The 144179-nt window shown below is 40.2% G+C and overlaps 2 protein-coding genes across 2 annotated transcripts; one reads left to right on the top strand and one right to left on the bottom strand.

The window, feature by feature from the left end:
* Positions 1-68400: 68400 nt before the first annotated feature.
* Positions 68401-140554, bottom strand: LOC126426915 (heat shock protein 60A). Its single transcript, XM_050089019.1, has 11 exons — positions 140396-140554; positions 140005-140166; positions 128090-128342; positions 118446-118594; positions 110072-110195; positions 99472-99640; positions 95744-95951; positions 91309-91464; positions 86148-86304; positions 72938-73116; positions 68401-69711 (listed from the first exon to the last, which is right to left on the bottom strand). Exons 2-11 carry the CDS (start codon positions 140164-140166, stop codon positions 69553-69555), a joined length of 1716 nt encoding a protein of 571 aa, XP_049944976.1. The 5' UTR covers positions 140396-140554; the 3' UTR covers positions 68401-69552.
* A 519-nt stretch (positions 140555-141073) lies between these two features.
* LOC126426913 (10 kDa heat shock protein, mitochondrial) lies at positions 141074-142829 on the top strand. Its single transcript, XM_050089017.1, has 3 exons — positions 141074-141229; positions 141392-141559; positions 142411-142829. The coding sequence occupies exons 1-3, from the start codon at positions 141227-141229 to the stop codon at positions 142552-142554; spliced, it is 315 nt and encodes a 104-aa protein (XP_049944974.1). The 5' UTR covers positions 141074-141226; the 3' UTR covers positions 142555-142829.
* The last annotated feature ends 1350 nt before the right edge of the window (positions 142830-144179 follow it).

The raw sequence follows: 144179 nt of genomic DNA, 5'->3' as shown, positions 1-144179 counted from the left end.
GGATGATATGGTGGATGCAGTGTCGTTGCTAGGTGCATTGCCGCCCTAGGCGAGTACTGAAAAATAACACCCCTCATTTTTTACTATCATCAGTCTTCCCAGTATCCCCTTTCCCACACTACACCACCACCAACATCTAACGGTATAACAATGCAAATCTCCTGTGGTTAATTATGAAACTAAGGTGATCAATTGTCCTCATTTTCTGGGGACAGAACTCATTTTCGTGCTTTGTCCTTAGTTCCTTTAAGACTGATTGATGGCATCAAATGTCCTCAATTTCTTATTTTTTTGTCCCGAACTTTTGAAATTTCACAAATTAGTTCAAACAGGAAGAATGTGCAGAACATTTAAAACTAGAACTCAACTGAATATATCAGTGCAACTAAATTTGGCATAAACTGCTTCGTTTATTTAATTTCAAGAAAATGGACTAATAAAAGTATGGGACTATTCTCTGGTGCGAACGAAATTTTTCTTGAACCCTATACTGATGGGAGGCATGCCGAAGCATTATCTGGATAATCATGGTGTGATTTCGTCTCTGTTTTCACTTAATTAATTTTGGGACGAAGAATAAATCTAATCTTTTTCAGCATCCATTTCACTGCGATTAAGTTAATAAATCATCTCTTGTTTGCATTTTCAGTGGAGTGTCCTACAACTTTCATTAGCCGCCCCAGTGGCGCAGTGGTCTAAGTGACTGGCTTCTGATCATTCGTCCGAGATGGGTCTGTGTTCCAATCCTAGTGAGGCATGGACGTTGTGTTTCTCTAAGGGGCAATAACAGTTCTGAATATTGTATAAAATAGCTCTGTATATTAGATTAGAAAATTGTAATAAGAGTATTACTGGGTGATGTAAGAAGCCAGTAACGTTAATGGTAACTATCAGCGTTGGAATGGGTGCAAAGGCCCTGCGAAAAGTACAAATCGTGCAAGGGGGCCGGAAGCGGCTATTGCCACCCTGGGCAGCCGAAGATGACATTTTTTTTAAAAAAATTTCAACAATGGTTTCTTATGTTTCAAAGGATTTTAAAATTCTAATTGTTCAAAAAAGGTATGCAGATAGGGCTCCTGATATACGCAACAAAGAAGTCCTACATGCTCTGATAATCTTATTTTAAAATAGATAATAGTTAAAATCTTAATGTAAATTATAATTTAATGATTTGGCCAATTTTTTTGTTGGTTGATTTGAAATTAATTTTTTCCGCCCCTAAAATTTTGCCGCTCTAGGCGGCCGCCTAGTCTTGCCTAATGGCAGAAACGGTCCTGGATAGATAGGAGCACATATAACAATACTAAGAGGGAAGCATGCAGCGCAAAAAATGGAGACGTAGGGGACTTGCTATTATAGTAGGAAACTGATGATGAGGTTGGGTGGACGCAACCTTTCACCTTGGATAGGGACTAATGACAGGTGTATGACTTCAGGCGTGGCCCGGGGAAGTGTGTTGGGACCCTTCTTGTTCGTAAAGTATGCATATTAATAACATGGCAGACAATATTTATAGTAACCTCGGATTTCTGCAGATGATGCTGTTATCTATAATAATATAATCTCTAAAAAACGTGCACGAATATCCTGGCAAGTCTTGACACGATTTCAAAGAAGTGAAAAGTTTGGCATCTTGTTTTAACCCTCCTAATACCAAATACCTGAGTACCGTCAGGGCTCTAGTGACCGCACTAGAATCTAATTTTTACTAAGAAAAATTTTAATAAGTGTTGCATATAATCACCTTCTTATATTTTTCTGCGTTCTAAAACTTCATGATTGTGGCATGAACATAAATGAAAATACAAAATTATTTTCAGTCATTTATTTCAGTAAAAGGTACAAACGATTCTGATGGAACTACAAATACTTGTGATGAGATTCCCAAGCGACAGTTATGAGGCATTAATTTTAAGGCAAGAAATTGCCGAGTGGTTTCTACACACATTACATCATCATTTTAAACCATTATCAGTGTATTTTCTATCCACAGATATTACACAAAATGCACACCATCTTCAATTTTTAGTCTTTGGTGCAGAAATACTGGGAAATTAATATCGTCCAGTTTACTACCAATAAGTTGCCTTTCTTGTTCTATGAGAAAGTGTCCGTTTCTTGTAGTTAGTCCTTGCTGGCCTGCCTGGTGTAAGATGCAACCAATATTATAAATTCATTCGTATTGTAGCATAATATCATTGGCCACCTGTTCATCCTCTATGAAGTGTACTTTCTAACCAGCTTGTCCACTGTATCTGCTCCTGACTTTCTTCTGTCATAATCCAGAATCATTATTGGCTTGGATTCTTCATGATCTTCCACTGCCTTCCTTGAATGCATAGTACTGAGTGGAGTTACAACTTCACCCTTTTCCGGACAATACAAACCAATTTATGCGTGCACGTGGAACCCAAACATGAATGAATATTTGGCTTGACCTTGGCCTGAGTGAAAGCTTCTGGCAGTTTTCCTTTATTTCTTCTAATTGTTCCTAAAAAGTGTGCGGTCTATTTTCAGAAGTGCTCTCACCAAGCCAAGGTTTGTGAAAAAAAAAATGGTCAGCTGTTACATTTATGCCACGGTTTTTTGTGTCTTTCACCATTTCTAGAGAAAATCTCTTGTCTTGACCAACTTCGCGAGATTCACTTTCTTGTTGACCATTGTGAACTTGCAGATTGAGAAAGTGGGATGACACACTAACAGCCTATAGCCGTATTTTCCTGGTCTTCAAGGAACGGGTCTATATTGCCGAAGCAGACATCAACTACGAAATGTCACGTGATAGTCGTCAGTTGTTACGTTACTGTGAGGAACATAAGCGTCTTTAAATTTTAATTTCAAACATTTCTCTGATGGGAGCCAGCTTGTATGGAACACTTGCATCCGCATCGTCAAATAGGATGCATCGTGAAATTTGTAGCGTGCCATCCGTCATTTTAAACTTTCCCCATTTCGCAGCAGGTACGGATATTTACATTTTGTAGTGAGGAAGACTAACCGAATCGTTGGTCGCAGCTCAAATTCACCGCTACTTACGCGCTCGCTCCAGTTGGCGCCAAAAACGAATGGTGCTGCCATCTGTCAATGGAGACAGTCATACTAGAAAACAAAAAAAGTATTGACGCAATCATTGACGATTGCATAATTTGTATGCAATTTAATTTCAGAAGATAGGATGTTCATCGAAGTCGATTTATACAGACATATATTCGTTATTGAAGTGCTACTTACGGAGTGTGCTGTATTTACCCGTAAATGTGTCATTAAAGTTGTGACGCATTAACCAGTTCAAACCTTCGAAACAGCGTCAATTGCAATGAGAAATCAATGTACTTGTATCAGTTATGATATTTTCTTTCTAATAAAATTGTGTTTAAGCGAATTAGGAAACCACGGCTCAGGTGCTCCGTTAAAAACAGGAATCGTTTCGTCTTCGTACTGATGTTAAAAATCAATGAATTTTTCATAAATCTGCCTGCTTTCGTCGTTAATTGGTAACTTGTGAATAATTTTGTTTGCAATTTAGTTAACTGGTCATTCGAATGTAATTTACAAGTGTAGCTACCAAATGCTGTACTGACATTTTTTACTCAATCCATTAACCGTTTAAAATGTAGATCTATGGTCTGCAAACAATTTTTAAACATTTGTGGCGGAAATGAGGTGCACAGGCATTTTATTTATTTGCCCTATCGGATGGTGGAGACTGGCATAAAAATATGACATTTACTATTGATGTTATAGGAAGTGAGTATTGACGGATTTTCTATTTGAGATCCTCTTGAGGCGAAGAACTTAACAACTTTAAACAGCAACGGATAGAAGGGGAAACAAAGGGAATATTGCAACACCAGTATCATTATCAAAAAATCATTACAGCGACATAAATATACATACTTGTATTGCCAGTTTCTTTGCGGCTGTTAAATCATGTGTAAGAGGAACTGAACTGTAGATTCGTTGTTTTTACATACTTTTTAACACTGATACTATTTATAACTGTCAAAACTATTCCAAAGCAAGTATTATACCCGTGATGTTTTAAAGTAAATAAATTTGATTCAAAAGTAAGTGCTAACAGATAGGTATCTTAAGTGATATCGGCTCTGTTAGTAATAGAAGTGTTCAGATATTACTGTAACTTTTTATCCACCATTTCTTGAACACATAGCTAACACTGATACACCACCAAACCTGGAGATAGATTTACCATTACACCCGAATTTTAAGTGTAACCTAAGAGAATTTAATTTGGCATTTTTTATGTAGCCAACAATAATATTGAAGTGTCTAAAACCCAAACCAAAAGTTATAATTGTATACAATGAAGAGCATCTCAAATGGTGACGGTCTGTTTGATGCACAGGAGAGTGTCATGGATATGTTGAAAATGTGGATTGACAGACACTTTAAGATAGATGGTAGCTATCCTGTGAAATCTTACCTACCTAGTTTTAATGACCAGTCTGGAATGTAGGAATATACTAAAATCCTCTGTACTATCTGTCACACTTTGTAGTGGATTGCAGCAATGGATTTAGGTGTTCCGAGTCTTGACACTGACTCCAGTAAAAATAAGCTTGGGGTAGATGTGTATCATCATATGTGGGAATGCCCACACATTGAAATGCTTGAATCCATTGATTATAGAGGTGGTTTACCTAAATATAGTTTAAAAGAATTCACATAAACTTAAACATACAAGTAATATGCATTTAATTAATCCATCACACACTATTGACATCTGAACATCCCATCTTGGCAGTGTGCTAGTTGTTTCTTTCTTTCATTCATGCATTGTGCTTTATACCTCATCGTGAAGAAATGACTTTAGGAACATACAATGAGTTGAATGCTATTTAGGGATGTATGATTTAATTTCTGGTTATATACATACTGTATGTGACTATACCAATTACATCTCCAAAGGTGAAACATTCTATGCTGTTTGAATAATTTATCATAATAATAATAATAACAATGATAATAATGATAATGACAATGAGCCGGCCGGGGTGGCCGAGCGGTTCTAGGCGCTACAGTCTGGAACTGCGCGACCGCTACGTTCGCAGGTTCGAATCATGTCTCGGGCATGGATGTGAGTGATGTCCTTAGGTTAGTTAGGTTTAAGTAGTTCTAAGTTCTAGGGAACTGATGACCTCGGCAGTTAAGTCCCATAGTGCTCAGAGCCATTTTTTGATCATGACAATGATAATAATAGCCATTACACCTGTAGACATCACATACAGAGAACAATACAACAGATTATTCAGAAGTGCAGTAGGTTAGTTATTAACATTAGAGTTTTATATTACAGTTAATAAATTTGTTTATTTTGCTGAATGGGTAGGCAACTAAACAGCCATGTAGTGTTTGTTTGAATGCATTTTCACGTAGATCTTTTACCATTTGTGAAAGCTTATTACATACATAATTTGTGCCACGAGTTCATAACTGTTAACTGACTTCAGGTGTGCAGTATGAAGTGTAAGTGTACCTGTAGCATCTTGGGTTTCGACAGTGTACATTCTCTCTGCTTTTTGGTTCTGGCAACTTCTTTGTGTAAATTAAAACATAATTTATGTAATTGTATTACCAGTTTCATTCTTTGTTTACAAAACAAAAGTGTATAGAGTGTTTTATATGAAGTACCAATAATTACCCTAATAGCTTTGGTCTGCAGTAATACGATGTCATGCAGATAACTACAGTTTGCACATAAAATAATATAATACGACATATACGAGATATAGGATGCTCTAACATACGTTTCAGGTACAAAATCTAAAAGTTACCGTAACAAATAAATTACTCTAGACAACTTACAGCAAATATATTTTACATGTTAATTCTAAGATAAGTTGTCTTCTGAATATACCCCACATAACATGTATCATCTGAGGTAAGCTTGTCTTTTAGAGCATGGCTGAGTTTTGTTTTTATTCAGCAAGGATCTATTTGCTCTTGACCAGTAAGATGCTAGACTGATTGTCTCTTCATCACAGGCTTTAAGGCCACTGAGATCATTACCACTTTGAAGAAAGAAAAGTTGTGTCACCAGCATATAGTGTTATTACTTGATGTAATAAATGAAGGTAGTCACTAATCGTTGTTAGGGAGAAGAAAAGGCCCAGCACACCGAATGCTTACACGGAAAGCTATCATCTGTTTGTATTCTAGCAAAGATAAAGCCTTTTTAATGTGACTATTAACGTTAACTGGACTGTACTTCCCTGAACCTAAACATCCTGATACACTGTAGGAATAGTGGCCCATAAGTTACTCCGCTACTTGAGATTTGGATATCTGGGGAACTTCTTACGCCTTGTGTGTTGTCTAACAGCAGCCTGCTATAGACTTTTTGCACCGTAGTATAAAACTCATTTCTGAATGCCAGACAGTTATGGGTAATCTGTATGTAAATTATTTTTTATTTTTTCTTCTAGTAGTATGGATGTGAATTTTAGAACTCACCTTATACTCACTCTTGTTATTAATCACAAACACATTTGTGGAGTACATGTACTGGCATTTAAGTGTAAGTGTCCCAGATGATGATCCTGCAAGATGTTAGGTTATCAACTGTACAAAGTGTTATTACTGCTTGCTTATGTAAAATAAGTACATTTTTGATTTCAGCTGTACTGAAATCAGTGAAGTTGCACACAAAGTTAGAATGCGGTAGCAATTAAAAAGCAGCCGAACAAAAATTAAATGGAAGATGTGGACTTCAAAGTGAAGACAGGTTTATTGTAGGTTTCCATGCTAGTTTATACTGTGCAAGTCGCTTCACCTCTCCTGAGTCCGTTACCAAATTGACAGTTCTTCGAAACTTGGACTCTGCCCTATCAACTGAGCCCTCTTTTAGTTAAGCTGCACCAGAAATTTCTTTTTTCTCAATACAATTCAGTACTTTCTCATTAGTTATTTGATCTACACATCCATTCTTCAGCATTCTCGGTAGCTGCACATTTCAAAAGCTTCTATTCTGTTCTTGGCTGAACTGCCCATCATCCATGTTTCACTTTTGTACAACTCTTCCTTGATATGCAGTTTAAACAAATTTGTCTTTTTTCAGAAATTCTGTTCTTGCTATTGCTAGTCCGCATTTTATAGCCTCTATGCTTTGGCATCTGTAAATTATTTTGCTGCCCAAATAGTAAACCACATCAAATACTGTAGTATCTCATTTTCTAATCTACAAAAACATAATCTGATTTAATTCGACAACATTCCATTATCCTTGACTTACTTTGTATTTATTTACTATCCCTCTTTAAGCATTAAAAATGCAACAGATGTCATCTTTTGTGTTCATACACGCTTACATATAGAGTTACATAAATAATACACTTGGTGCAAAAGGCATTTTAGATCATTATTGCCTACCGAGCTACAAAATTCATCATCATATTTCACGTGTTATATTCACATATAAAAGTTTAATACAAATGGAACTATGCTACCACCTAAGATCATGTTTAGGGTACATTTTGAAATCTTCTATTGTATAAAATGCCTTTTCTCTGAGCCATTTCTGTGAGGTGTTGTCACCAGACAGTGATACATTGTGTACCTATTCTGGAAACATGTTAAATAGTTTTATCCCCATGTATCTGTAACCATCTTGAGTTTTTTCAACTGTGATATTGATCTGCAGCTTTAAGCACGTTGATGGACAGATTGTCGTAGTTTGTGACTCTGTTGATTTTCTTTTGTATGTATTAGACTTAATATTTCTAATTTTTTGAAATGTGGCCTACAAGACTCATTATTTCTGACTGCACAGATGAATCCAATTGACTTCTTTTGCCAAGTGAGGACTCTTTTTTTTTTTTTTTTTTTTTTTTTCCAGGGGGCTCCTCCATAACAAAATAGCATATGTCAAGTGGGCATAAAAAATACATGTTATGCATTGAGCAGTAGCTTATCACTAAACAAGACATTAGTTTACCTAACAAATATGTAACATGTGCTAACTTAATACAATTGGTATCACTTCTCCATGTTAATTATGAATCAAGATGGATCCCACACCTCCCCTTTGAATGCAAATGCAGTATTTCAACTTCTGAAATAAACAGCTACAACAATGGACAGTTTTACGCAATAATTGATTGTTAGCATTCTTCTGTTAGTATTTCAGTTTATTTCATCAGTGAAGTTAGTCATTTCTCCTTGCGACCTGTAAAATTACTTTCTCGATTGAAGAAGGAATTGAAATTGTGGAAGCACATGTGAAAACAGGTTCAATAAGGAAACTCACAAAATTTTTGGGGCCAAGTATCCAGATAGAGGACTACCAGCAGAGAGAGCAATATGGAGTCTATATAAAAATCGGAGTACGTACAGATCTGTGGGAAATGTAGAACAACTAACAATTCCTTCAGTTCGCACACCAGAAGTTATTGCAGACATTCACCAAAGAATGACTCAGAGCCCAAAGAACTCTTCACATAATTTGGTTCTACAGGCAGATGTAAATAGGAGGAGTTTCCAGCAGAAACTGAAAAGTCTCAATTTGAATACCTATTTTTGGACAGTTGTGCAATAATTATGGGAGGATGACACCCAGAAGCATGTAGATTATTGCACGTGGCTTTTGAATAATATAACAGTTGTTCTTTAGACCCTTTTCCATTACATCATGAGCGATAAAACACGGTTTCATCTTTCCAGTCACGTGAATTCACAGGACGTGAGGTACTGGGTAATGGGGAACCCTAACATTTTGTGCCAACAAGGACTCCAAAATAAAAAAATTGGTGTTTGGTGAAATATAACGGGAATGCACATCATTGGACCAATATTTTTGACACAACCCTCTACACAGTTGCATATATGACAATTTTTTATATGTTTTGTACTCAACTCATTGAATATGAAACACAGTACTGGTTCTTCCAGCAAGAAGGGGGAGCAGGACGCACATCTAATGTATCCCTGGAATGAGTAACAAACTCTCAGCAAACATTTACGGCTACCACATTTGCCGAATCTAACAACTTGTGATTTTTTTCCCATGGGGACACTTGAAGAGCAAGGTCTGCGAAACAAATTCATGCGCAACACAGGAGCTGAAGAACATCATCAGACGTGAAGAAGTTGCCGCCATCAGTATTGAAATTTTATGCCGAGTGTATGAGAATATGCTTAGATATGCACAGCTGTTTATTGATGTTGCAGTGGTCACTTTCAGCATCTTCTATAAATGTATTTTTTACTTAATTAAATGGTAAGTCCCTTTCAGCTCTTCATTTCTGTAATTCCACTGCACTTCCTTTATACTTCCAAGGGCTACTTTCATTGTACCACCCTGTCTATTTGCCACAGGTTACTTTTCAGGTGATTGTCTTCTTTTGCCAAGTAAGGACTTGGGGCCTGACAGCTCCAGAAGGCATTCTAACTATTGACGTGCAGATTGCATCTGCTGCCAACTACAGATCTGACATGAGTAGAGTGTCTGCAGGTGGAACTGGCATGCTACAGAGAGCTGAGTAAGGCAAGGCAGAAAGGAAAGCCCTTGCCAAAAGAGTGATTTGGCCAAACATAAGCGGAAATGACAGAGAGAAACAACGTTCCCTTTAGTTACATGCTTGCCTAGCCGTAGTCTGCAGAACTGCAGTCACACTCACAGAGCTGAGTGAAATACTGGTAATGATAAGTGGACACTTCCAATTGCATGTACATCCATACTCTGAAAACTACCATGAGGTGCATGACGGAGGGTACGCCCCATTGTACCAGTTATTAGGATTTCTTCCTGTTCCATTCACATGCAGCAATTATTCTAATAATATCCTCACGATCCTTATGTGAGCATTACATAGGGAATTGTAGTGTACTTCTAGAGTCATCATTTAAAGTTGGTTCTTGAAATTTTGTTAACAGACTTTCTCAAGATGGTTCCAGTTCCTTCAGTATCTCTGTGGCACCCTCCCAAGGATCAAACAAACCTGTGGCCCACGCTGCCCTTCTCTGTGTTTGTTCAGTATTCCGTGTTTCTCCTTATATTGGTCCAGGTCCCACCCACTTGAGCAATATTCTAGAACTGGTCGCATGAATCATTTGTAAGTGATGTCCTTTGTAGACTACACTTCCCTAGTATTCTACTAATAAATCAAAGTCTACCACCTGCATTACCCATGACAGCCTATGTGATGGTTCCATTTCATATCCCTACAAAGTGTTACACACAGGTATTTATATGAGTTGGCCAATTCAGTGTGTGGCTCATTGATATTATTGTCTTAGGATACTATGTTTTTTTTTTTTTCATTTTGTGATGTGTACAATTAACATTTCTGAACATTTACAGCAAATTGCCAATTATTGGGCTGCTTTGAAATCTTATCAAGTTCTGAATGAATGTGTATGCAGCTTCTTTCAGACAGTACTTCATCACTGGTAACTTCATGATCTGCAAAAAGCCTGAGGTTGCTATTGATATTGTCTCAAAGTCGTTAATATACAACATGAACAGTAAGTGCCTCAACACACATGCCTAGGCACATCTGAAGTTACTTCTACATCTGACAATGACTCTCCATCCAAGATAATGTGCTGCATCCTCCCAATCAAATAGTCCTCAATCCAATCACAAATTTCACTTAATAGCCCATATGATTGAACTTTGGACAATAAGAATAGGTGTTGTACTGAGTCACACACTTTTCGAAAATTAAGAAATATTGCAGCTTTCAGTAATATCATGTGAAAAAAGTAAATTATGACAATGTTATCATTAATATTATTATTTTATCTGTGGCTGTAATTTTCAACAACTGTAGTATTTTTTTCTTTCAGGATAAATTTCACTCATTAGTTGCAAATAAATTTTTATTATCTTTAGCAGTTTTGACATATTGTCAAACAGTATTTAAAATAATCACATACAATATGTAAATTTCTAAACATACCATGGCATTATCCATTTATGAAAAAGATATTTACTGTGTGCTAAACTAAGCTTCTGAATATGATAAATTAATTCGTCAAAACTGGTAAAGATAATAAAAATTTATTTGCAACTGATGACTGAAATTTATCCTGAGAAAAATTTATATTACAGTTATTACGTTATCATAGTTATCACAGTTTTCTGCTGCTGTTGTTTTTAAACCAGTTGCATTACAGTTACACTACTCAAATTGTTTGGATGAATGCTTTTCAGACACCATATTTGTCCGAATTGCAATTTCTTGGAAGTTACATTAAAGCAGTGTGCTAAATGCTAATGTTTATTCACTCATTTGTTTCTTAGATATCATCAAAAAGAAGAATTTTCAGGGATGTGAAACAAGTCAAGATATGCATTAACATAAGACAAAGACACCATAGAAACTTAATCTATATACTATATTGGCAATAAACTATCACTATACTGCTTAATGTGCTACTCATGCATATTCCCAGAAATTTAATCAAATTAATTGGTAAAGAAGCAGATATTCTGAAAAAAGCTGTTGCCCTTCAGTTGTTCTATATAGCTGCCCTTTATCCGTTATTAGTGGCTTAATATTTATTAAATTAAGATGTTATTTTTTACATCTATAAATACTGAGTCCTATTTATAGTACATTAGCTGTTGCCCATGGCAGCAATCGCATATCAGTAGTTTTGTTTTGATGGGTGATGGTGCAATAACATCAGCTGCCCTGACATGTCTGCCTGTTTGGGTAAGCATAGCTTGTGATATGCGCCCCACCCCACCTCCTCCCCCCAATTGATGGCACGGCAGCATGCATAGTGCATGTGGAGGCGTGTGGGCAGGAGTGCACATTTATGGATCGTGCTATTGAAGTAGCTATACATTATGCTTCAAATTTAATATTTTTTTAACATCATTTATGTTAACAGATGTAAAAAAAATTCAGATCCAAACTTCACCCTCCTAGAGGATTTTTTTAAGCTTTCTAAAGTAGCCTGTGTTCTTCCTCATGGTTCAAGCTATCTTCATACCAAATTTCATCAAAATTGGTTCAGCAGTTTAGCCATGAAAATAAAACAGTCAAAGTTGCTTTTGCATGAAAATGGCATGGATTAGTTTGTGTACATCTTTATAACAGACACAGCTACTTGCCATACAGCTAACAGAACTTCTCTGTTTCTAAATCTAGATATTCAGGCACCGTGTAGAAACTGTAGCTAATGAGACATATGTTTAATTTTCTTTTCACATGGTAGGGATTCCTAGTTCTGACTTTACAGTAGAAGGGAGCTTGTTTACTGTCTTACCACCAGAGGTCATAACTCTGTGCTGAAAGCAGACAAGGAGGCAAAGTCTACATGAAAATTATTATACTGCCTTCTATTGTGACAGTGTATATCACAGTTTAGTTGAAACTGATTTTTATTATCAGCAACAAAAGACATTAAGAAGTGAACATACAGGGATGTGAGTGTAAGAATTCCAAGATCTTTCAAAAGGCTTCTGCAAGGTGTGCGGTTATCTACTTTACTACTCGTTTCTGCTGAACAAACACTATATTTGCTTTAGGTACACTGCCCCAGAAAATAATCTCATAAGATAGGAGGGAGTGAAAATACGCACACTGACATTCTTGTCTTTAGGTCAACACAACGAGAGAGGCTTCTAATGGCATAAAACACTGAACTGAGCTGCTTGATTAGTTTATCCATGTGCTGACTCCAGTTTAACTTATTATGCATCTGGTCCCCCAAGGAATTTTACACACTGTGCTTAATTCAATGTATGGCCATTAATGTCTGGTTCTGGTGCCAAAAGGTCATTATTACTTGTTTGAAATTACATGACTCTGTGTGAGACTAAGACTTAAACTGCTAGCTGTGAGCCACTTGTAACTCTAAACAGTTTTTGATGTTGCTTAGCAATAGTCATACAATAATTTTTAAATGAATACACCACCTTTTTACTGTATTGTTGTTTATTTAATTATGACCCAGGTTCCAGCCTTTTGCGCCATTTTCAGTCAGTTGAAAATGGCATAAAAGGCTGAAATTTGTGTCGTAATTAAATAACCAACAATACCGCCAAATCACAGTGTGTTCATAAAAAAATCATAAAAAAAGCCTTGTAACTCTGTTCTGCTGTAATTTGAGTAATCTCTGGTAGGGTTGAGTTGCAAACAAATTATCATATTAATACACTGTTAATATTTTATTGTTATGGAGGTGGTGGGAAGATGTATATACATATAATAATATTTTTTAGCAGGGGGGGGGGGGGGGGGAGACATTAACAGGCAATATAATTTGTGTCAAGTCAGTAAAGAAGTAAAGATACAGCATGAAAGTGTGATAGTAGTTTTTTAACAAAGAGGATGGTTTGCAAGATTGGTAGTTTATTTAAAAATGGCAGTTTTTCTATTTGGTTCATATGACTTCTGTCTTTCTGTACAGCATTAGCAAAGTAAATTAGATTAGATTGCATCTACTCTTCATTCCATGGATTCATAGTGGTGAGATCCCTAAGGATGTCCAAAGTGTCAGAAAACTAAAAATACATGGTTTACCAGGTGTACCGGTATGAAATGAGCATTTTTTTTTGTGGAAATGAAACACTAATTTTGAATTGAAAAGTAAAAACATTTTATTCAAAGTACTGACCATTGGTTTCTATACATTTTGACCACCTTTCTGACAATTTGTGGATACCACACCAAAGAAATGTTCCTCTTCTGAAGCAAACCAATCAGACACCCAATTTTCGACTTCTTCGTAGGAATCGAAATGTTCCTCAGCCAATGCGTGTCCCATTGATGAAAACAAATGGTAATCAGAAGGGGCCTAGACAGGTGAATACGGCGAGTGGGGTAGCAGCTCCCAGCCAAGTGTTTTGATTGTATCCTGAACCAGTTCTACTTTGTGTGCAGTTGCATTGTCGTGTAAAAAAATTACTTTGCCATGTCATCTAGCCTATTCTGGTCTTTTTTTGATCAATGCATAGTTAAAATTGATCATTTGTTGTCTGTAGCAATTAGTATTTACAGTTTCACCGGGTTTTAGAAGCTCATGATATACCACACCTTTCTGATCCCACCAGACACAGAGCATTGTCTTCTTGCCGAATCGATCTGGTTTTGCAGTCGATGTTGATGGTTGTCCCGGATTAACCCATGATTTTTCCCATTTAGGATTCTTAAAATAAATCCATTTTTCATCGCCAGTGACAATTCGATGCAAAATTGATTTTCTTTCATGTCTCTGAAGAAAAATTTGACAAATGGTTTCTCGGTTTTCCATCTGTCTTTCATTCAATTCATGTGGCACCCATTTTCCACACTTTTGGATCTTTCCCATAGCTTTCAAACTGTCAGAAATTGTTTGTTGTGCAACATTTAGCATTGCTGCCATTTGCTTCTGACTGAAAGTATCATCTTCATCCAATATTGCTTGCAATTTGGCGTCTTCAAACTTTTTTGGTGGTCTTCCACATTCTTCATTTCTTACATCAAAATCATTATTTCTGAACCGTTGAAACCATCTTTTGCATGTTGCTTCTGATAGATCATGATCACCATGTGTCTCGACAAGCATTCGATGCGACTGAATATCTTTGAGAGATGTCATACCAACTAAACAAAAAAAAATAAATTAAGGCTCGTTCACAACAAATGTTCCCTATCGACACATTTGTATCTTAACACTCATTTCATACCAGTAGACCTGGTAGTTACATGTTTTGCTTGTTTCCTGAATCATATTTGTAACAACTTGCTGAGATCGGGACCATCTCACAGATAAGATAGGTTTTCTCTGTAAAATCATGGATATGTGTTGCCCATTTACAGATTGGACTATTTTTCATTTTTTATGTTGATATACAACAAAATTTGGTAATTGTGACATAACCATTTACATACTGTCTACACAGAAATATATCTATGGAGTAGAAAGAGTTGTCAAATATTTTTATGGCTGCTTATTTTGTTCACTTTTGTGCAAGAGTAAAGTTGTGTATAGTGGGAGGCTGTGTTTGTATTTATGAATGCTATTATTATTTTGAAATTGTACCCAACTGTTAATAACAAACTTCATATGAGAGTAAATGCATTGTAAAGCTGTTGTTAATATGCTCAGTTGTTAAACATTTCCCTGTATGAAGTTAAAAAAATCATGAACAGAATGAAATCCTCCATGCCAGCCAGCATGGATTCCAAAAATGTCAGTCATATGGAACCCAACTCACATTTTTCTTGCACAACAACCTGAAAGCCACGGATCACACCAGTCAGGTAGGTCCTACCGTGCCAGATCTCATCATCACTTATCATCAAAAGTATGAGGTATCATGTGAGACTGGTTTCTGTAAATAATTTAGGAGTAAAGGAGGCGACTCGCAGAAAAGCTAAACCGTTGAGTCATTAACAGGCACACTCCCAAGTGAATGAAAATTAGCTAGCTTTCAGAAATACCTCATCAAAGGATTTTTTCTGACAGATAGCAAGTTTTCATGCTCTTTTCTGTGTGTGCCTGTGGTCGACTCAATGCTTCTGCTATTCAGTAATCTGTCTCCTTTATTCGTAGTTATTTGCATTCCTTTAGAGATTTATCACCGGATTGAGAATTTATTGGTGGGCATGTTTGCTTGATGGAGAGTCGTTAAGAGATGTGATACCTCGTGTGCTCCAAATGAATGTGTTTTGACCCTTGCTATTCACATTGTACCTTAGTAACCTTCCAGAATATATTAATAGTAATTTCAGATGTTTTTGCAAATCATGTCATTATCTGTTATGAAATACTATCTGAAAAAAAACTACATAAATATGCAATGGGATCTTGATAATATTTCAAAGTGGTGCAGATGTGGACAACCTGAACATTTAGTTCAAAATTTAAAACTTTGCTCTTCACAAAAAAATAAAAAAAGACTATAATGTCCTATGACTAAAATATCAGTCACGTCTTGAATTGGTCATCTCATACAAATCAGCAGGAGTAACAATTTGTAGGGATATGAAATGGAACAATGACATGCTGCTGTAGGTGAAGCAGGTAGCACACTTTGATTAATTGTCTGGGTACTAGGGTACTGTGATCAGCCTAGAAAGGAGATTTGTTGCAAAACACTTGCACCATTCTAGGCTATTGCTGATGTGTGTGGGATGTGTTCCAAATAGAAATAACAGTGAGTATTGAATGACTTAAAGAAAAGCATCACAAGTGGTCACAGGTTTGTTTGACCCATAGTAGAGTGTCACAAAGATCCTGAAAGAACTGCACTGGCAGAGGGACACTCACAAACTATTGTGTGAAATTGTACTTTGAAGTCTCAAAAATCACTTTTGAGTAAGGAATCCAGGAACATACTACAGCGCCCTGTGTATCACTCCTGTGTGGACTGTGAAGACTAATTAAAGCACTCACAAAGGCATGTAATCAGTCATTCTTTCCACACTCCACATGCAAATGGACGGGTCGAAGCCTAAGTAACTGCTGCAATACAAAGTATCCTGTGCTACGCATAACACAGTAATTTGTAAGGTATAGATGTAAATGGACATAAAACCATTATCCTTACAGCATATATATGAAATTTTGTATCCTTTATCTTCTATATTTGATGGGAATAAAAGTTTTATGTGTAACAAGATATTCGGAATATGGAATATTGTCATAAAGTTACCCCCTCCCTCAAACTCAGGACCACATTGTAACATGAAGCCTAAGATAGGGAAAGTAGAGTTACATTCACTGTCAGAAAGATGTGCTGGCCTAGTGTTTCTTTGTGGCATACAGCTGTAACTTTGTTACAGTTTCATGTTTTGATTTGTCATTACATAGAAAAACATTTGTTATGGAGTTTGTCACTTGTTCCACATCATTACAATTTATTGTGCAAAATGATCTGTGGAACATGTAACTAATCAACTAATTAATTTTTGTGAGGTTTATTTTTCTAATTTTTTTAATCCAAATAATTATAGGCGTATCATCATTGAACCACAATAAGAATGGAAAAAAAACAAACTAAAGTGCTTTAATCAGGATAATTAAACAAAGTTTTTACACTTCTGTTCAGTGGAACTACGTGAAGAAGATGCAGATGGCAACTCTTACATATAACAAACACATTATACTCTAAACAAGGTAATCAGTTCAAACTGTTATACACCTAGAAGTTCAGTGTATGAGAAAAAACAAAGTCACAGCGCATATAATGAAATTTTGAGCAACTGTGTGTTTAATTTAGAAACAAAGTTATTATGCAAAATATAACTTTTTTTTTAATGACACTTGTTTTCTATGATTCGATTGTCTCACTTGTCTCTGAAGGCACGTGTACTGCCACAAAGTTACCCCTATAATCGAGGACAGTGTTTTCCAACCTTTTTGAATACGCAACCCCTTTCCAAGTAAAAATATTCTGGCGACCCCCAGAACCTTAATAAAAGTACGTCAGCGATTTCGAAGGCAGTGTATTTAATTTTCTTTCTATTGATACTATACTGATTGAGAAATCAAGTACAATGTGAAAAGAGGATGAGTGCTCTGCAGGCAGAGATGTAATGATATTCTTTTTTGCAGCAGAGGCATGTGGGTGAGAAGGGTTGAGCAGGGGGCATCGTCACACGTTTTCAGTCACTACAATCAGTTGTCTGAATACGCCAGCAAGTACAGACGTGGTTATTGTCTTATCTCTGAGCGAGCATAAAATTGACAAGTTTCTTAAAAGAACTGCTTTCTCCTGCGACCGTGACCCCCTAAGCAAGGCTTTGCGACCGCCAGGGATTCGCGACCCATAGGTTGGAAAACACTGATCTAGGGTAATAACATTTATCAATAAAACTCTAATGTTCTAGAGAACTTTTCAATCCTCAAACTTTTATTGATGTACATATTGCAGTCTACACCTATGCTTGGGTGTCAGGCAGGATCCCCCATTTTGTTTGATGCTGAGGTGCTATTCTTATACAGCTGCAGAGCCTCTGCAATGCCGTTTGAGTTTAGGGGGAATACCTTTGGGCTGAGGTGTGAAAGGGAATTTGTATTGAGGAGGGAGGTGTGCTAGGGTAGTCTGTGCAGTTTTGCAAAGCGATGGTGCTGCAATGGCTAGCAAATCTGCCAACTGAGCAGGGGGCCAGGTTCGCATCCCAGCCTTGCTACAAATCTTCATTTGTAGCTTTCCAGTGGCTGAAGAAAATTTTTGTTGAGTGTAGGTCATATAAAGATATGCACATATAACTTATTTGTATCAACTTAACTTCAGTTCTTCAAATTTATCTCCAGTAGCAGAATGTTTCCAAGAAATTTACAAACACATTTCTCCACCTGAAAAAAAAAATTAATTAATTAATTAAATAAATAAAATATTTAAAAAAAATAACAGAGGCACTTGAACCAGCTCGTGTCATGCACGTGCTTGTAGCTTCCAGTACTAATGGCAACACTACACAAGAACACGATGCAGCAGAGGATTTTTCCTTGAGTCATCAGTCTTCTGACTGGTTTGATGTGGCCTGCCACAGATTCCTTTCCTGTGCTAATCTCTTCATCTCAGAGTAGCAATTGCAATCTCTGTCCACAAATATTTGCTGGATGTATTCCAATCTCTGTCTTCCTGTACAGTTTTTGCCCTCTGCAGCTCCGTCTAGGACCATGGAAGTCATTCCCTGATGTCTTAACAGATGTCCTACCATCCTGTCCCTTCTACTTGTCAGTGTTTTCCATGTATTCCTTTCTTCAACGATTCTCCAGAGAACCTGCTCATTCCGTACCTTATCATGTCACCTAATTTTAAGGATTTTTCTGAAGCACCACATCTCAAATGCTGTACTCCAAACATACATTCTCAGAAATTTCTTCCTTAAATTAAGGCCTACGTTTGACACCAATGGACTTCTGTTGGCGAGGAATGTCCTTTCTGCCACTGTGTCCATCATGGGCTATTTTGCTGTCTAGGTAGCAGAATTTCTTAACTTCATCTACTTCATGATCACCAATCCTGATGTTAAGTTATCTCTGTTCTCATTTCTGCTACTTCTCAGTACTTTTGTCTTTCCTCGATGTACTCTCAATCCATATTCTGTACTCAGCAGACTGTTCATCCCATTCAGCAGATCCTGTAATTCGTCTTCACTTTCACTGAGGATAGCAGTAACATAAGTGAATCTTATTATTTATACACTTTCACCTTAAATTTTAATTACACTCTTGAATTTTTTTTTTTGTTTTGTTTCTGTCACTGGTTCTTCTATGTATAGATTGAACTGTCTTACACCCATTTTAATTCGAGCACTACATTCTTGATCTTCTGCTCTTATTGTTCCCTTTGGCTCTTGTACATGTTATATATTACCTGTCTTTCCCAATTTTTCTCAGATTTTTGAACATCTTGCACCATCTGACTGTCAAATGCTTTTTCCAGGTCGATAAATTCTATGAAAATATCTTGATTTTTCTTTAGTCTTGCTTCCATTATCAACAGCAACACCAGAACTTCCTCTCTGGTGCCTTTACCTATCCTGAAGCCAAACTGATCTTCATCTAAACTTCCTCGATTTTCTTTTCTATCCTTCTGTAAGTAGTTCATGTCAGCTATTTGGATGTATGAATTGTTAAACTGATTGTTCACTAATTCTCACACTTATCAGCTCTTGCAATCTTTGGAATTGTGTAGATGATGATTTCTGAAAGTCAGATGGTATATCACCAGACTCATACATTCCACACAACAGAGTGAATAGTCATTTTTTGCCACTCCCCCTAATGATTTTAGAAATTCTGATGGAATGTTATCCATCCCTTCTGCCTTATTCAATCTTAAGTCTTCCAAAGCTCTTTTAAATTCTGATTCTAATACTGGATCACCTATCTCTTCTATATTGACCCCTGTTTCTTGTTCTGTCCTGCCAGACAAGTCTTTCCCTTCACAGAGGCCTTCAGTGTACTCTTTCCACCTATCCTCTCTCTCCTCTGCATTTAATAGTGGAACTCCTATTGCACTTTGCTTTTAATTTCACCAAAGGTTTCATGTTTTTAGTACAGCCATTTTGCCGTAGCTTCCCTGTACTTGCTATTTGTTTCATTCGTAAGTGACTTGTGTTTCTGTATTCCTGAATTTCCCTGAACATTTTTGTACTTCCTTCTTTCATTGATCAGCTAAAGTATTTCATCTGTTACCGATGGTTTCTTTGTGGTCGCCTTCTTTGTACCTATGTAGCTGTATGTTGAATGTTGACCTAAGCTGTAGTAGCAAGGAAAAAGGCACGTGGTTGTCACAAAGTGATACCAAACTCACTAAGTTGCCCACTTTTATAGTAATTGAAGAATAAATGGTGGAAAGTTCACAAGTGGAACATTAAAGGGTATCTTATGGGTTCAACAGATTAGAAAGGGAATGAAAGAAAATATCTTCAAAAGAATTATTGGAGGCATTATGACATATGGGCTAGTTAAAATCCAATTAATGACAAGATCGATGACAACTGAGATGCGCTTTTGGATACATTCTGCAGGGCAATCCAGGCAGAAAAGGGTCAGAAATAAAATCATGAGGGAGAAATTGAATGTCTCAATTATTGATTTCGTCAAAGAAAGACAACTTGTATTATGTGGACATACGAAAAGGAGGAGAGCAGTGCCCACATAGATACAAGCAGTTCAGATGCTAAATCAAAGAAGAAATATTGAAGAAAATATATGGATAGAAAGGTGCAAATGGACAATGAAAATTAAATTTTATGTGTGATCTTGGTTTACCAGAAAATGTAACTCCACTGTAAAACTGGGTATAATGACAACATTAGATTATTAAAACTTAGGTACTTGTTTCATTAGATAATCTAGATAGGATTTTTTGCTGTCAGGGAGGCAGTGATGGACGAAGTGGTTAACTGGAGCAATTCACTGTGCCTGCTGTAGAAATGCAACTCTGAGTCTGCTGATACCAGGATGAATTGTAGATAAGAAGTGTAGTTAGAAATTAAATGTAGGTTTAACTTAATTTCATATAAACAGTTTATAAAACACATTTTGAATTAGATCAGTAATATATTATCCTGCAATTTACAGAACAACAGCTACTGTATTATGTATTTGTCTTTTATGTAGGAGTATTGTCTCAGTTGCGTGACTGGATTCGTGATTTCCTCTCAGAGAGGTCACAGTTCGTAGTGATTGATGGTAAATCATCAAGTAGAACAGAAGTGATATATGACGTTCCGCAAGGTAGTGTCATAGGCCCTCTGCTGTTCCTGATTTACATAAATGATGTAGGTGATAATCTGAGCAGCCCCCTTAGATTGTTTGCAGAGGATGCTGTAATTTACCATCTAGTAAAATCATCAGACGATCAATTCCAATTACAAAATGATCTAGAGAGAATTTCTGTATGGTGTGAAAAGTGGCAATTGGCACTAAACAAAGAAAAGTGCGAGGTCATCCACATGGGTACTAAAAGAAAGCCGATAAATTTTGGGTATACAATAAATCACACAAATCTAAGGGCTGTCAATTCGACTAAATACCTAGGAATTACAATTACGAGCAGCTTGGAAAGACCACATAAATAATATTGTGGGGAAGGCGAAACAAACACTGCGCTTTGTTGGCAGAACACTTAAATGATGCGCCAAACCCACTAAAGAGACAGCCTGCATTACACTTGTCCATCTTCTGCTGGAATATTGCGTGTGGTGTGGGATCCTTACCAGGTAGGATTGACGGAGGACATCGAAAAAGTGCAAAGAAGAGCAGCCCATTTCGTGTTATCGCACAGTAGGGGTGAGAGTGTCACTGATATGATACGCGAGTTGGGGTGGCATTCACTGAAACAAAGGCAGTTTTCTTTGCGGCGAGTTATTTTGCGAAATTTCAATTGCCAACTTTCTCTTACGAATGCGAAAATATTTTGTTGACACCCACCTACGTAGGGAGAAATGATCATCATAATAAAATAAGAGAAATCAGAGCTTGAACGGAAAGATTTAGGTGTTCCTTTTTCCCATGTGCCATTCGAGAATGGAATGGTAGAGGAGTAGTATGAAAATGGTTCAATGAACCCTCTGCCAGGCACTTAAGTGTGAATTGCAGAGTAACCATGTAGATGTATTACCGGATTGCCTCATCTGTTCTGCATACATCTGTGCTTTTAATGTCTTAAGTGGTTCCCTACAGGTCTTTTTATAGGAGTTGTTTTTATAATGGAAGTACTGCAGTTTGGTGTCTCTAAAAAGAATATATAAATCCTTCAATCTTCCTTTAATTTTATCATGTTAAGGGGAAGTTTAACGTTCCTGGAACTGTCAGTTTTCCTTAGTATTCTCCCACTGGGCATGCTTCATTAAGACAATGGGTTCATGTGGTGTAAAATTTGTCCCATTTTTCGGTAATATCTTCTATATCATATAGGCCTACCTAATGCCAGGTTATGTGCGCCAGGGTTTCCTTTAAAGTATGACAGTCTAGCTTTCTTTTACAGATAAATAGGTCCCCAAGAGGTAGTATTTCTTTGTCTGTATGAAGCTCTAGGACTGGTGCACTATGATCTGAAATCTTGTTCTCAACAATTCTAACTACATGGTCATTCTCGCTTAAGTTTGTAATAACATGGTTAATACATATCTGAGAGTCACACATCATTCTTGTTGGTGTTGAATTCACATTGGTGTAATTATAGGACTGTAACATATCAATATATCTAAGGCAATTTACACTATTAGTTAAGGAGTCAGTGTTCACATCCCCTGCTATTATAGTTTATGAGAGCTATCAACAACTTCCTCTAAATGACTAAAGAATTCTTCCATGTTACTGTTAGGGGCTATGTACCGGCTAGCTATTATTAAACTGCTATTTATGAGCTTTATTCTTATTGCAGTTATTTCAAAAACCATCTCACATGCAAATTTATTTACCCGGTCAATTTTTTCACACTGGGCATTATTTTTGACATAAATACCAACACCACCATCTTTATGTTGTTTCCTGCGATAAACACCGACAGTTTTATAGTACTTAAATGAATACTACACATTTCTTCAGTTTTGCACCTTAGTTCATTCACAAGACAAATATGAGGACTACTACTACATAGACATTCGTCAGTTTGTTCAGTTTTGTTGGTAATATATTGGATGTTTTGTGATATTATTTTGAGTTTACTGTCACTTACGATTTTGGTGTCAAGTACTTTGCCTTTGTGTATGCATAGTGAAGGCTGCTTTACTCAATGCTATTCAATGCGTACGTTGAGCAACAAGTAATGGAAACCAAGGAGAGATTTACAAAGAGAATTAAAGTCCAGGGAGTTTGCTGATGAAGGATGTGGATGAGCAGTAGAGTGAAATAGACAAATGTCTTGAAAAGAGATTATAAAATGAATATCAATGAAAGTAAAACAAGGGCTATTCAAGTAAAAATGGGATGTAATAGTTATGTGGAGGTGAAAAGATTTGCACAGCAGAGTCTCTTGCGAAGATTTGCGTCCAACCAGCCTTCATGCTTAAAACAACAACAATAACAAGAAAAACAAAACAGTATATATAATGAAGCTTCATCAATTGCCTCAGTCTGTTACAGTACACCAGCACAGAAAGGCAGTGTTCTGTCAAATGACACCAGCAGTTGCGAGTGTACCTAAAAACAAATGCCTGCAGCTAGTGCTGGTGACTTATTTATTTATGTAGTCTGTCGATCATTTGCGGTACTACGTACAGGATGGTATTGGACTTGAATTAAATACAATGTTTGCAAAGAAAAATAATCTAGATTATCTGTAGGTCTACATATTACAAAATTTTACAAATAACATATTCTGTTGATGACTGTATAGAATCTAATTTGTTCTAACAGTTCCGTATTTTTAGTCTATCATGTGACTACTATAATATGTCTAAGTGTATAATTTTAATGGGATAGTATATAATTAGTCTGAGATGTGCTACAAAGGGCGTTCAATGAGTAATGCAACACACTTTTGCTCTCGGCCAGTTTTGGTTGAAAAATGTGGAATTTGTTGTGAGAGGGCCATAGACACCGGTTCACAGGTAGATGCCGTGTTTCTTGACTTCCGCAAGGCGTTCGATACAGTTCCCCACAGTCGTTTAATGAACAAAGTAAGAGCATATGGACTGTCAGACCAGTTGTGTGATTGGATTGAGGAGTTCCTAGATAACAGAACGCAGCATGTCATTCTCAATGGAGAGAAGTCTTCCGAAGTAAGAGTGATTTCAGGTGTGCCGCAGGGGAGTGTCATAGGACCGTTGCTATTCACAATATACATAAATGATTTGGTGGATGACATCGGAAGCTCACTGAGGCTTTTTGCAGATGATGCTGTGGTGTATCGAGAGGTTGTAACAATGGAAAATTGTACTGAAATGCAGGAGGATCTGCAGCGAATTGACGCATGGTGCAGGGAGTGGCAATTGAATCTCAATGTAGACAAGTGTAATGTGCTGCGAATACATAGAAAGATAGATCCCTTATCATTTAGCTACAAAATAGCAGGTCAGCAACCGGAAGCAGTTAATTCCATAAATTATCTGGGAGTACGCATTAGGAATGATTTAAAATGGAATGATCATATAAAGTTGATCGTCAGTAAAGCAGATGCCAGACTGAGATTCATTGGAAGAATCCTAAGGAAATGCAATCCGAAAACAAAGGAAGTAGGTTACAGTACGCTTGTTCGCCCACTGCTTGAATACTGCTCAGCAGTGTGGGATCTGTACCAGATAGGGTCGATAGAAGAGATAGAGAAGATCCAAAGGAGAGCAGTGCGCTTCATTACAGGATCATTTAGTAATCACGATAGCATTACGGAGATGATAGATAAACTCCAGTGGAAGACTCTGCAGGAGAGACGCTCATTAGCTCGGTACGGGCGTTTGTTAAAGTTTTGAGAACATACCTTCACTGAAGAGTCAAGCAGTATATTGCTCCCTCCTACGTATATCTCGTGAAGAGACCATGAGGATAAAATCAGAGAGATTAGAGCCCACACAGATGCATACCGACAATCCTTCTTTCCACGAACGATACGAGACTGGAATAGAAGGGAGAACCGATAGAGGTACTCAGGGTACCCTCCGCCACACACCGTCAGGTGGCTTGCGGAGTATGGATGTAGATGTAGATGTAGATGTAGACATGAGATGGAATATTTCTTCTGCAGTTGCCATTGTTTCACGAAGTTCTGGTAGTTGGCGACACTATATGTACCTTACAAAATGCTGTGCGTTCCACGTAGAGAGCTGACGCCAAGTTTCTTTTGGCGGAAAACCAGAGCACCACAGATATTTATAGGTACTTGCAGACTGCCTACAGAGGCATGGCAGTGAACAAAAGCACAGTGAGTCATTGGGTGAGGCACCTATCATCATTGCAGCAAGGTCACGCAAACCTCTCGTGGGCTGGCCGGTCAAACATATCAGTGATTCCTGCAATGTTTGAACATGCGCGGACACACTCGTTCAAGGTGATGAACAGATCACAATCATACAACTCACTGCACAGTCGAATGTCTCTGTTAGTAATGCTGACACACTCATCCACCAGTTGGGGTACTTAAAGGTGTGTCCCCACTGGGGACACACCTGCCTGACAGGAAACCATAAAGAGCAACGAAGGTCCATCTGTGCGGAATTTTCAGTTCAGAAATGCAGTACTTGTTTGGGTAGAAGTAAGTGGATGATGGGGAGGTTATTGATGCACAAGATGTTGGCTCCAAGGTTGACCAGCAGAATGGTACCATGCAGGCACACCCTCTAAATAAGGTGGCATAAGGCCGTCACATTGAATGGAAATTATGTTGAAAAATTGTGTTTTGTAGCCGAAAGAGTGATGAACAATATGGTGTATTGGATTCCTGAATAAAACCAACCTGCTTCCAGAAAATAAATGTGTTCCATTACTTATTAAACAGCCCATGTATTATGATTTTGTGTTTTAGTTTTAATTTATAGTGTTGCTAACTCGCAGTTAATTAAGTTTTTAACTGCAAATCTAGTCTGATGAACTGTGTTGTGCATAGTTATTAGTGTATTATCTCATGTAAGCCAGTCTGGGTAGCAGTGCTGTATAATTTAACTTTGTCTGATATTCTTGTATATCTTGTACATGCAGGATTTGATGGACCAAATAAATAAATAAATAAAAGTTCGTATATTCACTTACTAAATACAAGCAGTTGTACTTTAGATATTCTCTAATATATCTATAAAAAGCAATGATATTTAGTATAAATTTTAAATCATCTACCAAGGTGCAGAATAGTTTTATACAGGGTGTTTAAAAAAGTGTCACATATTCCTACTCAGGCAGTGTTGGTCAAAACTGGAATTAAAGTTCCTACAATGATTTGTCTGGAAACCAGTACTTATTGAGATATGGCCTAATCTGTCCTTTCATTCACATAGACCTGTTATGAAGAAGTGGACACTATAGACAGTACTGGTTGTGGTCACCACACATCCTGGCAGATGCTTCAGCTCTTCTTCACAGCGACTCACACACTCTTTCAAATACACCTGTCTCTGTTAGGCTGTGTCACATACTCCTTTGATGCTAGCACACTGTTATTAGGTTAGACATCCACCAATGCCCTTATATGTCCCCATTGCCAGAAATACAATGGATGCAGTTCCAATGAACAGGAAGTCCATGCTACCAGACCTCCTTGACAAATCCATCTTGCACAAAATGCTTTGGTGAGATACTGTCACACGATTTGTAGAAAATGGGGCAGTGCCTGTCATGCATAAACCACAGTCATAATCTTTCTGCAATGGTAATATTCTCCAGTAGCACTGGTAATTCATTGCGCAGTAGTCGGTGTTACACAGCAGTTATTAATTTGTTTATAAGAAGCGTGGCCCTACGAGTTTTTCACCAACCATTCCTGCCCATACTTGATACTGAAATAATCTTGATGCCACACCTCCACTATTGCTTGAGGATTTGCATTTCCCCACATGTGTGTAGTGTGCTAATTTACTCTGCCACCACTTGAGAATCTTGCCTACAATACTGAGTACTACCCATTACCTGTCACAAGTAAGACAGTCCATTTCTCAACATTTATTGGTTTGCGAAGAATGACTGTAGAAAGTTTTCTTTGAGTTTTGACCAACACTACCTTATGGAAGAATATGTGACACTTTTTTTACGTATTTCCGTAAGGTGAGGTTCAACAGCTGTAAAGTATTTTATAGATTGAATTTTAACCATCAGCTGTTTATTTGTCCCATTAGTCATCTACCAGTTTCACTTATTAACTATCATCCAGGATATAGGGTACAACAGATTAGTTAAAAGCATCCCATATTCCTTTGATGATGGTTAATAACTGAAAGTGGTAGGTGACTAATGGGACAAATAAACAGCTGATGGTTAAAATGTATTTTATAAAATACTTTTTACACACACCCTGTAGAATGTACCTTTCTGGTACAGTCTTGTATTAGGTGTGATTTCATGCAAGTTTCCTTTTAATGTAGTATTGCAATTATTTATACAATTGTATTGATGCCTGCCTCTCTTATAATCTTTTCCAAGGCTATATTAAACAGAAGGCAGGATAATACGTTTCCCTGCCGTACTCCAACACACAACACACAACTTGATAACATATTCTGTAGTTTAATATAATAGAGGGAAACATTCCACTGGGAAAAATATATCTAAAAACAAATATGATGTGACTTACCAAACGAAAGCGCTGGCAGGTCGATAGACACAAAAACAAACACAAACATACACACAAAATTCAAGCTTTCGCAACAAACTGTTGCCTCATCAGGAAAGAGGGAAGGAGAGAGAAAGACGAAAGGATGTGGGTTTTAAGGGAGAGGGTAAGGAGTCATTCCAATCCCGGGAGCGGGAAGACTTACCTTAGGGGGAAAAAAGGATGGGTATACACTCGCACACACACACATATCCATCTGCACATATACAGACACAAGCAGACATATTCCCTCTTTCCTGATGAGGCAACAGTTTGTTGCGAAAGCTTGAATTTTGTGTGTATGTTTGTGTTTGTTTTTGTGTCTATCGACCTGCCAGCGCTTTCGTTTGGTAAGTCACATCATATTTGTTTTTAGATATATTCTGTAGTTTAGTTTGAGTTGGGTGTTTTCCATAGTAGCTTTCACCAAGGCAGTCAGTTTATTAGGAATGTCTAACTCTTCCATTCTGTATATAGCTCCCTTCTGTCAATATTGTCATAGACTGATCTGAAGTCTATAAAGAAGTGATATGTATCAATCCCAAATTCACATTTGCGATGTAAAAGTACGAATGAGGTGTGTGCCCATGTTGATACTTGATAACGTCCATAATAGCTATTCCCATACTTCTGTCTAGTATCAACATGGACACACATCTCTTTCGCAATTTTACATTGTGAATGCAATTTATTGTGCCTAAAGCCCACCCGGGTAGCCATGCTGTCTAACACACTGCTTCCCGAGAGCGGGAAGGCATGCTGGTCCCCGGCACGAATCCGCCCGGCAGATTAGTGTTGAGGTCCAGTGTGCTGGTCAACCTGTGGATGGTTTTTAAGGCAGTTTTCCATCTGCCTCGGCAAACGCGGGCTGGTTCCCCTTATTCCACCTCAGTTGCACTATGTCGGCGATTGCTGTGCAAACACTGTCTCCACATATGCGTACACCATAATTACTGTACCATGTAAACATTGGGGTTACACTTGTCTGGAATGAGATGTTCCTGGGGGATCCATAGGGGGCCGAACTGCACAATAACCCTGGATTTGGTGTGGGGCAGCAGTGGGGTGGGTGGACTGCTGTAGCCTGTTGTGGGGTTGTGAACCACTGAGGGCTACAGCAGGGATGAAGCCTCTCTGTCGTTTCTAGGTCCCCGGTTCAGTACATACATACATATTGTGCCTAGCTGGACCATACAGGAAGCTAAGTAGTTTTATGTCGCCAAAAGGAGCTCAGTGGAGAGTCAGTTGAAGATTAACTCCAACAGGAAATGCCTTGCCAATAAGGTAACATCTAAGTATGCCGCAATAAAAATTTGAAACCAGGCAACATGTGCACAATGTGTTAAGAACAAATGTGAAGTGTTATTGCTAAAGACTCGCCACAAAAATACCTGTGGCTATTTTACTATTATCATAGCATCCATAATAGTTATTCCCATACTCCTATCTGATCCTGAATTCTTTGCGTTTTTCTAGTGTTTTCCATATTGTAAAGATCTGATTGTCAGTAAATTTTCCTCGATGAAACACACATTGATAGTCACCAACAGCATTTTCAACATAGAGTATAAGCTTATTAAAAAGGATGTTGGAGAATATTTTATATTTTGTAGGTAATAGGCACTATACTGTATAAATCAGTTCAGCTGCTGCCATATGCAGATGATATTGATATAATTGCAAGAACACCAAGAGCAATGAAAGAAGCCTTTACAAGCCTTGAAAGAGCTACTAGAAAGGTGATCCTACAGATAAATGAAGGGAAAACTAAACATATGCCTGTAACTGGGAAGATTATTCAAATGAGCCCCCGTCCTTGGAAGCTGAATCATGTAAATTTGACACTGTGTCTAGTGTCACTTACCTTGTATCAGAAGTAAACTGTAAGGGCAATGTTGGCTCTGAAATCCAAAAACGTGTATAATCTGCCAACAAGTGCTACCATGGCCTCAGAAAACATCTGAAATCTAAATTGCTGTTCAGGAAAACTAAAGTTATATTGTATAAAGTTTTAGTAAGGCTGGTGCTAACATATGGGGCTGAAACGTGAACATTAACAAAATTTGATGACGGGCAACTGGGCATATTTGGAAGAAAGATATTCAGACAAATTCGTGGGCCAGTGGAAGAAAACGGTATCTGGAGGAGGAGATTCAACTAAGAATTGTATAATCAAACAATGGAAACTCCAGGTAGGAGGGTCAACGATGTGGGAAAGACAGATAGCTACTTGCCGTAAAGAAGACACGTCAGCTTGCAGACAGGCACAGTTAAAAGACACTAACATGCAGCTTTTTGCCACAGCCTTCATCAGTAAAAGACATCCCCCCCCCCCCCCCCACACACACACACACAAGCGCAGCTCACACACACGACTGCCAGCTCCAGCATTTTAGAACGGAATGCAACATAATGTGGGATGCAGGCAGCAATCTGGAGGGGGTGGGAAAGAGGAAGGTTGTTGGGTTGTTTTTTGTGTGAGGAGACCAGACAGCGAGGTCATCGGTCTCATCAGATTAGGGAAGGAAGTCGGCCGAGCCCTTTCAAACGAACCATCCTGGCATTTGCCTGGAGCGATTTAGGGAAATCATGGAAAACCTAAATCAGGATGACCGGACGCAGGATTGAACCGTCGTCCTCCCGAATGCGAGTCCAGTATGCTAGCCACTGCGCCACCTCGCTCGGTAAATGGGGGAAGGGGAATGGATAGTAGTGTATGGGTGGGGAGAGAGATGAACCCTGTATGGTGGAGTGTGCAGGGACTAGACTGCCAACAGGTGCAGCGCCAGGAGGTTGTGGGGCAGGGAGGTGGGGAGAAAAGGAACAAAAAAGGAGAGGAGCGGCAAAAGACGGGTGGATGCTTTGACAGAGGGCTGCAAATAAACAGGGTGGGAGATGAGAATGAGGAGGAGATGATAGAACAGAGGGGGTGGGAGCTGTTGGGTGCAGGGTGTGGGGACAGTGTGTTACCATAGGTTGAGGCCGGGATAGTTGTGGCAGCGGAGAATCCCATCTGTGCAGTTCAGGAAAGCTGGTGGTGGAGGTAAGGTAAGGATCCAGATGGCTCGGATAGTGAAGCAGCCACTGAAATCGAGTGTGTTACGCTCATCTGCATGTTGTGCCACAGGGTGGTCTACATTGCTCTCGGGCACAGTTTGGCAGTGGTTGTCCATCCTGGTTGGTAGACATACCAATATAAAAAGCTGTGCAATGATTGCAGCAGAGCTGGTAAATGACGTGGCTGCTTTCACAGGTGGCTTGGCCCCTGATGGGGTAGGATAAACCTGTAACAAGACTGGAATAAAAAGTGCTGGGTTGGTTGATTGGGCAGATTTTGCACCTGGGTCTTCCATAGAGATATGATCCTTGTGGAAAGGGGTTGGGATTGGGGCTGGCTTTGAAATGACTAGGCTAAGGTGGGAGGAAGGTGTTAGGGAGAACATAAGGAAAACTGGAATTCAAAATTGGGGGAGTTCAGTACTAAACAATGAAGAATCCAATAATCTATTACAGAAGGTCAAGGCTCGGAAATGGCTGTTGCACTGATGATGATGGTGATTGTGATTATTTATGTCACAATTTTTTCTCTCTCTAGTATCATTACCAACTACATTTTTAATGTATATTAGCATGTCCAGAAAAGCATGGTAGTGGTAGCATTTTTATTGTTTTGAACAATGATTTACATGACTATCTCGCTCTGTCCTCTGAAATAAACCTAATGGCTCGCTTTTGGATTCTGAAGGTCTATAGAGTGGCTGGAGAATTTCCCCAGAATACAAGTCGTATTTCAGATGCACGTTAAGACATAGGTCATCATCATCAGTTATCTGCTATATTAGCAGGTCCTTTGCCTCTCCATTTTCTGCGGTTCATTGCTTCCTTCTTAAGGCTGCTGTCTGTTGTACCGTCCATCACATCATCCAGAATCTGGAATCTCTTCCTTCCTCGCTTCCTTTTCCCTTCTACATATCCTTCTAAAAGTGTTTTTATCAGTCCGTCATTCTTTATTAATATATGCCCAATCCAATTTCTTTTTCTTCTCTTTATTACATCTAGTAACTGTCTTTTCTCTCCCACTCTTCTCAGTACCTCTTCATTTTTTACTCTGTCCATCCAACTTATTCTTTCCATCCTCCGCCATGTCCAGATCTCAAAAGCCTCCAGCCTTTCTCTGTCTTTCTTCCTCATAGTCCACGTTTCAGCACCATATAGAAGAACACTCCATACAAGATGTTTTATGAGTCTCTTCCTGAGTTCTCTGTCCAGACTGCTGCAGAAAATTCTCCTTTTCTTATAAAATGCCTCTTTTGCCATTTCTATCCTTGTTTTAATTTCTGTGGTGCACTTCCAGTCGGTGTCTATCCTGCTTCCAAGATACTTAAAATTTTGCACCTGTTCTAGTATTTCTCCATTCAGTATAATTTTTATTTCCTTATTTCCTCCTAGTGCCAATACCTTTGTTTTATTTGTGTCAATTTTCATTCCATATTTTTTTTCCGTTAGTTTCAATGGTGTCCACCAAATCGTGTAATTCTTTTTCCCCTGTGGCTAGAAGGACCATGTCATCAGCAAACCTCAAACACCCTGCTCTTCTTCCTCCAATTTCTACTCCTTTGTCATCTAATGAGCATTGGTCAATCATATTTTCCAAGTAGAGGTTGAAAAGAGTAGGTGATAGACAGCATCCTTGTCTTACTCCTTTTCCTAGTCCAATCCAGTTTGTACTTTCTCCTCTCACTTTAACTGAAACTTTTTGACTAAGAAATAATGAGTTTACAAATTTTCTGGTTTTCCAGTCCACTCTCTTTTCCCTCATTATAGTTGCCAGCTTGTCCCAAACAACATTGTCAAATGCCTTTTCTAGATCGATGAAACACATATATAAGTCTCTTCCTTTTTCAATAACCCTTTCTTTTCTAAGATTCGTAGGAGCCCTATTGCATCTCTGATGCCCATATTCCGTCTAAAGCCAAACTGCTCCTCACCAAGATTCTCCTCCATTACCTTTTCAAGTCTTTTATTAATTATTCTTTACATCACTTTGGCTGCATGTGAAATGAGGCCGATTGTCCTGTGCTCGCTGCATTTCTCGGTTCCTCGTTTTTTCGGTAATGGAATCATTGCTGTTGTCAGAAAGTCCTCAGGCCATTCACCACTCTCATATATTTTATTACATAATCTCAATATTTCTCTTATTCCATCTTGGTTCAAGCATTTTAATATTCCTCCTGGAATCGTATCCGTACCTACCGCTTTGCCATTTTTCATTGCATAATGGCTTCCATTATGATGGTTGGTCCTTTCTCGTCATCACTTACACTGTTGTGTGATTTTAGTTCCAGAGTTTCTGGTTTGCTATTTCTGTCATATAGCTCTTTTAGATATTCTTCCCATCTCTGGAGGACATCGTCACAATCTTAGTACACTACCTCTTCGTCTTTACTCAAAATTTCCATAGTAGCACTTCCTGCTCTGTTTTGTTCCCATGTCATAGTCTTTACTCTGTTGTATAGTAAGTCATATCTTCCCTTCCTGTCCAGTTCTTCAGTTTCATCACATTCCTCTTTTAGCCATTTTTTCCTAGCCTGCTCTGTTTCTCTTTGCAGTTCATTATTTAACCTTCGGTATATCTTTCTTGCGTCTTCAGTGCTCTTGTTTTTCAATTTTCTTCTCTCCTCCATCTTGGGAATAATTTCTTGTGTGACCCATGGGTTTTTTTTACCTTTTCCTGTTTACATATCCTATATTTTGCTGTCCTGCTTTAATGATTCCTTCTTTCAGCATATTCCAGTACTTGTTGGCATTATCAGGTGGTTCTTTGTCTTGTAATGTGTTTAGAAACTCCCGAGACAGCATTTCTGTAATTTGTTGCATCTTATCTTCTCCAGATCCCACTTCTTCACCATGGTCGCCTTCTTCAGTTTTTTCATTCTTATTTCTATTTCTGCCATAAGTAAGTTGTGGTCACTATTAATATCTGGTAATGTGTGCACCTTCTTGATTCCATTGCTGTATCTTTCTTCTACCAGTATAAAATCGATTTGGTTTCTGTATTTATCCCCTGGTGATTTCCATGTGTAGAGCCTCCTCTTGTGGTTCTTGAACCATGTTTTTGCTGCTATCAGCTCCCTTTCCCTTCAGAAGTCAATTAGCCATTCACCTCTATCATTTCTCTTTCCAAGACCATGACGGCCTACTACGTAGTAGGCACTTATTATTGATTGACCATTATGCATCCTTTTAGACCCCTTAAAAGATAAAATCCTGTACTCTGCTTGTAATTGATGTGTTCACTCACTGAGGGGAATAATGGGAGAGACTTACAGCTGATTCACAGCCAACAGATTAACACTTAAACTTGCATGTTATGCAACACCAAACAAATAAAGTTGACTTTTAGGTGCCAGAAGTAGATGTCAGTTGGCATAATCTGGATAAGGCTCCGTGTGTGAAGTTCCTGGATATCCAGATGTATGATAAACTGAGGTGGCACCAACTTGTGGATAAGTTAACAAAAAAGCTCAGTTCTGCCTACTTTGCTTTCAGAAATCTGTCTTTATGTGTTGACCTATCTTATTTTACATACGTCGACTCAGTTCTGTCCTATGGCATATGGGGTAAAGCAGCTAAACTGAAGAAAATATTTATTCTTCAGAATTGTTCAGTAAGAATATTTTGCAAAGTTGATAATGAAACAACTTGTGGAAGCCTTGTCATTGACCTGGGCAATTTTACAGTTACATGCCACTACACATATTGCCTGATGGTATTTGTCATTAATAATATAACAATGGTATTTTAGGTTGAACATGGCAATTCATAACCACAATGGTGGACATAAAATACTTTCATTATAGACTATGCCTCCATGTATAGAGTTAAGAATTGAGTTTTGTGTTCTGGTGCAAAAGTCTGTAACATGTTACCATTAGACAACAGACAGGAAATCTGAAATACCCATATACTCAAAAATAAAGTAGTGAAATTTATTGACATTTGCTTTGGGATGTAATTTCCAGATTATAGTATTTATGTTCATATTAAACACGTTTTTAGCTTTTATAACTGGCAGTAAGAAGACAATGAGCTCTGAAATCAATAAAATTACAATAATGTTCTGTACAAAGGAGAAGATAAGTACAGCACCTGTGGCTTTTCTTTTCTGTTTTTCAAATTAGAGAGTAATCTAAAAATAATTCCAGTAATTATCAACATAAGTAGGGAGTAGATTAGCACTGGTCATAGATTGTTGTTGGTACTTTACAGAAATAGAAATCTGCCTGTTAATGTATAACCTGACTCATTCCACATCTCTGAAGACCCTGCTTTGTGATGGGATTTACAAATTACAGTGTGTGGATGAACAAAAAAGATCTCTTTGGAGGCTGGAAGAGTCAAAAGATAGTGTTTCTCTTTCCAAGAGATGGAAAAAAACATTTTTAATCTTTCTCATCAACCGTGTCACTACTGCAGTTGTATGTGATATAGGTACACTGGTTTTGGTGATAATTTTTTATGAGAAATTCACATCATTGTCATATCTGAAAGAGTCTCAGGCTATGGCATTCTGGTCTTTGAAACATCATCTGTGGTTAGATACAAAAAGTGACAGGTCCTATGACATAATTTAAAAAAATTAAAAACAAACATAGTTCAGTCCCATCTACTCTATAGCAGTGTTGTTTTCAGATCTGTATGAATCAACTGTCGAGATGCAAAAAAAGCATCCATCATGAGTATATACAAATGGTAACTGTGTCTTACAGTGAGGGAGGAGTGTGGGAGGGGAGGGGGAGATCAATCCTCTATGCATAAGCTTGTGAGCCACCCTTTTCCAATAGGCAGCAGATTCCTATGGTATAATATCCTTTACAAAATGAGATCACACAATTGTCATCCAGTACTGTTTACATGTTTAATACACGTTTTGAGTCTAAGAAAAGCATGCATCATATCAACAAAGCAATGCTGCAGTAATCACAATGAGGCAAATTAAAATTATTCATCACATTATTTCAGTAAAAGTGCACCCTTACATTAATGAGGTACAGGCTGTTTTTAAACTTAACAGATTTCAAGACAGACTGTACTGAAAATTACAATTTCAAATAAGGTGGTTAATTTTTTTCACCTTATTCCAAAGTCGGTTCCTTTAATTTAGGATTATGAAGAGTTTGCTAAATTTCATGCAAAATGAAGACTTTTTCTGCAGCTAATATCAGTGTTGCTCAGTTGCAATATAGTAGCCTACAGTAAAGAACTAAATGCAAGTGCCAAGTGAGCTTATTTCTTATGTTCGCAAGTAGGCAATCAATCCAAGTAAAGTTAAATAATGATAAAATTGAAAATGTAAATGCAACAAAATTTTTGGGTCTATGGGTCCAACAAAATTTAAAATGGGACACACATATAAACAACTTATCAAAGAAACTCTCATCATTGTGCTATGGACTAAGAATACTAAAATCTACTACAAGTAAATCCACACTAATGCAAGCATACCATGCGCAGTTCCACTCATTGCTCCGCTATGGAATCATCTTTTGGGGAAATTCAACTCACAGCACAAATATATTTAAACTACAAAAAAGAGCACTGAGGATAATCTGTGGCCTCAAAAAGCTGTAATCCTGTAAATGTCAATTTATAAAACTTAATGTTCTAAGCATCCCATCCCTATTCATTCAAGAAACAATCCTATTCACCAGGGAATACCTCTCAAGAACAGGCAAATTAATCCAAAACAATGATATGCACGCTCATTATACCAGAGGGCAATATAATATCCATCAAATTTTTTCAAGGACATCACCATACCAAAAATATATAACTCATCTGGGTGTCGTATTACACAATAAAATTCCAGAACAATTAAAAACTGCTCCAGATCCAATATTTAAAAATAAACTAAAGGCATTTCTGACAAAGCACTGTTTCTATTCAGTACAAGAATTCCTGGAAATGAAAAATTATAAAGTTCCTTTGTAAAATACTGTGATTAGAGTAAAACATTCTGTAGGCAAAATAATAACCTAAATTCTACTATACAAAACTATGTTTCAGTTTCACTTCCCAAAATTTTTCAACTCGCTTTTTGAATGTACAAGTACACATTCTATTAGTATTAAAACTTAATTGTCTGTGAAATCTCAATGTTAATTTCATGTTTAATGTAGTTTTTAAATGACATTGTCCTTCTGTTGTGTTTCCAGTTGACATTTTCACTATTCTGTAATCTCAGTGATTATTTGTGTAAATTTAAAGTAGCACTACATTGCCTACATGTTTCTTAGTTCCCCATGTAAATTGTTTGTATCCTCTGTATGTGAAGTTACTATATTCATCAATGAACAATTTTGTGTACATTTTTTTAAATGATATTTGTTAAGAAAAATGACTTGTCGTATATCATGTGTACTTTGTACAATATGTGATCCACAGGATAAATAAATAAATACAAATACAAATCAGTAAATGTAGGAGTATGGTGGCACTGATGCTTTTTTAGTGACTTTGCCGCAATTTCTAATTTCTTAAGTCATTTCTAAGTGCGTGCTTTTTATGTACCAGTGTTGTGCACAAAATAAGTAAACTTTCAATCAGTATTTTGTACTGCCTATCACCAAATGAAAACTGTCAAAATATCCATCGAGGACCCGAACGCAAATATCTACAAATGTTCAAATTTCCCGCATTTGTACATGTCGCCATTTTGCGAAACGCGCTGCCAAAAACAAAGATTTGACAGGTTGCAACTCTCAACTCTGCAATTGATACGGAATCGGTTGTGTGGATATGATTAAAATTCCTGTATATATAAAATGTAAACGGTCAGATTCACCGGTCAAACTATTCGTATTTTAATCAGTGGCGTATAAAGGCCACGGATACTTGTTTTTATTTGAAACGAACTTCTGTAGTTGATATTGTGGCTAATTACAATTGTTTCAGGACCGGTATATTGGGTTAATCATCTGGAATTAGTTACGTATATCTAAACGTAACCGAAGCTTAGTGTTTCAAAATTACGATAAACGACTGACGGCGAGCAATACCAGCAGTAAATTCCCTTTGGAATAAACATACAGGGTGTTAAAAGTGTTTAATATATTGAGAGATGGTAGTAATCGTCAAAACAAGGAAAAAAAGTTCAATAAACATGGATTTGGGAACGCATGCTTTCAGAGATGTTTACACGCGCTGATAGTGGTGGCTCTTGCTCATTTTCGTTTTTGGGACCCAGATAAAATGTAAATAAAGTGTAGACCAGAATTGTACTTATTATCTGATTTATGTTAACTGAAAGTAATCTTAACAGGTTTCTTCCCCTTAATATACTGCAGTATAATGCAAAATGACTTTCGCACGTAATAACTGGTTTTCTATCTGCCACAGAAACAAAAGTGGCAGCATTAATGTCTTTAATCAGTTCTTCAATGTAAACTTGATACAGTTATTTTGTCTAGTGTGTGACGTGTATTTGCAGATATAAGTACTAGGTCTGTTTTAAGTGGTCACCTAACACACTCAAGATTTCGTAGTAGAGAACAGATCTAAGAAATTGCCTGTCAGCTGACTCTCGTAATTCATTAGGAGCCTGTAGTGCGAACTCGCGACTTACACAAAACTTTAAGCACTATACTACTCTGTTTAATATGTGTCTATGCTTTGTAATTGATTGATAATGTTTCAGAATTGACATTTTATACTCCGCATCAATCAGAGCAGCAAAGTTAATGGTGCCAAACATTTTCTATTTACAAGCATATTCTAAATTTAGCCCACTTTCCTTATGTGTCTTAATTCGATCAAATAAATGCGTTAGATCCTTACATCCGACTGTTGTTCAGAATCCTTTCCCACCAAATAACACACAATAGAAACAAAATAACTTCTTTTTCTCTTCACCCACTGCTAACCACGACTTTTTGCAGAACCACGTATTGCAAACAGTTTTGTTGTTTTTTTTCCATTGAGTTGAGACATTAAGAAGTCTATTTTATTCGTAATGGATGCAGTTGAACTCTGTAACTGTTCCTTTATAGGGTTTAGAATAATAATTGCTACCAATTACAATATCTCTTTTTGTTGTCGTGAGCCTAACCATTTGATTTCTGGGGTCTCTTCTACACTTGATAAACGAAAGGGCACTTTTAGAAAATAATTATATGTTGTTACTTTTAAAATCACTGTAGAAACACTTGACTTTCAACTACACACGTCCAGAATACAAAACACTACTGAGAGATTTCCCCCCCCCCCCCCCCCCCCCTCCCTGCTCTTTGCGACATTTCCCGTTGATGATGGCAACTGGGGAAGGAATGCAGTAAGGCACGTGACAGCGGCTACAGGTAGGGGTGTTAAGTGATGCAAGTGGAAGTTTCGGCTATGGGCCCAAGCTGGGTGGCTGCAAAGATTGTGCAGAGGTGAAGACAGGTGGGAGAGGGTAATGTGAGAGACACCACAAGATTTGTTGGGGTGCAATGAAAGAGGGGTACGTCTGAGATGGTCCGTCCATTGGGCCTGCTTGAGGTAGCCACAAGAGATAGTATGACGAGGTGGAGAAGGGAAACAGTGTGGCCACATCACCAAGACTGCTGTTTTTGGAGCCAGGGTTTTGATGGAATATGGGCCACCTAACACTGGCCCTCAGCATTGGCTGAATTGGATGGGGAAAGTAACACGAGTTCATCACTGGAAGGATGTGTGGAGAGGAGGGCGGCAAGACGTGAAAGCTCGAGTAACGTAGTGTGTTTATGCAACAGCGGAGTGGAAGCCGGGCCTGATTACCTTTGATCTTTGGTACTAGTACTACACCAAAATCATTTCATACCAAGCTGTTTGCTATAATACTGAAAAAAAGACACAGACAAAATTATATCACGAAGTTCCTGTTGGGGCTAGGTCCTTCTGGCCCTTAAGAATGATCCACCCCTTCAGAAAACATTTGGTTGTAAATATGTTCTCTCCGTGACACACAAGGTAAACATCGAGGAAACAAATACTGCGTGGGCATAGTCATTGTCTGGGTGATCCATGAGCAGGGTTCACTACTGTGCATGTATTTGTGTACACATCAGTCTTAGTATTGGGTAGTCAACATGCAGTTGTGATGTAGGTACTGTAATTTCACTCCTGTTAGTGTATGTTATTGTGCAGTAAATTACTTGCAACTCTGGGTATGTGTTATTGCGTAGTATCTACTTACAAAAACAGCTTAATTGTTATATTTATAGTGATATTTGTACTGTCCTGTACATGAATGGTTCAGTATACTTTCTTTTCTCCTCCACATGTTAGTGATGGAAGCATAGTACTTCACATGTGAGATGGCGGATATGATTTTCTGCCACAGGTTAGCGTACGGAAGTGGCCTACGAGCCAACGCCCTCTGTGTGGAGAAATAAGCTCTCGCAGAGTACCCTCTCGTAAGCTATTCGGCCAGCTTTTTCAGCATCTTAAGGGCACAGGTTTTCTAGTGCTTCACAAGGTGAATGGTGGAAGGCCTCAGTCAATCGGTACACCTCAGATGGAGAAGCATGTGCAACATTTACTGGATGAAAGACCTGGAACCAGTGTGTGACAGTCAGTAGCAGAAGATGGTGTGAGTCACTGTCTTGTCTGGGCACTGCTACATGAACAGTTGCTGCATCCTTACTAACTACAGTGCATCCAGGCACTAAGAGCAGAAGACCACTGTAGCAGACTGCAATTCAGTCAACAGCTTTTGCAGAAATGTGCTGCAGATTCACTGTTTTCGTCAAAGGTTTTATTTACTGACAAAGTGGGGTTCGTGAGAGATGGCATTATCAGCTTTTATAAGCAGCGTGTGTGGACTGATGGAAATTCCTATATAGTTGCAAAAAGGGGGTATCAACTTCACTTCTCCATCGCTGTATGGGCAGATGTTCTTGGTAATAAATTGCTAGGGTCATACATCCTACTATGAAGATTAAGTGGGGCTCATTATCATCAATTTATTGTTAACATATTGTCTACTTTGTTGGCAACAAAGACTTTAGATACATGTAAGTCTAGCAATAGTGGACACTGAAATAATTTGAAGGTGATCCCAGCATAAGGGGTCAAAATGTCGATTATTTTAGAAGGAAATAAGACGTGTCCCAACAACCCATAAATTTTAACTTTACTACAGATATAGTTTATGTTTGATGGTGCACCAGTGCATTTCCTCTGCATTGTGCTTGAGCATCTGACTATTTCAGCATCTGACTGGATTGGATGGGGAGGCCCCACACCTTGGTCTCCCCCTTCCCCAGACTTCAATCCTCTAAATTTATGGTTATGAAGACACTTCCAGGCGTTAGTCTACGCTACCCCAGACAAAGATGTCCAGACACTACAGAACTGCATCTTCAGCGCACACACTCACAACAACAACCAGATGTATTTCAACTTTCTATAACAAGTATCATGAATGAATAAGTGTACAGGTTTCAGAAATATACATTTCCAGATCCATATGTAACATCCCTTCCCCCTTCTCCCCCCCCCCCCCCTTCCCAACCCCCCTTCTCTCTCTCTCTCTCTCTCTCTCTCTCTCTCTCTCTCTCTCTCTCTCTCTCATGACGTGATGTGTACAATCACATCTCACAATATTGGACACTTTTGTTTTCAGCCACTACAAGCACGTTTACAGATCTGCCGCCAATATACATTGCGTGTAAAGACCATGAAGATAAGCTACAGGAAATTAGGGCTCATACGGAGGCAAACGGGCAATCGTTTTTCCCTCGCCCTATTTGCGAGTGGAACAGGAAAGGAAATGGCTAGTACCGGTACTGGGTACCCTCCATTACATACCGTATGTTGGCTTCCAGAGCATCTGTGTAGATGTAGATCACTGTTTCCTAAGAGCAATGCTCCAGTAAATATACATTGCTTCTTGTCATGCAGAATTACAACGAACACTGCCACTTGCTGTGTAGTTAAAAAAACTTTCCAATTCTTAAATCTAAATACTCAGGTAATTTGTCGACAGAGGGATGTAACAAGTTCAGGAACATCCGGCCATTTACTGTACTTTGTAAATAGTGTTATCCAATTAGATTCTTAGATGACAGTATGCAGTGAAAACATTAGTCAGTAGATATTAGTGTCAGTGGTGGTAAGAAATAGCTGTAATCACTCAAATTGAACAAGGACCCAGGGTCCAAAGAAGTCACTGTCAAATTCTATACAGGATTTGTGCCTGAATTAGTCCCTCTTGTGAATGTTAATATACAACAGATTTATTAGACAAAAACCAGTACTGAATAGTATGAAGAAAGCACAGGTCATACCAGTGGTACATAAAACTGCTGTCCAATGTAATCGAAATCCATCTGTTGCAGGATCACAGAACATTATACGAGTTCAGATGTAATGGTGTATCTCAAACAGAATGGATTCCATAAACACTGCTCATACAAAACCCAACTCGCACTTTTCTCATGTGACATCAGGTAAGCCCCGGATCAAAGCAGTCAGATGGAAGCAGTATTTCTTGACTTCCAAAAAGAATTTGAATCAGTATCACGCCAACACTTATCAGCAAAATTATGATCATATAGGATTGTATGATAACTGTAGGACACCTAGAAGTATCAGTGTGGGACCGAAAGAAGTGCCTCCCACAGGTGAGAGTATTAAAATTCTAGTAGTTAACTACCGAAGCATTCACAACAAAGTGTTAAGAGTTTCAAGCGCTTCTGAAAAGCAGTGAAGCTCAAAACATGATACCAGGTACAGAAAGATGGTTGAAACCTGATGTTGTTACCAGTAATATTTTTGGGGAAAATTTAAATGTATATCGAAAGGACAGGCAAAGAGGAAATGGAGGTGGTGTATTTGTCGCAGTAGACAAAAAACTCAAATTCACGGAGATAGAAATTGGAGCTGCATGTGAGGTTATTTGAGCAAGACTCAGTATCAAATGTGGGCATAAAATGATAATTGGATTTTTCTATTGCCCACCAGACTCATCTCCTGATGGAATCAAAAATTTTAGAGGAAACCTCAGTTCACTTGTATGCATGTTCAATCATACTGTAATCATCGGTGGAGACTATAATCATCCAACAGTCAGCTGGGAAAATTACAGTTTTGTTTGTGGTGGGTGTGGTAAGACATTCTGTGATACATTACTAAATGCCTTATATGAAACCTGCGTAGAACAGATAGTTAGGAACCCCAGTCATGATGAAAATATAGTGGATCTAACAGCAACAAATCAACCTGGCCTCTTTGAGAATGTGCACGTCGGAACTGGTATCAGTGACCTTGACGCGGTTGCGACAACAATGATTACCAAAGTACAAAGGACAACTAAAACAAGCAGAAAGGTACATATTTTCAGTAAACTACATAAAAAATCAGTGTGTCATACCTCAATGAGGAACCTGAAACTTCCAGAACAGGGAAGGAGCATGTAGAGGAACTATGGCTCAAGTTTAAAAGAATAGTTGACCATGCACTGGGTAGATATGTATCCAGTAGCACAGTTCATAAGCAGAGGGAACCTCCATGGTATACAGTCACTGTAAAGAAACTTCTAAAGAAACAGAGTTACTGCACAGTGGGTGGAGAGTAAGGTGTAGGGCTGCAGATAGACACTGAATGAAAGGCGTTTATCTGTCAAGAGAGTCATGCGTGATACTTTCAATGACTGTCGTAGCAGAATGTTGTCAAATGGTCTTTCACAAAACCCAAAGAAATTCTGGTTGTATGTAAAGGATATTAGTGGCACCAAAGCTAGTGTCCTGTCCCTAGTGAATGAGACAGGAACTAAAACTGAGGGCCCGGTATCAGGCTGTGCGGAAGTTGAATGCCCATCCAGAGCAGAGGGCAGTGTGGGTGAGTGCAACACCATTTTGCATTTGTTACTGTCTCCAACATACTACTGACCACTTGTCAATGACCATGCTTTGGTATGGGTGTTCCTCCAGATCTCGATGTGGTTTGTGGCTCGTACTTGATTTGTTGACAGTGTTGTGTTGAAAGTTCACTGCTCTTCATTGTTGCATAGGTTGCCGTTGACTTGCTCTCGCTGTGTCAGGCCCGCTGATCAGTCACCCTGTTGCTCGACACCGGCGTGGTTGGAGTCCCATCCACAGGCAGTCTTCCTGCCTTGCATCACCATCATTTGGTCTCCTGTTTTTCTGACCTGTGCACCGGTATCTAGCTACCGTTATATCAGAGGGTAGCAAAGAAAAGGCTGAAATGCTTAATTCCATTTCCAAATGTTCCTTTATAAAAGAAAACCCAGGAGAATTGCTCCAATTTAGTGCTCGTACTACTGAAAATATGAATGAAATAAGTATTAGTGTCAGTTGTGTTGAGAACCAGCTGAATTCGTTAAAAGTGAACGTAGCTCCAGGGCCCAGTGGAATCGCTGTCAGATTCTATACTGAATTTGCATCTGAGTTAGCCCCGCTTCCAACTATGATCTAACATAGATCCCTCGAACAAAAAACTGTGCCCAGTTCTTGGAAAAAAGCTCAGGTCACACCCATCTACAAGAATGATAGCAGAAGTGATCCCCAAAACTACTGTCCAATATCCTTAATATCGATATGTTGCAGAATCTTAGAACGTGTCCTGAGCTCAAACATAATGGGGTATCTTGAACAGAATAACCTCCTGAATGCCAGCCAGCATGAATTCTGAAAACATAGAGCATGTGATACCCAACTCGCACTTTTCTCATGTGATATACTGAAAGCTTTGGACCGAGGCAGTCAGGTAGATGCAGTATTTCTTGATTTCCAAAAAGAATTTGATTCAGTGCCACACCTATGCTTATTGTCAAAAGTATGATCATATGGAGTATCAAGTGAAATTTGTGACTAGATTATGGACTTTTTGATAGAGAGGAGCATGTTATCTTGTATGGAGAGTCGTCGTCAGATGTAGAAATAACTTCAGGTGTGCCTGGCCAGTGTGTTGGGACCCTCAATGTTCGTGCTGTATGTTAATGACCATATTAATAGTAACCTCAGACTTTTTGCAGATGATTTAGTTATCTATGATGAAGTACTGTCTGAAAGAAGCCGCATAAATATTAGGTCAGATCTTGACAAGATTTCAAAATGATGCAACAATTGGCAAGTGCTTTAAATGTTCAGAAACATAAAATTGTGCACTTCACAAAACGAAAAAAACATAGTATCCTATGACTGTAATATCAGTGAGTCAATGCTGGAATTGGTCATCTCATACATTTGTAGAGACATGAAATGGAATGACAACATGGGGTCAGTCATGGATAAAGCGGGTGCTAGACTTCGGCTTATTGGTGGACTACTAGGGAAACACAATCAGTCGACAAAGAAGATTGCTTACAGATCACTCCTATGGTCCATTGTTGAATATTTCACAAGTGTGTGGGACCTGTACCAAATAGTATTAAAAGCAGATATTAAATGTATGCAGAGAAGGGCAGCAAAAATGGCCACAGGATTGTTTGTTTCATGGTAGAGTGCCACAGACATACTGAAGGAACTGAAGTGGGAGATTCTTGAAGATAGAAGTAAACTATCCCGACAAGGTCTATTAACCAAGTTTCAATAATTGGCTTTAAATGATGACTCTAGGAATATATTACCATCACCTACAAATCGCTCACATAGGGATCGTGAGGATAAGATTAGAATAATTGCTGCATACACAGAGGCATTCAAACATTCATTCTTCCCATGCCCCTTACATGATAGGAATGAGAAGAAACCCTAAGAACTGGTACAATGGACGCACCCTCTGCCTTGTACCTCAAGGTGGTTTGTAGAATATAGATGTAGATGCAGATATAAAACATAATCCATTATTTGACTGATAAATTTTCATTCTGAGCTGGAAAAATTTTTGCAATTAGTCATCTCATTTCTATAGCATTTAATTTATTCTTAGTAGATTAGTGTAAACTACATTTGGTATTAGTGTGCAAAAAACATGACTCTTTTAAATTCAATTTGCAACATTGGAATGTTTGTCCCTTTTGCCTTATAGACAGTAAAAGCTAATTTTATGTAAAATTGGAGCTTCTTACAGATAAACAGTTAGTTAGTTGAAATAAGTGGAACTCATGGTCTGAAAAGTGACTTGCCTTTTTTTCTTTTCCAGTTATACTTTTACTTCTATGATGTTGTTTAGAAGCTTTTTTCCAAGGCATACCAGAAACATTGAGCAAATTTAGGAATTCTGAAGGGAAGTTTTTGCTTTTGTCGTAGTTTACCATTTTATCAATGGATTAAAATATTTTTTCTTCCCCCAGTGTCATATGCTTCATTTACTGATTTGTTTATTGAACAACATCATTTTTTGCTGCTAAAGTTATTCACTTACTCTGCCAATCTTTGTTTACATAATTTCCCTCCATAACCAGCAACACTTTCTTGATGGGTTGCTTCTCTCTTTACTACATCTCGTGACTAAGCAGTAATGATAATTTTGTCAGAGTGCAGAGAAGTACAGTATGTGTCATTTCCTAGATACATGCTACAACATTAGAAAACATTTGTCAAAGTTTGAGAATATTTGTAAAAGTGTATTGATGCGAAAGAGACAGAAGATGTCCAAGCGATCACCACAATGTGATGGTGACTACTTTAAACACTCAGTTCTCCACAGCCACAAAAGCAGCCACCAGAGTGCACAACAGTGAACTCTAGAGTATTGCCATACTTGAAAACCAGTGATTGGCACTCAGTGGTTAGAGGTTTCGTCAGCACCACCCACAAACACTAAATTTTGATATACTTATATTGATTTTGAATCAATGATGTAAATTCTGCATAAATCTTTAGTTAATATTAAACAAATCCTGATTTTGTCAGGCTGATAGTGTTCTACGTAAAGTTACATATGTGCTTTATTATAAGAAAACGGGTGCTGAATAGTATAGGACGAGGTACTGCAGCTTTTAGCAACATGACTGGTTTTCTCTTTATATATGTGTGCATAAATTAAAGTCCATACTTTTCAATGTGAATAGATTAGCACTAGTCATAACTGGTAGCAACAAAACAACTGCAGAGCAATTTCAACTAATTGAAATGGGATTAGGTTCTGCATGTGGAAAAACAACTCTGTGACAAACATGTAATGCTACACTCCAGACAAAAGACTTCCTAACACTTCAGTTCATACACACTATTAACCTTTTATTCCTTAACAGATAATCTTTTCTTGCTATAGCCAGTCTGCATTCTATATATCCTGTTCTACTCTGACTATCAATTATTTTGCTGCACAAAAATTAACTGTACTACCATTTTTACTTTTGTCACGTCTTATAACATCCTTCCAAGACACTAACCATTCAATTCCATTAAACTTCCAAACCCTTTGCAGTCCCAAATAGAATTACAAAGTTATCAGCAAAGCCTGAAAGAGCTTGAAAGTTTTCTCCATGAGCTTTAATTTTCTTTCCAAATTTCTCCTTGGTTTCTCTCAAAGCTTGCTCAGTATGCAGACTGATAGGTTACAACCCTGTCTCACTCTCTTCTCAACCACTACTTCCCTTTCATGTCCTCTGACTCCTTTGACTCCAATCCGGTTTCTATATAAGTTGTAGATAATCTCTTGCTTGCTATGTTTTGTTCCTGCTATCTTCAAATTTTTAAACAATGTATGCCAGTCAACATTGCCAAAAGCTTTCTCTAGATCTACAAATGTTGCAAATGTAGGTTTGCTGTTCTTTAACCTATGTTCTACATTAAGTCATAGGGAAAGTACTGCCTCATATTCGTTTTAAATATCCTGAAGAACCTGGCTTAAAGAGATGTGTATATACTGGGTGATCAGGAATATGTTTACAAACTGACATGGCACATCAGGCATACAATAAGGATCAGTAATCACAAAGGAATTGGGGATCACAAATGCCACCGAAGCTTAGCTGTGAGTGTCATCTTCACTGCTGACACTGTATACTCACTCGAAGGTGTGGTGAACGCTCACAACCTGCCTATGTGGGTGGATGTGCTACACATACGTATGCCTGACAACGCAAATTTGCCCTTAACGTGTGGGCTGGCATCGTCAGACACTGTTCAAATTGGCTGTACATTCCCCTGGACCGACTTGATGGTAGCACGTATTTGAAATTATTGCAAGAGGTTCTGCCAAATGATGTTCCCATGCCTATATGTTGCTGCATTCGATTTCAGCACGACAGAGTCCCTGCTTATTTCAGCAAGGTGAGGGCACATCTGCAGGCAACTCTTCCAAACCACTGGATTGGTCACGGTGGACTAGTCGCATAGCCACTGTGATCACCCGATCTGTCCCCGATCGATTTTTTCCAGTGGGGGTATCTGAAGGGACTCATGTATGAAACACCTGTTACATTGCTGGAAGACATAGAGGACAGGATTGTTGCAGCAACAGGATTTCTTCAAGATACTTGTTCAATACAGTGTCTACATCTACATCTACATTTATACTCCGCAAGCCACCCAACGGTGTGTGGCGGAGGGCACTTTACGTGCCACTGTCATTACCTCCCTTTCCTGTTCCAGTCGCGTATGGTTCGCGGGAAGAACGACTGCCGAAAAGCCTCCGTGCGCGCTCTAATCTCTCTAATTTTACATTTGTGATCTCCTCGGGAGGTATAAGTAGGGGGAAGCAATATATTCGTTACCTCATCCAGAAACACACCCTCTCGAAACCTGGAGAGCAAGCTACACCGCGATGCAGAGCGCCTCTCTTGCAAAGTCTGCCACTTGAGTTTGCTAAACATCTCCGTAACGCTATCACAGTTACCAAATAACCCTGTGACAAAACGCGCCGCTCTTCTTTGGATCTTCTCTATCTCCTCCGTCAACTCGATCTGGTACAGATCCCACACTGATGAGCAATACTCAAGTATAGGTCGAACGAGTGTTTTGTAAGCCACCTGCTTTGTTGATGGACTACATTTTCTAAGCACTCTCCCAATGAATCTCAACCTGGTACCCGCCTTACCAACAATTAATTTTATATGATCATTCCACTTCAAATCGTTCCGCATGCATGCTCCCAGATATTTTACAGAAGTAACTGCTACCAGTGTTTGTTCCACTATCATATAATCATACAATAAAGGATCCTTCTTTCTATGTATTCGCAATACATTACATTTGTCTATGTTAAGGGTCAGTTGCTACTCCCTGTAACAAGTGCCTATCCGCTGCAGATCTTCCTGCATTTTGCTACAATTTTCTAATGCTGCAACTTCTCTGTATACTACAGCGTCATCCGCGAAAAGCCGCATGGAACTTCCGACACTATCTACTAGGCCATTTATGTATATTGTGAAAAGCAATGGTCCCATAACACTCCCCTGTGGCATGCCAGAGGTTACTTTAACGTCTGTAGACGTCTCTCCATTGATAACGACATGCTGTGTTCTGTTTGCTAAAAACTCTTCAATCCAGCCACACCGCTGGTCTGATATTCCGTAGGCTCTTACTTTGTTTATGAGGCGACAGTGCGGAACTGTATCGAACGCCTTCCGGAAGTCAAGAAAAATAGCATCTACCTGGGAGCCTGTATCTAATATTTTCTGGGTCTCATGAACAAATAAAGCGAGTTGGGTCTCACACGATCGCTGTTTCCGGAATCCATGTTGCTTCCTACATAGTAGATTCTGGGTTTCCAAAAGCGACATGATACTCGAGCAAAAAACATGTTCTAAAATTCTACAACAGATCGACATCAGAGATATAGGTCTATTGTTTTGCGCATCTGCTCGACGACCCTTCTTGAAGACTGGGACTACCTGTGCTCTTTTCCAATCATTTGGAACCCTCTGTTCCTCTAGAGACTTGTGGTACACGGCTGTTAGAAGGGGGGCAAGTTCTTTCGCGTACTCTGTGTAGAATCGAATTGGTATCCCGTCAGATCCAGTGGATTTTCCTCTGTTGAGTGATTCCAGTTGCTTTTCTATTCCTTGGACACTTATTTCGATGTCAGCCATTTTTTCGTTTGTGCGAGGATTTAGAGAAGGAACTGCAGTGCGGTCTTCCTCTGTGAAACAGCTTTGGAAAAAGGTGTTTAGTATTTCAGCTTTACGCATGTCATCCTCTGTTTCAATGCCATCATCATCCTGGAGTGTCTGGATATGCTGTTTCGAGCCACTTACTGATTTAACGTAAGACCAGAACTTCCTAGGACTTTCTGTCAAGTCGGTACATAGAATTTTACTTTCGAATTCACTGAACGCTTCACGCATAGCCCTCCTTACGCTAACTTTGACATTGTTTAGCTTCTGTTTGTCTGAGAGGTTTTGGCTGCGTTTAAACTTAGAGTGAAGCTCTCTTCGCTTTCACAGTAGTTTCCTAACTTTGTTGTTGTACCACGGTGGGTTTTTCCCGTCCCTCACAGTTTTACTCGGCACGTACCTGTCTAAAACTCATTTTACAATTGCCTTGAACTTTTTCCATAAACACTCAACATTGTCAGTGTCGGAACAGAAATTTTCGTTTTGATCTGTTAGGTAGTCTGAAATCTGCCTTCTATTACTCTTGCTAAACAGATAAACCTTCCTCCCTTTTTTTATATTCCTATTAACTTCCATATTCAGGGATGCTGCAACGGCCTTATGATCACTGATTCCCTGTTCTGCACATAAAGAGTCGAAAAGTTCGGGTCTGTTTGTTATCAGTAGGTCCAAGATGTTATCTCCACGAGTCGGTTCTCTGTTTAATTGCTCCAGGTAATTTTCGGATAGTGCACTCAGTATAATGTCACTCGATGCTCTGTCCCTACCACCCGTCCTAAACATCTGAGTGTCCCAGTCTATATCTGGTAAATTGAAATCTCCACCTAAGACTATAACATGCTGAGAAAATTTATGTGAAATGTATTCCAAATTTTCTCTCAGTTGTTCGGCCACTAATGCTGCTGAGTCGGGAGGTCGGTAAAAGGAGCCAATTATTAACCTAGCTCGGTTGTTGAGTGTAACCTCCACCCATAGTAATTCACAGGAACTATCCAGTTCTACTTCACTTCACTACAGGATAAACTACTACTAACAGAGACGAACACTCCACCACCGGTTGCATGCAATCTATCCTTTCTAAACACAGTCTGTACCTTTGTAAAAATTTCGGCAGAATTTATCTCTGGCTTCAGCCAGCTTTCTGTACCTATAACGATTTCAGCTTCGGTGCTTTCTATCAGTGCTTGAAGTTCCGGTACTTTACGAACGCAGCTTCTACAGTTGACAATTACAATACCGATTGCTGCTTGGTCCCCGCATGTCCTGACTTTGCCCCCACACCTGTTGAGGCTGTTGCCCTTTCTGTACTTGCCCAAGGCCATCTAACCTAAAAAACCGCCCAGCCCACGCCACACAACTCCTGCTACCCGTGTAGCCGCTTGTTGCGTGTTGTGGACTCCTGACCTATCCAGCGGAACCCGAAACCCCACCACCCTATGGCACAAGTCGAGGAATCTGCAGCCCACATGGTCGCAGAACCGTCTCAGCCTCTGATTCAGACCCTCCACTCGGCTCTGTACCAAAGGTCCGCAGTCAGTCCTGTCCACGATGCTGCAGATGGTGAGCTCTGCTTTCATCCCGCTAGCGAGACTGGCAGTCTTCACCAAATCAGATAGCCGCCAGAAGCCAGAGAGGATTTCCTCCGATCCAGCTGTGTCCAGATATCAGCTGTGTCTTGATGCATCTGGAAAAAACTTTGAGCATTTCGTGTAGTGGGCATCCATTTGTAGCCTGTGACTAAATAGCTGCAATGCCATTTAGTAGCCTCGGATGACCTTAGTGACCCCAGTTCCTATGTGATTACCGATCCTTGTTATATGCCCGATGTGCCACATCAGTTTTTAGGCATCATTGTTTTGATAACCCTGTATATATTGATTTACTGAAATGCAGCAATCATATTTTGTGTTTTCAAAAAAAGGGGGCTGTAAAACTAAATATACATGTGGCACTTGCAACAACAAAAATATGTAGTATACAGTACAGGTATTTTGCAAAACAAGAAAAGTACCATCTGGCTTAACACACCCACGCTGGGTGGCTGACGCTAGAGCCCTCCCTTTGCACGGTATGTACCACCAGGGACTCATGTTTGACTCTACCAATTATGCTACCAGCACTGCACTAATGTAGGATGTATTACGTATTGGCTGGGTGCAATGAATCGCTGTGATTACAATTTTGTTTGACCCTTCAACAAAACAACTTTTTGAACAAATGAGATATCACATAATTTGTGATTAATTTAGTGGAAAATTATTTTGTGTCACTCTTGTTGTTATAAATGAATGTACTGATGCCTCTTTCAAAATAAAAGGTCAATATATTAAAATTAGAAATGTTGAAACAGTGAGGCAATACTGACCCTACAACTTATCTTAGAAAATACATTAAGGAAAGGCAAACCTATGTTTCTAGCATTTGTAGACTTAGAGAAAGCTTTCGACAATGTTGACTTGAATACTCTCTTTCAAATTCTGAAGGTGGCAGGGGTAAAATACAGGGAGCGTAAGGCTAATTACAATTTGTACAGAAACCAGATGGCAGTTATCAGAGTCGAGGGGCACTAAGGGGAAGCAGTGGTTAGGAAGGGAGTGAGACAGGGTTGTAGCCTATCCCCGATGTTATTCAATCTGTATATTGAGCAAGCAGTGAAGGAAACAAAAGAAAAATTCGGAGTAGGAATTAAAATCCATGGAAAAGAAATAAAAATGTTGAGGTTCACCGTGTCATTGTAATTCTGTCAGAGACAGCAAAGGACCTGGAAGAGCAGCTGAATAGAATGGACAGTGTCTTAAAAGGAGGATATAAGATGAACATCAACAAAAGCAAAATGAGGATAATGGAATGTAGTCGAATTAAGTCGGGTGATGCTGCGGGAATTAGATTAGGAAATGAGACCCTTAAAGTAGTAAATGAGTTTTGCTATCTGGGGAGCAAAGTAGCTGATGATGGTCGATGTAGAGAGGATATAAAATGTAGACTGGCAATGGCAAGGAAAGCGTTTCTGAAGAAGAGAAATTTGTTAACATCGAGTATAGATTTAAGTGTCAGGAAGTTGTTTCTGAAAGTATCTGTATGGAGTGTAGCCTTGTATGGAAGTGAAACGTGGACGATAAATAGTTTAGACAAGAAGAGAATAGAAGCTTTTGAAATGTGGTGCTACAGAAGAATGCTGAAGATTTGATGGGTAGATCACATAACTAATTAGGATGTATTGAATAGAATTGGAGAGAAGAGGAGTTTGTGGCACAACATGACTAGAAGAAGGGATCGGTTGGTAGGGCATGTTCTGTGGCATCAAGGGACCACCAATTTAGTATTGGAGGGCAGCGTGGAGGGTAAAAATCATAGAGGGAGACCAAGAGATGAATACACCAAGCAGATTCAGAAGGATGTAGGCTGCAGTAGGTACTGGGAGATGAAGAAGCTTGCACAGGATAGAGTAGCATGGAGAGCTGCATCAAACTAGTCTTGGGACTGAAGACCACAACAACAACAACATATTAAAACAATATCCTAGAGCATTTCACAATAATTGCTGACCCACCACGAGAAACACGATTCTCGGCACTGGCAGGAAAGTGTTAAGCAGCTAGTAAATGTATACGACACACACATTCTACGTACATATTAGAACAATATGACAGTGGCTACAAAATATATAAATGATAAATCGTCAGTGACTGTGTTAAAAATATGTATGAATATATAAATAGTTATGATACAAAGAAACACAAACACATAATTTCAAAGTAACAAGTTTCATATTTTAGCTGTGTCACAGAACCAGTGAACTTAGTTGTAAGTTTCTATTTGTGTTCCTGTTCTTTTGTTTTACTTTATGAATTATTTGCATGTTATCAGTTTTGTAAGCTTTAGATAGTTTTGGATTGAATACACTCTTTGGAATTCTGCAGTTAGGAGGGATAAAATAGTAGGAATGTTACGTTATCTATAATTTGTACAAAAACCACATTGCAGTTACAAGCTGAAGGACATGAAGGTGAAGCAGAATTTGAGAAGGGAATGAAACAGGGTTGTAGCTTATAACTGGTGTTATTTAATCTATACAGCACAAAGACAAGATTTAACTATTTACGGCACATACTGAGGCACTTATGCAATCGTACTTTTCACACTCGGTATGTGAATGGAACAGGGAGGAGCTCTAGTTACCGGCACAGTGGCAAATACCCTCTTCTGTGCACTTCAGTGGTTTGCAGAGTATAGATGTGGGTACAATGACCAGTAGTAAAGTAAACCAAGGGGAGATTTGGAAAAGCAATTGAAAGTTCAGTGAGAATAAATTAAAACTATGAGGTTTGCCAGTCACAGAAAGCCTGTCAGAGACTTGGAAGAGCTGTTGAATGGAACAGGTAGTGTCTTGAGAAGAGGTTATAAAATAAACCTCAACAAATGTAGAACGAGGGTGATGGAGTGTAGTGGAATTAAATCAGGTAACACCGAGGGAATTAGATTACGAATGAGACACTAATAGAAGTGAGTGAGTTTTTATGTTCCATAGGGCCTGCAGCGTAGTATAAGTCAGCAAGTGACATATTTAGTGTCCAGACTTGCTGCTGAGTGATATTTTTATTTCTTTCCCTTTCACAACAGTTTTGGCTTGGCTAAATTGCCATTATTGAGTGATACATATTGTCTAGATGGGTCAACACACATATAACATCATTGGTAACAGTATTTTGATGGTCATTTTATATTTGCTGAATTCAGGTAGTAATTAATTTGTTACGACAGTAATTTCACTGTTTTGCAGCTACAATGCCATGATGACAGGAAAGAAAAAGTTTATCGCTTACTGCATTTTCACTGTTCATGCAATAAAAGTGTCACATCAGACATGATCTTTCAATTTATTATTCCTTTACTAATACATCCATTCACAACACATTTTGCAGACAGTAATTGCATATATTGCTGAATGTATATGGAAAAATATATCATTGTACAATACACATTTCAAGAGATATGACATCATAAACAATGAGCTGTGTGAAAAATGAAACTGCAGGGGCAAAATTCATTAGAGAGGCAGGTGAAAGAAACAGGGTGTACATAAAGTCCAGGAACACTTTCAATTATTTATTGCACAAGAACCAAACATTGTACAGATACGCCATTTTGAAGAGAAACCCAGAAAGTTTTTTTCATGTATGCCGCCACAGTGTAGTTTGGTAATTTGTCAATAACCAGCGCTAGTCGCAAACGTGGCGAGTTCAGGTGTGGAGAGAGCTTTCTGTGTGTTGGAGTTCGACAAAAACAAGTGTGCTACAACTGTTCAAAGGATATTTAGAACCAAGTATGGTGAGAAGCCACCAAAAAGGAAGGCCGTTTACCACTAGCACAACAAATTCGTTACGATGGGTTGCTTGTGCCCAGCAAAGAGAAGCGGACATCCCAGTGTGAGTGAAGTGAATGTGGAGCACATATGACAGACATTTGGTGCATCGTGCATCCTTTGAACTCGAAATGGTCCCAATGACAATGTAGAAAGTCCTGCGGCAGAAGTTGTCTATGAAACCATTCAGATTGGAGCTAGTGCAGAAGCTCAATGATGATGATGAAGACAAGTGTTTTGAGTTTTGTTTGCAGTTGCAACAATTGATTGAGGATGGGGATGGCATTGTTGTTAGCTTAATTTTCAGAGACGAAGCCGCTTTACACACTTACGTGAAAGGGAACAGGCATAATTTAATTGTCGAATCTGGGGCACAAAGCATCCACACAAATGGATTGAATTTCAGTGCGATTCCCGAAGGATAAATGGTTTTTGGTACCATATGTTTTCGCTGAGAGACTAAATATTCCTACTTAGACATGTTGCAGCAATGGCCTCAAATGCAATCGGGATCTTTGTTCATCTTGCAGCACAATGGGGCTCCACCCTATTTTCATCGTGAAGTTTATGGGTACCTGAACATGGAGCTGCCGCATCGATGGACCAGCCGTGCTACAGAAGGGGACAGCTGTTTCATGAAATGACCTCCTTCATCACGATCTCACTACATGTGACTTTTTTCGCTGGGGACACATTAAACATCTGGTGTATGTACCGCCTCTACCACGTGATGTAGCAGAGCTCCGGGAGAGAATACGGAAAACGACTGCCACAGTCGACGATGCCGTGCTGGGACGGGTATGGCAAGAATTCGATTACCGTATTGACGTCTGCCGGGTCACTCGTGGTTCACAAATCGAATTTTTATAAAAAAACGTTCAGAGTTTCTCTTCAAAATTCAGTATGAATGACACCTGCACAATGTTTAGTTCTTATGCAATAAATAATTGGAAGTGTTCCTGGACTTAAGGTACACTCTGTATGTAAATTTTGTTAAATATATATGTTGTGCGTATTTGGGCAAAGCCATGGGTAAAAGGACCCTCTAAATCCCTAGATCGATTTAAATCTAACTTTGTAATATTGGGTGATTAGTTCAAATTTTGGCCACCAGGTGCAAATTTAGTGTTGTGAATGCAAGAACACCCTATGGAAATGCTTCCATATGTAATGGACTAGGAATAGGATGGTGGGTGGAAAAGGTCAAACAAGCAAGAAAGGCGTGATGTGGATTTTATTATTAATCACTGCTTACACAATTTGTTCAGTGTGGGCACCACAGACATCAACAAGATGCTGTACAGCACCATATTTGCACCTGGTGGCCAAAATTGGAATAATTTTTTTTCCTGTGAAAATCAGTTCTGCAGTAATGCATTAGCATATTTATCAAGTTTCGCTGACGTGTGATAATTACAGTCCACACTGGACCTCTGTGAGTGCCTGCCTTTAATTATAATCTCCTGGTATATTACTTTCTCTGGAAAGACACGTTGTGGGGATAGGAGCGAACAACCTCCTGCTGATTAACATAAACAGAGAAGGGGGTGGAAGAGAGGGACAGGCAGAGAAGGAGAATGAGGAAATGGACACGAAGAGGAGAGGGGGGTGAAGATGGAATAATAAAATTTGAGTAAATACATACCTGGGCAACACTAGGTAGCTAGCTAGTCTAATATAAATTTAGGTGTTAGGAAGACTTGTCTGGAATGCAGCCATACATTCAAGTTGAACGTGGACAGTCAATCATACAGACAAGAGGGAAATAGAAGCTTTCGAAGTGTGGTGCTACAGTATTATTATTATTGTTATTATTTGAATAGATGGGTAGATTGAGTAATTAATGAGGGGACACTGAATTGAAGAAAAAAGTAAGCATCTTTTGATTAAAGATCACCAATAAAGAAAATTTTTAACTGCAAGTCTCTGAAGACAATTCACCAAGCAGAAAGGTGGAAGGAGTATATAGAGGGTCTATACGAGGGCGACGTACTTGAGGACAATATTATGGAAATGGAAGAGGATGTAGATGAAGATACTGCGTGGAGAGTTTGGCAGAGCACTGAAAGACCTGAATCGAAACAAAGCCCCGGGAGTAGACAACATTCCATTAGAACTATTGACAGCCTTGGGAGAGCCAGTCCTGACGAAACTCTACCATCTGGTGAGCAAGGTGTATGAGACAGGCAAAATCCCTTAGACTTCAAGAAGAATATAATAATTCCAATCCCAAAGAAAGCAGGTGTTGACAGGTGTGAAAATTACCGAACAATCAGTTTAATAAGTCACAGCAGCAAAATACTGACACGAGTTCTTTACAGATGAATGGATAAACCTTTAGAAGCTGACCTCGGGGAAGATCAGTTTGGATTTCGTAGAAATATTGGAACACATGAGGCAATACTGACCTTACGACTTATCTTTATAAGGACAGGCAAACCTACGTTTCTAGCATTTGTAGACTTAGAGAAAGCTTTTGACAATGTTGACTGGAATACTCTCTTTCAAATTCTGAAGGTGGCAGGGGTGAAATACAGGGAGCGAAAGGCTATTTACAATTTGTACAGAAACCACATGGCAGTTATAGAGAGTCGAGGGACACAAAAGGAAAGCAGTGGTTGGGAAGGGAGTGAGACAGGGTTGTAGCCTCTCCCCGATGTTATTCAATCTGTATATTGAGCAAGCAGTAAAGGAAACAATAGAAAAGTTCAGAGTAGGTATTAAAATCCACGGAGAAGAAATAAAAAACTTTGAGGTTCGCCGACGACATTGTAATTCTGTCAGAAACAGCAAAGGACTTAGAAGAGCAGTTGAACGGGATGGATAGTGTCTTGAAAGGAGGATATAAAATGAACATCAACAAAAGCAAAATGAGGATAATGGACTGCAGTCGAATTAAATCGGGTGATGCTGTGGGAATTAGATCAGGAAATGAGACACTTAAAGTAGTAAAGGAGTTTTGCTATTTGGGGTGCAAAATAACTGGTGATGGTCGAAGTAGAGAGGATATAAAATGTAGACTGGCAATGGCAAGGAAAGCGTTTGTGAAGAAGAGAAATTTGTTAACATCCAGTATTGATTTAAGTGTCAGGAAGTCGTTTCTGAAAGTATTTGTATGGAGTGTAGTCATGTATGGAAGTGAAACGTGGACGATAAATAGTTTGGACAAGAAGAGAATAGAAGCTTTTGAAATGTGGTGCAACAGAAGAATGCTGAAGAATAGATGGGTAGATCACATAACTAATGAGGAGGTATTGAATAGAATTTGGGAGAAGAGGAGTTTGTGGCAGAACTTGACTAGAAGAAGTGATCGGTTGGTAGGACATGTTCTGAGGCATCAAGGGATCACTAATTTGGTATTGGAGGGCAGCATGGAGGGTAAAAATCGTAGTGGGAGACCAAGAGATGAATACACTAAACAGATTCAGAAGGATGTAAGCTGCAGTAGGTACTGGGAGATGAAGAAGCTTGCACAGGATAGAGTAGCATGGAGAGCTGCATCAAACCAGTCTCAGGACTGAAGAGCACAACAACAACATAATGCAATATCATTTGGATGTTTTTACAACACACAGTTAGATACAATAAAGAATGCAGAGTGCAATGAAAATTTAGGGATATGTCAGTGTGTACAGGACAGGCTGTTCCAAAAGTCTCATTACCCCCTCTACAATGCATACATTGGTGTGAAATGTTCTTCTAACAGCATGGCTCTGAGGAGAGGAGGGTGTACCATCAGATCATCACCATTTATTGTGTGCAATCTGTCATTTTCATGGCACAAAATTATTTGCCTCCAGGTGCGATGTGAAATTCGCTGCAGTATTGTTGGTGTGGTACAAGAAAATGCACCAAGCGAGGTGGCACAGTGGTTAGCACACTGGACCCCCATTCGGGAGGACGACAGTTCAAACCCATGTCCGGCCATCCTGATTTAGGTTTTCTGTGATTTTCCTAAATCGTTTCTGGCAAATGCCAGGATGGTTCCTCTGAAAGGGCACAGCCAACTTCCTGCCCTTGGTGACCCTCTTCCAATCTATCTGTCTCTGGATACATCAGTTAGGTGTTCCCTTACATATATTACGAAATGCACCGATGCTCCTCCTTGTTGGAACCAGATATGACAAAGAAATCCCAAATGTTCCAATTCCGGTACAAACCAGTCATGTAGCATGGAGAGATACATTCCCTGATTCACTGGCATGGCAGTATGAGTTTCGGAATTTTCAAAGAAATATGGACCAATCATATGTGTGGCACACATTGCAGCCCATGTCATGACATGAGGCAGGTTCATTTCCAATACCTCAAAGAAGTACGAGTTCTCCTGACTCCAGAAATAAACATGTCTATCTTTTGCTCTATGGCACACAGCACATTTGTCTGAGAACATAACTTTTCCACGTTTGGGAATTGTGCCAATGCCTCCGGTAACAACGCACAGGTGTTACGTTGATTCTCCAAGTCTTTGTCACTCAATTTATTCCCTGAGGAGGGTCTGAACGGTTTTAGGTTTAAGTCTGCTCGCAAATGCTGCTGTAGATTCGTTAATGGGATGTTCATTTCCAGTGATCATTTGCTAAGTAACTTTTGTAGAGGATGTTCCACCATTCCTGCAACTTCTGCACATCTGTCCGCTCTTTTTCTCGGTCTTCCAGAACGTGGTCTGTCTTTTACGGAACTAGCTTCTTCTCCCAACGTAATATTGTTTGTTTCAGTGGGGCAGCCATATTTAATCTAATCGTGAAATCATTTTGAATCTCTCTCTGTGTTTTACCAGCGTGAGATTGATTAAAAACAGTCTTGGTTACAATTTTATTTTATTTTTTTTTCAACTACGCGTTTTGCCTTATTTAGGCATCTTAATTTGGTATTTCTTAGAATGGTCCTTTATACAGTGTAGCCAAAGGGCATTGTTGAATGCATCAGGCCATCGCCTTCGTTAAACTCACTACCTGAGCCCCATCCTATTCTATTACTCGCTCCTGTGAATGGGAACGCATTATGCAGGTCTTGGCTACACTGTATAAATGATTGTTCTAAGAAATACCAAATTAAGATCAACCTGAAGATGTCTAAATAAGGCGAAATGCGTAGTTGAAAAATAAAAAAACTAAAATTGCAACCAAGACTGTTTTTAACCAATACTGTTAAGCACTGTTTTTCTGTATGCCACATATGGATTGGAGGAATTTCTATAGTGTTAGATTATTAATGAACCCAGGTACTCATGACAATTCACTGTTCCAGGATGTAATTGGATTCATCTGCCATTCTTCTCACAAATCAATATCACTCACAACAAGAAACAGGAATTAGTTCACAGTTAGGTGTGGGATAATGGAACTTTTGGTACAACCTGTAAGTAAACACTGTATGGCACTATGCAGAAGAGCCATACATTTAAATTAGTAACATTACAAAAAAATGTAATAGCATATACAGTGTATAATGGATATAAACATATGAGCACACAAAATTACTGCACGATTCCATACATTAATATTTGATGTGAATGGTAATGATACAGCCATTTCTTGTTAAGATTCAAGAAAAAGTTGTACAGTAACAATATACTATATGGCCCAAGCAGTCAGTATCAGTAATGTCATAGCAGTAGTTTGAGATGAGATGTCTGAAAACCTTATCCAAACAATAACTTTTATGGAATCTTATCCTTAATATTTTCCTCACATATTTGTCAATTTTTATCTGTTTATTTGTCCATGAAATCATGTTCATGGTATGCAATACAAGTTATAGCAATACATAGTTGAAGAAGCATAAACCTTCGCATTCATGGTTAATACATTTTGGACAAAATTACAGTTACATGGGACATAAGATGACCTCTGTAAATTCAGTAACAGAACAAAAGGAATGCTGGAGCATTATATTGGTAACATTCTTCCTGAAAGAGTTGTTGTTATTTTTGACAGCCAGATAATTTATTACACAGTATGCTCCGTGTGTGCCTCACACTTTCATGGCATTTACTCAGTCTGATTTTTCAGATTAATGTTACTATCACCACAGGTGTGAAGAACATGTACATTATTTTTTTAAAGAGATGGGCATTCTTATTTACAAATGGAACAGTCTCTAGGATGTATGCGTGGGACGGGTAATATTCCCAGTTCTTTACAGATTGGCTTGGTAGGTGTATGTAGTGATGCTTTAATCATGATCTTGACAATTTGCTTTTGTGTAACATATATTTTCTAATGTATTGACCCACAGAAAGGAATGCCATATGAGATGACTGAGTTAACTAGTGCAAAGTGCACGGTTTTAATGGTAGTCACATCACACCTTTGACTGAGAACTCTGAAGGCTTAGAAGAGGCTACTCATTTTACACAGTAGTCTGTCTCTGTGGATATTCCACTGGAGTGTGTTGTCTATCCAGAGTCACAGTAATTTAGTATCACTGACCTGTTTGATAACTTTCTTGTCTATGACTAACAGTTTTGTATGCCTTGTATGGATCTTTGATGGGCAGAATATTACGTGTGCTGCTTTTTGCGTATTAAGTAAGAGGTTGTTAACATAGACGGACTTAGATGGCGACTGTTCGGGTCTGCCGAGCACTGTTAGAAGGTGGGGTGAACGCAGCCCTTGTGAGGCCAATCGAGGAGCTACTTGACCGAGTAATAGCGGCTCCGGTCACAAAAACTGACAACAGACAGGAGAGCAGAGTACGACACAGCGGTGTTGGTACTGTTGGGCCTTCTGAGGCCTGTTTGGATGGAGTTTAGTTTGTTAACACAGAACCAAGCCTCTTGCTGCTGTCAACTAAGTTGGCTCACATTTGCTGTGGAGAAATGTTACAAGAGGGGTGGTTTGTATCACTGGCAAGTAACACAGGTATTGTTGTGGGTAGGTATTCTTGAGAGGTCATTAATAAAGAGAAGAAAGATGAAAGGGACCTAAGCTTGAGCCCTGTGGGACTCCTAACACATCTGAATAGCTTGCTCTTCCATCATGTGGTGTTATTTTTACGAGCTGCCCTTTGATAAATATGACTGAAACCATTCCTTACAGACACTTCTCATACATGGTGTCTGGGCTAGAGGTATACACAACCAAATCCTTATAACAAAAGTACTCAAAATGAAAATATGCAATCAATAGATACACTCTCCAAGTTGTGATCATCACCATTTCACAAACAGTACTGAGACATGTGGCGCACGCAAGCAAGCGACGGGGCACGCCTACCTCGACGTTCCACAGTTGCCATCCGATGGCATTTTCTAGTACGATGCTGCCCCGTTTTCAGTTGCGTGGATGTTGACACATTTTTCCATGGCACATTTCCTGAACAATGGATCAGAGGGGGGTGTCCTATTGCCTGGCCCCGTCTTTGAATCCGACTCTGCTGGATTTCAGTGCTTGGAGGCTTATCCAGGACACTGTTTACAGGACAAGGATTTGAGATCTCTCAGATCTGAGACAACGGATCTACACCACAATACAGGCCATAACACCTGTCATGCTCATGAACATATGGGGAGAAGTTGAGTGCAGTTTCGATATATGTTGAGCTGCAAATGGTGCCCACTGTACAACTGTGCATAAAAATGTGAGTTCCTGTGTACAATGTTAGGCTTACAAAGCTTAATAGGTACTGAAATATAAATAAATATTTTGTGTATATCTAGCTCAGACACCCTGTACAATAGTTTGTGATCTTCAGTTGTAACACGTTGACTGCCACCGGTGCAGAAGGGAAATGGCAATTAACATTGGTTTGATGCAACTCTTCACACTAGTCTATTCTGTGCAAGCCTCTTATCTGTGCCTAACTATCCCAAGCTACATTCATTTGAAGCTGCTTACTATAGTCAAGCCTTGGTCATCCTCTACAATATTTTGCCCCCAACCACCTCTCTCTCCACTAGGAGAAAACAAAAAAAAAAAACACACCATCTGAACAGTCCTTGAGGGCCCAACAGGCCACTGTTTCAATGTCAGCCCTTAGTTGTTACTAGATGTGGATTCGGAGGTGCACTTGGTCAGCACACCGCTCTCCCTGCCGTTGTGTTTTTGTGACCGGTCCCTCCATTAGCAAACTGATGATTTCTTGGTACCTCACGCTGCATCCCACCAGTCTATCCATTCTTTTAGTAAAGTTGCACCATAAATTTCATTTACCCCAGTTTGGTTAAGTGCCTCATCACCAGTTATTTAATCTACCCATCTAATCTTCAGCATTCTTTTGTAGCGCCATATCTCAGAAGCTATTTTCTTTTTGTCTCAACTGTTTTGTCCATTTTCACTTCCATCAAGGCTGTACTCTACACCAGTGCCAACATGAAAGACTTCTGAACATTTAAATTTATATCTGATGTTAACAAATATAAGTTAACAAAAATAAGGTAATGAAGGCACAATATATTGATGGAAGACTAATTATGATATGACAGAAGGGTAGTTCAAAAGATCTGGTGTTAATACAGGTATATATGCCACCCAGCCAGCATAGAGATGAGGCAGTTAAAGAATATTATAAGAAAATACAAGAACTCATCGAGAAGGAAAATAGAAATGCCTGCATTATCATCATGGGGGACTGGAAAGCAGTGGTGGGTGAAGGAAGAGATGAAGATACAGTAGGAAAATTTGGAATAGGAATAAGAAATGAGAGAGGTGAACAACTACACTACTGGCCATTAAAATTGCTACACCAAGAAATGCAGATGATAAGCAACCAGCTCTGGCCATAATAACGGCCTTGATACGCCTGGGCATTGAGTCAAACAGAGCTTGGATGGCGTGTACAGGTACAGCTGCCCATGCAGCTTCAACATGATGCCACAGTTCATCAAGAGTAGCGACTGGCGTATTGCGACGAGCCAGTTGCTCGGCCACCACTGACCAGACGTTTTCAGTTGCTGAGAGATCTGGAGAATGTGCTGGCCAGGGCAGCAGTCGAACATTTTCTGAATCCAAGAAGTCCTGTACAGGACCTGCAACATGCAGTCGTGCAATATCCTGCTGAAATGTAGGGTTTCGCAGGGATCGAATGAAGGGTAGAGCCATGGGTCTTAATACATCTCAAATGTAACGTCCACTGTTCAAAGTGCCATCAATGCGAACAAAAGGTGACCGAGACGTGTAACCAATGGCACCAAATACCATCATGCCGAGTGATACGCCAGTATGGCGATGACGAATACATGCTTCCAATTTGCATTCGCCGCGATGTCGCCAAACACGGATGTGACCATCGTGATGCTGTAAACAGAACCTGGATTCACTCGAAAAAATGATATTTTGCCATTTGTGCACCCAGGTTTGTCAACGAGTACACAATCGCAGGCGCTCCTGTCTGTGATGCAGCATCAAGGGTAACCGCAGCCACGGTCTCCGAGCTGATAGTCCATGCTGCTGCAAACGTCGTCGAACTGTTCGTGCAGATGGTTGTTGTCTTGCAAATGTCCCCATCTGTTAACTCAGGGATCGAGACGTGGCTGCACGATCCGTTACAGCCATGCAGAAGGTGCCTGTCATCTCGACTGCTAGTGATACGATGCTGTTGAGATCCAGCATGGCGTTGCGTATTACCCTCCTGAACCCTCTGATTCCCTATTCTGCTAACAGTCATTGAATCTTGACCAACGTGAGCAGCAGGCTACAATCCGACCTTTATCAAAGTTGGAAACGTGATGGTACACATTTCTCCTCCTTACACGAGGCATCACAACAATGTTTCACCAGGCAATGCCGGTCAACTGCTGTTTATGTATGAGAAATCGGTTGGAAACTTCCCTCATGGCAGCACGTTGTAGGTGTCACCACCGGCGGCAACCTTATGTGAATGCTCTGAAAAGCTAATCATTTGCATATCACAGCATCTTCTTCCTGTGGGTTAAATTTGACGTCTGTAGCACGTCATCTTCGTGGTGTAGCAATTTTAATGGCCAGTAGTGTAATTAGTTTCTGTAAAGAAAATTCATTAACAGTGGTTAACACATTATTTGAACACCACAAAAGGAGACATTACATATGGATATCAAATTTGAATAGGGGAAAGATATCAGTTGTACTACATCCTGATACAACAAAGGTTTAGGAGCAGTTTGAAGAATGCCAAAGCTTATCCATGAGCAGATATAAATTCAGACCAGAACCTAGTAGTGGGAGTAATACAAGTGAAGTTGAAAAAAGTCTGGAGAGGTAAAGCAAAAGAAAGACTAAACGTACAAAGACACAAGGAGGTAGGAAAGGCACCAGAATGAAATTTTCACTCTGCAGCAGGGTGCATGCCGATCTGAAATTTCCTGGCAGATTGAAATTTTGTGGCAGACCAAAACTTGAATTGGGACTCTGGTGCTGCAGATTGGTTGTAATTAATGAGGCAGAGGAAGTCAGATTTACTGTATTAGCTTCAGTATTGGATAATAGTACAGTAAATTTAAAAACTTACGAGCTACTTACATACAGTGGTGTATTGCAGCCTTGTACATATTGTGTATCCCTGTTGACAGTACTAGAAACTCATTCCTGAGTTTTGACACTGAACATGTACTTAAATGTTCTTGTAACAACTGGGTTGCTGAAACAGTTACTGCAGCTTTTGAGTATTTAGAACTCGTGTACAAGAAAAAAAGAGCTCTCCGTAAAATTTTTATTTGATGTGTCTAAGGCCCTTTTTTCTTCAAATATTGGCAAGCAAAAATGTCAACCTAGCACAAAAGGTTTTTAGTGAAAGAACTGCAGCTGCATTCAACATCGCTTCTTTATGCAAATCATTTGTAACTGCTGGCACCCTGTGAATGTAAAAGGTGCTTATAATTGAAAGATTAAATAACCAATACACGCAATCTATTAAAGTAAATAGGGGTGCTTCGTGTACAAACCTTGGGAAAAGCCCACAGCTGGGGATTAAATGGCTGTTGCCTCCTGCATCTCCTGCCAAGATGGTTGTGCGTGCTTCCCGAGTAGAGCGTAAACAATTATGCAGTCTGACTAAATTAAGCTTGCCTTTACTTACCCTTCACTTGTATGCAGATTGTTCGCATACACCTTATCTTTTAACATTCCTGAAGATACACAGATTTAAATCTGGAGAATGAGATCAGCCAACTATCTCATCATCAAAAACACTATATATTACTGTCAGAAGTGTCAGTGTGTGGTCTTGTATTGTCCTGCATGAAATAACCGTAGGTGGTGTGAAGAAGAAGATACAGTATACGGTTCACATACCAATCAAAAGTTATTGTTTCATGAAAAAAGACTAATCCAATAATTCATCTTTCACTAATTGCACACCACACTCCTGTTTTCTCATCATCCAGAGACTAGATGTAACTTATGAGAATTTTCAATTTTCAAATTTCAATGCCAACTGTTCTGCGACTTTACATACCCTGATTAATGGAGCCATGTTTCATCAGAAAAAAGAGCATTTCAGAATAAACTTCCCCACAGTGTAACAAACAATTGCAATATTGACATCAAGCAACAGCTTCCAGTCTTTACGCTCTCAGACTTTTCAACACTCTTGATGCATTCTTAGTTTTGATTCAATATGTATTTTAACATTACAGATTACATATTTCTGAGTTAAGTTTTAGAATGACAAATATGGAAAGTAGATTAGTTGCTACCACAAACTATGTGTAAATACACTTAAGTGGAAAAGAAAAGGTATTACAATTCGAAGATATGGTGCAACTTAATTCTTTGAATTAAAATAGTGCCCCTGAGGACTCAAGTCTACTTGTTACGTACATTTGATAAATGGGCGGACGTTTATAAATATTCTGTGGAGTTAAGGAAGAATTTTGAAACATCAGACACTGGAAAGTATATACTTGAACTGATGCATGTATGTAGTTATGCTGTAAAGAAGGAACTTTTTTAAAAAAATTGTAAGGTTTGCATCTCTTCAGTGCAATCTGACAAGGAACTTTAAATATCCATTCCCAATGACTTTGTATACAACCATGGAAAGTTGACAGTTCCCATTGAAAATGCTGCTCTTGCTCGAAAGAGAAGATTCCACTTTTAATTTGTGTCAGAGTGAGTGATAAGATTTTGGGACATACACATTTTAAATTTTGACATGTACCCTTGAATAACTGAATATTTGTGTATTTTCAAGCAAGTTGCTGATATATAAAAAGGTCCAGAAATGGCGACTATGTGAGAATGTGTAGATTTCGGCTCACCGACCACTAATGGCTGCCGTTCAGCCATGGTACTACTATGCTAATGTGACGAAGTGCACCAAGGCCAGTATTTTTCCATCAGCTCTTTTAAAAGTTATTTAAGTCTTAAGTTGTAAAGTCAATTTTAGTATTGGTGGTATTACAATTTCAACTGGCAATAAGCCATCAACATTGGGGGGGGGGGGGGGGGGATAGGGCAAATGATGCTTTTGCATGCCAATAACAGAATTAATGGGGTCTTCCACTACTATAATCCTACTGTGTACATGTTTTATTCGGAGCATTACAGGAAACAGGATGTCACACATATGCCAACATAGAATAAGACTAAAATAGCAATGAGTATTTTGGGACACTATGGTGATTTCTATAAATGGACAAGGGTAAACCTGTTGTGTGAATGGTCCCAATATGGTTCATTGCACTGTGGTATTATGGAGACATACTTTTCTTTTCCTTGTCAGAGATTGGCAGCTGATCTAGTACGTGGTATTGAGATGAACTGACTTGAGGGGAAAGTTAGCCTGAGAGTTAGATTACCTGTCAAGACAAGAAAATTGTATATGTATGTAATCATCCCCATGACAGTAATTCTGCGTTTACTAGCACCTTAAGTGGGGACCCAAACTGGAGTCAGAAACCTGTCATTTTCTTAAACTGTGAATTAGCAGCAAATTCAGTTTGGTGCCGACATGTCCATAGTGCAGCCAATATCTGTAAAAATCCCGAGATGTACACTCAGTTATTTAGTTATGGTGAAATACAAGACCAACTGTGGTGTTTAAATACTGGTAGATTTTCGGTAAGCAGTTTTTTCTAAACTTGTCTGATAGTGTTTCAGTATAAATACATGTTCTTGTAGTCAGTTCAGTTTGGATGCTTTTGATGGACCTGTGAAAAACCTTTTTTTAGTTTGGCGTAAATCTAACCGATGACTTGCTGAGAGATTGTACTGTTATACACTGCAGTAAATAGTGTAAGTAAACACTTTTCACACTCCAAGTACCAGCCAGAGCCCAACAACAACAACAACAACAACAACAATAATAATAATAATAATAATAATAATATGTAAGTGTTGAGTACATGAAGAAATTATTTACTACCTGGCAGCTGAGAGCCTGACATGGTAGACTAAGGGAGCATTAAGGATATCCAGTCAAGAATAGTGTACAGGATCAAATTGCAGATGCGGATGGGAAAAATAAAACAATGACTGTAATACACATATAAACTTTATTTTTATAACAAAAACATGTTAACTACAAATTTTGTGCTGTGATGAAAAGTAACAAAAGAGAAAGACAAAAAACTAGTGTTGAACACAAACAGGGAAGAGACACCTTCTTAGCAACCGTCTATATAAACAAGTTAGGACAGTCGATAAGAAAAACAGTAGGGAAAACGATCTTCCTCAGAATTTATTTAAAGCTGCAGTTTATGATTATGGAAATGAGACGAACCAGTCAGTTGGGACTGAATGAAGATGCACCCTCCTCTTCATTGCTGATCCAGTGCACGTGCCCCATGGGAAACAATGCACTATAAAACTCTGGAATGACAGCAAACAAATGCCTACGAACAGCTCAACAATCATACACATACAGTCTTTGCACGGCAGCCACAACTCTGCCCGAATCTGCGCGCGGTGGACACTACAGGAAGCTAGTCTGGTATTACTACAGTACGAGAACTTCCAGAAACAACGCACTGTTCCCCATTTCTGTCACCGATGCAGTTCCCATAAGCTCACTCCTAGAGAAAGACTTAGTGCAGGGGCTGCAATTGTCACAGAAACTTGGAAACGAGCTGCTTAACTATTGTCACCACAGAAGGCGCCAAGTAGTTCTCCCAACAGTTCACAGGCTACGGTAAGATCAACCCACTTATCATCAGTTTCTAAATGTTAGCAGTCTCGCCACTGTGCAGGTAAGACACAGAGATGCTCAGTTTCTCATTATGATCTGGGCAAGATCTCTACATGCTTCAGCACATTTATGCCCAACCGAGATCTATGCAAAACAATGTTCACAAGGTTCCACTGTACCCACAACTTTTCTTGGAAACCAAATGTCCAAACCTTAGATGCTCTGATTTCCGAAGTCTGCCAAGGAGATTCTGACTTATCTGAATATATCACTAATTACAGGGTGGTACAATTTTCCTCACACAAATGGCGACACATGCACACTAGAAACACTAAATATAACACAATCCACACAAACACGAGTAATTTTGCAGCTCTGTAAAACTGTCACAGTAGAACATTTGCACCTCCTGCGATGACAGAAACAGGCGACACTGGAATTGACGAGACGATTGGCACAGATCCAAAGGCGGTGTCGTGGAGCACCAGGGTCACTGCCCTTTTACATCATGCCACCCATACCGCCCATGCCACCCATTCCTCCCATACCGCCCATGCCAGCTGGCGCCGTCTCCTCCTTGGGGATCTCAGTCACTACGGCCTCCGCTGTCGTTAACAGCGACGCGACCCCTGCAGCGTCTGTCAGGGCCGTTCGCACCACCTGCATGTATGGAAATTGAGCCATTACTAAAATTATATCCCTACAAATACATAAATGACTACAGACATAATAGCCTTTATTTCTCTGTAATAAACAAGATATTCATTAATCTTCAAACACTTGTTTGCAAATGATGCCATCTTTTACTGCCAAATAAAATCAAAACATAAAAACTCAATACAAAACTATTTAGGCAAGACATCTGCATAGTTAAAACGTACCCTTGACAAAAAAAGGGGCTAAAATTTGTCACATTTTGGTGAGACACTAAAGCACACAAAATTAAAGGTTCTCGATTCAAGCAACCGCCCAGTAATTTGAATTATGAACAACTTAAACTGGAACCATCACACGCAATTTTAGTGGGAATGTTGACTAAATGACTGCACTTTAGTAGGATAGTTGCATTTTCTGCCAATAAAGATGCTGCTACACTGCTTGGTCCATCCTCTTCTGGATTACTGCTCCATGGCATGGTATGATATCCTTACCAGATAGGATTAATAGAGGACATCAAGAAGTACAAAGAAAGGCAGTTTGTTCTGTATTATAGGAAAACCGGGGACATCATCAGATTTGGTAAGTGAATGGGGGTGGCAATCATTAATACAAAAGCATTTATTGTTGTGCATAAAGTTACATCTGCCAACTTTCTCCACTGGGAGAGATGACCTTTGTGATACAATAAGACAAATCAGAGCTTTCATGGAAAAATTTAGATGTTCATTGTTTTCTCCACATACTGAAGCAGTAGAGAAATAAAAATGGTTGTATGTATACCCTGCCAAACACTTAAGCATAACTGCAGAGTAATCTTTCAGACACCGTTGAAAAAATTGGTGGGCACAATCAACCCACTGCTGCTTGTGGTCTTCTGGAAGCATTTGTGGGACTCACCATGCACACGTCTTGTGATATCGCCAATTTTTCACATAAAATTCTCTCAACTGAGCTAGTTGAAATCTCGGTAAACCGAAGAGCTATTTCTTGGATGGCGATCCTTTGATCAGTAGTCTCTTGACCTTTTCGACAGTGTTGTCTGAAGTGGAAGGTTTTCAGCTCCAGCCTTCATTATGAATGCAAGCAGCAGATAACTCCCTACACCATTTGCAGACATGTTTAAGAGCTACACACTTTAGTCAAATTTCGCACAATTGATGACGATTGGCTATGTGGATCCCCAGCAGTGTTTAAAAACCAAATAACTGCACAGATTTCACACCTGATGGTAGTGGCAATCACAACTTCCTATACAGATAGCTGATATGTGAACAGTGCAACATCTGAGAGAAGCGGGGAAGGTTGGGATTGAGAATGGGGAAGCTGCTGTGCATGGGAATGTTGCCAAATTCTGCTTTGCAATTCCCTTGCAGACCCTTTTAAACCAACTCTCCTACACTAATAAATTATCATGAACTGCATACAAACAACGCTGAATATGAATCATGAATGAAATATACTGCAGGAATGAATAAAAATTACCACACTGGCTGTGATTCACATTTTTAAGAAAACTTCTGAATGTATCAACAATATCTTTATTAACAGTACTTGAGAAATAGGCCATTGATTCAACTTGTGGTTTCGTGTCGGTATACTGTAGACTTTATACATTAATGTTACAGCTTCCACTGTTCTTTTTCAGGACAGCTGAGCTGTGATTTGGGAGTGGGCAGCTCTGAAGGGTGAAATATAAATTCTGATTGACTGCCCCATGTTAACAAAATGTCTGACGTAGTTTGTCAAATTTCCACAATGCACTTTGGGCGAGAAAGAGTTTTTATTGAATTTATTTCACTGTATCGTGAATTTCCAGAATTGTGAAAACTAAAACTACATTCAAAAGGTTATATCAATAAACAAAAAACACTGGCAATTACTAAAATAGTAGTGGTGGTGTTTTTTATGGCCATAAATTACAACGAAATACTATAAAAAGAAACTCCAATTTGATACACAACATATAAGTGGGAGTGCAATAAACTAAAAAATAAAAGTTGATGTATCATTGCACCGGCATTTTTTTTCTCTTTTTCTTCTTCATACACAGTGCTACGAGTCAATGCTAGATATGCTTGTCTGCATTGGTAGTCATTACCACAAGTTTCAAAATACGAGTATTTAACGATACAATATCCACAGCTGCTTCAAAAGGGAGGTTAAATCTGACAAACTTTGTTGGTACACCTGTACACTTGTCTGACAAACCTGTTGACAGGAAACACTAAGTTTTACAAACTAGTTTTATCATTTACAGTGTCTTTGGAGTTTGGCAAGGGAATTCGGTATCTCCAAAATGTTATACCACCCAAATAAGTTTTAGTTTTGGCACTCCACTTTTGCACATTTTACAGTCTAGTATCTTCGCCTAAGAAAAGGGCAATTTCTTTTTACTATTTGTCAAAGTTACTACGCTGCTTTAAATTACGTAAAACACTGCACATTATTTTAAAGAGTTTTCAGAGGTAAAAAAGCATTGTGTAAACTTAGCATATGGTTGATTGTAGCTCTCACATTGAAACATGTGAGATGTAGAAAGATATCCAAATTTTATTTAAAACAGAGCAGAACAGTATCTCCTTTCATTCTCAAGTAATTGATTTTTATATCTGACTAATGGTCACACCCGATACACCCATTTCTATATCTGCAAATCTGAAATTACACGGTCATAAAGAGCATATATGGTGGGGAATGGCGGAGCAAGACGTGTATACACGCCCACAGCAGCGAAAGGGTTAATAGTAGTACTGTAGCTGCAGATGGGAGCTCGTCTGTGCCCCACTCTCCTCCTGCACCATCAATTAGTTGAGACACATTCACTCGTACACTGAATTTGTGTGTAGGACTTAAAGCTGCACTCCTTCACTTGCCGAGACTGCAGTAGTCTATCCTACAGTGCTGTTCACTTCATCTCGCACCTGGAATGAAAACTGAGGGTAACTGTTCAGCAGCTCAAACTGACAGCTGTACCCAAGGTGCGCTAATGACAAATTCATTATCGAATATTTCCCTCTATTCCCAGACAGACAGATTAGTAACAATAGGTAACTGCAAACTGCACTGGATTCCATTAGAGTGAAACATTCCACGACTGACATGAAAAATGTTATGTAAATTTACCATAGTAAATACAAAAGTACCATGTGCAGCACAACACTGCAATCTGTTAGTACACAAAGAAGGAAATTGCACAGACAAATGAAAGAGAGAATGTATCACTCACCTTTGTGGGATCAATAATGCCTCTGTCAATCAAGTTAACGTACTCATTGTTCAAAGCATCATAACCCATGTCTCCCGTGGCATCTTCCACTTTCGAGACGACGACCGAAGCATCCACTCCAGCATTCTTTGCAATTTGCATGCATGGCATACGCAGGGCTTTCTTCACTATTTCAATTCCTGTTTGAAAACAATAACACTCATTAAGATGGTTGGTTATGTCACTTTCCACGATTAAAGGAAAACCTCAATAATTTGGGCAGATTTTCCACTGCAAAGTGAAATGCCACATTATTGTACCAATCATCATTTTTGCTTAGCTCATACGCTGCAAAATGCTGAAAGCACCCCTTCCCTTCCCATGCACATTACCTGTGACTGATAAATAGCATACAAATCTTGTTGGTCACAAGCATGCAACACAGTCAAAGTCCATTTTGTTTGCTTGCTGAAGCTCTCAGGCTAAGTTGTGTAAAATTCTGTCTCTGTGGCTGCTTAAAATGGGATTAAAGTTTTTAACAGCACAATACAGCAACCACGATGAATGTCAAGAACAAATATAAACCATTTCATTTAGACGATACAATAAGAGTGCTTGGTAATATCCGAGCCAGTTCTCCTGTTACGAAAGTTGTTTTAATTGCCATGTTGACTTTTTACAACATTAACAAAACCTCACTAAACTTTGGAGTTTGTGCTGAAATAAGACAAACTAGCTAGAAAATGAAGACAGACAACTGACAACCATACACGATGCTGTGTACAGTTGGTACAATGTTCTGCAAGAGGAGTCTGACTGCAGGCTGTAGCAGAAAGATTTGCAGATAAATTAGGCCAAACAGTTTTCAAGGCTACTATTGGACACCTGTTCAAATACTGTAATCGGGTCAGTGTCTGAGATAAAAGTGCGTAGGGACACACAGTAAATAAGTGAAGACTATTTAAGAAGAGAGATTTTTCTTTGGCACAGATCTACAACACACACAAAACTGGCTCGTTTTCACCTCCACAACTCAGAGGGTGACAGGAAAGACAATTCAGCACCTAAATGTAAAGTAAGCAATGACTCTTGTCTTGTGCACCAGTACTAATGACACACACAGTTTAAAATCACTTAATTGGGAAATCCGTAACCCAGGGACAACCTAAAACATTATGAAGCATCTCCCAGTCATCTACAAAGCTACCAGAAAAGCTCAGGTTACTGAACAGTTATTCAGTAACCGGAAGACCTCAGCCCTCAACTGTTCAACTTTGAGGTCCCTAGTCCATTGTGACACATTTTTCTTTGTAGGAAACAGGTAGACGAGCAACGACCTATAGGATGCAGTGCAGAAAAGGAAAGGAACTGGTGAGAGAAAATGGAAGAACAGAGGCTGCTCTACCTGGCAACACCTATTATCACTGTGGCAGACTCATCAGATTGTACATTCTGACTGGTTCAAGGAAGACTTTAGTCAACATATAATATGATATAACTCAAAATTCTTTTCAAGCAGTTTAGTACTATATTCTGCTGACCTCTAGTTTATATATATTTCATTTGACCAATACATATCCTGTTATATATTCTTATTTATAGTCCAAGATAATTATTATCGAAAACATTTCCATAATTTGCACTGGGACTTGCCCCAATTAGCGAGGTTTCACTGTAACCTGTAGCTCGACAAAATTTCTCAGGGATGATAGTGCCTGAGGAAGTATACTGTATAATCTTTTTCAGTTAAATACAAGCAGCCAAGAAATGCTGGTATTGAAGCAATGAATAATTTAACCTTTACTCCTATGTTTCACCCATGAAACATGCATTCACAGTATCTTACACCTAACAACTCCATGAATCGGTAATGAGCAGAGTCTTACCACAATTATCCTCTAACCAGGCTATTTTACCACAGCACAAGTTGGAAGAGTAAGTGTAAAGTAACTTGTTAAACTTCCATTCCCTGCGGCAAAAATTAACAGAAGATTTACTTTGGTTTCCCTTTAACTGAAATTACAAACCAATTTTTCTTTAACAGTAATGGAAGCTATACTAAAATCCCAAACATTTTTTTAAAACCCTGAATGAAAATAAAATTATGTAAAAAATTACACCACTGCACGGTGTCTCCTGGAACAAATGTTTCTAACAAGGGAACTTCCCCATCGCACCCCCCTCAGATTTAGTTATAAGTTGGCACAGTGGATAGGCCTTGAAAAACTGAACACAGATCAATTGAGAAAACAGGAAGAAGTTGTGTAGAACTGTGAAAAAATAAGCAAAACATACAAACTGAGTAGTTCAGGGGAAGATAAGCAACAATAAGGACGATAGAAACGCAGGAGCGCCGTGGCCTCGTGGTAACGTGATCAGCTGCGGAACGAAAGGTCCTAGGTTCAAATCTTCCATCAAGCGTAAATTTTAATTTTTTATTTTCAGTTTATGTGACAAACTCTTATGTTTTCATCACTTTTTTGGGAGTGATTATCACATCCACAAGAAAACCTAAATCGGGCAAGGTAGAAGAATCTTTTTACCCATTTGCCAAGTGTACAAGTTAAGTGGGTCGACAACATATTCCTGTCATGTGACGCACATGCAGTCACCAGTGTCATATAGAATATATCAGATGTGTTTTCCTGTGGAGGAATCGGTTGACCTATGACCTTACGATCAAATGTTTTCTGTTCCCATTGGAGAGGCACGTCCTTTCGTCTACTAATCGCACGGTTTTGCAGTGCGGTCGCAAAACACAAACACTAAACTTATTACAGTGAACAGAGATGTCAATGAATGAACGGACAGATAATAACTATGCAAAAATAAAGAAAGTAAAATTTTCAGTCAAGGGAAGACTTGAACCAAGGATCTCTCGTTCAGCAGCTGCTCACGCTACCACGGCGCTTCTAAGCACACTTCGTCCATGATGTTGCTTATGTGGCCCATGGACTACTCAGTTTGTATGTTTTGCTTATTTTTTCACAGTTCCACACAACTTCTTCCTGTTTTCTCAATTGATCTGTGTTCAGTTTATCAAGGCCTATCCACTGTGCCAACTTATAACTAAATCTGAGGGGGGTGCGATGGGAAGGTTCCCTTGTAAGTAAGTTCATCAATTGTCTCAAGTGTTCCGATATGCACAGATTATAGAAGCACAAAGCTTCAGATTTTTTAATTTCATTTGTCTGAACTCTCCATTACTAATGCACTGTTGATGTAGCCCAAAAAGGACTATGGGTGGCAGTTACACTTCCTGCCCTCTGCTGGTAACTAAGAGGACTACACAAGGAAGGGTCTCCGCAGTGCAATACCACATAGCATTTCAATTCTGAACTATGTGTACTCCACAGCACTTTGTATGCTGCCACTCAGGTGGCTAGTCCCGTACCTCTTCTGTCTGCTACCTACATCTTTGTTGGCCCACTGCTGATGTTCTACATAGTTTTGACACGGAAAATTTTGATGAGAGTGATGTTTTTAATGCTCTGGGAGAATGCTGAACAAAACTGTTCTTTCATTAATTAGAGAATTGTCTTGTGACACAAGGCAACACGCATTCTTCTAAGTTTCTTGGAATGAACATAACAAAGGGTTGACATTTTACTGAAAAGATACCACCGACTAATACATATCACTGCACCCAACACAAATAACACACACACAAATTATGTGTACGAATTGTGTGCATTCTTTTAAATTTGGAATAAAAACACAATGCACAAAAACTTTTTGTATATCTGCTAATTTTTGTATCCTGTAACAAGACTTACGAAACATCACACAAATTTATTGTGTTCACAATTACGAAGCAATGGATTTTGAAAATCTTAACAGTGGTCCAGCTGCCCCATCCATGGTGATGGAGGCCAGCCTTGAATGGGTTCCTAAATATTTCAGGACAGAAACAATGAACACAAAAGTAAAGCAATGAACCACATGTGCACTGTAAGATTCCTAAATTGGTAAGAGGGCAGTTTTAAACAAAAAAACTGCAACACCACCTGCATTCACGACCATATCTGAAAACTGTGATCCAGAAACATGAATAAACTAAACAAGGCATATTAGCAGGGTTGCCACAAGTTTCCCCCAAGTGAAATTCCCAGATATCTCCCTGATTTCCAGACAAGTTCTAGCATTTTTCCCTGAAAAATTTTGAGATCAAGGGTAAGTAGGTACGGACTTCCATATTTCTGCCCCATTCTATTTTGTTTTGTGGAAAAAAACCACTAGGCTCATACGCACCCATGCCAAAACTGTGAAACATGAAGACAAAGAGAGGAGTTCAAAACTACTACATGTCAAACCCCCCAACAATGGAAGAAAAGACAGCTAGAAACAGGGACAACGGGGAGAAAGGTCTATAAAATAGACCATAGAGAAATGGAGGTCCGGACTAAAAATTGAATGGCCTTCACCCTATTGCTACAATGGGTAAAGAGAAATGTGGTCAACAGCTTACGCGTTCGCTGAAACGGCAGAAAATTCAGACGGCACTCTCAAACATGAACGTAACTGGTCGAAAAAAAGATCATTCTGCCAGGAAATGGTGGAAAGTTAAAATTTGTGCACAAAGTGCTTAGGGAGCGCCACTTAAATGGCGACGGCAAAAAGGCAGTGCCCCATATGCAACCTAGTTAAAATGACCTCACATGGGAGGGAGGGGGCGAGAGGCGGTCATCCAAGCTGCTGGGAGAAGCTTAATAACCTGAGGCTTATTCCCATGAAGGGAGGACCACCTTTTGACAAATTGCAACACCGAGGTCGTCAAAGGGAGTGTAAGAAATAGTGGGCTGTGTAAGAACTAGTGGGGTGAAGTACGAGGACTGCAGCCTTGGCAGCAGCGCGAGCAGCCTCGTTTCCTGTCAGAGCGGCATGACCAGGAACCCACAAACATCACAGTGGTTCCATCGAGAAGCTTGCTGGACCCATTGCACTAACAGACAAATGATGTACAATGCACAGTGACTTTAAAGGGTGCTGAGAGTCTGAGCAGATGACAATTGAGAAACTTGTGTTGCTGGATGTACTCCATGGCTTGACACAGAGCAAAGAGCTCTGCCATAAATACTGAGCAGTGTGCCAGAAGCTGATACCAAAAAACGTTGGCACCAATGACAAAGGCACATCCGACACCACACTCCGTCAGAGCCATCAGTGTAAACAAAGGTACTATTGCAAAATTCCGTGTGAAGGCTGTGAAACTGAAGGTGATAGGAAGCGAATGCATGGCAGACAAACGGTACACACACCTGCTGAACAGGAAATCATGGCTGTACGACAGCAGTAGTTTAGTTTGGCAGCTTCTGCATACAGACTCTAAACTGGGCTAGTGTAAAAGGTGCCAGTGGCCAAATGAATGCCACAATGATGGATAATATTGAGACGACAAAAGAGGGACGGACGTGCAGATGCATAAACAAAACACCCATAGTCTAGTTTCCAAAGGATAAGGGACCGGTACAAGAGGTGGAGGGTGGTTCGATCTGCAATCCAGGAAGTACTGTTATGGACACGTAGGGCATTGAGGGACTGCACGCAGCGGGCTGCCAGGTACGACATGTGGGAGGACCGAAAGTGTTTCCTATTAAGCAGGAGCCCCAGAAATTTCGTAGTTTCAACGAATGGAAGAGCAATAGACCCAAGATATAGAGATGGTGGGAGAAATGAATTGTGCCGGCAGAAGTTCATACAAACAGTTTTGTCAGTGGAAAAACAAAAGCCAATGTTGATGCTCCATGAGTGAAGACATTTGAGACATTGCTGAAGACTCCGCTCAACCAGACAGGTCTATGAATAACTGCAATAGTGGGCAAAATTGTCAACAAAAAGGGAGCCAGAGATGCCCGGTGGGAAAAAAGCCATTATAGAGTTAATGGCAGTAGCAAAGAAGAAGACACTCAGGACTGAACCCTGAGGCACACTGTTTTCCTGGATAAAGGTGTCTGACAAGGCAGAACCCACATGTACTTTCAAACCTCGGTCTTTTAAAAACTCTTCAAGGCAACAGGGAAGTTGCCACGGAAGCCCCACGTGTAGATAGTATCGAGGATACCAGTCCTCTAGCAGGTGTCGTAGGCTTTCTCCAAATCGAAAAACATGTCCAGTCTGCGATTTCCGCAGAAAACCATTCGTGACATGGGTGGACAAAGTGACAAGATGGTCAACTGCAGAACGGTGAGCTCGAAATCCACACTGTGCAATGGTTAGTAAATTGCGAGACTCGAGCTACTGTACCAGCTGGGTATGAATCATATGTTCCACCACCTTGGTAAAACAGCTGGTGTGAGAGATGGTGTGAGAGGCAGCTGTTTGTCCTTACCAGGTTTGGTTGACTTCACACCAGCATCTGGGAAACCTGCCCTCTGCCCTGATGCGGTTGTACATATTAAGCAGAAAGTGCTTGCCCGCAAGAGAAAGGTACTCCAACATTTGAATGTTAATGGCGTCTGGCCCTGGGGCAGAGGATCTGGATGAAGTGAGAGCACGATCTAGCTCCCTCACAGTAAAGGTGGCACTGTACCACTCACAATTCTGAGAAGGGTATTGCCCGAGCCGCCTCCACTAGTTTCCAATGGAGGAAGGCAGTGTGATAGTGGGAGGAACTCTAAATTTCTGCAAAATGGCGGCCCAAGGTATTGGAGATAGCACTAAAGTCCATCTGCTACAGTTAGGCCAGAAACTACGGAATGGATCTTGATCCCAGAGGGCCGTCGGAGGTTAGCCTACATGTCGGAAGAGGGAATGGAACCGTTAAAAGAACTAGTGAATGGAATCCAGCTAGTTTTTTTGTTATTCTGAAGAAAGTGACGACACTGTGCACACTTTTGTTTATAATGAATGCAGTTTGCCAGCATTGGATGACTGTTAAAAATGTGGAGAGCACGTCTCCGTGCACTAATTGCGGCACACTTCAGTCCACCACGGGACAGAGACACTGTGTGGTAAAGAGGAAGTGCTAGGAATGGAACATTGTGCAGCGGTAAGGATAATGTTTGTACGATATTCCACCTGGTCATCAGAACTGGGGTAGCCGTGTTTGTCGAAGGTCACCAGATAGGAGTAAAGCCCCGAGTCAGCCTTAGTAAGCTGCGATTTGGGTGGGCACGGAGGTGGGGTAGGAGTCAGCAAATGGACAGGACACGGGAAATGGTCACTCGAGTAGGTGACAGAACAGACCACTCAAGACGATGGGGAAGTGCAGAAGGTTAGGTCCACACAGGAATAGGTGTGCGAAGAGTCTGAAAGGAACGTGGGTACTCCTGTGTTAAGGCAGAAAACGTTTAGTTGATTAAAGAAGGTCAACCAAGAGGGCACCTCTCTGACAGGTTCTGGGAGAAGCTCAAATGGGACGATGGGCAGCAGAAACACGTGAGGTAGCTGCCCAATAAGCTGGAGGAAGTCTGCCCTGGAGACAATGAATGACAGAGGGATGTAAATGGTACAAAGGGAAAAGGTCAAGTGAGGAAGGAAAAGGCAAACTGCAACAGCTTGATGGGTAGTCAGGGAGATGGGTTTGCTATGAACGTCATCCTGTATGAGCAGCAAGACTCCCCCACAAGATGGAATGCCGACCTCGGGCGGAAGGTCAAAATGGACTAGGTTGGTTGGTTTGTTTTGGGTTTTGATGGGGGCTAAACATCGAGGTCATCAGTCCCCAGTTCCAAACAGACACACTTGTAAAAGGCCTATACAGTAAAAGCGTGACCTCTGCACCTAGAGGGAGGGAACACCAAGGGGTAAAGAGCTAAAATGAACACCGCAGTAATACAAAATAGAGGACACTTAAAAGGAGCAGAGCAAATAGTTGACCAGAGTAAAACAGACTACAGTGGTTGATGGATCCGGTAAAAGGTCAACCACTCAACTACAAACGAAGAACCCCCAGCTGGAAAGCGTTGATAGAGGTACCAACACAACTTGTTACCATAAAAGACACTATTTTGGTATCCACGTCACAGAAGTCACTGGAGTGGGTGTAGCCTGAGAATTCGTGGTAGAGCGTCCACACTAGAGTGAGTGATAAAACCCAGCCGCACGAATAAAACATAAAAGTGAGTCAGCTATAGAGGCATCGTCACCGAGAATTAAAGGAAGTGCAGTTGGTAAATTAAAGGACTGCTGCAAGGGGGCTAAAAGGGGGCAGTCCATCAGAAGATGGACCACTGTCAGCCCTGCAGCACAGCGACACTCGGGCGGGTTCTCACGGCAAAGGATATAGTTGTGGGTCAACTGCATATGTCCAATTCAGAGACAGCAGAGAACAACTGAGACACTACGCGTGCTCCTCAAGGATGAGTTCCATACGGCCGTGGACGACTTTACCGTGCGGAGCTTATTTGGCGTGTTCGAGACAGACCATTCAGAGCTCCAGACATCGCGGACCTTGCAATGTAGGGCTGACCGGAGGTCTCTTTCCACGAGACCTAACTCCAGGGCGGCGAAGTGGTGGCCTGCTTGGCCAACCGATCGACGCGTTCGTTTCCTGGAATGCCGATGTGGCCCGGGGTCCACACAAACTTCGCTGAACGACAAAAATGGACCAGGAAGAAATGCAAAAGCTCATAGCAGTCGTGAGGACGCTGCAATTCTAAACACAGCCATAAATCCTCTTTGTTGGATGGAAGGCTGTGAACGTTTCATTGGAAGAGTCACAATGAGGAAAAAATGAAGCCTGCGAAGACTTGCTGCTACAGGGCACTGAGGTAGGAGGATACTGCTTCACGAGGCCCACAGAAGGGTCGGCTTTCTTCTACTGTCAGCCTGCAGAGTCCTCCGCAGAAAAACGGTCGGCGGTGCGCACCGGCGACACTGAGGCCGGCCAGGTGAGGCATCACACGGCGACACCGTCTATGAGGATCTTCGAGTCGGCGAAGGAGAAGACCGTTTGCATTTGTTGGACATCTTCGAGCCTTTCCAGTTACCAGAGGAAGACTCGGGTGTCAGTTGGCTGGAGGGTCATAGGAAGTCTTCAGAGGAGCATTCCTTCTGTCCTTTCCAGCCTGCCGGTTAAGTAGCTGGTGACTTTGCCCAGTGAGGCGATAGTTTGTTGCACAGCTGGACAAGGGGACTGCAATGCTACCACAACACTGGGCAATTTCACAACCTCAGAGCAGAACTTTAGGTCAAATATGTGTGTGGCTATGTCCTTCACGGAGCAAGATGTAGCAAGAACAGTACTGCTAATCCCAGACAGTAGAACACAGGGTTTGCAACTAGCCAACAACTTGCGAGCGACTGGGTAAAGAACTTTTTCCTTTACCAGGGTCTCCTGGACAGCCCGCTCATCGAGATACACGAGACGATCTCCAGAGAAAGTGGCACGGTCGCCACTGCAATTGATACAGCAGAGAGGAGGTGGTCAATCGCCCTCGTGTGGATCCCTACCACAGGTTACATAATTGGCAGGTGTCGACAAGACATTCGAGTGTGGTCGAAATGATGACACTGGTGGTAGTGCACTAGGTTCGGAATGTGCAGTTAGACTATGAGAACCTCATACATAGTGAAGGGGGGAAAAAAAAAAAAAAAAAAAAAAAAAAAAAAAAAAAAAAAAAAAAAAACCACGAGATAGATAAGGACGCTTCGCAACTTTAAACTGAAAAGTAAATCAAATAAACAGAATTAGACCATAGAAGATAAACAATACTAAATCCAAGAATGCAAAACAGAGTATCCCAGAGTCCACCAGGGAGCATCCCAGAGTGACCCAGAGAGCATCCCAGAGTGCCCCAGAGAGCTCTTCTCGGCTTTTGGCAAGATCAATGTGTAGAAGTATATATAAAACTATATGGCGGGTGACCTTGAACGAGTTTCGCTTGGCCGCCGCTAGAGCTCGGAGGATCACGCTATAGTTCTAACTAAGCGCGATCCGCTACTAAAAATGCCGGATTTGGGCGCCATGTTGGATTATCAGCGCGCTGCTTCCTGCCGCGCCCTGCCTGACGGAGCTTATCAGTGGGGACTTCCGCAGTACAGGCAGCTGCACGCTCATTCGACTCGAGGCAGCCGCACTGAGGGCACAGCCATGCCGTACAGGAGGAGCAGATATAGCAGAAGATCAAGAATGCCTGTGTACAAGACTGTGGATACATTTACTCTTACTCCTAATAATGTAGCACAAGAAGAGCTACTAAATGGACCTATTACTTTTGTAGGAGCTAAGATTAATTTTTCTTGTACAACTACAGAGGTTGTAACTGGTAATAGTTGGTTAACTATTGCTATTGTAAGGGGCAGTGATAAGCCTCTGTTAGGTTTGGAGTCCTATTATGATGGAGACATTATTTGTTACCGTACCTGTTCAGAGAGGTACATCTGGATTTTGTCCTCGGTCAAACCATCAAGCAGCCTAGTGTAAATAGCACAACAGGATGAATTAAGTGTTTGACGGGCCTCGACACGAAAAGTATAGCCGTGGAGAAGTGAAGCGGCAAACAGTAGTTGCGCTCGAGAACCAGTAGTAGTCTCCAAAGGCTAAGTGCTATTCCGTAAACAAGAGCACGATTTCACAAGACCAGCAACTGCATCAACACTTTTCTGAACAATAAAGGGATTTACCATTGTGAAGGACTGACCGCCTTCAATACGTAAAACCAGGAGGAACCGTGGTGCAGCTGGGAGAGTCTTTGAATCATTAGCCTCATTCCATTTGTTTTGTAGATGTAGACTGTGAAGATGATCAGCTCATTCTGAGAAAATTCCCCACGATTGCCAGTGTCTCTGATTGCACACTCTTTCCAACTGGGGTCCTCCTACACAAGGGGGCGCACACACGTTAGGTAACTGTTCACACCTCAGGTCACACCTCCTTTGGCGCAATTTGGGAACATAGCAGCTCTCTGGGCCTGGCCTGTGCTACAGGGTACGTGCGAGCCCTACCTGCCGACCCGGGGCTGGGAATTGCACGTTATCCAGTCACCTGTTACGTGTCAGATGCATGGGGGCTGCCTTCAGGAGTGCACTGTAAGGAAGAAGAAAAAAGAGGAGCTTCAAATGCTGAAGCAAAGGGAGGATAGGAGAAGGTGAACGAAGAAAGGAAAAAGGAATGCAGAACAGTGGTGAGACTTATGTCAGCTACAGACAGTGCACAACATTCCCAGAAACACCCCAGACATGTTTCCCAAGACAGGGGGGAAAGAGAACAGCAAGAGGATAGACATGCAGCACAGAAGGGAAAAGATGCTGCCAAGGCTGAGGCCCCGTGGTAGATTTCTCTCCCCTGTGAGCAAAAATCTTAAGTATTAACATCAACATCTTTTGTAATGAACTGTTTTTAGATGGAGAAAGCAAGGCAAATGGTGTGTGTGTTCCTATAAAACCACTGTTATTTTATTTCAATAAAATGAAACACATTTGTGACAAAAATACCCATTTCCTTGGAGGTGCAAGACAGATATAAAATACCTTCACTGGTTTCAGAAGTAACCTCAGAAAAAAGTAGTCTTCTTGAAATAAGTGTATAAGACAGGGAAGAGTTGTATAAACCAATAAAATGTTTGTTCTACTAAGTTCATATTAGTCACTGTGTTATGTCTATTATTTTACAGGTATTGTGTAATTTTTCTTTCCAGAAATATGAGTCATAGCATACAAATCACCAGCGACTGTCACAATTTTCTTCTTCTTGTCATCCGTACTTTCTAATACACACATTATTTTCGAAGTGACAAAATGTACTAGAATAAATAAAAGCATATAAAATGCCGCACTGGACAATACACTTGCGGCAAGACAGTCACAATTCCTGAAATCCATCACCTGTATGTAGCCTCTGGTCTGCCAAGGAGCACCACAGTCCTGGGTCCTTGGATAAACCACGAAAATCTTCCGCATCATGCCACATGCCCGCAGACGCAGACTGCAGGCAGATTGGTGAGACTAGATCCGATGGGCAGGGCTTACACATTAGTGGGAAATGTTGGGCTTCAGATTGGCAGGCCCGATCCATTAGATACCCAATGGCCTGCGGTTTTGGCCTGTCGTGGAATTCCAATTGTGTGGCCAGCTATTTACATGTCACAGACACCATGTTGATGAAATGAGACCAATGAGATTTTTCCAGCGTTTTTTTTCCTTCAAATTTCCCTGATTTCCGTGACGCATTTGAAATTCTCCGATTTCCAGAACTTGTGGCAACCCTGATTATCCACCTCTAAGAAATAAAACTCTGAGATAATAGTCATTATATCATCCTATAGCACTTTTTCCTTTCTTTGGAGCTCCAACAAACTGTGCAGCCTGAGGCATAGAATCTATTCAACACTTTTCCTGGCCATGAAAGAAAATTAGAGTAATGCTGTACCCAGCAAAAGACAGCTTTGGTCTCAAGAGTTCCTACAAATTTATAAAATTTCTTGTGAATTTAAACAGGAGAGTCTATGCGCAATTTCAGACTAATGAACGCATGAAGCACAGACATCACATTAAATTAAGCAATTTTGACATATCTACAGCAGCTGAATGCAGCCTCATAAACACACAATTATGTTTGAGATACTAAAATCTTATACAACAGATGTATCCACTGTGACTATCACTGAAGAAGCTGTTGAGTTCACAACGTGCAAAAACCAGTTTAATTGGGACAGCGGCTATAGCCTTAATAGTGCAAGGAAATGGGCGCTCAATGCCAAAATGCTACACAGAAATGAACTGTGTTATCCACCGTATCAGTATCACTACTAATGTTACAATAGTATCACTACTAATGTTACAAAATTATTAATGTTTTAGGGTTTGTCGACATGTTGTCTATCTGCTTTTTTTCTCAGGATATTTGACTGCTGCCATCATCACAGATTAATCTTCTATTGCAGGTGGCAAACTTTCTGCCACCAGCAATCAGCTGAACATCCCAAGTTGGGGGGGAGGGGGGGGGGGGGGGGGGGAATTGGAACTACTAACATTCCTCCATCACAGACATCAAGCATGCAGAAGCTCCATGATATTTCCACAACATTAAAGTACCTCATGGCCTATTAGTACACAACAGTTAAATCCTGTCATGGCGACAGAGGAAGTTGTGTAGAGCTTGAGTTCATAAAAATCTTATGTGGAGAGAAATATGACACATTCATTTAAGCCCCCCTCCTGCAGTGATATGATTTCTGCACCAACACTAGTGTCCTCTTTGGCCACCGGTCACATTACAGTAAAGAGGTAATGCATTATTACAGATATACAGATATTGGGTAAAGGCCAGATTAGAGATGTACACACTCACCTGTTGCCTGGTCAGCATTGGTTGGCTTTAGTTTTTCGAGTACTGGGCTGCAGCGGAGCAGTGCTGTACCACCCCCGGGCACTATACCCTCCTCCACCGCCGCTCGTGTTGCGTTCAACGCGTCATTCACGCGGTCCTTCTTCTCGTTCACCTCCACCTGCAACAAAGTCAAAGCAGTTAATTTAACTCTTCAAGAGTTCCAGTTCCTTTATAAATACTTTACCAGATGAACGTGGATGAAATTTATAAAATGCTGACATGTCTAAAGGTATGTAAAATCACATTTGCTCTTTCCCATGCTCATGACAGTACACATCAGTAAAACAAACTACATTAAGGTTTTTATGATGCACTATTAAAATGAAAATACAGGAATGGTGAAAGACACAAAAGAGTGAGCCTGGACATTGGGGTTGGCCAGTAACTGGGTATGCTGGCCATCCTTTGCACACACTTAAATGTACTTAACAGTTTATGTTGGTCAATGCCACACAAAACAAATAATCTTTCCTCATCACAAAATTGAGGGACGGATCTATTAATGAACAGGCTGCTTCTTTCCTATCATTACACAAAACACACTCAGCTAAGCGATTTCAATACAGTGTGATCCATGTATCACTGTATGGGGCAATAGGGGAAGCGGGGAGTAAGGCATGCCTTAGCACCCCATGGCACATGAAGGTGGTGACAGAGAGGAATGACACTGACTTGTCTTAGTTATAACTTCTGGCTAATTAGTCACAGTCCAGATCCCAATGACATTTCATGCCTTCTGGTTGGGTAAGGAGAGAAGGGAACAACACTTAGCTGCCAAGCTGTAGAGGTCACTAGACAGACTGGTGACATTTCTCCCATGGTAATGGATGTGGGGAGGGGGGTTGACAGTATTCAGAGAGGAAAAGCAAGCTTACTAGAAAACATAAAACTGGACCCCAATTACACATTGTTCTGCCCTTTTTGACCCCCCCCCCCCCCCCAAGACACAAAAAAAAAAAAAAAAAAAAACCATACTCCACAACTGTGAACAACTCAGAGAAAGGTATGTCATTTCCTAAATACACACGGCTGCAGGCAAAAGGATGAAAGACCTAGGATACACTACATTCTCTGTTCCAGGGACACTCACTCAGAAACATTATCGAATGTACTAAACAGATGTTAGCTTTGATTTACATTTAGATAGCTGAACATGCAGTGTGTGTGTGACCACCTCAGTAACTACATTACTTACATCTAAAACATTCCAAACTGTTATCCTTTGACTAGTTTCGGGGGAATCACCATCACTAGTGAGCTTTTTATAAAATATGCAGAAAATATAAATTCTGAATGCAACTGCACTGAGTAAGAATCTTTATTTCCTTGTGTTTCCTAATGATGGCAAAATGATTGCTCGAACTAGTTTGGGGATAAATCGTGTGGTTGCATCAAAGCAGACCTCCATGTCCCATTTTGTTTTTCTACTGACACGTAAAAGTGAGGACAAGTGTAGAGACAAACAGCATAGCTGAGTAAGATGGTGTACAAACACGAACAACTGGAATTGATTACTGCCCAGCACACAGTTTTAATCGGTCTGGAAATTTCATCATGGCAAGCTTTCCACTGTAGAGGAAAGTCAATTGGGTCCTCGGGCACGGAAGTAGCAAAAGGAAATCTTTTCAAAGATAACACTTATGGCTTGGAGCTTTAAGCTTTGAGAAGTAACTAGTAAGTGTCCACAGACCAACTTGTGCTAGTGTCACACCATTTACTGTGGTCAATCGCATCACTTCTAAATGTCTAACAGCATTGTGTTGCCATCTCAGAGAAATTAAATATCATCATTCCACCAGACAACAATAATAAAAAACCTGACTGGCATGTTACACTGCCTTTTCATGCATGCCTAGTGGCATTTGGTAGCATATTCTGATGGCCAGAACATTCAACATCACTTCTCAGCATAAGTCAAGTACTCTTTCTTATATTCCGGCCAAATCTCTGGGCGGGGAGAAAACAACACTCCCTACAAATGTAAAAACCCAAGTATCAAATTGACCAGTGTGAAGCCCCAGGTTTCACTGTGACGAAATAAGACTTTTGGAGCTATTAACTTATGATATTCTTGTGTGGCTCGATCATGCAATTATCTGTGCCCAATATTTCTTCGTACTGTAAAACTGTAGCCCTTTTTCATGCCACTGAAGACTAACAACACGTTCACCAGACATTGTCATGGCTGCTGCCTAGCCCAAGTGAAGGTACAGCACTATCAGCCATGAAAGGTGGCAGTAACAATGAACCACGAGTACCACAGTCAATACATTCCGAAGGGCGAAACAATGACCACTGACCAGGATTCCAAATCTTACTTAACAGATAACCCTTGTTTCTATTTATAACCAGTGCCACTCTAGTTTCAATGGATTCTTTTAAAAAACAGCCCCAATAGGGAGAGATGGGGGCAACACTGTCTTAGAATGTAACATTCGTGTCCCTCAGTCTTTCCAACAGCAGATATCTCTCAGGCTGCAACAATCTTGTGTGGCAATGGTACTCAGTACATCTGTAAATGATGCAAATCGTTTGGCCAATATATCTTTGAAGGTATGTCCCCAGCATATGACAGTAAAGCCACAAATCCACATGCATCATCTACTGGTTCCAGCAAAGCGCCTAACTCAAAGGCATGACAGATCTGTTTGCACATCCATTCCACTTGTGCATCAGCTCTTGGGTCAAGCATTTTTACATCCAAGATTGCATATGCCATCTTTATTAACATCTGGTGGTCCCCCATGCAATTAGTCCAGTCCGTGCGCATCAGCTTTTGATAAAAACTGCGTCCCAGTGGTCTACTATGCTTCCTGTACACCAACACACATAGAAAGGGATGTTTTCCATTCCTTGTAACCCCCACTGTGAACTTATTACTGGGGTGAAAATAAATTATATGGAAATGGTCTACAGTGTGAATTCCATAAGGCCACACCAAAAACATCAACATTTCTCCAAAAACAGGTACGTTTTAAAACCACGATTCTCAGTGTACTGTCTTTAAAATCCTGCACAAATAAGTTCGTGACAGTGGGGTAGTGGAGTCTCTTTAGCCACTCCATCCGTTTATTCATACACACTCATGTTCACCGAGCGAGGTGGCGCAGTGGTTAGCACACTGGACTCTCATTCGGGAGGACGACGGTTCAATCCCGTCTCCGGCCATCCTGATTTAGGTTTTCCGTGATTTCCCTAAATCGCTTCAGGCAAATGTCGGGATGGTTCCTTGGAAAGGGCACGGCCGATTTCCTTCCCCATCCTTCCCTCACCCAAGCTTGCGCTCCGTCTCTAATGACCTCGTTGTCGACGGGACGTTAAACACTAATCTCCTCCTCCTCCCCACTCATGTTCAGAAAAAACACATGTCCAGTTGCCTAGTAGGCACAGGATCCACCATGAGCCAAGATTAAATTGTTCCATGTGTGATGGCATCAACGCACGTTAAGGCACTAATGGTGTCCTGTGGTATAGCCATCCATGCTGCATTCACCTGATTTCAAAGTTCATCTGTGGTAGTCGCCACTGGCTCACAGTGCTGCACCCATCATTTCACCACATCCCACACATTTTCGACTGGAGACAAGTCTGGCACCTGGTGGGCCAAGGCAAAAGGCAACATGTTGCCATGTATTGTCTTGCCAAAAAATGGTGTCTGGGGTGTCGCGTATGAAGGATATAGCTACAAGTCGCACGATGTCATTCACGTAGGTCATACTTCTCACAGTGCCCTGAACACACAGTGACTGATTTGTGGTTGTACCCAATAACACCCTACACTATAAGGCCTAGAGCTGGCACTGTATTGCCATGTGTGAATAGTCACTGTGATGCCGCTTCCGGTCTGTGGCAAACCAAAATGATACCATAATTTTCGAACAAACAGAACCTGGATTAGTCCGAAAACACTATCTGATGCCATTCCTGTCCCCAGTGACATTGTTCCATATGCCACTGCCATCTAGCATGGCAGTGCACAATCGTCAAAAGTAGGCAGAGAAATGGACGATGTGCACATAACCTGAGCTGTAATAAACGGCGACAGACTGTCACCCCTGATAGTGTACAATGTGTTACGGTGTTCCACTGTAGCCACCAGAGCCAAGGAAGATGCAGATCTATCCAGCAATGCCTTTTGGATGAGTTGTCAATCTTCTTGTGTGTGTGTGTGTGTGTGTGTGTGTGTGTGTGTGGTGATGGTGGTGGTGGTGGTGGCAGCAGCAGGGGCGGCAGTGGTCTGGGCGGCGTGACGCGACCTACCTCGTCACGTTCTATGACCATTTTGCACACACCATTTGTACTGCCGGAACACTTTGTCCAACTTGAGCAGAAATTTCCCAGATGGATGTATCACATTCTCTCATGCCAATAATGTGCTCTCTTTCAAACTCACTGATTTGACAGTATGGTCGTGTAACATCTGTGTGACATACTGCACATCTGCTCAAGTCATTCCGATTCATTACCTTTGGTTTATAGCGACGAAGAGGCTTTCATGGTTCAAATGCTAATCATTTCTACAGAAATTTCCTATCTCTAATTGTTCGAGGTGTCCATTTTTCTGATCATGAGTGTATTTGTCATTAAATAGAAGTTATGTAGACATCACATGATGGCCAAGCTTTGTCAGTTCCATATTCTGATTTTCACAAATTAGAATCAAGGATTCTTTAAGAGGAACAACCACAGTAGAAAGAGACAATACATCAAAGCTCACAAACAAATCCAAGGGACCAAGCCACAGAATTCAACTGCTCAATAAATCTTGTAGAACTGGAAATATGGTGTTCACATTTCCTGATATGAGGATAAGTCCCCCACCCCCTCCAAATACAAAAAGCTGCTAGCATTCTTCTCTCAAACAGAACCCCTCCCCGAATGCTTCAGTCGTATCTGAAGATTTCTCCTGGGCCTTTTGCTTATTTTGAGATCCAACCTTTCTGCATTCTTGTCTCATTGAACTACTGACTTCCTACTCTGCTTAAAATTAGTATTTTATGTTTTAAAGCCGAGCAACTGCTTTTTGTTTGAATATCTGCATTATGCACTGCAGAATAACACTGATTACTCCATCACATAACATTAAAACTTTTGCTCGGGACCACACACTGCAATTACTGACCTCGCTGGATCCGCCGACCTTCAGGACTGCGACTCCAGAAGCGAGTCTGGCCAGCCGCTCCTGCAGTTTCTCCTTCTCATACTCCGACGTTGTCGAATCTATCTGGTCGCGGAGCTGGTCAGCACGCCTGTCGATGTCCGACTTCTTGCCCTTGCCCTGTTAATGTGGCAAAGAATATTGACAGTCAATTGTTAGGTGCAATGTTTATCCATTTAACATGTGCTCAAATTGAATTTTAACTCCCAATTCACACTAGGAACCAATTTACATGGGGAAAGGTGACGCACTACTCACCTACGTAACTACTTACAGAGGGCTGGAACAGAATGGGGATATATTGTTAAGAACTCCACAGAGGCAACAAAATATTTTTAATTCCACTATCCACTCAGCTGTATTTATTGGTTTCTAGTTAACATGCTATCAATTTAAAAACAATGTGGCTTCATCTACAGGCACAAGGATGCTGGAACCTATGTACAAGGGCGAATCAAATATAAATGGGATTTTTGTTCCTGAGCGGTTGGTAGCACTGGACCTACACTTCCAGTATTGTTGGGTGGGGGGAGAGCCAGCTATTACATATTTTCAATGGCTTTGCCAGTAACACTATGTCTGGGAAACAGATGCACCCCTCCACTGCACAACGCATAATTATAAAATTTCTTGCTCCTGAACGAGTTCAATCGTCGGATATTTTCCAGAGATTGAATGCAGCATTCAGTTATCCAACACTGGTCACGGACGTGTGTGTGCCTGGCATAAAGAGTTCAAGGGTGGATGAGAAAGTTTAAAATAAGCAATATGATCATCACCCTCGGACCAGAGTTACAGACGAAAACATCTGTGTGGTTTGAGACATTCTTCAAGGCAACTGACGGGCAAGTTTATCAGAAACAGCAGAACAGATTGGAATGATTTATGGGAGCTGTTAAGCTATCATCACAAATGATTTACAGTTCCAAACGGTGTGTTCCAGATTGATCCTTCTCTTCACTGAAAATCAGAAGTTGAGACGTTTGTCAGTCTGTCAGCAGTCTGTCTTACAGCAAGGTTTGCTAAAGAAGGAGATGCATTTATGAGCCAGAATGTCACCTGTGACTGGATCCACCACTACACTCCCGAATACAAACACGCCAGTAAGGGGTGGCAGAGGAATGGTGATTAAGCCCCAATGAAACCCAAGACTCAACTGCGTTGGCTAGATGCTTTTAATTCTCTCACTCTTTTTTATTTAATCATCAGTGAGGCGTCTTGCTCACTGATTTTTTTCGTGAGTCACACATAATCAATGCTGTGCTACCACATGCTATCGAAAAAGGTGGAGAGATGCATGTGGCCGCAAAAGATGCCACCAACCATTCAATAGGTCATCCCCCTCCACAAAATGCCAGGTCCCATGCCGTGGCTGTAATGGTCATCACAAATGCAGCGATAAAATATAGAGAAAATGCACTGGACTCAACTTTATCATCCTCATTACAACCCTGACCTGTCGCTGTGCGATTTCCTTTTGTCTGAACCACTTAAAGACCTGGGAGGACACCGATTTGAACATGACGAGGGCACAGAGGAATTTGTGCATGCTTGGCTCCTGGCACAACCAGCTTATTTCTGTGATTCTGCGATAAAACTACCTTCCTTCTCACAGGGAAGGAATGTATTTCTAAAATGGGAAACTATGTGGTAAAATAAACATACTGCCTTTAGTATTTTGATAAATGACTTTTTTTTTTAAAATATCCCACTTATATTTGATTCACCCTCATATGGCTACAACATATATAATTTGATAAATATCATTAATTATTAATCCATACAGCTATCTGTAGGATACGATCGATGGCATTTAAACTGGAAAACAATAACTACAGTTGAGACGACTCACCAAGGCAGTAGCACTGCGTCAACAGATACACAACAGAAGGTACAGAGCTATGCTTTGCTAGCTTTTCAGAATGAAATTCCTCTGTGTGTGTGTGTGTGTGTGTGTGTGTGTGTGTGTGTGTGTGTGTGTGTGTGTGTATTGTTGACGATGGCCTTGATGGCCGAAAGCTGTAACTGTGAGAGTCTTTTTGTTGTGCCTATCTGCGACTCAGCATCTCCACTATGGTGAGTAGCAACTTTCCTTCTCATAATATTGCTACATTCCATCTTTAACTTTTCATGGTTTGATGTACAAATAAAAAGAATTTCTGTACCCTTTCAAGTATTTCCTTATGACAAGGAAACCCCTCTAATATCTCAGCTTGGCAGTCAATACCCATTGTACAACAATACATTTTGGTTTGAAGGTAGAGTTTCATTGACTCACTTTGTTCAGTCATTTCCACACTTTCATGCTTTTTATAAATAATATGGATGTTGAGTTTATTCTTCCACTTCAACACTAATATGGCAGTGCAGCTTCTCATTATGCACTCCCCTAGCCTAAATTTTGTTTTAACAAAATCTCCTGCCAATTTTTTCTATTACAATGTACTGTCCCAACAACATCTGTTTCATTTTCAACTAAACAGTTTCTGCAAAGACTACCTCTTATCCATATGCAAAGTGTGTCATTTATTTAGTGTTGACTTCGGTAACTTCATCATTAAGTTTCAGATGCAGTGTAATCAAGATCTCTATCATTTCTTAATATATTTTAAAATTACAGCAATTTACAGAATTTTATTGTAAATCTGACTGTTCAAGAGACGAAATTATTTATACTACACGCATGTCTTCAATTTCATTAACAATTCGTCAGTCGTGATGTTCTCTTCATTGTGTGCACTACTATGAATTTTTTATTAAAATAGTTTATCACAGGTATGACTTTATATAATTTATCATCTTGTTAGTCAAATCATTAGTTACAAAATTAAAATATTTTTAAAGTAGCATGCTTCTATGATGGCTCTTTTAGACCAGTACACCTGTTTTTTAACACGAGCTATTATTACACGTAATGCAACTTACATTTTAATTTCATTACAATTGGCAAAGATCCATTTCTTATCAATTTTCTTTCTTATATTTTCACTGATCAATGTTTGTTCTGTGTACTGGTTCATTTCAGCAACAATATTATCCAGAAACACATTGTCGGACATTATATATAAAGAAGTCTGCTCTAAAACTAGTGTTCTTTCCCCAAGAGTTGGCATACACTCCCAGATTTTTGTCTTGTTATTTCTTTCCAAACCCATTGCTTCCATGACTGCTACTGTCTTCATTGGGAATCATTTTCAATGATTAATCTCTTTGGACTTTTGGGCAGGAAATACACAATACCGCGACCACCAATATCACTATTGGGAGAATCTACTGAATTACTGTCCATATAACAACTCACTTATCACTACTATAATCAATTTTAAATGTTTTTTTATTGACATGACATGGGAATATGGGTTCTTTAGTTACTTTAGGGATTTATAACTGACATGTTCATACAGTGAAGGAGTACCCGAAACTGAACTAAGGGACCAGGCTTGGCTTGTGTACATGTGGTCCACACCAAGTGTGTGGCAGGCTCGTGCTTACTGTTTACGGCCCAACTTTACAACGAGTCTCACTCATGGCAGAGAGGCCACGGGGTTAAGAAAGGGCTAATACAGTAGGTACCAAAACAAAGAAACTTCAAATAATAATAATAATAATTATTATTATTATGAAAAGCCTACAATTTTTTAATATATACAACAAAAGCTCATAAGTGTGAAATATAAACTAAGGGGAACTGTGTGTTTATTTGTCACATCACAATACTGTCAACAAAGATGTTCAAACTTCTAATGAAAGTATGAAGCACTAGACAATCATTGTCAAGACATGATAGCATTCTTCATTGCTCTATTAACAAGTGTTGAAGTTATTAACAGTTCTAATATCTTTGTCAGAGATGACTGTATAATTCCATTAACTACATTTCCAATGATTGTGTGTTATGTTATAGATGGAACATTGCTGTCAGTGTTCCAACTATACACTGCAGATGCCCAAGTTTCAAACGAAGGTAGTCATGTTCTGTTGCTATTTGAAAGAATGGCCACACAGAGGTTGAGATCGAAATATCATTTCTATCTGATGGTAGAAGACTGCTTTTACCACTGGCACCAACTCGACAATCGGCTGACTGCGAAACTAGTGCTCAACCCTTAAAGGATCTGTGTAGTTCCCTTGACAATGCTCTGATAGAGCATTTGTACCTTAGTTGTACAACTTAAGAATTGTGTTGGTATGCACAGTAAAACACATTTGATAGCTGCACGATCGAAAAATTCTGCTCCCCTAAATACATCACTAGGACACACTGAAACCTGGAACGGGTGCCTGCCTGTCAACACCTGGTCCGTGTGCCACGCAGCAATCTATCCTGTTGTTACTATGGCAGTACTGCATATAACACACTTCAGCAATTTCAAATTGAGTTTCTGTTACAGTCTCATACCTTGAGCATAAGTGTATCATCTTTCGTGATGACAATTTCTCCTACTTGGCCGAGGTCGGACGGCTGCAAGTCCTCCAACTTCACTGGGTTCCCCTCGTCGCCGAATACGATGCCACCTGTCGCTATTGCGATGTCTTGCAGTGTAGCCTTACGGTTGTCACCAAACCCTGGCGCTTTCACTGCTGCCACCTGAAGACCAATCTTCAACCTACAACAGTAATTATGTTACTCAACAAAACCAGGAGAAACTCAACAACAAATCGTAGCAGCATAACCTATGAATACAAAGGATAGTCTTACTATCAAAAGAGAGAAGAAAAAAAGAAGAAAAAGGAAAGGGATGAAGAAAGGTCAGGCAAGGAGAGGAATGAAACAAATTAAAGAATGAAGGAAGGAAAGAAAGAAAGAACAGTGAGAGGACATGACTCTCACTGACTTTTACCAATGTTTACAATATTATAACAATGGTGCAACAAGAACTTCCAATGTTTGAAACTGAAACACACAATGTTTCCCCAACTCTGAAATGGAAATTAACAAAACAAATCTGTTTTGGCAACATTCCATTAATACTCACACATGTAACCAAATGCTGCCCTCAACCAACACAGAAATGTTTCCTTACAGAGCTGTGGTACTAAAGCAGTTTCCAAGAAAACAGAGGTCCTAAGTTACGCCAACAGATCATTTCCAAACCCAGACAAAAAGCACTTAAATTCTACCAGTGGCATTATGGTATCTCAGTTAATCTGTCAGGTATGTAGACAGCATACAAAGTATCCTTAACAATACGTTTAACATGTTTTTACATGCTTTGAGTTCATGCATGTGTTGTTGCTGAATGTTCCACTTGGGGGCAGTATCTTATAGTCAAAGTCCTTTGGGGTATTTTTCGTAATTATTTGTCAAATTTTGAAACCAATATTATATCTGAATTTTGGGAAAAGTGTGTGTGTGTGTGTGTGTGTGTGTGTGTGTGTGTGTGTGTGGGGGGGGGGGATGTGTGTGTGTGTGTGTGTGTGTGTGTGTGTGTGTGTGTGTGTGTGTGTGTGTGTGTGAGAGAGAGAGAGAGAGAGAGAGAGAGAGAGAGAGAGAGAGAGAGACCATTGGTTGGTGAAAAGAACCTCCTGGCTTCTAAGAAAAGCATGGTTTAAAAGATAAGAATCTTATTTCTCACAAACATGCCTTCTACATGTTGACCACTATATACTACATTTTTTGGTTTATTTTGCATTGGTTCACATGATCTACATATATGCCCCACAAACCACTTTGAAGTGTACTCGGGAAGGCAGTACCATATTGCTCCCCTCTTTTCACTTAAATTTGCAAATAAATTTTCCAACTGCACCGATTTCGCAAAAGATATGTGCAAGTAATATGATGCTGCACTCTTCCGGGGTGTTGTAAGGATACCATTATCGACACCCTTACTAATAGTCAATAACAGCCACCCACATCTGCCGACTACTATACTGTTGGCCTTTTACACCCAAGCTGCTGAAACTTTGCACTTGACGTATTCATTTCTAAAGGGCTAACAAGTGAAGAACAAGAATAAGAGGCACTAGGTGTGTGGATGGCCAGTGTGGTAATCGCTGCTGGTCGTGATGTCAAAGCTCCTGTGTTGCCGGCTTTGTTTTGTGTGTACATTAACAATGTGCACTGTGTATCATTTCTACATGTGCTTGTGCTGTACTGAGCTTAGTTTCACTGCGGTTTAGAAAATTCTGATACTCGAAAAAAACATTGTTTGCAATCCTTTGCGTCAACGTGTGCAGCTAGACAGCGAGGCACTTAAGTTACTATAGAGAAATCTTGACTTTTACGTGCAGGAGAAAGAATATGCAAGCATTCATGGAGAGCCATCAGTTCCTGCTAATGAACTAGTGGAACGGACATCAAACACTTTTGGGATTAATGCAAAAGTTGAAGCTGTAGACATGGGGCGTAATGATTCCAAACGGTCTGGATCAGGTAACGTATTTTTAGCGACTCCTGGAAAGAAGAAAAAGCAGCCTCACCATGTCATCGACTTAGGTTCTTTTAAGACTGGTGCACGTCACAGGCGTAGTTATGCTAACTACAATAGGAAAGAGTATGCTACAGTAACAAAGTTACTAGTGTCATTAAAAGAAAATTAACTTTTCAAGGGTGGGAAAAGTCACTAAAAACAGAGCTGAACACAGATTTCCATTACAAAGCACTAGACGAATGCAAGTCCTGGCTCTAAATGTATTCTTGTACAATATTGTGGGCTAAGACATTTATTCGATTTGTCTTTGTGAGACAACCATGAAGAATTATGGCACTAATTCAGACTACAGTGACGATGAGGTGGTGGATGGAATGGTGAGGGAAAAGCTACAAATATACATTATTTATTGCATCAATGTCATAAGATGTAGTGCGAGAAGTTACAATCTTTGTTACTACTAATTTTGTAATCGATGTACCGTATTGTTTTCAAGATATCTGTCTTCATAAAAACCTTATTTTCTATATTTCTTTGCTCCGTTATTGAAAGCATGGTCTCTACCAACAGTGATGTTTCAATATTATTCCACCCCATTCAATGGTTAGTCACAGAGTGGGACTTCACTTTTGACACTGGACACTATTGATGAACAAGTGCCTTAACACAAATTCCAGTTTGTTAAGCACAGTAGTTCTGTGAATGACTCATATTTGCGCAGCAGCCTTGGATTCTTGCATTCTGTTCACTCATGCTACAAAAAATACTACACTTCTGAACCAACATTTCACCTTTACAATGCCTGTTTGACATGTTAGGCCATACTTTCCCATTGAACTGCAAAATATTTCAGTTATGCTGAATTGGGACATAATAGCCTTCTTAGTGGAAACATTTGCAAATCATTCCAGTTTGTCAAATTGCAAGGGACTTTGAAGAGGAGTAGAACAGAATGGACAGTTTTGAAAAGAGGGCACAACAACAACAACAACAACAACAGTAATGCAAAGATGACAAGTGTAAAGTAATGTGATGCTGGGGGAATTACATTAGAAATTGAGAGCGCTAAATAAGTACACAAGTTTTACTATTTCGGCAGCAAAATGCAGACTGTCAATAGCAAGAACGCTTTTCAAAAAGAAAAATTTATTAATTTTTCTTTCTGAAAATGGAATTATTTTAACTTAATAAAAACTGAAGTGTTAGGAAGTGTTTTCTGGAGGTTATACGGCTTGAAGTGTAGTTTTTACAGGAAGTGATATGTGGTCAATGAACAGTACCGATTTAAAAAATCTTTCAAAATGTGGTTCTACAGAATGGTGACGATTAGATGGGATATATCAGATCACTAATTAAAAAAGTACTTAATTGGGAGGGAGAGGGACAGGGAGAACGACGGCTTCGTTAACAGAAGATATTGGTTGATAGGACACCCCCTAAGGCGTCAAGAAACCGTCAATTTCATGATGGAGGGAAGTGTGGGTGATAAAAATTGCAGAGGAAGACCAAGCATTCATTATAGTATGCAGATCACCAATAAATTTCATTAACTTTTATAGTTTTGGAAGTGAAACTACTGCTATAGCGAACAGGAAGTTAACAATAAGGACCACTCCATAACTATACCAACATTCTGCAGTAATTCCATTTTTGTAAAGCATTTTCTCTTACATATCATCCCCCCCCCCCCCTCCCATTAGAAAGAAAAGAAGTACATGTAGCTATTACTCAAGAGCTCGATAACAATTCTTACCTGTTAACAACGAGCGTACTCAGTGCCTCTCCGTCGACATCTTCAGCAATTATCACAAGGGGCTTGCGCTGAGAATTAGCCAGTTCCAATGCTGGAATTATTGACTGAACACTGGATATCTTCTTTTCACTAAGTAGCAACAATGCATCCTGGAATTCTACTTTAGCACCTGGAAAACAAAACCAGAGCCATTAAAAATGAACCTCAAACTGGTAAATGGGGAGAATGACAAGAATACAGTACGAAAAGCTAACAGTGATTAAAGCATTTACCACCCAAAATTTTAACACTTTATTCACGTAACTCCAATACATTCTGCCACCATCTTCACACGCAGAATTACGGTGAATGAAGATTTCTAGAATATACATTTGGGTTACATAATTCAAGTATATTATTGCAAAAGGACAAACTGAAAAGAATAGGAACACAATTCAATCAGCAGAACAATTTTGCGCATCAGCCTATTTTGAGCCTAACAATTTCATTGATAGTAAAAATTCTCTCTCCTGTCTCTCACTCAGAACAGTAGTCCCTATCACTATTCATCCTCACTGTGCATTTATTCCAGTTTCTTCTACCACCTTCCATTTCATTCCAGCAGCAACGTATGTATGGCCCTTCTGTCTTATCAGTTCTCAGTGCATTACACCCTTTCATCATTCTAAGAAACTAATTACCAAAGACTGAATGTCTCTTGTAATCTGTGGCCCATCACTGACTCTCATGCAATGTTTTAATAGCTACTGTTTTTACAAAATTTGACCTTTGGTTTTTTTTCTCCTCCTCTCACACAACACAAGACTGTACCTGCACCTGCAACACTAGTGGCGACTGTCAAAACATAAAAGGTGTACAACTTTCCTTCTGCCGTTTGCCGATAGATGGCAACAACAGTAAGTTGCGGTCGAAAGAAACAGATCACAGACATCAGACAATTAGCTTGGACCTCTGTCAACATAACCTCATTCAAACATTAGTCAATTTGTGTCTGCATCATAAAGTTGTTCTTGATTGAAAATGTCAGTTTACAAGCATAATTCTTGTCATTTGCGGTAGGTGTTACTGCTTTGCTTCAATATGAAGAAAACAGCGGCTGAGTCTCACCAAATGCTCTCTAGTACATATGGTAAGGACACTATTAGTGGAAGAACGTGTTGCGAGTGGTTTCAACACTTCACTTCAAGAACAGCGATTTTAATGTCAGACTGGCATAGTGGTGGAAGAGAGAATGTTTTCGAAGATGTAGAATTGGAGACATTGCCGAGTGAAGACTAGTGTCAAACTCGAGAAGAATTGGCACGATTAGAGGGAGTGACACAGCAAGCCATTTGAAAACGTCTCAAGGCTATGGGCACGATTCAGAAAGAAGGAACTTGGGTCCCATGTGAGCTGAAACCGAGAGACGTTGAACGGTGCTTTTGTGTTTGTGAACAGATGCTTCAAAGGCAAAAACGGAAAGGATTTTTGCATTGCATTGTGACCGGGGACAAAAAATGGGTTCATTACGATAACCCTAAACGCAAAAAATCGTGGGGATATCCTGGCCACGCTTCCACGTTGACAGCCAAACCCAATATTCACGGCTCCAAGATCATGCTCTGCATTTGGTGGGACCAGCTCGGAGCCGTGTACTATCAGGAGTTAAAACCAAGTGAAACAATCACAGGTGCTAGTTGTCAAATGCAATTAATGTGTTTGAACAGAGCATTAAAAGACAAACAGCCGCAATACAGTGAGAGGCATGATAAAGTGATTTTGCAGCACAACAATGCTCGACCCCACACTGCAAAAAAGGTCAAAACTTACTTGGAAACGTTAAAATGGGAATTCCTACCCCACCTGCCATATTCTCCAGACGACTATCACCTGTTTAGATCAAGGGCACCTGGCCTGGCTGACCAACATTTCTGATCTCGGGAAGAAGTCACAAATTGGATCAATTCGTGGATTGCTTCAAAGGATTAACAATTTTTTCGACGCGGGGTTCATACGCTGCCCAAAAGATGGGGGAAAGTAGTGGCCAGCGAGGAGAGGAGGAGGAGGAGAAAGAGAAGAAGAAGAAGAAGAAGAAGAAGAAGAAGAAGAAGAAGAAGCACTTTGTCTGCAGGCCACAAGTGGCCCATCGGGACCATCCGACCGCTGTATCATCCTCAGATGAGGATGCGGATAGGAGGGGCACGTGGTCAGCACACCTGTCTCCCGGTCTTTACGATGGTATTCTTGACCGAAGCCGCTACTAATCTGTCAAGTAGCTCCTCCTCAATTGGCATCACGAGGCTGAGTGCACCCCGAAAAATGGCAACGATGCATGGCAGCCTGGATGGTCACCCATCCAAGTGCCGGCCAAGCCCGACAGCACTTAACTTCGGTGATCTGACAGGAACTGGTGTACCCACTGTGGCAAGGCCGTTGCCTTTGAATGATACATGGGTAACCAATTTTTATCCATTAAAGCCTCAAATGTTGGGGGGTAGGAGGGGGGGGGGGAGGGGGAGGCTGAAGCAAAGTTGTACACCTTTTACATATAAAAAAAGTTGAGAACAGTCTTTGCCTCAGTGTACCAAGAATTTCCAACACCCCTTGACAAAGCAGAAGCAACTAAAATATCTCGTTTGATCACTATGATTTCCCAGGCACCAATGGGACATCAGTAACTGTGGTTTTGTATCCACAGAACAGTATGCTTGGCGGAACAAAAAAGGACTTTACAGTACACACCAGAATGTTTAGCAGGGGGCATAAAGCTAGTGGTGGGTAGAAGTGGGCCCTGAACTGGAGCGGTACACAGTGCATTTCAGCACGCCCAATCCACGTTAAGTGGACTGGCCTGCTTGGGACATTGCGCTTTGCTGCTTAGTCTGTCAAAACAATCTGCCAAGTTCACATGCCTCACCTGCCTTTCGCTGCCCCCAGCCAAGTCAAGTAATCTCAGCTGGCCTATCAACTCCACTGCATTACACAGTACCTCCATCTGAAAATCCCCGTATCATCCTTCACTTTTCTTTCGATGGGACGTCGACAGCTGAACAGATGGTCAAGTTTGCCTGTTTCCCTTTAATGCCAGTATCTATTCTGTCCACCTCCACCCAGTTACAGTATCCATGTTAGCTATTTTTTATTTTATAATTACAGGTGTGTGTGTGTGTGTGCGTGTGTGTGTGTGTGTGTGTGTGTGTGAGAAATAAATATTACAAAATATTTTTGAGTTCTGTAGATCGTTTTAGTTATACTCCTTAAATTCCTATATAGTTCACATTGAGCATATGCTGATGGAAATGAAAGCTTTCCATTCCTTTAGGGTGCACTCTGAAAATTGTGACGCGTAATAGATGCCAAGTAGTATACGATGTCAAACATTCGTTTCCTCATGGCAAGTTGACTCTGCCAACAGATGCAAAACGCGCCTCAGCACAGGCAAAGACATAAGCGGAGAGCACAGTAATATACATGGCTAGGCCTGTGGGTTGACCTATACGGGCCAGTAGGTGACACGTACTGAGCAGGATGAAACTGGTACCGTACACATCTCCACGTCAAAGAGACTAAAGAAATTGGCTGCACTTTTTATGTTCCAGCAGGCACCAGTAGCACTGAAGACAATATGATCTCTAGCAGCATGACAACAGTAGTCTGGATGAAGCTGGTGGTGATCACTAAATATTTTAGTTTTTATCCCAATTTGACATGGCAAGTATGCTGAGAATCTTTTATACAGCAATCATCTCTATACTCTCTCCTGGCCAGGTGGCAGAACAGAGGTACAGAACATTTTGACAAGCACCACACATGCTATCTTCTGGTAAAGTGTCGAGATTCTGCAGACGGCCCAATACTTCTATGCAAGGGAGGACTATCCTCTCGTCTTTGCTGTGGGCATCAGAGTCTCGTATGCGTGGTCTCGAATCTCTGTACGGCCATTCTCAATTTTATTGCTTGCTAACCAATAATGCGCTCACAGTATACTAAATGAGGCCCCAGAGATTAGAAATGATGTCTGTGTAAATACTTTAACTCACCAGCAGGTCCTCATTGCCTCTGAACTGCCTTCATACGCACCAAGACAATTCACTTGTCTCTGCTACTAACTCAAAACTTATTGCTCTAGCCAGTTGTCAGGTACAGGTGGACCATACGTTGTCAGGTACAGGTGGACCATACTAGCGTAGAAAGGTGACTGTACATGAACTTTTAGATACATTCGTGGACACTCACTGTTGCCACTACATAGACAACTCCTCAGTGCATGGCAATTATCGGTACACTGACTAATTGTTAGCAGTGAATATCCCCCCTCCCATCCGTGTGCAAAAATGTATTTTGAAGGCCAGTGTAAATTTATTAAACAACAATAGAATCATTTTCTTTACACTGGATGAACTATGTATCTGAAGTGTTGACTATAGCACTGAACATTTTCTAGACATCACTCTTCCTCTTATGGGGCCAGCTGCCAGATATTTGCACTAAATCACTTAATTTCTGTCTTACACCCTACACCGTCTCTTAAAACATAGCTTTGTTAGAGCTATGTGAGTCCAAGTTTGTCATTTTGACCTTGTTATTGCTGCACTTCACCAGCAAGATTGTACATTCAGTATGCGGGAGTTAGTCAAAGAGCAGGAACTGATCGCAGTGCCACCATTCTCAAACTTGTTATACTCATTGGAACTACAATGGATAGGATGGATGTGAGTATAGCACTGACTTAACAGTGACCTCTTGATTCCTGATGTATTTAACACTCAACTTGAACTCTTACTTATCTCTTATGATCTGTATGACATGGGTAGCCATGAAGGATTGAGAATGCCCAACCCCTTCCTTCTGTCCCACCCAAGCGTGATCTTGTCGCCCACAGTCGGATGAAGGGGACAGCAGCTTTCAAATATTAATGTAAGGACACCTGTAATATCGCAAAACTTTGCCAAAAGGTGACTAACACAGCACTTTCCGAAATGCCACAGTTTCTCCACACTGCCACCTGGCTAATAATCTGGGAGCTTTTCGTCATATCCATTTGTTCCAACTTTATGTTTCAGTAAAATTTCTCAAAGCTATTTATCACATCCAAAACTGCCCTAGAATAGGATTACATATAAAAGAACCACAATAGAGGAATCTCCCAAAGAACCTTTTCTATAGGCTCCTTTATTGGACTTGAAGCCATTATATTTCTGTAAACAACAACAGGTTAGACACAAAATCAGCAAAGAGATGAAGCGAGTCAAATATCAAAAGAGGGGGGTTCTTCATGCTTCACATTACAAGAACAGTAGTGATTTAAAAAACACCAAAGAGCCATGTAATCAAGTGTTTGCAATGATTAAATCCACAATCCATGTGAAGGAGTTTTGTGGTAGTTATGCACTGCACTTTTCCTCTTGCACCCATACGCAAAGCAGCCAAGTCACTCGACAACTTGATGCTGAGACAAAGTGCAAAAAAGAGAACGTACATTTACAAAATGTAATTTAATCTGTACAGTCTCAACACCACTACTGAAGAAGAGTGAATTTGACAAATATTGCTCCAAAAAATATTAGTGTTCTGAAGAGGTTAGAAGATTTAATATATTATGTCACTCAAACTTCATCCAGTTTGTCTCATAACTGCACTTTCAAAAATATCAACAGAACAGCACCTTTAATGAGTCTCACAAAGCACAGGCTTGCTACTGCATGCTGTTCACTCTTCTTACCAGAGGACAGTACTTTTAATTCTTCCCTCTTCTCTTCCAGGAGAAATATTAGTTAGCGTTCCACTAATACTTTTATATAGAATCATGGTGGGAAAGCCATTTTAGACTTGCATTTGCCAAGAAAAAAGAAAAAAAAACAAAAAACTCAAAACCAGCATTTTCTATCAGGAAAGAAGTGCTCAAGGAAGTGAGTAAGATTACTAAAACAAATCTCTATTTAAAAAGAGCAGCTAGAACACACTGCATAAGTAAAGCATTCTACACAAAGATTACTTACAAAACTCAACAGTAGAGGTTAATGTACAAGAAAGATGAACTTTTACAACATTGCCTTAAAGGGGTGAGGGTTTATGTGAAGATGAGGCAGAAAATATGACACTGCAAGACAAATTTAACTGAGCACTAAAAGACCTAAGTCAAAACAATGTCTCTAGAGTAGACAAAATTCTGCCAGAACTACTGATATTTGGCAGAGAGAGAGAGAGAGAGAGAGAGAGAGAGAGAGAGAGAGAGAGAGGCATGACAAAATTATCCCACTTGGTGAGCAAGATGTACGAGACAGGTGAAATACCATTAGACTTCAAGAAGAAAGTAGTAGTACAATTCCAAAGAAAGCAGCTGCCGACTGGTTGTGAATATTACCCAACTGTTAGTTTTGTAAGTTCTTGTTGCAAAATACTGACATGAAGAATGGAAAAACTGGTAGATACCAACTTTGGGGAGGATTACTTTGGAATTCAGAGAAATATATGAAAACGCTGGGCAATACTGACTCTACCACTTATCTTAGAAGATAGGTTAAGGAAGTGAAAACCTACATTTATAGCATTGGTAGACTTAGAGAATGCTTTAGACAATGCTGACTGGAATACTCACTTTGAAATTCTGAAGGCAGTACAGGTAAAACAGAGGGAGCAAAAAGGCAAGTAGGTACATTTGCATATCAGATGGACGTACCACTACGGTTTTAGGTTGACCGATTGCACAACTGACACAAACCACTATTCGATCAGAAGTTACCAATTTGCTACGTATAATTATCAATGTAAAAGTGCACAATTTATTTAAGTAATTACTACTGATTCAGTGGTTCCATTTTTGATAAATGATTCTTGTCACAAACTTATTGCTTTGCCTTCGGTAGACTTATTACTAGGGGGTAGTCAAAAATTTGAAGTTTTGATCAGCAGCTAGTGACGGTACTTCACAGTAGTACACAACAGCTCCAAGCACCATTTCTTTGTGTAGTCTAGTAATGGTTACTATTACAGAAACCGGTAACCATTAATGATTAACAGAATAAATTACAATTTAGTCTCGTACTTATTACTTTTATATTTAAAGAAAAATTTCCAGTATGTAGAATCTTTCTTTCCTAATTATCACTTTGAAAAATAACAGTGCAGATTTTTGTTTGTCAGGCATTTCTCATCAATACCGGTCCCCATACCACAGTGCCATAACGCGGCGCGAAAAGTCAAAATATTACGGCACAGCCCACTGGCAAAGTGGAGAATACCTGCATCTTTTGGCTCCTCTAGTGATGAGCAGCATGCTACAATAATGTAGTTCAGGTATTTCAATATGTACTATAGCAGCAGACACAAACCTTTAAATCAACAAATCACCTATGTTTTCAAGGGGATAATTAAAACTTTACGACTACTACTCATTTTTGTCTTATCGAAGTTGTATGCCAAATAAAGTTATATTTCTCACAAATAAATAGTACATCTACACATGTGAAAACTATCACATTCCAATTATCACTGTTTTCTTTTGTGTGATATTTTGAAAATGTCCCTATTTTGCTCTAAAATAATAGAAGAACTATATACATAACAGCAAATATACTACACCTCATCTCACACCCACCTTGTCAATAGCTTTAAGTAATTTTCATCATACTACAAGAGGCTGGTTCAACAATGTCGTCCCCCTCCCCTACCCTCGCCCCAGCCCTCCGCACAAAGGTACCTGCGACTCACTTGCTGGACAGGATACCCATCTGGTGGCCCTTTTGCACCACATTCTTGCTTCCTTCTGCCATTTGACTGAGCCCTTGCCGACCCCCATTTACGGGCATTCATTCGCGGCGTATGACTGAAGGCTGCATCTCAGCTGTCTACATGTGAAGTGTCTAACTACCCCTGTAAATACATAGGCATTCAAGCTGGAACAGCCCCCACTGCATGATACTTTTTTCAGTCTTAAATCGTAAGAGTAATGGTGCCTCCAGTGCCGCAATAGTTTCCGCCCAAACAAAACACTACTACCTAGACTCACCACTTTAAAAAAGTGGAAAACAATGGATTTTAGTCTTACTGCAGCTCACTTTATTTACAGGTAAAATTTTATTCTTTTTGAATTTGTAAAATCAGCCAAATACTTCACTGGTCGTACTGGTTAAGTGTTCTGACAAGTTTCGTGCAGCCGATCACTCCTGGCCATTCGGGTGGATTTAATTTTGAGCGCTAAACAGTATGGTTGTCGGTGCCTGTTCTTAATACAGCAGCCCAAGTACTCACTGTTAAAATTAAAAATAAAGACTGTATCTACAAACACAATCACTAAAATCTTGCACATCTTTTCACCAGTATCTCCAGGTGTATAGCTGCCACACATTTAAAGTAATGATGAACAGTTCACTGCACAACACAGACAGCTGACTGCACTATTAATACGATGGACCAGCCATTGACGAACACCATGAACTCTGTCCGATCATATTGGGCATCAATTCTAACGCCACACAACATTGCAACGATTTTCCTGTCACTGAGAAAGTTTTAGGGTAAGTCTCTCTAAAGGCAAAACACATCTCTTCTCAGCATATAAAACTGACTTTAAAACACGATTCACTTTCATGTTAGCTAACAAATACCGTACTCCAAATGGTATTTGTACAACAAGCGGTAAGTTTGTGCCAGTGGGCAGACTAGCCACTTCATCCCTCCTTTGTGACTTTAAAGAAATGTACCACAGTCGGGTTGTCGCTCTGCATCATCATGCTTCTCCCTTCCTGCTACTGTTTCCCACTCAGCCATCACCATTTGTTACCCAAGACACTACAGAACCTGTATGAGAATACGAACGACAGTTTTTCCTGGCAGACTACTTTAGCTGCTCTACAAAGTACCTGCCATCCAGCACAATTTCACATGATTGTAGGAAAAAGCAGAAATACCCTGGGCCACCTGAATTATTTTCTACAGATATACTACTTATCAACAGCACGAGAACACAGAAAACAATGACAACTGCAACGTTAAAGACCTAAAGTTGTGGATAAAAATTGTGTGTCTTTAATGCACTGGTAAGAATGCTGTAATTTCAGTTCCAAAAAAGACAGGTGTGAATAATACTGAACAATCAATTTAATACATCATTGCTACAAAATACTGACACAGTATTTACAGAAAATGGAAAACTGGTAGAAGTCCAACAATGGGGAAGATCAGTTTGAGTTCCAGAGAAATGTAGGAAAACACAAGGCAATGCTGACACTGTGACTTTTTCAGCCTGAAATGGTAAGAGTAATCTGACTCCAGTGCCACAATTAACATCGAGAAAACTGTCGATGAAACCAAGGAGAAATCTGGAAAGGGAAATAAAGTTCAGGGAGAAGAAATAACAACTTTGGGGGTTTGATGATGACTATTCTGCCAGACAGCTAATGACTTTGAAGATCAGTTGAACAGAATGGGTAGTTTCACGAAAAGATTATATAAGGTGACCATAAGTGAAAGTAAAACAAGGCTAATGAAATGTAGTCAAAGCAAACTGGCAATGCTACATTAATTAGATTAGGAAATGAGACATTAATAGTAGTAGATGTGTTTTGTTATTTGGGCAGCAAAATAACTGACAACTGACAAAGTACGGAAGATTTGAAATTCAGACTGGTAATGGCAAGAAAAGCATTCTTAAGAAAGCGGAATTTGCTTTAATATCTATGATAAAATTAATTGCTGTAAAGCCTTTTCTGAAGATATTTATCTTGAAAGTAGCATGGTATGGAAATAAAAAACGGCCAGTAGGCAATTAAGACAAGAACATAGAAGCTTTTGAAATGTGGTGCTATGGAAGAATGCTGAAGGTTGGGTGGGTAGAGCGAACAAATGAAGAGGTACTGCATCAAACTGAGCAAAAGAGAAATTCATGGAAAAAACACGACTAAAAGAAGGGACTGGTTGATAGGCATGAAGGGTCGTCAGTTTGATAATGGAGGAAAGTGTGGAGGTTCAAAAATTTTAATGGGAGACTAAGATTAAAATACAGTAAGCATGTTCAAGTGGATAAAGGTTGAAGTAGTTTTGAGACTTGCATGAAGAACTGCATCAAAACCAGTCCTCAGGCTGAAGACAATCTCCAGCACAGTTGTTTCCATTGCCTTCTGCTTCCTCATGTCATTGATAATTACCAATTCTCCCACCTTTAGGTGGAAGCTTCTCACCTCAAGACCAGTATGTTGCCCTGAATCCTTATCTCTTCCTTCCCCAACTTTGGTAATGCTGCTGCCATCAAAAGGTGTTTCTTTCTAACAAAGTCTTCAGCTGTCATTGCGAATTATTTTTATTCGAATTATTTTTATTCAAAATCTGAACAGTGGCCAGGATATGTTTACCCAATCATCTAGTTTGTCTCCCTGCAGTTTTGACCTAGAGTAGTTCCAGAAAGAACCATTATTATTCCAGACACAGTTTGCTGGACTGAGTAATGGAAAAGCAAGTCTTAGAATGAAAACATGATTGAACTACAAAAGCAGTGAAGGGGAAGTTACAATTTAAATAAGGCTTAGCTGACAAGAATAAAAACAAACTCCTACTACATTACAACAGCACCACTTGGTGTAACCATGTGCAGTACTTGCAGCTCTTTACAACAAAGTTTATTTACCTTTAGCAGTGTTGATGAAGTATGGTGAAATGTAGCCCCTATCAAACTTCATTCCTTCAATGACTTCAAGTTCATCTTGAAGAGTCTTTCCATCTTTAACCGTGATGACACCTTCCTTTCCAACCTGGAAGAAATCAGTACATTATGTCCAAGTGTTAAGTTATAAGTATGTTAAGTTTACTGCTCACAATTTTAAAATTTGGTTTACAATAGGAGAACACCACAGACTATGCACCCTAATACTCATTCACAGGATATGAATTAAGTTTCCCTACAACAGATGACCAGATGACACTGCACTGTCACTGTGTGTAACACTAACCATTTCTTTATCTCCCCACACCCCCCTCCTATTCCTTGCAGAAGCAGGGAGGCATTTCCCAGGTTTAAACTCCAGATTTTCCTGAATCAATTTTTATTGTAACTGAGAGCAAGTTTTATGTTACTTGTTTTGGTAGTGTAATATCGACTGCTGGAAAAAAGGTTTATCTAAAGTGAAGATTGTGATACCCATATTAAAGAGTTGAATAATTTCAAGACTGTATTATGCTGCCAGAAAACGTGCTTAATTTATTAATTTAATTATGAATATGTTCTATGTAATGAAGAATGAACTTGTTTAAGATGTTAAATGAGTATATAAATAATCTTTGGAGTGTATAAGGTCAGTAGACCAAAGAAGCTAAGAAGTGGGAATATCTGCAACTTCAAGACATGTTGGCTTGCCCGCCACTTCTTTTCCAATCTTGGATGAAGACAGTTGTGCTTTTGTAATAAGTGATTTATAACGGAGTTAGATAATCAATGCTGATAGTAAAAATGCTAAGAAATGCAAACTTACATTGCAAAAAGTGTAGTGCGGAACAAAAAGTTTGAATAAATATAATGTTTAGCGACAAGTATTTCCGATCCGGTGGAGTTTATTTAAACAGAAGAAAACCCAGGCCATGATAGATGTTGGAATGATCATTTTGCAGACGAAGAAAACGATGAAACCCTCTAGACAAACAAGATCTGCCGTTATTGGGTATGTAATCTTTCAGCAACTACTAACAAATTTGTGCTGAAATTGTGCTGGTACTGGACTTATTATTCCCATTCAAATAGCTTATTGAATGGAAACCAATAACACGTGATGGAAGTGCTGTCCTAGCACACCATACTGTGTAAGGTTCTATAAACAATTCTTCAGACATTTAAGAAACTAGTAAGATAACAACCAGTACAGTAGACACAAATTAATTTTTTTTTTGAGTTGCCACATCCCTTATTAACAATTATTAGGAGTTCAGTTAGGATTCACAGTTTTCTCAACAATTCTGTATACTTTCATAGTGATATTACATTTCATACCGGACACACTTAACCATATGTCCAATGTTGACTAAGCATGATATTGTGAAATGACTGGGGAAGTACTACTTTGGATTGAAATTTAGTGGAAAAAACTTGAACTTTAATACTCACTGCTGATCTATGAAACATATATATTTACATAAACAAAAAAGCCAGTTTGCTTCTGTGTGAATGATTAATTCATGGCTACGTACTTTCTTGTACTTACAATCACGTATTTGAAAATGGAATGGCCTCTCAGCCTGAAAACTCACGGACAACTATCAAGAGTCCCAACAACAGAGCACGCAGGAAGCAGACACAATTGAGCAAGAAACATTGCTACAACTCAATGAACTACTTCCACGGGAGGAGCTGGGAAACTTGGAGAATTTTTACAAAAATTACTTGTTTTAGTGGGCAAATGCTCATTTAGAAATTAACTGATGATGAGCACAAACAATTATCAATTTCCATTGTAGATTATACACAACAGAAATTAATGTAGCTCCCCTACACTGTTCTCTGCAGCCTATGCTCAACATATAATCGCAGAAGAAGCTGAGTACCACCATGGTGTAGTGGTTATGATACTAAACTGCTGCATCGAGGGTAGTGGGTTCAAAACTCACCTAGACAGTACAATTTCTATATTCAGTTCGAGTACATTCTAGAAGTATCCACAAATGCCAAGAATCATTGTACTGGAATGTTCTGTAGCTATATATATATATATATATATATATATATATATATATATATATATATACTGTATGTGTTCTGACTGGAGGCAGTTTACTCCACACTCTTGTATGTCTAAGTGCTGAATAAACCTTTGTTAAGTTAGTGTTCGTGATTCATCCAACTACACCTTGTTCTACGTGACATTATTCTGGTGGAGATGCTGGGTATTTGAACTTCTGGCAGCGCACATATCGACGACACAGTGGCTCCAATCAGGCCACGGCAGAGCCACCATTTAAGTGGCAAGAAACCTGAGTTCGAGCCATATTCAACAGATTGCAATCTATCGGAGACAGATGAAGAAGAGGACATTACGATGACAGAAACTGTGTGCCACCACATAACACATCCTTCTGGGTTCTCTGTTGATGATCGCCAAGATCCAAACAAGTGTCTGAAGGTATATGATCGTATAGCCAAATTTAACAAATGGGATGACACCATGTGTTAGGCCAAAGTATTTTTCTACTTGGAGGGCACTGCCAAGTAATGGTATGAGAACAACGATGAGAAGTTCACAAGCTGGGAAGTATTCCAGGCAGAACTGCGCAAGTATTTCGGCAACACACAACGACAGAAGTGCAAGGCGTAAGTACAGGGCACAGCGTCCAGAAGAAACTACAGCATCCTACACTCAAGATGTCTTGGAGCTGTGTAATAATAGTGGATCCTAGAATGGAGGAGGAAGATAAGGTTGCACATCTCATGAAAGGTGTTGCCGAGGACACGTATCAAGCCCTACTGCTGAAGGAGGTTTCGACAGAAGACAACTTCATAAAACGGTGCAGGTATATCGAGACAATGCATTAAAGAGAATTACATGCAAGAAGTTTGAACGGCTTCCAAACGTCGTATTGATGTCTGTGATGGAAGAAGAAACTGATTTCGCAAGTGTTCTTCGTCGTCAGATAGTGAGAGAGGAAACTCAGAAGGCACTTGGATTGCATGGCAAACAAACAAACCGAGACACTTCAAGAGGTCATATGAGAGGAAGTAAACAGACATTGAACCCAATGTCTTTTCCTCCATTTCCCTTTAAAACGGTGAAAAAGTTGAGACCCAGGCAAAGTCACGTTCCTACAATGCTGTTGGAACCTGTTTGGGCACCAAGAAAGACTGACATCTGGATGACTCAGGATAACCAACCATTATGTTTCCACCGCCAACGACCAGGTCAGGTGGTGTGCTATTGTCTAGAAAGGCAGCGGATATTTGATGACTCCTGCGCCAGAAGACAGAAGATGTGGGTGCAGGACGATGTAGGTCACCATCGCTGCAAGCTAGCCGCTGGAGAGGACACTCCCCAACACGCCGGTCACGGTTTCCATCACCGATTAGAAGCTCCAGCCGATCACCAAGCCGCTGCAACCTGGGAAACTAAAGGGTGCAACCAGTCGGCAAGAGAACGAACCCAACACTATGCTGAAGCAGCATAGGGCAACCTTTCTTGAAGGTGAGGCCGCCGATGAGAAAAATCCTCTGCCGTCCATCATTACAAAAATGATAGGAAACTATGTTGATATCCTCATGGACGGCTGACCGGCCCAAGCTCTTGTGTTTCTGGAGCATCATACTCAGCCGTTTCGGAGAAGTACCGTCGCCAGTAGCAGAAAACCGTATTTGTCGATAACAAAACATCTCTGCTGAAGGTGTAATGGGAAATGTGTAAAACCTACAGCATTCGTGTCGGTATAAGTGGTCATACACAGCCCTTAGAATTCATTGTCTTACAAGAGTGTAGTCATGATGTCATTCTTGGATGGGACTCTGAAAGATTCTCATGCAACTATAGATTGTGTTCGCTTGAAGATAATGCCAGACGAGATGAGATATTGTGGACAGGAAGATGTGCATCCGAATGTATGAAGACTACGTGTGCTGGAAGAAGTGATCATACCTGCAGTCAGCGCTAGAAAGGTAACTGTCATGTCAAACCATGCATCAACCCATGGGTCTTTTAGTGGAATGTAAGAGAATCATACCACTGAAGAATAATTTGGTCATCCCAGCCTCTGCTGCCGTATTTAAGAACGGATTAGGTGAATTGTGGATAGTTAACTGTCACTGAGAACCGCAGATCCTTCCAACACGCAAGGGCATAGCAAACGATGAGCCGTTAATTGCAGAACAGCTAAGTATCATAGAAACCTCCCATGCCGCGTCTGTGGCGAAATTAGCGCTACCACTACGAGACAAGATCTTCTAGCTCGACTATCACCAGATCTCACTAAGGAACAGCAGAAGACGCTACCTGCTATTCTTCAAGAGCTCTCTGAATGCTTCAATCGACAGGCGAAGAACAAATTAGACAAACTGACGGCGAAGCACCGGATTAGCACTGGAGACCATCAACCAATAAGCCAGAGAGCATAGGAAGCTTAATAAGACAACTAAAAATGATGTTTACCCCATTCCACAAATTGACGATACACCATATCGTCTGAAGGGTGTCTCTTTGGAGACAAAGAGATCAAAATACTTTGACACCTTGTGTCAAACGAAGATGTGCGGCCAGATCCAGAAAAGGTGAGATCTATAACGGAATTTCCTATTCCTAAAAGTATTAGAAATGTGAGAAGCTTCCCCGGATTATGTTCTTATTACCATCGTTTTGTCAAAGACTTTCGTATCAAAGCCAGACCACTCCAAGAGTTGTTAAAAGCTGATGCTAAATTTATCTGGGGTGGTGCTCAACAAGATTCTTTCAATGTTCTGTGAAAAGCTCCGACTGACCGACCCTGTACTTGGTCTGGATGATGAGAGCACCTACAGAACTACACACAGATGCCACCAGGTATCGGATCGGTGCTGTTCTGATGCAAATTTTGGATGGAAAAGCGAAGGTTATAGCCTATGCTTCCAGGATACTTACAAAAGGCAAGAGAAACTACTCAACTACAGAAAGTTAATGCCTTGCTGTGATATCGGCCATGTGCAAATTTCGATAGCCTATGGAAGGCCATTCACAGTTGTTACAGACCATTCACTTTGTTGGTTGACAGGTCTTAAGGATCCAACAGGACAACTCGCCAGGTGGGCACTACGTCGTCAAGAGTATGACATTACCATAGTGTACAAAAGTGGAAGAAAACACCCAGATGCTGACTGTCTCTCAAGAAACCCTGTGCAAGACCATCAAGACTTTGATGAAGATAGTGACTGTCTCGCTGCACTCCAAGATTTCTCTGCTAAGCAGAAGGACGCCAAGATATCTCAAATTATGCTTGCCTTTTTTTAAATCGGTCAGAGAATGTGAAAGGACAATTTAAGGTAGTTAATGGATTACTTTGCAAGAAAAACTTTGATCCGTTTCGAAAGAGGTGGCTACCAGTTATTCCTGAACATATGCACTTACATGTCCTACAGAAATGCCATGACGCACCTGAGGCTGGACATTTATGATTTATTAAGGCTGTTATTTTATGGTAGGTACGATAGGCAATTACATCTCTCATTAAAACTTTCAAGTCCAGGTACACTAGACACTCCACTACTTCCTCTCACTATGGCAACAGTGAACCATCCATTTCCATGTGAGAATGTGTCGTTAATATCCAGACTAAAATTAAGCGAACATCCAAGAAATACACAAGGTCCATCGACGAGGGCGTGAGCTGCAACACACTACACTGGAATGCGGTTTGTCTTGTCTCCTGGTGTTGTACCAAGTTCAATGTTTTCTATATTTTTGTAAACAGTTGTGCGACGATGACGTCGATATCTCCTGTAGGGCATGTTGACAGCGTTCAATGTAGTTGCCTGTGCAGCAGCAAGACACAGAATGAGCGTAGCACGAGAGCGCGCTTGCTTATATACTGTGTGTGGACTTAGCGTTTTCACAGTGGCCAGCGGGAGCGTTATCCCAGACGCGCATACCGGGTGTTCTAGGTATGCGTGTCCCCGCTGGCGCGCCACCAACACCGAGCCAGACATGTTACATAACCACAGTCTAGACGATAAGCGGGCAGTCTGGTAGCTGGAGGCCCAGCATGGGGAACTATGTTTACAAGAATATATAAAACATTGAACTAACTACAACAGCAGAAGACAAGAAAAACCGCATTCCAGTGAAGTGTGTTGCAGCCCACATCCTTATCGATGGACTTTCTGTATTCCTTGAATGTTCTCTTAATTTTAGCTTGGACATAAACGACACTTTCTCACATGGAAATGGATGGTTCACTGTTGCCATAGTGAGAGGTGGTAGTGGAGTATCGAGTGTACCTGGAATTGAAAGTTTTAATGATAGAGATGTAATTGCCTATCGTACCTACCACATGTTTGAACTTGCTAATAAAGACAGGATAATAAGATAGGATCCGCAAGAGACTTTTCTGGCCAGGTTTAAGAGTGTCCGTCACTGCGTGTCACACTGTCCAGAGTGCCAGAGGAGAAAAGCAGTTCCTCAAAAACCATCTGGCTGACTCATACCAATTCCACCAGCCAAAATGCCTTTCCAGCTTATTGGGATTGACCTCCTCTGACGATTTCCAATGTCTGCTAGTGACAATAGATGGATTACTGTTTGCACTGACTATCTGGCATGCTGTGCCATTACAAAAGCTGTGAAAAGAAGCTGAAGCATTCGAGGTAGCCAAATTCATTGTGGATGACATTGTATTAAAACACGATGCTCCAAGGTCTTTAATTACAGATCGAAGGAAAGTTTTTCAATCGAATCTTGTGACAGAGAAACCGTCGGTGCAACATTACTCATCACATCACGACTGCCTACCATCCGCAAACTAACGGGCTTACTGAACGCCTTAATAAGACCTTGGCCCACACGCTATCAATGCTCATCAATGTTGAGCAGAGCAACTGGGATGAGGAGCTACCTTCCGTGACGTTTGCCTACAACACCGCCAAACAAGACACCACAGGATATACGCCATTTTTCCTGGAGCATGGGCGTGAAGCGACGATGACAATGGACACTGTTTCCGTTACATCCTGATGACTTAGACGACTACATCGGCCAGGTGTTAACCAGAGCTGAGGAAGCTCGGCAGCTAGCTCAACTCCGCACGCTGCCCTGTTGTCTACCAGCCTGGTGACCTCGTCTGGATCTTCACTCCTGTTCGGAAGATTGGTCTCTCTGAGAAGCTCCTCAGGCACTACTTTGGACCTTATAAGGCTGTAAGACAGTTGTCTCACGTTACTTATAAAGTTGAAGATTTTGACCCTGACAAGACGACAAAGATCAGAGATACTGTCCACATCCTTCGTATGAAGCCCTATAAGGATCCTGCAACCCAGGGTAAATTCGAAGCTCCAGTGACAGGCAAGAAGCGGAAAGATGACGAAGAGCTTAGTGGCAAAAGAAGCTCTAAGATCACCGCCAGAGTGAGAATCAGTCATCAGGAGTGTGAGTAAGCAGGACCGATGACTCATTACCGGACTAGGACGACGTACCACTGAGATGCTCTTCTCTTAAGGAGGGAGTAATGTTGCAGAAGAAGCTGAGTAGCACTGTGGTGTAGTGGTTATGATACTAAACTGTTGCATGGAGGGTCGAGAGTTGAAAACTCACCTGGACTGTACAATTTTAATTTCTATATTCGATTAAAGTACAGTCTAGAAGTATCCACAAATGTCAAGAATCACTGTACTGGAATGTTCTGTAGCTGTATATATACCGTATGTGTTCTGGCCGGAGGCAGTTTGCTCTGCACTCTTGTATGTGCAAGTGCTGAATAAACCTTCGTTAAGTGAAGTTAGTGTTTGTCACACATCTAATTACACCTTCTGCTAAGTGACAAAGTGCATTTTGTTTGATGCTCTATCATTGATCCCGTTGTGACAACATTTACTTCAGATGTCAGAAACACACAGTTTCAATTTATATTGCCCATTAAAACATTCACATATTCTTTGCACACTATATTATGAAAAGGGAAGACTGCTACTCACTATTTAGAGGAAATGTTGAATTGCAGACAAAACAAAAATACTGCTAAACATGCTGAAATTACTTAACCCCCCTACACACACACACACACACACACACACACACACACACACACACACACACCCACCCACCTCTGGCCGTTGAGGCTGGACTGCGAGCTACTGCGCCTGATGGCAGAAGCAATCTCGGTGATAGCGATAGGGCAAAGAGGAGGCTAGGGGTGGGGATGGGGAGAAATAGCAGGGGTAGGAGGGGAGGAAGGTAAAGCGCTGCCTGTGGGGAACATGCATAGACATGGTTCCAATTTTTCCAATAAATTCAATTCCCATATTTTCCAGAAAATCACTACCCTGAAACGAATTTGTCAAATTCTGAAACGCTCACCTTCTTCATGGCCTCCGAGATAAGTTGACCAACTTTCTCATCTCCATTGGCAGAGATGGTTGCCACCTGCGCAATCTCCTCAGGTGTGGTCACCGGCTTAGAGAGTGTCTTCAGATGATCAATAATGGCATCAACGGCCATCATCACACCTGCCGGTAAATGCAACATGATAAGAATGAGATACTTTTACGATACACACACTTACCTAACACCTGCACTGAATAAAAGCAACATTTTGAGACTAACATAGACCAGATGAACACACATTTCTCAATTGTGTCCAAAGTTCACTATAAATATTGGCAGTTATAGTGAATCACTGTATCACAGAACAGACATACGTACGAGTATCACAAAACAGATAAACTCCATTTCCGTGACAGTCACATATGTAGAACAAAATGAGTCTGCCAAAATGGCAAACCTTAGAGCTCCAGACTGGATAAACACACAAAAGTCACTACGAACAAAAACATTTTTAACTGTCACAGTGCTTTCCTTTTTTTGTTGGGCGTTCAGTCTTCTGACAGGCTTGCTGCACCCTTCACAACTTTTTCTTCTGTATCAACCTCTTAATCTCTGAGTAGCACTTGCACAAGGCTGCCTCAATTATTTAATAATAATATTACGATAAGGTCAGACTGCTACTCGTCATACAAAGGAAACATTGAATATAACAGAGGGAAAAATTCCACGACACACACACACACACACACACACACACACACACACACACACACACACACACACACACAGAGAGGCAGACATGTGTAAATCATAGTTTTACATGTGTCTGCCTGTGTCTGTATGTGTGCAGATGGATGTGTATGCGCGCGCAAGTGTATACCTGTCCTTTTTCCCACCTAAGGTAAGTCTTCCCACTCCCGGGATTGGAATGACTCCCTACCCTCTCCCTTAAAACTCACATCCTTTCTTCTTTCTCTCTCCTTCCCTCTTTCCTGATGAAGCAACCTGGGGTTGTAAAAGCTTGAAATGTGTGTGTGTTTTATTGTGTCTATTTACCAGCACTTTCCCATTTGGTAAAGGAAACATTGAGTCGCACACTGAGGGGGAGGGGGACCTGCTATACATTTGGATTTTTGGCCAAAACAAATACCTTCTAGTCAAGTAGAGAACCCCTCCCCCCCTCCCCAAACACGCACACACCCAAGACACACAGGCACACATGAGCAACGTGTCTGGCCTCCGAGGCTGGACTGTGTAACTCAATGCTTCCTCTATACGGTGAGTAGCAACCTACCCTTTTTCATAAGACTGTCTTTATTCCATCCTGGATTTTTCCATTGATTGGCCTTAATTTGATGGGCCTCAAATAGTTCTTTAGGTTCTGACATTTAATTAATTCCAATGCTAAGTGTTTGTAAAGGTACTCTCTGAATTCCTTTCTATGCTAATGTGGCCTTCATTTAGTTCTTTGATACCTTAATCGCAACACAGTTTGCCACTGGTTCTCTTCAAATAGACAGAGGAGCTGTCAAATGTGCCTACATTAGATATCTGTATTACATTCAGTCTACATGCTCACTTTCATGAGGTTTGTACTAAAGCTGGATTTAAATGTAAGTACAACACTAATTGAAAATTCTGTACACAGAATACCAAGATATATACTCGTGTTATGTACGTATATGCTATAGCTAATTTTCTTCTACACTTTTTCCACAGCTTCAGTCTAATAACGACCTTCTGAAATGTGTAACATTTAATACAAACATGTGCAATCAAGAACTTTCCATATTTCAAAGTTATGTTGAATCTGAATGGTCAGCTGCTTCTACCATGGATGTATTTCTGCATCAAGTAATGGGATAAGCAACTCTGACAAAGTACAGAGTGTAATGGTTTGGCACGTGGGAATGAGCATTTCTGAAACGGCAAACCTAGTCAGCTGTTTGTGTTCTACTGTTGCGAGCAACTACGCAAAGTAGTTGAAGGATGGTGAAACCGTGAGTAGGTGACGAGGTATTAAATGTCCACACTTCATCATACAACATGGATGTTGGAGGCTTATCTTCTAGGCAACAAGTTTTGGAAGATTCGATGACAGGGTAAAATGCTGCTGCAGGCAGAAGTGTATCACTGCACACAGTTGAGCACATGCCAAACATGGGGTTTCAGCAGCAGAGAACACTTACATGTTCCCACATTAACCCAGCAACCTTGTTAATTATGGCTCCAGTGGGCATGGGACTGCAGAGTAGTCACGTAGATGTAGGTCACTGAGAATGGACTGTGAATAAGCTGCCCAGTTGAATAGATCATTTCTCGTTACATCAGGCGTGACTCGTGACTTGCCCATACGGAGTCACTTCCATTCCTACCATCAAATTATCACAAAAATTGTTGTCGATACTCCTGAGTTCCCCAGATAGCTTTATCAGTAGAGCACTCTACTACAAAAAGTCCCAGGTTCGAGTCCCAGCTAGACACTCAATTTTAATCTGTCAGAAGCTTCCATTCATTAACATTCCTGTGGTGTTGCTTGTAGCTCCATCTTATTGCCAAAGATGTGTCATTCACTGGATAAAGGGCAAGTTGTTGAGTGAGAAATTAGGGAATCATTTTAACATACGGCACAGAATTAACAGTTACTGCATCGCTATCCTTACTGTTCTTACACTGATGGAAAGGACAGAAATCCACAAAGCCATTTGCCAAAATTGCACATAAACTAACTTCCCGAACATAAAGAGGCTTCTTATAAGTGCGCGCGCGCGCACACACCCACCCACCCACCCACGCACACACACACACACACACACACACACACACACACATCCTACGTTGTTCACTTTTGCATCAATTTATCACTTTGGAGACCAAGCCTGAGCATAGCTCGGGGCACAACTGTGTTCAAAAGCCCACACCTGAGTATAGGTTGGGCCACATTTCTTAGATGCGCGAGCCATGTATCGCTCAACAACTGGGCTCATTTCATAAGAGAACAATGTAGGGACATCTCGCTACCTACCACGTAACTGGTGCAGCGTTCTGTTGCAAATTTCTATAATTATATTGAAAGAAACATTACCGAATTTAACAGCGGCCATCGTGAATGGGTGAGCCAATGAAATTGCATTAATGTAATATTGTGTGTGTATTTGTTATAGTGTTTGCAGTTTGCCTTAATTCTGCTATAAATATGTCACATTTGCTGTGTGAGCAAGAAATTTCAGAAGCTCAAGTGGATGAAACTGCTCAGTAACTCACCTCGTGTTTTTTTCTTGGGGGCATAATTATACGTCGTCGTACTTTTTTTAAAATCTGTATTCTCTCAAAGAACCACAGTAAATATGAAAAATAATTTTTGAAGCTTGGCCCTTTTTAGTATTATTACTCCTGAAGACCCCCCCATGAACCATGGACCTTGCCGTTGGTGGGGAGGCTTGCGTGCCTCAGCGATACAGATAGCCGTACCGTAGGTGCAACCACAACGGAGGGGTATCTGTTGAGAGGCCAGACAAACGTGTGGTTCCTGAAGAGGGGCAGCAGCCTTTTCAGTAGTTGCAAGAGCAACAGTCTGGATGATCGATTGACTGATCTGGCCTTGTAACAATAACCAAAACTCTCTTTCAAATTCGAAAGGTGGCAGGGGTAAAATACAGGGAGCGAAAGGCTATTTACAATTTGTACAGAAACCAGATGGCAGTTATAAGAGTCGAGGGACATGAAAGGGAAGCAGTGGTTGGGAAGGGAGTAAGACAGGGTTGTAGCCTCTCCCCGATGTTGTTCAATCTGTATATTGAGCAAGCAGTAAAGGAAACAAAAGAAAAATTCCGAGTAGGTATTAAAATTCATGGAGAAGAAATAAAAACTTTGAGGTTCGCCGATGACATTGTAATTCTGTCAGAGACAGCAAAGGACTTGGAAGAGCAGTTGAATGGAATGGACAGTGTCTTGAAAGGAGGATATAAGATGATCAACAACAAAAGCAAAACAAGGATAATGGAATGTAGTCAAATTAAATCGGGTGATGCTGAGGGGATTAGATTAGGAAATGAGACACTTAAAGTAGTAAAGGAGTTTTGGTATTTAGGGAGCAAAATAACTGATGATGGTCGAAGTAGAGAGGACATAAAATGTAGGCTGGCAATGGCAAGGAAAGCGTTTCTGAAGAAGAGAAATTTGTTAACATCCAGTATTGATTTAAGTGTCAGGAAGTCCTTTCTGAAAGTATTCGTATGGGCTGTAGCCATGTATGGAAGTGGAACATGGACAATAAATAGTTTGGACGAGAAGAGAATAGAAGCTTTCGAAATGTGGTGCTACAGAAGAATGCTGAAGATTAGATGGGTAGATCACATAACTAATGAGGAAGTATTGAATAGAATTGGGGAGAAGAGAAGTTTGTGGCACGACTTGACCAGAAGAAGGGATCGGTTGGTAGGACATGTTCTGAGGCATCAAGGGATCACCAATTTAGTATTGGAGGGCAGCGTGGAGGGTAAAAATCGTAGAGGGAGACCAAGAGATGAATACACTAAGCAGATTCAGAAGGATGTAGGTTGCAGTAGGTACTGGGAGATGAAAAAGCTTGCACAGGATAGAGTAGCATGGAGAGCTGCATCAAACCAGTCTCAGGACTGAAGACCACAACAACAACAACAACAACAACAACAACAGCACTCCTGAAGAGACATCAATTATGTATGTGAAGTAACACTTTAAATTAAAGCACAAATGGCCAGTTTCCTAGGTCCAATATTAATATTAAGTGCCTCGTCTCCAAATAATCTGTAGCACTTTGCCTCATAAGTTTGTCGTGGATAATGGCCTGGATCAAGAGAGTACAGTATATGAAGTTTGTAAGAATGATAACTGAAGGCTCCATGGTGAATCACCATGTGTCACTTCAAAATTTTATTAATATCACCTGATGGAACAATCCAGTTACACAGTTATCTTAAAACGATGCAGGAAGGCATGTCCCATTTTCACCATATCTTCAACATTTTGGAAATATGCTTTCAGTGTGTAATGACTTTGTCCATCAAACAAAAAATCCACCGCAAATAACCAGCTAGTTGTGCAGACAGTGGGGTTTAACACACCCCTACCATGTTTCACCACCCCATGTCACTGATGAAAATTATAGCTGGTATCAAGACACTTAGTACTTTAAACTCTAGCCGAAGTTTCAGCTCATACACCGTATGCTGCTGGAACACAGTTTTCTCTGAATATGAGCACAACTGATGCCTTTGTCAAATCAAATCACTAGCACTTTCTTTACAGCACTGTGGTGTCACTTGCAGTAATTTAAACTAACTCTGATGTTACATTTCAATTTCACACCTTTCTTGTGCAGCCACACCTCAGGTTGCATCAGACACCAACAGGAATCCTGATTGGCTGCTGCTGCTGTTAAAGAGTCTCCACATGCAATAATTTGGAAACACGCAAAGCTGCGAACGGATAAACAACATAGCAGTTTGTGGCACCCACTTGAGACCAGTTACACCAGTCACAAAGCAAACTTACAGCAAATCTAATTCCATGTGACACAGACTTTACCCTTACTTTCAACATGCCTACTGAGTCAACTATTCTGCACAGTTTTCACTGCCCAATTGCACAATTTGTCATTTTTAACTGCATTGTCAATTATACGATGTCCTCTATGTGGTTCTTCATTAGCAGTACAGACAATTTTGTAACTATGGCAAACAGAGGAACAAGTGTGGATGGATATGTGCGTGTGTGCGAGTGTATACCTGTCCTTTTTTCCCCCCAAGGTAAGTCCTTCCGCTCCTGGGATTGGAATGACTCCTTACCCTCTCCCTTAAAACCCACTTCCTTTCGTCTTCCCCTCTCCTTCCCTCTTTCCTGATGAGGCAACAGTTTGTTGCGAAAGCTTGAATTTTGTGTGTATGTTTGTGTTTGTTTGTGTGTCTATCGACCTGCCAGCGCTTTTGTTCGGTAAGTCACCTCATCTTTGTTTTTATATATAATTTTTCCCACGTGGAATGTTTCCTTCCATTATATTAATGATGGTTTGTTAGATACTTTCCGTTACATCTTGAGTGAAGAAGATGGTTTCCTCTTTCTGGTTACCGTATTTACTCGAATCTAAGCCGCACTCTAATCTAAGCCGCACCTGAAAAATGAGACTCAAAATCAAGGAAAAAAAATTTTCCCGAATCTAAGCCGCATCTGAAATTTGAGATTCGAAATTCAAGGGGAGAGAAAAGTTTTAGGCCGCATCTCCAAATTGAAACAAAGTTGGTCCATTGTAATATGACACACAATTTAGGTCGAATGAATGACGATACAGCTACAGTGGGTTGGTTCGAGTCGTAACCTTAGCAGTTAAGCTTTACCAGGTAGTCATTGCTATGCGTCAGGCATTCCGTCCGTATTTATACAGGTACCCTTCCTTTTTCATGTGCTTCATTTTGAATTGATTGCTTATTTTTCTTTGATCTGAAAAGCGTCGTTTTCTTTGTTATAAGTGTTTACGTCACTGTAAGCTGAAAATGCATTACTGTAGTGTGTCATGCATTGTTTGTCGCATTCTGATAGTGCGTGTTTACGGCCTGTCGCCGCTCGCGGCATGGATTGCTTTAGTGCCCAGTACCACCGCTTTTTAAAAAAAAAAAAAAAAAAAAGAGAGAGAGAGAGAGAGAGAGAGAGAGAGGAATCATCTCATAGCAAAACAATGGCAAGATACTGCTATTTGTTGTTACTTACACTGCGTATGATAGAAGATGTTCTGAACGAGATTTTAGCGACAATTTTTCTCCGTTTGAAAATCTTTGCAGACGCCTCTTTAGTACATTACATTCTGCACAGAAATTAGAGTCATCTTATATTTAAAAATCTAGTCAATTGCTGTGCTTCATTCCTGACTGTATCACTATTAGGCATAAGAATAATACGAATACATACATGACATATGTATATTCTTCCGCAATTGGTGTTGTCTCACTCTAGTTTCGTAGTTTATTAGGCAGACAGGATTTAAATGAGATAGCAGCAAACACGAAACAATACATGGCAAAATGTTTATATTCGTATTATTCTTATGGTGAAGAGAATACTGCATACGATTCACAATTCATAGAAGTTCCTATTAGCAACCATCTCTTCTCACAGGTAGGATAAAATTCAGAACGTAGAGTTGGCCATATTGACAAACATCCCAAACAGTCTTGCCAGTCGGATTTTCGTAGTACACTGAAATGCTGCTACATTCGAAGATGAACAATATGGAATTTGTATTTACTTCGTTGGATAATGTATGAAAATGCAATGGTCGAAACTCGGGGCGGAGAAAAAAAAAAGCTAGTCTTCCACCTTTTTTTTTAGTTTATTTGCTGACGCAGAGGATATGGTCCCAGTATTTATCTTTGTGCCTACTGCCTACAGAGCTTGCCTGTGTAGCGCTACATATATTCGACGGCAGAAGTTAGTTGTGGCGGCACCCACCAACGTTTTTCAGAACTTCCGATTGCTTTGCACTCGATTCTAAGCCGCAGGTGGTTTTTTGGGTTACAAAAACCGGAAAAAAAGTGCGGCTTAGATTCGAGTAAATACGGTATGTGAATTCACAGAACACAAGGTACTGGGCAATGGAGAATTCTAACATTGTGCGTCAGTAACTATTATATAATGAAAACAAGTCAACATTTGTCGCAGTGTAACGGGAACACACAGCACTGGACCGATATATTTTTGACATTACACTCAAAACTGTTGCATATACGGAAATTTGACACATTTTGCACTCAACTCGCTGAAAATGAAAGACAATACTGCCTCTACTAGCAAGATGGGGCAACATGTCCCAGGTTTAGAGTATCCCTGGAGCTAGTCCACAATGTCTTCACTGAGGAAGGAAGTGTCAGCAAATATTAATGGCAACCACATTTGCCAGATCCAACAACATGCTATTTTCTCAAGTGGAGACACTAAGAGCACGGCCAATGATACAAATACACACACAATACAGGAACTGAAAGACAGCAGCAGCCGTGAAGCTGTCACCACTGATATCTGAACTTAACGCCCGATGTATCTGAATATGCTTAGACGTGCACAGCTGTGGCAGGGAGTCACTTTCAACATCATCTATAAATGTTTTTTTCACTGTAAATGAATGATAAGTCCATTTCAACTCTTAATTTCTGTAATTTCATTGCATTGCCTTTATAATTACATGGCTACAGCTATCTGCTCCACCCTGTAGCACCACCTCCGTGCTCTTACATGAGTAATGCACACCATCAAGCAGCTGAAGGTGAACAGTTGCTTTCTCATTTTGTTGATGATTTTAGAAGTTCTGTCACTTTAGTAACCTACAGTGTGTTTCTAAAACCACTCACATAAAATGTCTGCAATGATTAAATCCACACATCCAGGGGAAGGAACTGTGTGGTAGTTATGCAATGCAGTTTTCATATTGCACCTCTTTGAAAAGCATACAAGCCAATTTGTCAACTTGCTGCAGAGACAAAGGTGCCAACATACATTGCAAAACACAGTAAGTGTTGCTAATTAAGCAGCTAGAAGAAAGTGTCGGTTTTCCTTTAAAAACCCCCCATATTATACACATTCAATAACTCCATTAAGCCTTCTACACTTTGAAGTACAGATGGTCTCTAGTTAAAGCAGATGAAGTGACCCACTAAGTATAATACAGGACAGCCAAACTGGAAACTGAGGAGGGGGAGGGGGAGGGTGGTGGTGATAGTACATCAATTGTCCTAAGCCCTAATGCCTCCCACTGTCACTGTCAACAGATAGCAGTCACTGAAACTGGTTGTACAACAATACTGCTTCTTACATGCAGCTCCAACTACCACAATGTAAACATACTATTAGCCAGAAGACTTCAGATGCCTGCCGGGCTGCGAACAAACGCGAGCTGCGACAGTGGATTCTGTATGCTATGAAGTTCAAGGGATACCTTCCTTACTTTCCCCACCTTACAATGCAGCCAGTTATATAATTGGCCTGGAAATGATGTTTTCAGAAACACACAAACTTCTGACAACCTCTGCACAATATCAGGTATATACGCACACAGGGAAAAAAGTCCTGGAGTTTTCTCTGATTTCCCAGATAAAAATACACTTTTACCCAGGTGAAAAGACACAATACTGCTGGCAAAAGTACTTTTTTTAAAGTTAAGTGACGATGTACTTTCCCTCGGAGCTGCAAAACTTATCAATCCTTCAAATCATGAAGATTTTATACACTGGTGTAGAACTTCCCAGCAATTTAGGAAATTGAACCAAGCAAAAAGCAATGAGTTTTGGAAAGATCTCTGATGAGTGGCACCCTAATATATTTTGTTGATAGTTTGTAGTAAAACTGTTTCTCACACAAATGATTTTGTATTCACATGTAACCCCGCCCCACCACTGTAAAGTTACACATACAAATACCTCAATATTTCGGATGAATTCCTCAATCAGTAACTTTTGCAGGTACAGATTAGGCCCAACATGGGTCATAACACCTTTAAATAAGAAGGCAAACTAGTTTCAGTAACTATTTACCATTAACACAGAACCTAGCCTGTAAACCTACACAGTACCCAGATTCACCCCCTACATCAGAAAGACGGCTTCTTATACAGAAACATTTACCAACAGGAAATTAAGTGAGACAGTACACACCTCTGCGAATTTCTATAGGGTTGGCACCCTTGCTGATCTTTTCGAAGCCTTCTTTGGCGATGGCTCGTGCCAACACGGTGGCAGTCGTCGTGCCGTCTCCAGCCTCCTCGTTAGTGTTGTTGGCGACATCTTGCACCAGCTTGGCACCGATGTTCTGGAACTTGTCCTTCAGCTCCACACCTTTCGCGACAGTCACGCCGTCTTTGGTTATCTTCGGACTGCCCCAGGACTGCTCCAATATTACGTTGCGGCCCTATAACGATGATTTGAGTCAAAATACTACTCAAAAAAGTAAAGATTGTAGAGTTACAGACTATTCCCTGTAACACTAATGCTTTTCCTGTTGAGTGATGGCAGATGAATCTTTATAAGTTTTGTCTAAAGAATTTTATTAAACATGTTAACATAAAAAGAATTTGTGGATTTTCTGTTTCGTTTGAGCACCTGACCTTGTGACACTGAGGCCTCGTGCTTTTCAGCAGATGCCACAGCACAGGCCAATATGACTGCCAATTGCCTGTGACTGGAAGAAGATACTGCCTGCATCGTAAAGAGCTTCACTGAATATTATTATAATATCAACTGCCAAAATATGTTATGAAAGATGTTTTAACATGTTGAATTCTGTAGCAGTATGTTCCTGCTGAGTCTACTGTTCACGAATGTGATCCGATATTGTACATTGCAGTTACTGTAACACTCTGCAATAAAATTGTTCTCCGTAGTGAAGAATTACTGGAATTTAAACTGCGAGGGACATTTACTTCATCCAAAAAAAATCCTTTTACGGTACATCAGGATAAGAAGTAGAATTTTTATCTTCAGAAAGTGAACAAGTCAAATTATTCTGAAGTATCTCCGAGAGGGGTGTGGGTGGAGGCCACGATAGCAGGAATAAACCTTAAAAAAAATTGAAACACTGACATTAGCAAATTACTCTGTAATTTTGCTTGTAACTAATAAGAGTTCTATGGAATTAAATCACAAACATATTTTCTCTTCTCATGTTATTGGAGTTGAAGATTCTTCAAAATATGTTTCTGCTCAGGAAAAACAGAACACCTTTACTTACTAGAGACAGGATGTTCATATTCACATGATATGTACATTAATACATTCTGAAGAAATAATTAGCATTTGAGTCATGTCAACCTGCGGGGAACGTCAACATGGGTATCCATGGTGCAACACAACCTACCGGTAAAATGTGCCTGCAGCTCGTGTTGTTGCTATGACCCGAAGGTAACGGATGCGCAAATGTGCAGGATGCCTCACAGACGAATGCACGAACCGTAACGTCAAATCAGTTTGTTTGAAGAAGGGTGCACTTTTGCCATGAGAGAATGTGATGCAGGGAAATTCCTGCTCGTGTTGGAAGAAGTGTTTTGGCAGTGCAACAGGTGTGTGCAGAATGGTTCACGGACAGCCACAGAACACTAAGAGACGAGTCAAGTCGCGCCACCCGGACCGCCTCCCGAGTTTGACACCTGATCCGAATGCCACGGCAGAACAGATCTGCGTCGTCCTCGCCTTTGGCACAATGGTGAAACAATGTAATACATTGTACACTGTCAGGGATGACAGACAGTCACCATTTATTGCGGCATGGGTTATGTAACAGTTGCCCACTTCTCAGACTACCTTTGATGAATGAGCAGAAACATGCTAGACGGCAATGGAGTATGGAATGACATCATTGGGTTGGTTGGTTGGTGGTTGAAGGGATCAAACAGCAAGGTCATCAGTCCCTTGTTTCAAAGGTGGTCTATTCGGGCAGATTTACATCTCAGAAGAGTCACAACGATAAAAGGTAAAATGCTAAAAAACGTAAAAGTGCAGCTGTGTTGCCAATGGTGAAAACAAAAGGAGGGAAGTCAGCCGGTGGGCAATTCCAAGGCTATGCTAGAGGCAGGAAATATCCCACCACTGATGCAGTACAAGCAAGACCACCTGCTATTCAAAAGCGTTCACCTGCTAGAATGTAAAAGTGCGTATTGTAGGAGGAGACGAACCAAATCCAAAAAGCAATAAAAACAGAGTAAAACGGAAAGAAAAGAGAATCTTTGCCAGGGAGGGGAATCAGGAATCTCCAAACACAGCTTACAGTGGGAGACACCCCAACCCTCACCGCCCTGCCCCTACTCCAGAGGGAAATTAAAAACCTTAGAACTGAAAATAAAAACCACTTTCGCAGAGGAAACTGAGAACCAGTTCAACCACCTGGGAATCATCTGCCAATATTAAAGGTAAAGTGCAGGGAAGTCAGTACTTAGTACACAGAGCCAAAAGAAGGAGCATTTCACTAAAATGCGGGCTACCGACTGGAAGGCTCCACAACCACAAAGTGCGGGTGGCTCATTATGCAAAAGAAAACCATGGGTCAGCCTGGTATGGCTGATGCGGAGATGACACAGGGTGGTCGAGTCCTTTTGGGAGAGGCGAAAGGAAGAACACCACGGGACAGGTGTCATCATAATCGCACGAAGTTCCTTAGACAGGGAGGTAGTCTCCCAAGATTGGCCCATGTCTGGGCGAAGTGGGATTTGATATGAAGCCATAAATCCGCCACAGGAGGAATTACAGAGAAGGGGTGGGGCGTGGGGTAAGAGACTGCTCCCCAGCCAAACAATCAGCAAGTTCATTACTTGGGATACCCACATGACCAGGGACCCAAAGGAAGTCAACGGAACAAGCAGCATGGTGATCAGCAAGACAGTCATGGGTGGCAGAGACCAAGGGATGGCAGGGGGGGGAAAAAAAAAAAAAAAAAAAAAAAAAAAAAAAACACTGATCAATAGCCTGAAGGCCACTCATTGAGTCCGTAAATAACAAAACGTGGTAGAGTTGCGACTGTTAAATAAAGGTAAGGGCCTGTGAAATTGCCATCAATTCCACAGTGAACACCCCACATGCAGTTGGCAGGAATGATTTTCCATGCCAACAGAGGACATGAAGGCATATACCACACGACCAGCAGATTTAGAGCCATTGGAGTAAAAAACAACAGCATCCCAAAACTCCCATAAAATTCAGCGGAAAAAACAATGGAACACCATCGTGTGAATGGAATCTTTTGGACCACGGCAGAGATCCATCCGGGGCCGAGGAACTAACCAAGAGGGGGGAAGGGGGGGGGGGGGTTTGGGACATAACGCGGGTGACAGGACAAAGAAGGTGGCCGACATCCTTGGTCTGGGAACAGGATAGAATAGGAAGGACGAGTGGGAGAGGAATGGACAGTGGTTGCATAAGAAACCAGAAGCTGAGACATCAGAACAGAAAGGAGAGAGGGAGGAAATCCCAGCTCCAACCAGGAGACTATCTACAGGGCTAGTACGGAAGGCACCGGTGGCCAAACGGGATACCACAATGGTGGACCAGATCCAAGAGGTGCAGTTTGGAAGCAGCAGACAAACCATAAACTTGACAACCATAGTAAAAGCGAGACAGCACTAAAGCCCGATAAAGGCGGAGAAGAGTGGAACGATCAGCACCCCAAGGGGTGTGGGCAAGGAAGCGAAGGACATTGAGTTTACGGAAACATCCTATCTTCAGAAGTCTGATATGAGGCAGCCAAGTGAGCTTGTCGAAAACAAAACCCAGGAAACTAAACTGTGGGACCACAGGTAACCGTGCATCGAGGTAAATCTCTGGATTGGGGTGGACTGCAGTACGGCGACAGAAATGGACCACCCGTGATTTTAAAAGAGAAAATGAAAACCGTGTGAGAGGGTCCATCGAGAGGCACGCCGTATAGCACTATGGAGCTGTCGCTCTGCAGAGGCTATCGAAGAGGAACTAACCCAAACGCAGAAATCTTCCCCATACAGAGCAGGGGTGACCAAAGGCCACAAGTCCATCTATAGCCATGAGGAAAAGTAGTACATTCAATACGGAACCCTGTAGGATGCCATTCTCCTGGGTCCATGGAGAACTAAAAACAGTACCAACCTGAACCCTGAACGACTGATGGAACAGGAACTGGCGGATAAAAATCGGTATTGGGAAATGTGAGTAAGATATGATGGCACCAAGCCGTGTCATAGGCCTTGCGAAGCTCGAAAAATACTGCAACCAAATGGCGGCGCTGGGAAAGAACCTGCCGAGCCGCAGATTTCAAGCGAAGTAAATGATCGGAGACTGTACCTCTCGGAAGCCGCACTGGTAATGGGACAACAGTTCCCGAGATTCGAGGACCCAATTTAACTGACGGACTACCATCTGTTCAAGTAACTTGCAAACAACGTTTGTCAGACTAATTGTCCGATAGCTTTCGACGAACAGGGGGTTCTTAACAGGCTTAAGGACAGGAACACAATGCTAACCCTCCACTGAGAAGGGTAGTCACCCTGGAGCCAAATACCTGGAAAAGATGTCGTGAAGCACTGAGATGTTTAAGCAATTGGTTACGAATGGAGTCTGGGCCATGGCCATATCATGAGAAGAAGAAGAAAGTGCGGAAAGAAGTTCCCTTTCAGTAAAAGGTTCATTGTAAGATTCTGACTGACATGGGGTAAAATATAAGGCAGAAGCTTCAGCCCACTGTTTCTGGTGACGGAAAGCAGCCGGACAGGAGGTTGACGCCGATGCTGTTGCAAAATGGGGTCACAAGATATTCTGCGGGCAAGGCCCGGGAGGGTTGACAGCCAATGGCAACCTTGGAGAGAGCGAAGTGTAGCCCATACTCGTGACATAGGGACAGTAGAACTGACGGAAGAAACAGAGCGTTCACAACATACCCATTTGCTCTGTTTCATTGAGTAACGGGCTTTGGCACGAAGGTGTTTAAAGGTAATAAGACTGACAGCGAATGGATGCCTCTTAATGTGTTGCAAAGCTTGACGGCGGCAATGCTTTCAATTAACTACATTTTCCTATTGATACATAAGCGGCAGTCGTAAAAGCTTCTTTCCTCAACTTCTTGGAAAATGTTGTCAGCCTCCCATATATGCAGATGAAAATATGCCCAATTTTCAATTCCCAATCAACCCCGTGAATTCTTAGTTGCCTGCACGACGTGAAGTTTGAGGGTGGATCCCTGAAAAATTGGACTTTTTTGGTGTGTGTGTGTGTGTGTGTGTGTGTGTGTGTGTGTGTGTGTGTGTGTGTGTGTGTGTGGGGGGGGGGGGGGGGGGGGGGGTTGGCTGACACTTTTCCTATTCCTTCAGTTCTCAGGAACGTAAAGAATCTGCCAGACTGACTTTAACAAGAAAATCCACTGAATTCTGCTTTGGTAATTAATAAACTAGTAGCAAACCCAGGAATGCTTTGCAACTGCTAAATATCTATGTCCTAATCTCCTCCTCGACCCCCCCGTCTCCCCATCCCAAACCCTCCTTCCCCTATGTCCATCACCATGCTCCTCTTGCTGCCACCTCCCTTCTCTCTCTCATCCTGCGCCTTGTTTATTGTCATTCTAATTTTAAGATTTTGTAGCGGTGTGCATGAGCCTGTAACTTTCCTGTTTTCTTTTACAACCAACAGGGGGGGGGGGGGGGGGGGGGGGGGGGGGGAAACCCACATGGTGGTGTATACAATTTTTAAAAAATTTTATATAAGTAGGTATATATATGGGAGAAAATTTGTCAAATGGTTTAATGCTCGGCTACTGTAGTTAAAACTGACTGTGAGAAAGAAAACAAACCCACATTTTGACACCAAGTGCACCACAGCATTTTCTCTCTTGCAGTCAGGTTTAACAGAAAATGTATGCATTGCTAATTTACAAAAATATAGAGCCTACATCAGTCTGAATGTATTTAGCGTATTCTGTAACAATATTTCCTCTTTACATATTGCGTATGTATTTGTATAGTAAAAAAATACATAGCCTACGTCCATTCAGACATTCATTAGAGTTTTGTGTGAAAATTTGAAAACATATCAAATTCGCAATTTTTGGTAATGAAGTGTCCCTTATACATCAATGACGGAAGTTTATATCCATCTGAATGTTTATTCGAATAATGTGTCAAAATTTGAAGTAAATCAGTAAAGTACTTTTCTGAGATTTTTGGTAATATTTCCTCTTTTCATATTAAATACACATTTGTTTATCACATACTTCAAAAGGAAAGTATAAACTAACTTTTACATTTCAGATGCCAAACTGCACAGCAAACACACTCACAACACATGCAAAAATGACCACTCTAAACACATACGACTCAGTAAAATAAACACCAGGGACACTACAGAGACTCACTTGTCTCAAGTAGTCAACTAAGACAAGAAAGTTGACTGTATGAAAGGGGCCCAATAGAGTTAAAAGATGGGCACTCTTTCTTGACGTTTCCCTTCACTGTTGTGCACCCTTAACACCAGATAGCACCAAGTCATTGACAATAAATCACACAAATGGCAAACATTTTGCCATATTTTACACTGAGATGATGTAATTGTAAATATTATAGGAGTGAAGGACACATCTCACTGGATGAACTCATATATAATAAACTGTGTATGAATGTGTGTACGGCGAGCAATCTAGCTGCACAGACGTGTGGGCATGCATGGATGTGTGTGTGTGTGTGTGTGTGTGTGTGTGTGTGTGTGTGGTGGCAGCTGGTAACAAATAAGATTTTATCTTCTTTCTGTCCGTTATATCTGTGCTAGTATTTTATTACATACTACGGAAGACTGATAAGGCTATTACGAACCTCTGAAACAAATTCCATAGAGCACGCTGAAGAGGAATGGGCAAGATTTACATAGTACCTTGTTCTGCACTCATAAGTAGCAAATCACACCTAGTACACGTCCATCGCAGCACCTGGGGGAGGGGGCGCCAGCAAGTTACGACACCTGGAAGATGGGCTTCTAAGAGCCCAAAACCGGACGTGTGATAATAAGAAAAACTTTACAACTGAAGCGGTATTTCAACCTCTGGTATAATACTCAGTTGCGGATGTTCGTCCAACAGCATTATTTTCATTATTATAAAGTTCCCACTCCTTATGCTTCGAGTGACCAAGCATAACAACCTTTTAAAATTATGACGTAATGTCATGCTCAGTGAACACCAATGATGAAATGTAGGTGACTGCACAAATCAGAGCACATCAGTAGACCCAGAAGGAGACCACTGTAACCATGGCCAAAACGCTGATTTCCAGCGTAGTTTTCCTACGTTATGACACAGTAAGATACTCTGAAAATCGTCGGGCTACTTAGCACTTTCAGTCAACATGTATTTGGTTCCCATAGGGAAGAGTTCTCTGTGAAGGCACCTCTGAGTAGAAGTAGTTGGGAGAAGCGCAATTTCATTATCTCTCAACAGCAGACATTAGCAATTTTCAAGTCTTACAGCCAATACTGTCTTGATAACTTGCAGCATGTGTTTTGCTGCCTTTGGATGAATTGAAGATTGAAATAATGTCTGTTCTAGAATTAGCAAAGTCAGCTACTCCTCTTTTTCTGATTTTGCTGTAGCTGGTAATGTACTCGATACTTTTTCTATCTGCTCAACTTCATATTTGTAATTTCACAAATCTAAAGCTCTGTTTAAGAACTGTAAAAACTACAATCAGTCTTATAATCTCTAAATGCAGTGGGAACAGCACTGTTTGAAAAGTACAGGTAGATTTCAAACACATGCTCTACTTACACCTGACTGCACAAATGGCTTAAGAACAAATCAAAAGAACAGGGAGGCGATGACATTTTCTCCTCTTCAATAACGACTTTGTTTACCTGCGAGTCCAGGAGTAACACAAATGCATAGACAGTGGAAACTATCAAGGAAGGAACATCAGAATTCCTAAAGTGAAGAGGATACTAGAATATTGACTAATGTGCATTTACAATGTCACAGGGTGTTGTACTGTGCACAGATGTAGGCAATTCGGTGCTGTCAGTAGTAGCCAACTGGGTGATAGTACAGAGTGGTAAATGTGAACCTTTGAATCTAATGAATTCTTTCATAATTAAATATGGACTGATTACATTTGTTTTCGAAATGGTGTCAGAATAACTTTTGCTGAAATGGTTATTATGAATTTTAAGGTTGATTATCAATTTTCATATATCTTTGATGATGGTAAAAAAACTACATGTACTGACACGCTGACCTGTAGCATAGCATAATATTTTGCTTAAGAATTACAGGGGACAACAAATCTCAACACAAAAATTGCAGTTCCTTTAATATGATGTGTAGTAGGTCCAAAGATGTATATTTGTCACTGCAGTAACCTACTTCTATGCCATATTTCCATTTTTGTACAAAATTGCAATTCATTGCAACAACAGTTGTCAACTGCAGCTTGCAACTGAAGAGCTGGATACACTGTTAAGTGCACTTTTACCAAAAAAGTCTTAAGAGAGAATGAGGGACACCCAGCAATAAGTAACCTGACACTGGAAAGAGAAACAGACAGGGAAATGTTAAGTGAACACTTAAAAATTAGAATATCTAAGTAGAGCAATATACTTCAGATGTGTAGAGCCACAAACTTAGCTGAAGCAAGTAAGAAATGGTGGCTGCCAACAAACCAGTCACAGGAATGATTACAGAGAATCTGCCAAGGTAGTTTAAGGAGAGTTTGTACCTTTGTAGAGGGCGTAAAACAATTTCTTTCCCCCTCATAAACATTCCTTGAAACGTACTTTACTAGATAAGTATGTTTCTTTAATAGCATTCTAATAATTAAAAACTTTTAATTTTCATTTACTTGAAGGGCAGTACAAGTTGCCATGCCTCCCTTTTGCCTTCTATCAATTTGAAACTAACTTTATTTTACGTTGTTTGTTGATTTAGGATAGTATTCCATGCTCATGACTGGCTCCCCTGTTCGCATGCAACTTTCATACATTGCTTGCATTTATGGTGTTTTTTCTGTACATGTTTAAATCGGAAAGTATGTTTTCGGACAAGATGGCTCAAATTGAAAGCAAAAGTATACAAGAAATTTGGGCTGTTCTAGGTTAAATTCAACATGTCCTGAAACTTCCTCAGTGATTACTAGTATTTTTCTAGCAGTAAAAATATTAGTACCAGTGCTTCCAGAAGATATATGAACATTGATTCAAGTGTGGAATCTTTAAGTACTAAATATAATAATGAACAGACAAGTGGCAATGTAGTCACTGATACTAAAGAAGTATAGTCAGTTACAATATCTTCATTTGCAGTTTGTAAAGTATGTCATGTTAGTGACAGTTCATAACAAAATAAAGATACCACTGCAAGATATGGATTTTCTACTTCACTATTTCTGAAAGGCAAGAACTGTAAAGCTCAGTATCCATCTATTACCAGTAGGAAGATTGACAGTGTGTATGGAACTAATGTTAGGTTTGTGTATGGATTGGGTACTATTTGTAAAGGTGAATTAGCTGGTACGACCCTATGTGCAGTCATGAATTTCCCAAGTGGCCGAACAAGATTTCAGAAGTATACAGGTACATTATATGAAGCTGCTAAGCATTTTGCAATTGCCTCTATGAAGATGGCTGTCAATGAGGCAACTAAAATTAACGATAATTCTACAGATATTGCTGTGGCTATTGATGGAGCATGGCAATGTAAAGGGCATACATGTCCAAATAGTGTAGTAACTACACTGAAGCACCAAAGAAACTATTACAGGCATGCATATTCCAATAGAGAGACATGTAAACAGGCAGAATACAGCACTGCAGTCAGCAACACCTATATAAGACAACCAATGTCTGGCGCAGTTGTTAGATCGGTTACTGCTGCTACAATAGCAGGTTATCAAGATTTAAGCTAGTTTGAACATGGTGTTATAGCTGCTGCAAGAGTGATGGGACACAGCATCTCCGAGGCAACGAAGTGGGGATTTTCCCGTATGACCATTTCAGGACTGTACTGTAGATATAAGGAACCCGGTAAATCATCAAATCTCCAACACTGCTTCAGCTGGAAAAAGATCCTGCAAGAAAGTGACCGGCGACGATTGAAGAGAATCATTCAACGTGACAGAAGTGCAACCCTTCCACAAATTGCTGCAGATTTCAATGCTGAGCCATCAACAAGAGTCAGCATGTGAATCATTCAACAAAACATCATTTATACAGGCTTTCGGTTCTGAAGGTCCATTTGTGTACCCTTGATGTCTGCTTGACACAGAGCTTTATGCCTCGCCTGGGCCCGTCAACACTGTCATTGGACAACTGCCGACTGGAAATACGTTTCCTGGTCAGACAAGTCTCATTTTAAGTTGTATCGAGCAGATGGACATGTACAGGTAGAGAGAGAACCTTATGACTCCATGGACGCTGCATGTCATCAGGGGACTGTTCAAGCTGTTGGAGGCTCTGTAATGGTGTGCCGCGTGTGCAGTTGGAGTGATATGGGACCCCTGATATGTCTAGATACGACTGACAGGTGACATGTACGTAAGCATCCTGTCTGATCACCTGCATCCATTCATATCCACTGTGCATTCTGATGGACTTGGCAATCCCAGTAGGACAATGCGACACCCTGAACGCCCAGAATTGCTACCAAGACATGAATGTTATTGAGCATATCTGGAATGCCTTGCAATGTGCTGTTCAAAGGAGATCGCCAACTCTTCGCACCCTTATGTTTTTATGGACAGCATTGCAGGATTCAGTTCACACTAAAAACGTACATAAAATTGACAAATTTATCATTCTGAGTATGCAAGGTACAAGAACTAGTACATCACAGACCATGATGCACAACAAGTATGTGATAGGGTGTAGAGAACATACAATGACACAGGAACGACACTGAAGCTATACTAGACGGTGAATGAATGTCTATCTGCTCCTGCCATGGACTGAGTGAAATCATGTTAGGTATCATTACTGCTGTACAAAATGGTTCAAATGGCTCTGAGCACTATGGGACTCAACTGCTGAGGTCATTAGTCCCCTAGAACTTAGAACTAGTTAAACCTAACTAACCTAAGGACATCACACACATCCATGCCCGAGGCAGGATTCGAACAGCTGTACAAAAACAGAGCTCATGATAACTTAGCAATGCAGCTATTTTACTGTGTATTGCAACATTTCTGTATGAGATAAGCCCTAAAAGTTTACTTTCTTTCCTGAGACCGGACCTTGTTATTATACATACATGCGATGATTCACTCTACTCACCATACTTAACAGTAGGCTACTATTAAAATGCTGCTGAAAATAAAACTGAAAACAAATGAAGGAAATATGTCAATAGGTGGAAGGAAAGGCCACATATAAAATAAAACAACTGAATTGCTCAACCAAGCAAACTGTACGTCCTTCAAGATCAACTGTGTGTTTTGGAAACTGACTAGTGGCTTCCTTTATCATTCTGTATTCATCCTCTGATACAGGACACATTGATTAGCATTCAATTCCTCACCGCTTCTAGTTGATTTACACGATCATGTTACTCCAAAATTCCAGCACACGATGTCTTCAATTTGTGAATAATTGTGAGCTTATCTGTAATATTTTCTGGAACGTAAACTCTGATGAACGAAGAACATTGATTCCATAATCCATTTGTTTCTCTGTTGCATTATAGAACAACTAAGCACTATTTTCTACACCTTTACACATGATCAACTGTTTGTAGAAAGTTACCAGTTAAGCTCTAGCTTCTGTGTACACTACAAGATTTCGCATTGGCTTAGATCGTTGCTATTTATTCATTCAATGATCATTTTATAACTGTGTACAATTTGTCAACGTCATACATAGAGAAATATGAGTTATTTGCTGTACGAACACGTAAAAATTCCCCTTTAAAGAGGACGGTATGTTATGCATTGATACGTATATATATATATATATATATATATATATATATATATATTATTGTTTATTTTTTTATGCTAGACTCAATTCTGATAAACATTTACTTGTATTCAGTAGCCTAACCAGAGCTCCATTAACATTTAGCTAAAATTTAAGCAACTTGGCCGTAGACTTACCTTTGGTCCCATGGTAACAGCAACAGCATCTGCTAGAATATCTACACCTTGCAACATTAATGCTCTTACTTCTGGACCAAACCGAACATCTTTTGCGAAAGATCGCACTTGATAAATTTGCTGCAAAGCATTTGATCGAAGTACTCTAGGTAGGCGGTACATCTGAAATAAATAACAAATAATGTTGTATTATGCCTTCCTCAAGTAATTTAACACTATAAGAAAAATACAAGTCCAATATTAAGTGTTTTCATACATAGTTATGAAACATCGCCGCTCCTAAACCGGGCCACCATCCTTTCGTTCTTTTTCCGAGAGATACGTGAAAATAATAAACATATTTTCACTGTATACGTTGCTTAAGCTATGGGGGTGTTTACTTCATACGTACCTTGCTTAATATTGTTAAACTTAATAGAATTATACGTTTATTGTAACCCAAACGCCGGCTCTATGCTTCTCCCACGCCGCACGCAGCTTCAGATGAAAGTGGTGGCACATGGGAAGTGTAAAATCACGCGAGGACCCAAATCGAGCATGTCTGTTGATATACCTAATAAAGTGTGCATATATGTGACGAAAAATGTTTCCTGTGAGAACTTATATCCGTCCCAGAAAGTTATAATGTGGTTACAGAAAGCGCTACGGCCATTTACAAGTTGTAGTTCTTCGAAGGAAAGAGATTTATGAGTTAAAAAAATGTTAAATGCTTGATTCAGGGCCTCATTCTAGAAGCTACTACAGAAGATGATGTAACAGTGTAAAGTATCGGTCTCTTTGATATTAATCTTCTTTCATAAATTTTTATTCAATTTAAGCATTTTACAATGCTAATAACTTTTCAGATTTTGATATATCGATAGGTAATATTTGTTTACACATTTAAATGACCATTCTTATCTTATCATTGATGAATAAATTGAAGAGTAGCATGTAGACAGAAATGTCCTACTCACTATTTGTCCTGCCATCTAGTGTTGAAAATTTATAACGAATCAAGATAATTCGTTTTATCACGTAGAAAACCGATATAGTTAAAAACTTTGCTTAAGAGATGTCGCTAGCAAGTTGGGCCTAGGTGTGTCATTAGATGTTACCAGTCTATTGGAAAGAGAAACAACTGGGATCTGTAGCGGTCTTGAACTTTGGGTTATCGCGTGGTGGAAACGAAGCTGCTGGAAAAGCCGGTGTTGTTCTAACTCAGAGGTGCACATTGTAGAAAATGGTAAGAACTAATCTCTACTGGTTGGAATTAATGCGAGGTGTACAGCTTTTTTGGGCTGCGCAAAAAGATTAAAATTGGAAATGTTACTTACGCTGAATTTGTTTTTGAATGGTTTAATTTGCGTAGCAGGAAGGTGTTTACGCATTACATTCTAATTTACAGGCTGCTGCAGCTGCTGCGAAGAAATTGCTTCCTATGTTTGATAGAGTGTTGGTTCAGAGGGCAGAGGCAATAACGAAGACGAAAGGAGGAATAGTAATCCCTGAAAAGGCGCAGGAGAAAGTGCAGAAGGCGACTGTAGTAGCTGTAGGACCTGGCGTAAGAAACAATGTAGGTAGTAACGTGTAAGAAAAATTTGTTTACTTCTTCTTATGCTAGAATTACGAAACACACGCAAAAGTACGTATGTGTACGGGGAGTTACGTGTGAAATGTTCGTAAATTTCACTGTTAATGAAGTTGCTAGGGAAATAGTATTTATTTCGTGTTAGTAATTGGCCTATGGTGTGCCTTAATAATTAAACATAACCGGTAGATTGTGTACGATTCGTGCATCCACACTTGTTGGAGAAAGGTAGATCAAACTTTCGTACCGGCCTGTCACTTTCCAGTAGTTCAGCAGAAGTCGTATTTGGTGGACATTGTATCACAACTTTAATACTGTTAACATTTCGATGCATTATAGACAATGAAAAATATTGTGCCAGTTGATTAATAATATAACAGTGCAAAGTGGCAATTCAGCAGATATACGCCCTGAAAGACTAAATGGCATCAGTCTTAAACCCAGCTTCTGTGTAGTTGTACAAGGCAAAACTATTTAGAACTGTGTCATTGTTTATCTGTAATCATGTGATAATTTGACACGAAAAATTTTGTTAATCGCGAAAATGAGTATGGTAAAACAGGCGTTTAGCCGAAATTGGTAGATTTGGTGATGACAGACTGATATGTGGTGTAGCTTAAGGTCTAGGATAGTTTGAGGTGATAACCAATGATTGTGAATTACTTATATGTTGTCCTAGCAGATTGATCTGTAGTGTAGCCAGTTATGTTCGCTCTGTATTTGGCCAGTTTGAGCCAAATGTCAGTTGTGCATTTTAGTTGCTTGTTAAAATTACGATGTTGTTAAAAGTAGTTGAATTGTTTTCATTGTACTTAATGCTGGCCTCTTTTTTCCAGAAAGGAGAACACATTCCCCCAACAATAAAAGTTGGCGACCAAGTCTTGCTACCAGAATATGGGGGAACAAAAGTAATTTTGGATGAAAATAGAGAGTACCATCTCTTCAAGGAGTCAGACATTTTGGCTAAACTAGACGGCTGATGTATTAACAGTTTGTGAAGCTAAAATCAGATGTGCAAATGTAGTAAATCTTAGAACTGTGCGATCTGAACCATGGATTTGTGTTGGAAGTGAATGTTGGACTACAGGAACTGTGTTAGTGCAGTGTGCACATGTTAAATCTGACAGCCCTGAAACTGAGCTAACTTTGTTATTGAGTTAATTTTGCCAAACGTTAGATAACTATAATTGTTATATAAAGTATAAGCTGTGTTCATCTGTTTTACAGTAAGTTTTCAATAAAAGCCTTCTGGAAAGATGACGGAGTTAATCTTATAAAACCCTCCAACTGGCCATTTTTAGAGAGTTAAATTTAACAAATTCTTACAATAAACATGATAATCTGTGGACTGTGGCATCAAGCTTGTTCAGAATGCATTTAAAGTACGCATCGCCTACCCGCAACTAATTTTCCTGATGATTGATTACCTTCTTTTTAATTTCGTGGAACATGAAGCAAACTGCAGTGTCGATAAAGATTCTGTGTATTGGAGAATGATGCATGTGCGAGCTAATTACCGTAAAAGCTTGTTTGGGGTTTCCTTATAACATGTTTCTACTAGGACCACCATTACAGTAACACTTTAAAACTGGGAAACGCAGCTCACAAGTGTAATACTGACTTTTTGTGACATAAATTTGGCCGAAATTGCTATCTATGTGTACAGGTTAACTACTTCCGTCACACCTATTCGCAGCGGGAGACTGTAATCTTTGAAGGTAGCGAATGTACCGACGTACATACATCGCTGATGCTAATCGATAAACTGTCGGGCCAGCATTTTACGGATGAGATGGCTGACGTGAGAATGTGAAGTTCTGGGCGTCATTCTTATGCACTATCTGTAATCGTTCGCCTACAAATCCGTCTTCATCGTGGTGCGCTTCGCGTGCATATAATAGACGCGCGGACTAGACGTACCGGGGTATAGGAGCGCTGAAATAACGACCCGTGTAATGCGCTACCAGCAGCGGCAAATTGACTCATAAGATCAGATTGTCAAATCATTAGGTTAGTGGTTTTTGCAAGTTGTAATACATACGTAAGTAAATTCAAGTAATGTGCAAGAGATGTTGACTATGATTGCCTTCGCCGCGCGTGATATTCAATGATACACCTAATGAGTTAGAAGTTGCTAGTGTTCCATTAAGGAAAGATTTACATAGTGTGCGAGCTCAAGTTATTCGCTCTTTAATTTGTACTTCGTTAGGTATGCATGCCTTAATAATAAAAAAAAAATGTGCAGCCGTGAAATTCGTAAATGTCATGGGTGGTGGAAGAGTATGATGCATGTCACAAAACATGAAACTATATTCTACTAAAATTGTAGATTAGTACTGCGCTTTAAATAAAAACGAACTGTTGTGACATTTTAAGGTTGTACTTTGCATTGGATATCACAGAGAAAAATTTGTAATGTCTTCATGAATACTGTGATTTTCTGATCTTTGAATTGTATTTTTAACATTTTAATTATCTGAGATGGCAAAATATTTGGAAGAGGAGCTGAGTGGAACAGTGTCTTGAAAGGTTAAAAGGTAAACATCAACTAAAGTCAGACAAGGCTAATGAAATTGAATTCAGTCAGGTGACGCTGACGGAATTA

This window comes from Schistocerca serialis, chromosome 11, assembly GCF_023864345.2.
Source record: "Schistocerca serialis cubense isolate TAMUIC-IGC-003099 chromosome 11, iqSchSeri2.2, whole genome shotgun sequence".
In the NCBI taxonomy this organism is placed as follows: domain Eukaryota; kingdom Metazoa; phylum Arthropoda; class Insecta; order Orthoptera; family Acrididae; genus Schistocerca; species Schistocerca serialis.
The sequence above is the reverse complement of the archived record's forward strand: the minus strand, read 5'-3'. Positions and strand labels throughout refer to the sequence as shown.

Coding starts and splice junctions, on each gene's coding strand:
- LOC126426915 (XM_050089019.1), bottom strand. CDS start 140,166: ATGTACCGCCTACCTAGAGTACTTCGATCAAATGCTTTGCAGCAAATT. Junction 128,343..140,004: donor CTGTTACCATGGGACCAAAG/GTAAGTCTACGG, acceptor TCATCGTTATAG/GGCCGCAACGTAATATTGGA. Junction 86,305..91,308: donor AGGTCGGCGGATCCAGCGAG/GTCAGTAATTGC, acceptor ACTTTGTTGCAG/GTGGAGGTGAACGAGAAGAA.
- LOC126426913 (XM_050089017.1), top strand. Junction 141,560..142,410: donor GACCTGGCGTAAGAAACAAT/GTAGGTAGTAAC, acceptor TCTTTTTTCCAG/AAAGGAGAACACATTCCCCC.